Source organism: Diadema antillarum, unplaced genomic scaffold, assembly GCF_040938485.1.
Source record: "Diadema antillarum isolate AM-2024a unplaced genomic scaffold, OU_Dant_1.0 seq00001262_RagTag, whole genome shotgun sequence".
Taxonomy (NCBI): Eukaryota; Metazoa; Echinodermata; class Echinoidea; order Diadematoida; family Diadematidae; genus Diadema; species Diadema antillarum.
In genome coordinates, this window is record NW_027272044.1 from 333887 (window position 1) to 457553 (window position 123667).

The following is a 123667-nucleotide window of genomic DNA, read 5'->3' on the forward strand; positions in this document are numbered from 1 at the left end:
GACAATGATTCTAACCTCAGACGTAAACATTAAGATTCATACAGTCCTTGAAATTTACACTTTTTTCTCAAAGGCAGTTTCTATGCACAGAAACAAAACGAAATCAGCTTAAAGTCAGCACAAAATTAAACCACATTCAATCATAGACAGCCACACAGAGTGTAGACTGGGTCATTAGATCAAACTGCCAAATTATTACTTGTTTTGTGTGTGTGTTCTTGTTTCCACTAGACATGACATATTTATGCTAAACTAGTAATCATCAATTTATTGGCCTAACAAAATATCTTTAAAAAAATATATATATGCTGTAAGCATATGCGTTGATAATAAAGGATTGTCACGATTCAAGATTTTCTGTATGGTAGACGAACACATACCTATGACATAGACATGTCTAGATAGATCACAGTCCTCTGACTTCCCCTAAATAGCAGACAAAGTAAATTGAAACTAATTTATTCAACGTTTCAACAAATGTGATTGATTTGAGCCCATTCACCTCAAATGAATGAGGATATTAAGCAGTTATGCCTCACACATAGCTCTCAAGTCTATCCCACTTTTCCGTTCTTGATAATAGAAAAATATGCATTTTTCTTCTTTGTTAAATATCTCAATATCATATGTACAGAAAGACAATAGGGACAGACATCTCCCCTACCCAGATCTACAAAAGCACAATAAAATATTTTAAAATACTTGTTTCAGCATTTTTCGTTGTATAAAAAAAAATGGAGTGCAACAAACCCTTCAAGATTTACCTCTAAACAGAAAATTAGAACAAATCATAATACATTTTGTATATTCTCTCAAAGTCTGGTGATGCAAGAATATTTTCTGAAGAGACATTGACACCATGAACTACAACATTGTGCCTTATCCTGTATTTGCTCTACAATACTGTATTTCTCCCTTCAGGCATCTGAAAGACAAACTAATGCTGGTATAAGTTTCAAACACAGAACCATTAAGAGGTCAGAACAAAATCATTTTCCTTGCTATATTGCATGCCTGTATGGGTAGTGTGCATTCTGCATTGTACAGTAGACTGCAGTTTTCTTTCGGTATATCAAAAATTTTGTTATATTCGAACAAATAAGCAAGAAAAAAACTTAAGAGTGGATGATGTTGTGGCCTGAATCTTTACTTTGTTCTAACCAGAATTTCGTCATAACCGAGTTCATTATAACGGGAGTGCACAGTACATGGCAGAGAATTGCTGCACATGTGTGAACAGGCACTTTACCGAATCACAAGACAGAGCCAATTCTGTGACATATGCTAGCAAGAGCACTGCGTATGTGGGCATGGTAATAATGCACCATATTCTACGCATGTGGACTCCAGATATTACGGTCAGGTAGGCAATGGATTTATTTTCCCTGCTGTAACAGGTTCAATTACATTGTAGTTACCATACATTTGTCTTTGTTAAAAAGTTATAGGATTCTGGTCATTATAGCAGTTATTTTGTTACAGCCAATCTCCTTCTAGGAGTACCAGATAGTATAATACACTGACTTACAGCAGGAAGAAAACATCAGGACCACAAAAATTTCCTCATAGCTTCTGATATCTTGTTAAATCAGTATTTGTTATACTTCCCCTGTACTTGGTTAATCCACAATAAATTCTTCTTTTTATTCTTTTTCTAAAAATATCCACAGTTTTGTACATTAGATATCAACTTTATACAATCTATAATACAATTTGTAAATAATCAAGCCATGACAGATATGCATGTAGAAACAATACATACAGTAAGACTGCACTCTGCTGATATACTGATCGTAATCAGTATTAAATACTTGCATACTATCGAGAACAAAATATTGTTTGTTTCACAGTGCTCAAACATGTTCATTAAATGATATTATGAGGCACTTTGCTAACAAGAGAGCCATATGACTCATCTGTATATCTCTGGCTGAGTTTTGTGCTTGCTGCTTATAACTTTGAGCTCTTTATAATCCATCTGATATGTAAACTCTCCATTCACTTCCAGCACTTGACTGGTCATGGAGTGATAAAGCAACTATCATTTCCACCATGGTTTCTCAACTGGATTACCATCAATGACACAAATACCTTAACCCTAAGTAGACCCCAGGCTATCTAGGTAGACATTGGGGGGGGGGGCTCCAAAGCCCCACTCCAGATCTTGGCCGTTGACTGCGCTATGGCAAAGAAAATCAGCACAAACATTGCCTGCGACTTAATCTACAAAACTGTGGAGTTGATTTTTCAACAAATGCCAATTATTTTGCATGATGCATGCGTGAAATCAGACTTTTCGCTATAAATCATTAAAAAAATCTCCAAAAAGACATATTTTTGGTGTACATATTCTTTCTAATATTCTCAGCAAATGTAAGTGAGGAAATTGTGCCATCGAAAAGAATGTCTGTAGTATTTTGCTGTTTTTGTATTTTGTTTTTATTGTTTTTTCCAATGAAATTTGTCGGTGACACTGTTCTGAGTACGAAAACATGTCATTAATTGATTTTTACTCAATAAAAAGCACAAATAATCATGCTCTTATGAAATTTGACTCAAATCACATACATGTATTGCATTGAAATTGCACTTGAATTCATGTTTTGAGCAATTTTTGGTACAACATACATGTACATAACTGCTTAACTTAAAAGTCATGTACCCGAGTGTTGCAAATTTGGTGTCAAAAATGCAGGAGATTCGCAAGACAAATGCCATGAAACATTGTGGTAGCTTTGTGCAATGGCAATATATTGCACAGAATGTCGGGGGGGGGGGGGGGGCTCCCAAGTAAAAGGTAAAGGTAAATCCCTAACTGCTGTAGGCAATTTTTTGTATGCACTATGTCAATGGCACAGTGAAGTGGTGTTCCTCAGAGTTAATTGGCAGTGTGAAAAGGGAAGAGACATGCACATAACAGACTGTGGCACAACACTACACAATGAAATCAATACGTATGCTTGCCCCGTCCACGTGAAAATGATGAGTGCAAAAAGTTTCCTTATACCTCTTGTCTACATGGGATATGTCTTCTTTGACAACCAAATACACAAAGAAATAAACAAGACAGAATACAAACAAAAACAATGTTTGGTCTTCAGATCATGGAATCATTTACAGTGTGACTGTAATTCAACAAACCTTCTACACACAGGAACTTACAAGCTGGCATCCACAGCCCAAATACATTACATAGCAGCCACAGTACAGGGGGTGAGAGAGGCTGATATGTGCTTTGAATAGACTCTCATTATAACAAACCATTTTTTTTTTTTTTTTGAGGGGGGGGCATTGAATGCATCATCTCCACATTTTCCTATAGAGTGGACTCTCCTTCAAACAAACTCTTTGAAAACAGGGAAATTACTCTATTGTGGTAAAATATTGCTTTTACAAAGCAAGTGAAAAAAAGAGAACAACTTTTGAACTTTTGGGCATCTGGCAGACTAACAGGATAATTTCTATCACTGTTGCATTAAGTGGGAGTGAGCTGTGTCAGAATAGCATAAATAACTTTTTTTTTTTCAACTTTGGAACTAATGCATTCACATCACTATGATAACAAGATTCTGTTACACAAGTGTCCATAACAACAAGGGTTTACTGAATACAGTACCCTCTTCTCTAGCCCCTGCTAAGTACAAGTGCATTTTGCCTGAAAGACACAAATCATAATTCAGTCACATCTAAATGGAGCTAGCAAAAACAAAACAAAACAAAGGATGTTAAAGGCAGAAATAATAAGAAGTGTTTCCTGTATATCCACTAGTGAAAGCATGAGACAGTGATATTGGCCAACTAGCAATACAGTGAACAGGGCAACCATTTGTATCACTGCCTTCGTTCACACTGAGGATCTCAATCCCAAAATACAATGGCTACTGAGACTTGCCTCTGAGCATGAAAGTGTTACACAGTTCACATAGATAGTGTTACACAGTTCACATAGATGTCTCATTTGACCCTGAATATGTCTTAAATGATGCAATATTGCTGATCCTTAGTTCTCTGGTTTACCAACACTTTCAGGGTAATACCAAGCGCAATTTTCCTGGTGTTTGCACTAGCATAGATCTATCTTTCATTATATCCTGGCAATGCCAGGCACAAAATCCTCTATATCTAGGAGAAGATAGACATAATTATTGGTGTGCAGTACCTTTTCCAAGGATGTATGATCGGGCAGAAATCTACCCAAGGTTCTTCTGTTTCAGGACAAAGAGCCTTTAGTATTCAGCAGAGCACTCTGCTCTAACCATCATCATACAAAACAAACAAACAAACAAAAATATCCTCCCAATATAACCTGTCAAAGCATGAGAGAGTTGAATGCACTGAAAAATATTTCAATTTGCATATCAAATCTATGCCACCACTATCACATGAGTCCAGAAAGACAGTGCTTCATTGTATCAAAAGATAAGCTGACATGAATCTCGTGTGCAAAAGGTGAAAAACGATGTCCTGATGACAGCTGGCTGGATGGCAACATGACCCATGGTTAACTACGTCATGTCGGCGTAGAATACAGTTCTTGATGTGCAGTGGCAGCAGGGTTACAGTAGTTTGGCTCCAGCATCAACTATGTGTCGGTTTCCATACCAACCAAATTTGTAGCATCGGTGTACTGACAACATCCCCTCTGTGGGCTAACAATCATGCCTTCTCCATGTATGTACTGGGAGCCCAACCTTCTTGTGATCCGATCCGGACAAGCCACCAGCCACTGCCGTCCCTCTTGATCACCTCGACCTTCTCACCAGCCTCGAAGCTGAGTCCATCATTCTCATCATTGACATAGCTGGAGGTGGTCACGTACACCGCATCCCGGTTGCAATAGGGCTGCGATGCTGGCTTCGGCGGTTTTGGCCCTGAGGGGCGTGATGGGCTTTCACTCACGGAAGACTTGTCAAATTGTTTCTTCAGCGCAGACACAACATCCGTCGGTGAGCTGGCGTTGCTAGCAGCAGAGGATCGAGAAGCAGATGGGCTGTTGCTACGATTAATGGGCGGTGGACTGGGTTTATTGGAGCTTGTCAATGGTTTAAAGGCCCCACCCCCTCCAAATTTTGGCCTTGAAGGAAGGGCTGGAGGGCCACTCTGCTCTCCTGTTTCCTCATCAAGGCTTGCTAGACCAGATGGGCCGGTTGACCTACCCCCTCGGCCTGCAGGCACCTCACGTTTCTCGATATATGTTGAGGGCGCCCATCCCTCTTGGCCATTGATGGTCACATACCACCATCCACCAGCTGTTTCTTCACGCACCTTTAACAATGATAGAAGGGAATATTATTAATTCATTGTCATTTTGACTCTCCTCTTTAGAAATGCTTTCAGCACAAAAATAACTTCACATTCTCAAAGGAATTGACTACAAATCCTTAATAAACAGTTTTGAAATCCAGTTTAGAGTCACCCAGCAAAGCATTTACATCACAAAGATTTGAAGAAACACATCTTCATGCAACAAACACATTCAAAAGATTTAAGCTTTAGAATAATTGACAGCAGCACAGTTTCAGAAACAGAAGAAAATAATTTTCTATCAAATTCCAATTCAAAAACACAAATCTAAAATAATTGGACTACTGTGCTGTCAACTGGAATGCCAATGCTTCTCACGCAGCCACTATATGTGACCCTCTACAACAAAAGGATCCGAAAGTCAGGGGAGGTCAATTTTCTAAAACTGGCATGACATTATTCCCTTACTCTTCCGCTTTAATTTCATATACATTGTATAACATGACTCATAAAAGTACTTGGTTGTGGAGATATCAACGATCTTATGAGATTATGTTGAGTGGTCTAAGAAATCAGCATTTCAGGAAAACTGCCTTCAAAGTTTTCCTTCCGATGCAATCGTGATCAAGGGGAGGTACATGTAAGACAGTTTTCACCTCTTGACATAGAAGGTATGTCCTTGCAACCTCCGTGATGTTCATTCAAGCTTAGCATTAGTGGTCTACGCTCGACCAATCAGTAACCAGGATGCCACAAACTGACCAAATAAGATCACTCCCTCGTTGATAGGGGTGGAGTCTATCTGCAGAGCTAAATCCAAATCTTCAGGCATGTTTCTGGATGTTCCGTTGAAGGTCAGAAAATCATGGCCCAGAAAAATGCTCATTTCTTGCCTTTCCTTTGGTCATTTAGCTTCAAAATTTCGGCAGATGATAAACAAAACATTAGACTACAAAATCATGGCAAAAGTAGAATTTTGATTGTTTTGACCAATTTTGATGATCTGACTTCACACTCAATATCCTTGGCTCAGCCTTCAGCGAATTTCCGACCCTTTTGTTGTGGCGGGTCACATATGTGCCACTTATGGGGTTATGTGTACAGTGCGAGTCCTCATCTTGGCAATTTACATTTGAAGCATTTACAAATGCTCACATTAATTACCATGAACACACCCACACACTTAAACACTTCCTGACCCACATGTGAGCAGAGGGAAGAAATTTAGGCATGGCAACACCTACCTCAGCCTTTTCTCCCTCTTTGAAAGAGAGACTTCCTTCACCTGCAGCGCCCTCAAAGTCTGCAATGGTGTAGTACTCCACCACTTTCTTCTGCTTCATCTTTGTGTTCCTCGTAGCACCACGCCTTGCTGATGATTTCTGGAATAATCATTCACAAAAATAGATATGTTCTGAGTCATAACTGATGAGTACAGATACCTGGCCACACTTCCAGCTGTTAGAGCTGCTTATGCAACCTCCCTCTGACCAGGGGGTCCCCATTTCATTTAAGTGATTTGTCATTCCTGCAGGTTGCAGTAATTGCAGTTGCTATAGCAACAGCCAGAAAGCAACCAATCAACGTGAGGATCTACATCATTGCTGTCACGTGGTAACTGCAATCATCACAATTTGCAGCTAGTGCATTCATCTTTAAAGAAATGGATCCCCAAACTCTAGATTCCATTTCTCTATATTACAAGGAGTAATAAGCCTCATGCACTCCATTCTGCTTCAACAAATGAAACATGCTTATGGCAAAAACAGAGAATATGAACCTTTTGGGTTGGAGTCTGATTTTTCAAAGAGTTGCATTCATGATCATGCACAAGTACGTTCGAGTGTTCTGATGCATATGAAGAATGAAAAGGAAAACAAAATAATAGCATGAGAACTATATCTCCCTTTAAAACAGAGAGATGAAATAAAGTTTTTCATGCAAAATATAAACAAAGAATATTGCATTGACTCAGATCACATAAGTCATTTGACCAGGCACCTCAGCTGACATGCATATGGGATTACAAAGTAAGGTGACTTTGAAACTTTCCATCCTCTCTCACTAGCCCTTGCCATGCCTTCTGGTTTTACTCTAATATTTCAATAAACACATGAATGAGAGAACAGTGTGTGGTAGGCTGCCGCTAGTCCTCATCTCTAACTAATATGTAACAATCCTTGCCAGCACTCCCTACTAAACCTACTTGAATTAGTTATCTTCAACCATTAGAGCAGTTTGTGTTCCCATGGTAGCAACATACAGTACGCTACCACTTTTAATAGTCTCCTACAAACTATCACTCATCTTGACATAGGTACATGTACATTACGCAGGTACACACCAATAGACCGGGGGCCCAGAGCATTTATTCAGCTGAAAAGGGTCACAGTTTTTAATGGTCTCATCATATAAGGATGTGGCCAAGGGTCAATAAAATGAATTGCTGGCAAGTCACATCCTGTACCGTAAGCCTAGGGGCGACAAACAGGGACCCCGAAAAATGGATTTATTCAGCCGAAGGGGGTCACGGACAAAAGTTGGTGGATATTGTTCCTTTGGGTGTACTTATCATGAAAACAGCAATGCCAGCTATTTTATCCTGTACGGGGCCCCAGACAGTAGCCCCAAAGGGCCCCACAAATATGGTGTTATTCAGCTGAAAAGGGTCACGGCTAATTTCTTTTGCAATGGAAGTAGTTCCCATCAGAGATATCCAAAACACCAATGCCAGCTATTTTATCCTGTACGGGGCCCCAGACAGTAGCCCCAAAGGGCCCCACCCCCCATAGGCCCTACGTACAAACACACACAAACATTGATTTTATTCAGTTGAAAAGAGTCATGGCTAATTTCTTTTGCAATGGAAGGAGTACCAATCAGAGATATCCAAAACACCAAAGCCAGCTATTTTATCCTGCATGGGGCCCCAGACAGTAGCCCCAAAGTGCCCCGCCCCCTATAAGCCCTACGTACAAACACACACACACACACATTGACTTTATTCAGCTGATAAGAGTAACGGCTAATTTCATTTGCAATGGAAGTAGTACCCATCAGAGATATACAAAACACCAAAGCCAGCTATTTTATCCTGTACGGCGCCCCAGACAGTAGCCCCAAAGTGCCCCCCCCCCCCCCCCTACACACATACACAATAGTTTATTCAGCTGAAACGGGTCACAGTTTTTAATGGTCTCATCATATAAGGATGTGGCCAAGGGTCAATAAAATGAATTGCTGGCAAGTCACATCCTGTACCGTAAGCCTAGGGGCGACAAACAGGGACCCCGAAAAATGGATTTACTCAGCCGAAGGGGGTCACTGACAAAAGTTGGTGGATATTGTTCCTTTGGGTGTACTTATCATGAAAAAAGCAATGCCAGCTATTTTATCCTGTACGGGGCCCCAGACAGTAGCCCCAAAGGGCCCCACAAATATGGTGTTATTCAGCTGAAAAGGGTCACGGCTAATTTCTTTTGCAATGGAAGTAGTTCCCATCAGAGATATCCAAAACACCAATGCCAGTTATTTTATCCTGCATGGGGCCCCAGACAGTAGCCCCAAAGTGCCCCGCCCCCTATAAGCCCTACGTACAAACACACACACACACACATTGACTTTATTCAGCTGATAAGAGTAACGGCTAATTTCATTTGCAATGGAAGTAGTACCCATCAGAGATATCCAAAACACCAAAGCCAGCTATTTTATCCTGCATGGGGCCCCAGACAGTAGCCCCAAAGTGCCCCGCCCCCTATAAGCCCTACGTACAAACACACACACACACACATTGACTTTATTCAGCTGATAAGAGTAACGGCTAATTTCATTTGCAATGGAAGTAGTACCCATCAGAGATATACAAAACACCAAAGCCAGTTATTTTATCCTGCACGGGGCCCAAGACAGTAGCCCCAAATTGCCCCCTTACCCCCTCCCCCCTCCCCCCCCCCCCCCACACACACACATTGATTTTATTCAGCTGAAAAGGGTCGCGGCTACTTTCTTTTGCAATCGGAAGTAGTACTCATCAGAGATATCCAAAGCACTAAAGCCAGTTATTTTATCCTGTACGGGGCCCCAGACAGTAGCCCCAAAGTGCCCCCTACACACACACACACACACACACACACACACACACATATATATATATATATATATATATATTGGTTTCATTCAGCCGAAAAGGGTCACGGCTAATTTCTTTTGCAATGGAAGTAGTACCCATCGGATATCCAAAATACCAAAGTCAGACTTTATCCTGCACGGGGCCCAAAACAGTAGCTTCAATGTGTTTTGCTTTATTCTCTTTATCGTTTGCATCTCTTCTTCTTCTTAAATATGCGCTCCTTCGTCTTCATTTTCGCGACAACGACAACGTCCTCCTCATCATCATCAGTTTTGCTGTTCTGGCAAACATTTTCCAGCGTATCGGCTACGTTCGATTTTAGAGCGGCGAGAGCGGAAGACATGCGTAATTGAGTCTGGGAAAGCGTAGGAACAGCGTAGCTAAAGCGGCCAACAGCGTTATCTAAGCAGGAATGAAGCGTCGTAGGAACAGGCCTTGATTTTATACGAGAGTAGTGAACTTAGTGAGAGCGTCGTTAAAGCGGGAAGGTTGTGCTTTGATCAAGAAAGCGGCGCAGCAGCGGGACCATGTCGTCGGTGTCTAGTTTAGACTACTTCCCGTTCTTGTGACACTGTTACTACGGTCAGAAAAACCTAGAATTGTTATGCTCATCCCGCGGTATTTACACTGTCACTGCTCTCTCCCCGTTTGGGCTACGATTCAGACTAGGTCAATCTTGATGGGGAGATGGGGAAGAAATTTTGAACCAGTTCAAAATTTCTTCCCGATCTGTAAAATTGCCAGATCCAACCCCATCACCCAAACGCTGCTGCTACGATGCTCCCGGTCCCCGTACACTTTTGCCGCTCTCTCCCGATCTGACAGATTGAATAGATCGGGGTGCAGATCTTGATAGTGGAATTACATGTGGGGACACTTTAGGAACACTCCGTGGGGCCCCATACAGCTATATAACTGGTTTCGGTGTTTTTGATACCTCGTTGAGTACTACTTCCATTGCAAAAGAAATTATAGCAGTGATTCTTTTCACTTACTTAAGAATAAAATAATACGGGAGCACTTTCCAGCTACTGGCTTGGGGCCCCTTAACTGGATGGGTTTGTGTTTTACGTATCTGAGCTGTTAATTCCACTGCCAAGGAAAATAGGCATACATGACTCTTTTCACCTAAAAACACTTAATTCATATGGGATGGGAATACCTTGGGGCTATACCTGTCAAAGGTCCTGCATCCGGGCCAATTTCGCACCTCTTTTAATCGAATTCTTTACTGTTGAATTAAATTTAGCAAAAATTTCGCCTAGATGACATGGTAGTTCAATGTCATAATCTCTTCATTCAAATTCATTTTGAAACATTCACATTACCTCTAACCTTATTCTAAATAACACTTTTTCAACTGAAATCCATGATTATAAGACAAGCACCATTCCACTATCCGTTCATTCATAAATTCATAATGATATAGTCACGTGATCACATGCTGCACTCGTTCATTCAAATTGATTTCTGGTCATCTAATTTAACGTGTCTGCAGTCCAGATATGTTCATGCTTGACCTCTTTCCTTATTTCTTTTCATCGTAGTTATTGTTTTGTAAGCATCATAGCTTTTCATGTTTTCGTATTCGTTTAAGAGACTTTGACACCAGTTTTTTTTTTACGTGCTTTTTAAATCCGAAGAAGTAAGAAGCCACAAATTATCTGGCCGTTACGAGCGCTTTATTACGAGCGGTCGGCCAGTTCCAGGAAGTCAAGGTTATGATCCTCAATTTTTTTTTAAATAATTCTTTCTATGTCTTCTAGAGATATACGTCTGTGTCTATTGTGCTGTCATGCTTATAAAAAATGAAGTTAATCTGCATTACTGGTACACGTATAGGCCTATAATGACATGTATATGACAGAGAAGGAGCGTTACCAGTCTGGTTACAGAACAACCAAATCCAGTTATACTAGATAAGAAATATGATACTTTTACTGCTTTATAACAGTAATTTATAGATGAAACGAAAACACACATAGAAAGACACATTAAAATGATCTGAAACAAAGAAATAGCATGATTTAAATTGAATTAACACGTTTGGAATTTGACTGTCTTTCGCGAAATTTAATGACTGAAATACCCTTTTCGGCAAGTCAAGGCGAATTTGAATGAACGTATAGGGTACCGGCCAGCCAATTTGAATACCCATTGTACGAATTCGAACCTTCTATCAAATGAACCGACAAAAGTGCGAAATGGGCTGGGAAAACCTAACTGGCTTTGATGTTTTGGGTATCTGGGCTACGGTCACAACTCAGAGCGGCGACCGACCGATTTGTAGCCTGCTCGGTCGCCGCTGAGATTTTGGCACTGCCCAGCAGTTTTTGGAGCTGTTGAGCAGGCTGACAGCCCCAGCGAAAATCGAGCAGTGCCCGAGCGATGATCTGTCGATGTCCTGTCGGTGACTCGTCAGTTGCCGGCCGATTTTAGGTCAAACTTGGCGAAATGCGAGGATCCTCTCAGCGCAGAGTCCGATCAGTCACCGAGCGATTACCCGTCGGCAACTGAGCGGTCTCCCACCGGCCACCGGTCGATTTTTAAAAAATCGACCAGCGGCCGACCGATGATCGGCAGGGCATCAGAGGTTTCCTGTCGGCGTACGGGCGGTGGCCCATCGTTCCCTGCCAGGATGTTCTCACGAGCAATATTTGGGACTGTATGTCCCTTTTGTATAAACAATAACGCTCTTTCTCTGCATCAGAGAGGTCAACGAGGTCTAAGATGTCGTTGATTCCACCTCAACTACTTCGACAACGAGATCCACAAGTCCAGCAGTTTGTGACAGTCGGTCTCATTAGGGATTTAGCCAGCTCCCCCAACAGATGTCCTCTCTTGGCCTTATTTTTGTAATCATTGTTCCCCATGTTAAAGAACAATGTATGCTCCTCAAAAAAAAAAAACAACTGTGCGATTTGTTCTTCCTGCTCCTCTGTGAACCGTTTGCTGGAGTTCAGTGATTGTTGGATGGAGGGCAGGTCGTCATTTGTCCCACAGTTGCTATCCTTTCCTTCCTTGTCCTCCATGTCTCCAGCCGACGTGACCGAGTCCTCTTCTGATGAGTGGACAATTAGAGCCACAGTTTCCTGCTTCTTCCTCCGGGGATAAACCCTGGTGACGGTTGCCTCTTTCTCTCTCCATACCTGTTCCAGACGGCCCCGATTCCTCCTCCCCTTCTTATCGCTTTGAAGTGCTTTTCCTTTGCGCTTTTGGCATTTTCTTGTGAATGAAAATTGTTGGGAAAACCAGGCTGAGTTGATGACTTTGTTCAGAAATCTTAAGGGCTTTTTACACTTGTAAAATTTTGCTTAGCCCCGGACCAACGGTGGGGCTAAGGGGGGGGGGGGGGGCCTTAGCCCCACCATTGGTACGGGACTATCCTTAGCCCACTTTCTGTTTACACTCGTTTTTGCCAAAGTGGGCTAGCCCCACCGATAGTACGGTACTATCTGGCCCTGCAAAATAGCAGGGGTTAGCACCGCAATTGCGGTGCCAAGCAAGTGAGTGTAAACAGAACGAAAAAATAATCCTGGGCTAAGCGACGGAGACGAAGTCCGACCCTCACTGACCAATAAGAAACGAGGTAATCAAGTGCTGCCGGTGCGTGCGTGTACGTGTACAGTACACAACGTAATTATGAATATTCATGTGGTTTGGAAAGTCCGGGGCTAAGAAATACGAGTGTAAAAAGGTCAGTTTTCTCCTTAGCCCCGGACAAGAGATAGTACGGGACTAATTGGCGAGTGTAAAAAGCTGAAAAAATTGGTACGGGACTAACGATAGTCCTGGGTCAGAGAAAGTCCGGGGTTAGGAAACACAAGTGTAAAAAGCCCTTCTCTGTTTCTCTTGGTGGGTGCTGGGCAGCTCTTTATATATGCCCTGGGGAACGCCGCTGTAAATCAAGCAGTCGCCGCCCGGACGCCGGTCAGTTTTTAACTCGCCGACCGGTGACCGACCGGTGACCAACCGATCTCCCATCGGTCATCGAGCGGCCACTGCTCGGCAACTGATTCTCTTGGGGCTTAATTTTTTTTAACCTAAACCGCCCAACGGCGACCGCTCGATAAGATCGGTGACCGCTCAATTAGGTCGCCCAGGCACCGGTGGCCGCCCAGGCACCGAGCGTATTTTGAACGGCGAGTAGAAATCGAGCGGTCACCGCTGAAATTTTAGCTCCGCGCTAAAACTTCAGCGGCGACCGACCGATGCCCTAAAAATCAGCAGTGCCTGGTCGGTCACCGGTCGGCGACCGACCGATATTGGCTAAAAACTCGCCGAGCGGTCGCCGAGCAGGCTGATTTGGGGGGTTGTGACCGTGAGATGTAAACTAAGGCCTACTTCGATTGTAAAAGAAAAACAACTATGACTCTTTTCAGCTAAATGATGTTATTATTATTATTATTATTATTTTATTTGGCTTTCAATCACAAATACATTTTTCGAAATCAGAAAATTGTACATTGGAGTGGTAAGGGGGCACCAGGTTGGGTAGCCCGGGTCTGGAAAGAGCCAACTAAATGACTTAGGCCCTCAGGCCATCCTCCCCAACCCACCTGGTGCACTCAAAACAGTCAGTTTACAATATAAAAAATACAAATTTCATTAACAGGCATACATAAAAAACAAAAACAAAACAACTGTTTCTTTGTAAGTGTCAATTTGAGATATGTGAACCTACCAATCTTTCTTATTCCATTCAGATATCAGAGGTCATTTTCTAAATAAAATACTACTAAGAAAAAAAATTATACATTGCATATATGTATGTCAGCTCTTAAATGACTACCGACATCAAAACCTATACTGCGTGTGAAAATGCATACAGTTAATGAACAATGTATGAATTTGAAATTTCCATGTAAACTATATTCCCTTACAACATTTCATTTTAACTTCATTATATTTGGACAGATATCAAAACAGAACTGCGAGAGAGAGAGAGAGAGAGAGAGAGAAAGAGCGAAAGATAGAGAGAAAAATAATAAATTCATAGATAACTAAAACTATCTCTCAACGTGAGTAACACCCCTACCCAACACCCATGGAGACAGCTCAACCAGTAATGATCATCTGCATGTTTTCTATTGGAGAAAAAAAAGAATACCATGGCAATGTATTGCTCAACATTGAACAAAATGTACACTCTGCTCACTAATAAAGCATGTAGTCACATGTGCCATGTATTATCTCAATTCAAGTGCTCATAACCCGAGTAAGGTATTGAAATAAACAATGATTTTCATTAAGGAATGTTGTTACCATGGCAACACAATGTTTGATATGAAGATAAAAGATATGGGGGAAAATGAAATTTGCACAACTACACAATATATTTCATAGCTGTCACATGTGCCAAAATTTAAATGAAATTGCTCAAATGCTGAGGGAGTTAAATAAATTCACAATAACATTATGATTTTCATTCAAAATATGCTGTTAACATGGCTACACATTTTGTAACAATGACGAAAGATCAATTTTGTACAGGCAAATAGTATAGTCACGATGTGGTAACATGAGCCATATTTGATACCTTACAAACAAACAAAAAATACATACTTTAGATATACAAATATTACAGTCTAATCAAAGGAAGAGACATGTGATTTCAGTCTTTGTTGCCAGTTTGTAAAGTTCACAAGCACAAAATCTGTGCGCAAGTCCGTGGGCAGCTGATCCCATAAAATGGGAAAAAGGTGCATGGCTGTCTTTGAAAGTCTTTGTGTGCGAGCTTTCAGATGCTGGAAACGTACATCATATGGGCGTCGAGTAACAACTTTAATGGTAGACACGATGTCGTCACACAATATGAAACGATACAAGGCTTTGGCGATGAAGCTCAGTAGGAGGTATGTGCGGCGGGACTCCAATGTGGACCAGTTCAAGGTACGTAGACGCTCAGGGTAAGGCATTTGTTGTCTACGCTGCTTCAGAATCATTCGGGTTGCACGGCGCTGGACGCCCTCAAGTCGGTCACACAAGTTCCGATTGTAGGGCATCCATGCAGGTAAGCCATACTCCAAGATTGGCAGAACGAGCGATTTGTACAGGGTAAAACTGGCTGATGATGTAAGGCCGGAAGACATGGAATTAATCAGGCCCAACAATCTATTGGCGCGAGAAATTATGTAATTAACATGGCTTTCCCACGACAACCTATGATTGATCACCACACCAAGATATTTAACTTCAGAAGCAACATCGATTGGGACTCCCTGTATGAAATACGAAGGTAAGGCAACATTCGTTTTCCTTGCTCCAGCGATTCGCATGACTTTTGTTTTCTTGACATTGATTTCCATACGGTTGCGGGTACACCAGCATGACACGTCATTCAGGTCAAGTTGCAGATCCTCGACATCCCTGGCAGATTGAATTGGTCGATATAACACCGTATCATCGGCGAAGAGGGCAACTTTTGATGAAGCAATGGCAGGAAGATCGTTAATGAACATGTTGAAAAACAGGGGCCCAATAACACTTCCTTGGGGGATCCCGGACGGTACAGGAGACCAGTCAGAGTGGACACCTCTATACAAAACTCGCAGCTCACGTCCGCAGAGGAAATCTTTTGCCCAGTGCCAGAGCTTTCCGGTGATATTGTACTGAGTGGAGAGCTTATGTAAGAGAATATCGTGAGGCATTTTGTCAAAAGCACGGGAAAAATCGAGGAACAGAACATCTACAGGTGAGGCATGTGGGCCCTCCAAAGAGTGAAGCCAGTCGTTCGTCAAGTGCAGTAATTGGGTAACACACGATTTCCCCCTCCTGAATCCGTGTTGGACAGTTGTAATCGGACAGTTTAAAGCGAGATGGTCCTCTATAGCTCTGGCCACCAAGGACTCCATGATCTTAATACTAGCTATTGAGGTAAGAGCAACCGGTCGATAGTTGGACGGGTCAGATTTGTTGCCTGTCTTAAACACTGGTATGATATTTGATCGCTTCCAGGATGTTGGAACAGAACCAGTCGAAAGAGAAATGGAGAAGATCCGCTGCAAAATATGAGCTGATACTGGAGCTGTTTCCTTGAGTAGGACTGGCGAGAGCCTATCAGGCCCTGGAACTTTTTTGGCTTTGAGAGTGAGCAGTTTCCGGTAGACATCCGCTACAGATATGTCAAGTGATTCCATGGAACTTATGGGAAACTGGCACTTTGGAGGTTCAGCGGGTACCTCTTGGCCTCCAGTAAAGTATCTTTGAAAAGTGGCAAGATACCCATTTGCAATATCAGCTGGGTTCCTGATCACATGGTCGTCAACTACAAGAACCGGAGGAGGAGAGTGTCTTTTCCTTTCCCTGACAAATGCAAAGAACCGTTTACGGTTGTCAGGGAGAGAGAACATATTGTTGACGTAGTGCCAATACGACGCTCTGGTGTGGTATTTCACCTGGTTGCGAATTGCACGAAACGCAGACCAGTCACTCGAGAGCTCAGTCCTCCTAGCTCTTCTGAACAGCTTGCGTTTCCTGTTGATCATATGTTTGATCTCTCTAGTAATCCAAGGTCTGAATCTGGTAGAGCGTTTCTTGGTTCTGGGAATTGCATCCCTAACAGCGGCGTCAAAGATGTCTAAAAATCCTTCCCAGGATGCATTGGTGTCATCAGGGTCCAGATATAGACTCCATGGGACGAGCTGCAGTAGGCGATTTAGATGAGAAAAGTCCCCTTTGTTGAAAAGCATGAACTCACGATACAATATGTGGGGGAGGGGCACTTTATGGCTACTGTACTGGGCCCGATACAGGATGAAATGACTGGTTTTCGTAATATGGTCATCTCGGTTGTGCACTATACAGAAGTATGCTTCCTTTGCAAATTTCTTGGGTGTTTTGCTACTGTAGTAACCTATAGGACTCCGTATACAGGATAAGATGACTTGCTTTGGTGTTTGTGATATCTCTGTTCAGTAGGCCCTGATATTTACGTTACAAAAGAATTTGTAAGACCATTTTCAGCTGATTCACAGTACTTGAATAATGGATGGGACACTCAATCTGGGGCTCTGTACAAGATAAAATAACTGGTCTTGGTGCGTTGAATATCTCTGAAAGGTATACTTCTTCCAGTGCAAAAGAAATTACCCGTGTTTGGGGCTATACTGTCTGGGGCCCCGTGCAGGATAAAATAACTAGCTTTGGTATTTTGGATATCTCTGATGGATACTACTTCCATTGCAAAAGAAATTAGCCGTGACCCTTTTCAGCTGAATGAAACTAATGTGTGTGCGTGTGTGTGTGTGTGTGTGTGTGTGTGTAGGGGTGCACTTTGGGGCTACTGTCTGGGGCCCCGTACAGGATAAAATAACTGGCTTTAGTGTTTTGGATCTCTCTGATGAGTATGCCTACTACTTCTGATTGCAAAAGAAAGTAGCCATGACCCTTTTCAGCTGAATAAAATCTATGTGTGTGTGGGGTGGGGGAGCAATTTGGGGCTACTGTCTGGGGCCCCGTGCAGGATGAAATAACTGGCTTTGGTAATTTGCATATCTCTGATGGGTACAACTTCCATTGCCCAAGAAATTATAGCCGTGACCCTTTTCAGCTGAATGAAGCTAATGAGTGTGTGTGTGTGTGTGTGGGGGGGGGGGGGTACTTTGGGGCTACTGTCTGGGGCCCCGTACAGGATAATAGCTGGCTTTGGTGTTTTGGATATCTCTGATGAGTACCACTTAAATTGCAAAAGAAATTAGCAGTTGACCCTTTTTTCAGCTGAATAAAATCAATGTGTGTGTGTGGGGAGGGGGGGGGGGGGGCATTTTGGGCTACTGTCTTGGGCCCCGTTCCGGAATGAAATAACTGACTTTGGTATTTTGGATATCTCTGATGGGTTCTACTTCCATTGCAAAAGAAATTAGCCGTGACCCTTTTTAGCTGAATGAAACTAATGTGTTTGTGTGTGTGTGTGTGTGTGTGTGTGTGGGGGGGGGGGGGGGGGGGGGGGGGCGTACTGGATAAGATAGCTAGCTTTGGTGTTTTTGACATCTCTGATGGGTACTCCTATTGGAAAAGAAATTAGCCGTGATTCTTCACAGCTGCACGAATAAAATCAATGTTTGTGTGTGTTTGTACGTATAAAATTATGGCCTATAGGGGTGGGGCACTTTGGGGCTACTGTCTGGGGCCCCGTAAAGGATAAAATAGCTGGCATTGGTGTTTTGGATATCTCTGACGGGAACTACTTCCATTGCAAAAGAAATTAGCCGTGACTCTTTTCAACTGAATAAAATCAATGTTTGTGTGTGTTTGTACGTAGGGCCTATGGGGGGTGGGGCCCTTTGGGGCTACTGTCTGGGGCCCCGTACAGGATAAAATAGCTGGCATTGGTGTTTTAGATATCTCTGATGGGAACTACTTCCATTGCAAAACAAATTAGCCGTGACCCTTTTCAGCTGAATAACACCATATTTGTGGGGCCCTTTGGGGCTACTGTCTGGGGCCCCGTACAGGATAAAATAGCTGGCATTGCTGTTTTCATGATAAGTACACCCAAAGGAACAATATCCACCAACTTTTGTCCGTGACCCCCTTCGGCTGAATAAATCCATTTTTCGGGGTCCCTTTTTGTGGTCCCTAGGCTTACGGTACAGGATGTGACTTGCCAGCAATTCATTTTATTGACCCTTGGCCACATCCTTATACAATGAGACCATCAAAAAGTGTGACCCTTTTCAGCTGAATAAATGCTCTGGGCCCCCGGTCTACAATACAAGTGTTTGATGAATATAGTGGCATATGGGAATATGTCAGTGATCCCTTCACCCTTCTATCAGAGACACACAAGTCCTAAATCATTCTTCTTTATCCAGTTTGTACACATGGACATTGCCTACACCTTCATGTTTCCTTAATATATATATATATATATATATATATATATATGTATATATATATATATAATATGTAGTGCGATAATGCTGATACTCGTACCGTACGCCTCTGTCATCTTAGGAAGAATTATAGTCGAGACAATGTAATGACGACAAAAGATGTCGCATGAAGCCAGCTGTTACGAAGCTTTCGACCTTGGTCTTCTTCAGCTTTATTATCTGTTTATGAAATGAAATAAACAGATAATAAAGCTGAAGAAGACCAAGGTCGAAAGCTTCGTAACAGCTGGCTTCAGGTGACATCTTTTGTCATTATTACATTGTCTCGACTATATATATATATATATATATATATATATATATATAATCTTTTTTAATGCAACAGTATAATCTATTCTCTTGTGATGTGACCCCTGATCTACAGGAAAGGACTACTCATTTATGAAATGCAAACAATAAATACAACAACAACAACAAAAACAATACTCAAGGCCTTTGTGGATTATACAAAAATAACAAGTAAATAGACAGGTGAACACACACACACAGAGTTAAGTTATGTTATGTTAACATATGTAGTTAAGTTATTCACCTCTTAAGTTATTAAGTTAAGTTATTCACCCATGTAGTTAAGTTATTCACCTACATGTATTTATTTTTCCCTGTGTGGTGCCCACATAGTACAAGCACAGTCTTTTGAGTGGGTACCTCCACCTTTTTTTTTTCGCAGAATGTATAGATATGTTTGTATGAAAAATGCCTCACTTTGTAATGACTACTGACAAATGTTATTCTTTGCTATCTATGTATCATTCCTTCAAACGCATGTCAAATTTATACTTTTTGTACATTCTGTTGAAAGAAGTGAAAATAAAACCTTTGAACATACACACAAACAAGCAGAATGGGGGAAATGACGTAACTACTCTGGTTGCAACATCCCATTTATTCGGCATGCTCAGTCGCAAACTTTCACTTCACTTCTGCCAAGATATACTGCTCTACGTAGCTAGGAAACTGTCCATCTGAAGACGAGAGTGGTACATCATTTGCTCCAGGAATCCTTGCCGTGACTGGGAAATGAGGCCTACTGCCTTGAATCGAGCGATTATCATCATTAGCTGTGAGGAAACGCTCTCTGAGTAAACGCCCACTTAAGAAAAATTACAAGGCTGTTTTCTGGTGGCACATCATGCCACTTGCCGAGTCTTAAAAAAATGTGCATTACCACGGGAACAATACAAGAAGAAAAATGTAATGACATGCAGAGAATTACATGGAATTACCATGGATTTTTGTTGTTGTTTTTTGTTGTTGGTACAAATACACAAAGTGGTATGGTATGCTGCGATGATCAGAACTAATGAATGTCAAGTGGCAAAATAAAAAGTACAGCTCTGCAGATATGTGTTCTACAGTCTATGATTCATTCCTACCATGCAAAGAATGCCCCCATCCCCTTTTTTCTCACACACTAGACCACACATACATAGACAGGCAAAAAATGGATGCTGATAAAAGAGCAGACAGTCATTATAGGTTGGGACATGAAAAAAAATGAGGCTTCTGATCTGCAGTTTGTTTCCTGTTTAGATCTTACATCATTGGTAGCAAAGCATTCATGACATAAAGCAGCAATAACGCACCTTCAAGTTACCTTTTAAGCTCTCACAGGTTCATTATCAATAACTAAGTACTTTCAGAGGCACCAGTAACCAATGATGATTGCATTGACAAGTACCATGTCATTATGTGCTTGATCATAGAAGACAAGTATGATATTTAGTTTCTGTACCATGGAACTAAATCAAGTTCTTTCTCCAGCTGTTATTAGCCTTCAGTTGCAATAACAAAAACAAGAAAAATGGGAGGACTGTCTTTGATTGTTTGAGGTATTTTATCTGTTCTTGTCAACACATATGGCGAAAGAATCTCATTGTTTATTATAGCACGATCTGCAGAACAGTCCACTAACACGCAGCTCGTAGCTGGTCGCATGAATACAAACAGTACCCAAGTACATAATACGTGTAAAATATATAGCTCGCAACGGGGCGAACGAAAGAAGCCAGCTCGCTTGCCACGGCCGGCCACGCATGTACCAATAGTGAGTGGCATTGTCATAGCGAACTGAAGCCAGAACGATATCGCCACGGACTACATTGTTTAGTGTACTGAATCCACTCTTCGGTGGAAGCATGACTAGCAAAGAGCATCGACTTTTTGGTGGAAGGCAAAGAGTGGTGGAAAGCGCGTTGCGTGCTGGGCATGTGTACAATATGGGTACTAGTGCTCATGGCCACCACACAGTACTAGACACTTCGAGTATAGTACACGGTTGGCGGCCGGCCCCATCCATGCCCCCATGACTGAAATACGACAGTGAGTATCATACGTACACACAACATACACCGCACAGGGGTATCGTACACTACAGGACGTCGGACATGAGACGCACACAGTGGCTATACCACAGAACTCTCTGTGGGCTATACACACAATGTACGCAGTTGTCGACAGCTTGCTCTGCTAGCTATAAACGGATCGCGGATCGTAACCTCTGGGATGCGGTCGCGCTAACATTGTGTACAGTACACTTCAGTAGCATACAGTATCACAGAACTCTCTCACGAGTTCTGTGAGTAGTATCCGAAAACCGACTTTCTTCTCGGGACCGCAAGGGGGCGTTGTGAATCATGCGCTCGCGAGACCAAATCCTTCAGTTTAAACGAGCCGTTATTTTCCGAGAGTCACTACTGCAGTTCTCATCTAAATTGACGTTCTAGTAATCAAACATGAGTTATAATGCTCCCTAAGCATCATACTGACTAGCAGTTATATCCAGATACTTTGAATCATGGTTTCACTCGGTGAAATGCACCTTAACAGGAACTCCATTTTATCTTTAAACTAATTTCTAACTTAATCCTTGCTGTGCTTTGTTCAAGAGGCACACTTGATGGACTGTCTTCTTCATCTGGATACCTTCTTTGTTGATTGGCATGATGTCTGGAAACTAAGATAAAACTAGAAATGTCGCTACAGCGACTGGTTATACCCCCGGCAAACAACATTTCATAAGCTTTGGTCAAAACAACATTTCATAAGCTTTGGTCAAAAAACTGAGGAAGTAGTTAAATCCGCAAGATCTTTCCTTGATCTTCTGCCATTAATATGCCGTTACCATGGCAACATACTTTCGGGTACTGTCGAAAAATGCGTCTTGCACATCTACAACCAAAGGCACACATCTGTACCAAGTTTCATGGAAATTGGGCAAAAACTGAGGAAGTAGTTTGCAACACAAAATTTTCCATCATTTTGGCTCATAATATGTGAGCTGTTACCATGGCAACATACTTTTTGTCACTGTCAAGAAATGTGTCATGCTGACCTATATCCTAAGACAAACATTCAATATGAATTCCATGAGAATTGGAAGAACACTGATGAAGCAGTTTTGCCATGAAGCATTTTGCCCTATATTTTACCAATAACATGCCGTTACCATGGCAACGCACTTTTTTGCCACTGCGGAAATATGTGTCTTGCACATTAACATATTCAGATGAACATCTGTACCTAATTTCATAAAAATTGATCAAAAACTGTGGGAGAAGTTCGCGACGCAAGATTTGTACCCATTTTTGCCCATACTATGCCGTTACCATGGCAACGTACTTTTGGGTACTGTCAAAAAATACGTCTTGCACATCTACAACCCAAGGCACACATCTGTGCCAAGTTTTATGGGAATCGGTTGAAAACTGAGGAAGTAGTTCCCGACGCAAGATTTGTACCCATTTTTGCCCATAATATGCCGTTACCATGGCAACGTACTTTTGGGTACTGTCAAAAAATACGTCTTGCACATCTACAACACAAGGTACACATCTGTGCCAAGTTTTATGGGAATCGGTTGAAAACTGAGGAAGTAGTTCGCGACGCAAGATTTGCAACGGACCGACCGCCCGACCGACCGCCCGACCGCCCGACCACCCGACCGACCGCCCGTCCGCTGATTCCTATATACCCCCTTCAAACTTCGTTTGGCGGGGGTATAAAAATACGGGGTCAAAATCGGCCGCGCATTTGGCCAAGCTCTGGAGGTAGTCTCCGAGCCGTGGCTGAGCCCGGCCTTTTCTCACTGTAAATGCAAACTGGGCCAAATGCAGTACCAAATTTAGTCTGGCTTCCAGACCATCTGCCCGTACTATTTTGCTATTCAGGATATTAACGCCCTCAACATCGAAAACTAGTATAGTTTAAGGTGGTTTTGTCCTGCAAAGGATTTTTCCTGCGGCAAAGGCCTTTGCCAAACTGCAACTTTGTCACCGTGGAGTCCAGATGGCAAAGAGTCTGGAAACCAGACTACATGTATACCAAATTGCGTTTGTTTACAAGCAGAGCGCCACTAAATATTGAAAGGTTTGAATTAAAAGTCCGGGCCGAGCCCGGCACTGTAAACGGACAGAATTGCAGGGCTCGGCCCCGCAAATTGAGGCCAGGCTCGGCCGCGGCTCGGCCACGGCTCGGCCCAGCCCCGCACTGTAAACGGGGTCTAATACTCAATGAACAGAAATTACCTAATCTATTGTATCCATATTATGTCATAATGCACGGCTCGACACTAACGGTGGCCCGGTGGCCACCAAAAATGCGCGTCGGGCCACCAAAATTTCAGAAATGAAGATTTTGGTGGCCCAATCGGGCCACCAAAAAGTAGGATAATTGCCTTTACTTTTGTAGATGGACAGCGGTAACAATCGGCTCCGTAAGATGCTAAAATAAATATCAGATGTTTGCTTTTTATTTTGGAAATGAATAACGGTAATATTCGACTCCGTATGATACTAAAATAAGTGTCGGATGTTTGATTTTGCGTTCGGAAATGAATAAGGATAACATTCAACTCCGTACGATGAAAAAATAAATGCCGGATGTTTGCTTTTTATTTTGGAAATGAATAACGGTAATATTCGGCTCCGTATGATACTAAAAGAAGTGTCGGATGTTTGGTTTTGCGTTCGGAAATGAATAAGGATAACATTCGGCTCCAGAAGATGCTGCAATAAATGTGGAATGTTAGCTTTGACGTTCGGAAATGAATACTAATAATATTCAACTCCGTACGATGAGAAAATAAATGCCGGATGTTTGCTTTTATGTTGGAAAGTAAATAACAACAACATTCAGCTCCAGAAAATGCTAAAGTAAGTGTCAAATGATCCCTTTGACGTTCGGAAATGAATAAACATGATATTCAACTCCATATAGATAGTGAAATAAATACCGGATATTCACGTTCAGGTTTGAAGTAAATAGCAATAACAGATCAGCTGCGGAAGATGCTAAAATAAATGTCGAATGATCCCTTGCCCTTTCACATTCGGAAATGAATAACAATGATATTCAAACCTGAATGATGATTAAATAAATGTCGGATGTTTGCTTTTACTTTCAAAAGTAAATAGCAATAACATTCGGCTAAGGAAGATGCTAACATAAATGTCAGATGATTGCTTTTACGTTCGGAAGTGAATAGCAGTAATATTCTGCTCCTACGATGCTAAAATGAATGTCGGATATTTGCTATTACATTTCAAAATGAATAACGGTAACTTTCAGCTGCGTTTGATGGTAAAATATTTAATGTCTGATGTCTGCCTTGACGTTCAAAAATGAAAAACAGTAAAATTCGGCTCCGTACAATGCTAAATTGTCAGATAATTCATTTCACTTTCGGAAGTGGACAGCAGTAGCATTCCGCTCCGTACGACAATAAAACAAATGTTGAAGGTTTGCTTTTTTGATTTTAAAATGAATAACGGTAATATTCTGCTCCGTACGATGCTAAAATGAATAACAGATTATTGCTTTTACATTTGGAAATGATTAACGGTATCAATCGGTTCAGTTAGATGCTAAAATGAATTGGGGATGTTTGCTTTCATGTTCAGAAATGAATAAGGATAACATTCAGCTCCGTAAGATGCTAAAATGAATGTCAGTTCTTTGCTTTTACATTTGAAAAAAAAAATAATCAATAGTAACATTCGGCTCCGTACAGTGTTAAAATACTAGTAAATGTTGGATAATTGCTTTTACAATCAGAAATGAATAACGGTAACTTCCAGCTCTTTATAATGCCAAAACAGATGTCGGATGTTCACAAATGTCTGCAAATGCTCCCACTCTATCGTTTCAAACGTAAGTTTTGACCACCTAAATAGGCATCAACTTTTATAATAATCTATAAACTTATTCGCTAAATCTTAGAACTCAGAATAACGGTAAGATGATTGAATTTTCTCTTAATTTATTTTAGACATGGGTACATGTATCACTTCAGTAATACTTAATATTTCATTTTCTATGTTCAGTAGGACCGATTTAGTATTTCTTATGTTTTTCTTGATTTTTTTTTTGGGCCACCAGATTTTACTTTTGGGCCACCAAAAAATAAAAATTGATGATTTTGGTGGCCCGATCGGGCCACCAAAAATAAAAGTTAGTGTCGAGCCCTGCATAATGGCCCAAATCTAGTCTGGATAAACTACTAAATACCGATGACAAATAGCTTGAAAGCTACTGTAAAAGAGGATATTTCTAACTAATTTTTTCGCGCTCGGCCAGAAAAGAAGAGTTTCACATGTTTCTAATTCTGCAGTATCAAGACATCAACTACAGGAACGTATACCAAGCAAAAACATTCGCGTGCTTTTATTTTTGTGCCAGTTTCTGATGGCGCGAAATGCGCGAAAATTTCTACTTTTACAGATGTGCATGGCTACTAAGAGGTTAAGGAAATAAACTGACCCCCAAAGTAACATGCTACTTGAAAGGCATTTGTGTAACAAGTTATTTCGTTACTAAGTTGTGTTACTATGCAACTCCACATGCACGTTTGTGTTTTTTAAAATCCCATGATACATTGTCCTAAAATGCATGGAAAATCACATGACAGTAAATGCATCACAACATAATATGCTTTAATAACACTGGGAGTAAAGCAGATTATGCCACTGCATGCAGCTTTTTATTTTCAGTTACAAATCATGCTTGTAACATGCTCACATCTTCCTCTTCTGTAGCACTCTAACATATTTGCAGCATAAAGAAAATTACAAGAGATGAAATGAATGTAATTTGTGAGATGAGTTTTTACACACAGTCAGCTTGCTAACTTGTTTGTGTGGCATTGTCAAAGCTTTGGAAATGGGTTGCATTATTCATACACACTGAACTGCAAACTTTGGGGTAATTGAAGTCTTTCAGCTCTGGAAGACAGGCACACAAAACACATGGCTCTTTCTGTGTGTTCTGGAACTATTTAAACTAAAGGCAAAACAGTCAAAGTTTTTAGAAGGGCTCAAAATTCACCTCCAAACATTTGGAATTTGTTTGCAATATGTTACAAAGGTCTACCATTAAACTTGAATGTATGGCTAATGCTATTTGCCAGAATGATGAGTTGTTTGGGAGTATGAGATCAAAAGGGTAAAATAATTTTGATCATAGTACACAACTTTTATTCCAGAACAGCCCACCCTGTTCAGTAGTGGGTACACATAATGTTACATGATGCTACAAAGGTTGTAGACTGTGCAATACCAATCATATTTCCCAACACGCTGCATGCAATTCACTCTTGCTAGGAACACTGATGGATAGGGTCTACTGCTATGGCCCAAATTGTTGATTATAGATAATTGATTGCAAAACATTATGCAGCAACCACAACTGGATATTCTCTCAGATCGCAATGATGTTTAACTGGTGTACCTTTTTGGCTCATATTTTGCTATTTTTGCAGTGTATTTTTGTTTTCACCCAACTGAAATCATGTTATCATGTGCAGCATTATTTCTCACATTTCTTATGTACATGTACCCATTTTAGCACAAAATATGACAGTTTCTGCAGATGCACAAAAACTTTGTTTTACTTTTTGTATTGTAACTATCTAGCCGAAGCACGTGAATGCCTTTGATGAAGCTATCATGGGACTTATGGCTTTTAGTTCCCTTTAACCCTAAAAAGACTGGGGGGGGGGCCTAAAAGGCCCCCCCCCCTCGACATTTCGCGCGATTACTCAGCAACACGCAATGCTCTCGCCGCAATGCTCTGTGACTTTTTTCTTTTGAGTTTCCTGCACATTTTGACACCAAATTTGTGACGCCCGGGGGTACGGTTCTGAAGTTACATAACTTTTTGTACATGCACGTGAGACCGAAAATGGCTCAAAAATGTGATTTTGTGTACAAAGTCAATGCAAATTGAGTTTTATCACATGGTTCATATAAATATGCTTATTTTTATTCTCAATGGCTAAAATCAATTTGTTTTAGTAGTATTATGCTTCAAAAAGGGTCTGCCACAAATTTTGCTGAAAAAAACAACAAAAACAAAAGGTCGAAAAAACAAAGAAATAGATAAGAAATTCATAAAACAATAAAATAAATAAGAAATTGATTTTGATACCGAATTTTTTTTCAAGTACATTTGCTAAGAATGCTACAAAGAATATCTAGACCAAAAATGAGCACTTTTGGAGCTTTATTCACTGATTTAGATAAAAAAGTCTGATTTCTCGCATAAATTAGCATAATTAATCAAAATAAAATAAAAGAAGACTATTTTGGAAAATCTAAATATATGATCTTGTAGATTACATCGCACACTACCATTGTGCAAATTTCCGCGGCGATCGCGCGATCCACGGCCGAGATCTTAAGGGGGGGCCCTTTAGGCCCCCCCCAGTCTTTCGAGCTACTGAAATAGCCCAGTCTTTTTAGGGTTAAAGGCCAAGACAATGAGGGTAGAGTGCCTTCGCCAGCAGACAAACCCACTGATACATGTACCAGTGCCTTGAACCAGGGACCTTGTAACTGAGACTCTGACATGTAATCCACTTGACAATAACTTTCTCATGCATACACTCTCATGCCATTCAAATTTTCATTGATAAGTGCCACTGATGGAGCAACCATACAGAATGATTTGTGCATTCCTTCAAGGCAGTGCCTTTAAGATTAAAATTTATGAGTGGGAATAAAGACAAATACGTATTCCATTTTGGAGGTTGCACCTAACTAGTGTTTGCCCACCACACTATCGTTTGCATCAGGGAATGAAACAAATTTGCAAAAAGTGGTGCAAGTTACAAGCACTGCATGAATGAAACACCTTTTATAACACCTGCTTGATCCTTTAAAGGCCAAATCCTGTAATGTATGATCTCAAAAGTATGGTATGATCTCATCACCAATCATATCCTAAATCAGCAAGTAAAGGCTAACTCCCAAGTATGATGCCACTGCACACCATACAATATAGGAAAAATGTGTGTTGGAACATAATTAGCATCCTGAAAGTGATGGTGATGGTCTCTAATAAATATATTTGTACCCAAAAATCATACAGATAAAATAAAACAAAGTGTCTGCATTAGCCACAACTGTCTAAAATTCAATGATGAAATGCAGTCTGTGGGAGTACTCCTTTACCACCTGTCAAAAATAAAAACAACCACAGTGTTTCTATCATACAACCTCTCTCCTCATCCAATTGCATCTCAAACAGAGTCTCCATCAGAACCAGAAAAACAAAACAAAACAAAACTGCCTTTGACTCCTTAGTCTGGTGCATGCAGTCTTAAAGTGGATTCAGCTTTAAAAATAGCAGCATCACAGATTACAGTATTAAAGATAAATATGTATGTTATCAAGCTGCCCTTATCTTGGTACTTGCTACATCAGTTGTTATCTCCAGTCATAGATTACCAGATAATTGTATTTGCAGAGAGGAGGTTATAATTACTATATCTATGGGACTATCAGACACTAATAAGCTACTTTCTCTTTCTGTCTCTCTGGAAATGTTAACCCGTTGAGGACGAGTCCTGAGTATACTCGGGCAGGTGTCTATGGGAAATGTGTGTTGTAGCAAAATCAGTCTGTCCTAAACAGGTGTAATGTTATATAGATATGTGAGTGTGGTATGTTTGTATGTGTACATTTATCTCATATGAGTATATAGAGTAATCATATAGGATCAACAGATCTCACACTTATGCTACTACACTATCTGATGTGATAACTCATTACAACTATCATTACCCAAAGGTGAAATATTTCAGTGCAGAAGCTTTTGGCAAATTCAACACAATGCAATACCAGCATAAAAATAGATTCAAAATGGAACATTAGTCCACCACATTTTGTCCACACAACTTCATGCTATTACCATGAATACAGCTGTAAGTCAACATTCCGCAAAATGTGCAAATACATAAAATTCCATGTATTCGACAAAGTTTTTTTTTTAATAGTTGGAAAAAAGAAGAAGTTCTAACAAACACTTGGCAGTCACAAACTTTGAACACATGACAAGGATCCCACACTGAAGAGCAATATATATGTATATATATATATATATATATATATATATATATATATATATATATATATATAAATTGAGGTATGGGTTTTCTTCAATTTGTCTACCCTCTGTACAAATGAAATTTGTAAGATCTGCTGATCTACATTTTAACAAACCTGTCGGAAAAAGAACCAGCAGGAATCGAACCTGCCATCTACTGCTTTCTGTGCAGCAACACTACCACCAGGCTATCCCTGGTTGCCCGCAGTGACACAATGAACTTGGAACAAATACCCAAGCTCCCAAATTCTGACATTGCTATGTAAGTAGCTCAAGGCGGACAAGGCATATCAAATGAAAGCACAAGATTATTAAGTAGAAGGGTGAAGACATGAGGTATGAGTTGTCTTCAGTTTGTCTGCCTTCTAAAAGAAACTCATTGATTTAACAACTCATTAATATAAGACCTACAAAACAGTCATACATATTCCTTTTTTTTTCCTGCTACGTTTCCGTGGACAGTTATTTCATGGACATGAGAAACAAAAAACATATCTAAGCTAAACATTGTAATAACATCAATACTGACCATGTTCTAAAATAGCTCAAACATAATACATCACACTGTATGCCCTACTTTTCATACACAGAGTTTTTCATCGCCCCTCTGCCATCTTTATACAGTTGTATCTACCCATCTAATGAAAATGTGTCAGTGTGCATGTGCATTTCTGTTCCTGTGTACATTTAATATATAGATATTTTAATCAATTCATCTACTTATTCACTATGTAATTTATTCATGACAGAGGAGTCTATCGGCATGCTTTGCATACTAGCATCAGCTCATGGAGAGAAAACCCTCCTTTTTTCTCACTGGATTCTTTCCTTCTTGGAGAAGATGTTCACTGCATAAATGTTGATAACGACAACAACTGGACAGTGAGCATTTACATTGTAGTGTTCATATCAAGGACACCCATGCTGGCAAGAAAGCAAGATTCAATGATGCTTAACACACAAGACATGCTGGCATTTGACTGCTTCACCACTTTCGTCATGCATCCTCATGCGCTCACAATGTAGGGAAATCAAGGAGAAAGGATAACATTCTCTCATGCGCTGCACATTGTTGTATCTCAATTTCCAGCAGGCCTCAATCCTCTCCTGTCAACCAAATTGCTCCTTCTGCTAATCTGCAAGCATAGAGTCTTGACAGTACAAAGTTTCCGTCACCTGATAAAAATTACCGAGTTTCATCTCGACCAATTTTTACCATATATCCAAGCTCGAGTCTGCTTGTCATCAGATCACAATGGGTCAGATGATTAAAGTTCCATGGCTACTGCATCAGAATATGACTTTGGTAGGAATTTACTGGTAGCCATTTTCTCATGAAATTTGCAACTGACTGTGAACAACAATCACTGTAATTACCATGGTAATGGAAGGGCTGCACACTAGCAATTTTTTTTTTTTTCTACTGGTCCAACCTGTCTGTCAGACCAGTACATTGTACGTACCCACTTTTTCCATTTTCTACTGGTCGATTCCTGAAAAAGTTACTGGACCGACTGTGATTTTTAATGGTTCTGGACCGTTGGACCAGTGCCAGTGTGCAGCGTTGGTAATGGTTTATATGCCAATGTCTAGTAGCTTGTACTCTCCCTCACTGCCACTGCATACATGCAGACAATTGTCAATCTCTATTGTGGCATTCACTTTAAAAAAATGAAGCCTGAGACTTTAATATTAGCTTGGACCTTAACAATGGGTGTCAAAAAATCTCAAAAACAAGACAGAAAGCCAACAAAATTTGTTTGAGCATGCAAACAAGCAGGAGTCTCAAGCCACAATCTACAAGCTGTACATACTCTCTCTACACCCTCGCCATCTCCACCACTCTTAGTTCGGCTCAATCTCCTGATGATCGATCGTAGGCTGAGCCCTTCCTTTGGCTCCTCATCCTGGCCAAAAAGTGAATCCAAAGTGAAGACAAGCCGTGATCTGATCAGTCTCTCAGGAACTGATGCTGCATGCATCAAATGTACTCTGGTCTCTCCAAGTCACCACAGCTTGTTTTTCTTTTACATTCATCTTTCTGAGATGCTTTGAATAAATCCTTCTGTTTTTCACCATTACATGTTTATTATGTTTTACTGGTAGCTAACTTTCCTCAAGCTCAAAACATGGGTACCTCTCAGAGAACTTGTTGTGCTACACAGGATCTTGCTGTTATATAAATATTTCTGTCAATGATTTTTAGCATCTCATCCTATTCTTCAACACCTTCTATTTCTCAAATAACAAACATTTTAACTCTTGAATCTCTTCAGCACTTTGTTGTTTAATAGCTCAATCCTCACAGCTTCACTCTCAGTGCAACACCATTTCGAGAATCAAATGAAATAACTTTAATAATGGTCTTATCAAAACTATGCTGCAGGCATGATCTATAAACCAGATCTTTTATAGCAAATAGTGTTTATAATATTTAAACCCTGATTGGTAGTTGACTGTTGTTGTCCGATTTGGTCTCTAAGTCGGTTAATAAATGCGCATTAAATTCTTCTGCCAAGTTTCAATAACTTACGCCCACATTTCGTTTAATCTTATATATCAACTTGAGTCAGGAAATTCTTAAATCTCTATCTCTCCAGTCTGATAGTCACTTCCATTCGATCATCCTATTCCTGGCTGAATTTCAAGATGTGACAGATTTGCATTCATGACATGGTTATTGAATGTCCACACAAGGCCAGACATACTAGATATATTATGTATGCTGGATTAGTGATGATGAATAAAACATGCATAAGTCCTGAAAATCCCTCATAATTATGCGCCTGAATACTACAGAAATAGATGTACAGTTGAACCTCTATTATCCGGCCTCCCTTTATCCGGATCTCTCTATTATACGGACGCAATCTCGCCGTGATTTTTTTTTTTTTTTAATAATTACGAGAGGAAAGGGAGATTCCCAACTCCTTGAGAACTCCTACACAAACACACATGAATTACATATACTAGATACATTTCTTAATAATTATTTAGGTAAATCATCCCAAGAATTTATAAAAGAAAATGATTTTATTCTTGCAAACACGAACCTCTATTTTGGGGTCTGTTACTGAGTGTAACAATGAAACGGTTGCAGTATACACAATACTACATGTGGTACTACAATGGGCTACATCAGTACATGTGTATGCATATGTACATGTATAAAGCATTGAGTCTCCCGTATCCGGCCAAATCCCTTATCCGGATGAGCCCCGGTCCCGACTTGTCCGGATACGAGAGGTTCAACTGTATATATTTTCCCCATGTAATGATGGAGACATGGGCAGTGAGAAATATAAAGAACACTGTGCTATAAATACATTTATGTCATGTTGTCTTTTTATCTGAATATTCATCAGTTGACTTCCATTTATCAAAAAAGCCAAATGCAAAAATATATCACCTCCTATGGCATAAAGAATGTAATGCATCCTCTTTCCAAGGCTGAAACTCAGTAACTTGGTTTCATGAAAAAGGATAGTAATCATTGCTCATTTCACTGCTGTCATCCTCAACGGTGAACTCAAGAGAAGTCTTTCAAGTCCTGATGTACAAGACAAAAGGCATTTTTACACCAGCCAGGTGAAAATCCAAGTTCGATATTTTTTCATGACTGCAAATGAGTTTGCTATTTGGAATTTCATTAACTATTCACATTAGCCTGAAGAGAATTACCCAAAATTTTTCAAGCTAATTCGATAGTTGAGCATATGCAAACAGCATTTGGTAGAATGCACGCACCATCAAATACTTACCTGCGATTTGTGTGCCTCGTTCGATTGGGCCACATAGGCCCATAGAGGCATAATGGGCTGCATCGCACTTCACTAATTTCTTGAGGCAAATTCACATTAATATCTATTAACATGGTAGTTTACATTTAAATCATCCTGCTATTTCAAAAATTTTCAGAGTTTGGGTCAAGAAACTTTCTATCAATTAGAGAGCTATTTTGAAACATTGGGCTGATGTGAAAATGCTTAATATGCTCTCTAAGCATATGATGGCATGCAGTAAACAATTACTAGATAACTAGAGGGGATTTAAACATGCCATTGTAAATGATGCATGTTATTTTTGTAGACATGTAATATCGAATTCAATTTGTGAGGAAAGGGATCTTAAGCCATCTGCTTCACGTAAAGCTGTAGAGATCAGCTCAAGGATATAGTGAAAGTCACTGGAGCGGCTTGTTAACAGATGTGCGTACTTGCCAAACTAATTCCAAGAAAGCATGGTTATGAGGAAATGACAAAGAGGGGCAGAAGAAACTTGCCAGGATCTAATGCCTCAATACTAGAACATATGAATTTTCAATGTATATCAACCTCTTGTGGAGATTAATCTCAATACAAATTTGTCTGATCTTGCATAATGTTGTTGCTTTTCCATTTTTATCTTTGACTGTGTGAATGTGTTTCACAAAGTGATTGTAAAATTAATGTCCCTAGTTGGCTGAAAGAGGGCAGCACACATGTTTTAAAAAGTCTACAATATAAGTAGCCTGGTTTAACATTTTTCATCATTTATCCCACTGAATCATATAATCAGGTGTGGAGTGACTACCTGACTGAAAACAGAAAGGTACAATGTAATAGGTAATCTAAAAGTCAATATGATTTCACTGCCAATTAATCAAGTAATATGGTGTTTTTTTTACTTGTCAAGGTCTTCTCTTCATGATTATGACATCCATCACGAAACACACTTCCTTGGCTTTTCACACACATCCACCAATAAACTTTACTTTGTTTGAACATGCCTGAAGGTAATTGATTACCACTCAGTCTGAAGATGCAGGGGAACATACTGTGCTAGCAAACTAATTTTAGCCAAAGCTGTGAAAATTAGTTACAGTCTGATTGCCAGGAACAAAAATGAAAAGAACTATGCCCTGTGAGTCAAGATCACATACCAGCAGCAACTAAGACAAGAGTCCTTTCAACCTTCATTGAACAGTCAAGCAAACTACAACAGACAGATGATAATGTTGGAACCCTCAATTTCTTGTAGATATTGAGTGTGCAATTATTCTTTGTTAGCGATGATGAATGACCAAGACATGTTGGATTAAATAAAGACAATATTTATTAATGCTTATCAAGTGCCTTACCACTAGCAGTGGGGAAAAAAGTTCTCGTCTGCATATCTGCGTAACATACTTATTCTATTGCAATTTTTCTTTTGGACGGGAAATAAACACAAGGGGCCAATGCTTTTCTCAAGTACAGTATATGTTATTTCTTTTTTCGTCCATAAAGTCATATGTAATCAGCCAAAATGAGAAAAAGATAAATAACAAGAAGAGAGAGAAAAAGGAGATGGCAAAGAGCAGGGAGAAGAAGGAGGAGGAGGAGGAGTTGAAGGGGTAAAAGGGGAAGCAGAAGAAGGAGAAGGATGAGGAGAGGAAAAAGGAGGAGGAGGAGAAGCAAAAGGGATGAGGAGGAGATGTAGGAGAAGCAGGAGAAGGAGAGGAAAAAGGAGAAGGAGGAGATGGAGAAGAAGGACGAGGAAGATAATGAGAAGCAGCAGAAGCAGAAGTGAACTAGAAATGTCTCTAAGGCGACTGGTATGCCTCCGCCATAACGCATGATTCTCCTAATATGTGGACAATGTGTGATTACATTTTCACAAAATTGGCAAAATAACAAAATGACAAGTCTGTCACAAATGTGTTGAATGTTCACATTCCTTGACCTAGGTTTAGTTGGATGAATAGGAGAGCATGTATTTGGGGATTTAAGGACTTTAACTTGACTTTGTCCCATTCATAAGTTTATGCATTGAGTAATTTTCAAGCTATGGAGAAAAAGTGCAATTTCTGTATTGAAAAGTTCATTGTTACCATTTTCATCTGGCCTTTGACCCTAAAATTCATAGGATAATCACTGTCAGGCAGAACATGCATGTAGCAAGTTTCAAGATAAATTGAGCCGTGCACTTCCAAGATATGGAGGAAAAAGTTAGTTCAGCACTTTCCCTTGATCTTTGACCTTTTGACCTTTGAGGCAAACAAAAAAAAAAAGGAAAAAAAAAAGAAAGTTTCCAGAGAATCTCTATTAGGTTATACATGCATGTATACACCAAGTGTAAAAAAAAAAATAATAATTCTGCTGGCATTGCATAAATATGAGGGAAATAGTAAAATTTTGAAGTGTTGCCCTTGACCTTTGACCCCATGAACCCTAAATTTTCTAGATAATCACTGCCAGTCAGTACATGTGTATATACTATGTTCCATGAAGATACCTTGAACAATTTCCAAGGTATGGAGAAAAAAGTGAAATTTTTATATTCTTATTTGACCTTTTGACCTTTGACCTTCAACCTCATGACCCCAAACTTTCACCAGAGAATCTTAATTGGGTAATACATGTATACCTTACGTTTCAAGAAAACATCTTCCGGCATTGCATAGATATGGTGGAAATAGTGAAATTTTATGTATTTGACCTTGACCTTTTGACCTTTGACCTTGAGCATGTGCACCCAAAAGTTGATAGGCACAACTTCACCCCCTAATACACATACATGCCAAGTTTCATTAGGATAACTCAAAAGTTTTTTAGTTACGTGGTCCACAAAATTCATTATGGATGGACGGAAGGAAGGACGGACGGACAACCCGAAAACATCCGGCACCACTTCGTGGAGGAGGCATAAAAAGCAGGAGGAGGAGAAGGAGAAGAAGAAGCAAAGAAGGAAAAGGAGATGTGGAGGAGGAGGAGAAGGAGATGGAGGAGATGTGGGAAGAAGAGAAGGAAGGGGAGGATGAGGAGAAGCAGAAGAGAAGCAGAAGCAGGAGAAGGAAAAGGAGAAAGAGGGAAAGAAGCAACACATGCACAAGAAGAAGCCACTGCACACATAAAATGCAGACTATGAAAGAGCACAGAAAGACAGGTGCTGCAACAACTGCATTAAAAGTAAACATGTAGACAACTTTTGGGGGGATGTGATCACTGACAAACACAATTTCTTTAAAATCAACAGTTTATAACTGTTCAAGGAGAAATGTGGGAAATGTAAGCAATGTTGCATCTGATGGCCCATGTCATCCACAAAAAATATGGAAATGCCCATTTGATAGTGAGCCACATGTGCATTCAATTAATCAACATAAAATACACCTCAAGTATCACACCACATAAATCCACGAACACAATGAAATGAAATAGTATTTGTGGCACCAAAGAGTTACTGTGAAAGAGCACTGCAATACACTTTAACTCGTCCAGTAGTACAGATTACAAATAAAATAAAAATAACTATAAAAAAAAATTATGAGTGCAAATCTTACACTGCATGTTGTTGTCTTTATTTCTGTTCTTTGGATTTGATTATTGAATCAGCAGTGCATTCAATACATAAAGATTAGCAGCTAAACACTTTATCAGCTATCTTTGATTTGAAAATTAATACCAGTAGCCGTATATTGAATATCATGAAAGTACTCGCTGTATACAAGGAAATCAGTGTCCACACAAGTTTAAATTGAACACTCTGGAATTTATGTCTAAAATACATTTAAGTCAGATGCTCCAACAGCATTGCATCATAATATATAACTTTAATATACAGGAGACAAGAACAGCTTCTCTGTCTGTTCTCATCAATACACAGAAAACTGTTTTGAAGTTTAATTGTTCTGCATACACTGGTAGCATTCAAGGTTTAAACTGAAGGTGTATTCACTTTTGTTACTGTTGTTAGTTTAATTTTTTTTGCTGGGGGTATGTAGAGCAGCACTGTAATCAATATGCATCAAGCTGGAAATTCTCTTCCTTTTAGTATGCTGCAGTTGCACCTATACTTGCATAAAATTCTCTCATCAAATGAGGGATCTTTATCTATTTAGTTTTTCACACACATGCATACATGTATACACACTGATGAAGGAAAGAATAGTATAAGTAAAAATTGGTTGGGTAAGTAATTTTTCTGCCACACAGCCAGTGATAAGCTCATGTTTAAAATTGGTGTGAGGTGTGTGTGATGACAAAGGAGAAACACAAACACGCACAAAAAAAGCTGAAATTGATAGAAAGCAGATGCACAACACACAATATACCTGAGAACCTTGTATGTTAGATTGATCCGTACACCGTGTGTTAGGCTTATGGATAGAAAGCATTAAAAGATATTAATCAGGTTAATGGAGATCACTAATATGGTCGCTGATGTGAAATCACTAACAGAGAGTAAAAGATTGGGAATTACAGAGAAAACACTGTAGATCACTTTGAAATCAGGTTGCTCAAGAATATCACTTGCCAAGAAAATTACACAGTAACTCCTTATTTGCATGAATAGGTTATGATTTTGAGACTAAGCACTGTCAGTTTGCTGATGTTTCAAAATCTCTGTACATCCTGATGATCCTGCTGAAAGTTGATAACGCCTTCATGAAAATAGAGTTCCAGTATTCTCACTAAGTTTGTTAAGTGTATCATTCATATAAATATATATATTCCAACAGAACAAACTTATTGGATACGCAATGTTTACAAACAAATAAGAAGTAAAATAGTTGATATAAACATTTATGTGAAATTCTTGACTTACCCTCACTGTACTTCTCCTTGGTGGGGTAGGCTTTGATTCTGCGGGCATGTCATCTACAACCAAGGAATGGGGTGGGAAAAGAAAATGTGTTGTATGGATTCTTGGCTGATGATGTCAAGCATTTTCACTCAAATCACAACCAATCTTGGCTGACGTAGGGCTTATATTACCGGTAACTTTTCTAGGAATCCAGTCGTATGGACATCTTTTCATTGGAAATCTAAATTTCATCCTCAAGCTTGCTCTTCAGACATCTATGGCATGGTCTACAACATTACAAAGATCAGACTGATATAATTATAAAGATGTGTCGCTTGACCAATCCTACAGGTTTAACCCTTACTGTTTCCACTCGCTGATTAGTGTTTGCAAGAGTGTTTTCCTTGCCCATTGGTGCAGATGTCTGGAAACTAAACCTCAAGGTATAGAGACTACCTCATCCACTTTATTCCCTCTAATTCCTAATGCATAATCAGGGCCTTCCTATTGGACCAAGGAACACTGTTATATCTGAGTGAGTTAGCTACTTTACAATTAATAACAAGTAAAGTTTAGAGGAATTAAACGAATGTTGACAAAAAGTTTGGTAACTCATGGTCAAGTGGCTGGGAATCTAAAGGGTCACGTGGTATTCAGTGATACTGTAAAGGCAGATATTTTCACGAGTATCTTTTCATGCTCTGTGGGGTGAAATGAATTTCAAATGTTTTTAATTCTGCGGAATGAAAGAGAGGACGTATTATTACACTCTCTGAGATGACATGGTTGGTAGAGGGCGCTAACTCACAATTGAGGTAGATATTGTCGGAGTCCTCCTCTTCCTGGGGTGTTGGCACTGGAGGCCTGAAGCCCACTCCGGGTCCAGACCCCGATGCTGGCCCGGGCCTGTTCCTTTGCCTGTCGTTGGAGCTGTCGCCCTTAAGTAACATCACATTACCGATGCTCTGTGTGGGAGGCTTGGCCATGACACCAGTGGGGCCCTTGTAGATCTGGAGATAGGTGGCAGGTGCCCATCCCTGTTTGCCCTGGTAGCTATGGTTGGAAAAACAACAGCATATTAGTAATAATAAAGGCCAATCTTAAGTACTTCTACTCCTACTAATACTAAGTAATAAGTACCAATACCACTACTACTACTATCACGGTAACAACTGCTTCTACTACTACTGCAATTACTTATACTACAATTACTACTATTACAACTAATGCTACTACTACTACTACTACTACTACTACTACTACTACTACTACTACTACTATTACTACTACTACTACTACTACTACTACTACCACTACCACTACTACTACTATCTCTATTACAACTGACAGCTATTACTACTACCACTGCTACTACTACTACTACTACTACTACTACTACTACTACTACTATACGCGACTATTACTACTTACCACTGCGTTATACTCATACTAACAATAAGTCTACTAATACTATTACTGATGGCCGATAATATAATTAGTAATCATATAAACAAGAGCGATGATGACTGTATCACCATTTCAGTGCATGCAATCTTCTTGTCAACAGCTGTGCTGCGATCACTGACTCAGCATTGTGAAATCGATTTGTGTTATCTGTGTCACATGCTGGCTTTTTCCAAGGCCTTTACACTCTTGACAGTTGTGAGCAAAGAGCAAGATAACTGGAGCTAGAGCTGTACATGTGAGCATGAGGGCGTTTCAGATTGGTGATTGTGATACCAATTCATGTCTAGGATAAAGCCTCACCAGTGCATTACTCCTACTGAATAATTCACTTACTAAAAAATTCAGTCAGTCACTTTGACCAATGAAAATGCTCAATTTGTTCAACGGTCACGCATGAGCATCTTTGCAGGGTGCTCTGCTGATTGGTTGTGATTTTTGCTATCAAACAACCACAAGCATAAGTGAAGGAATTCAGAAGAGATCTCAAAAGGCTCTATCACTGATGACTTGACTAGTCTCATACAACGACACTCTGATGCCCCTGTTGCAATCGCTACAGGAGGGCCTTTGACAAAGACTATGTCAGGCAGGACATTATGGGTAAATGATCTTGACCAAAGATGTACATGTAGGCTCAGCAAAGGATTCAGACTCATAACATCTGGGGCCCGTATCATAAAACTTGTCATCAGTGACAATTTGTCATACATGTAGATGTGACAAGCTACTGAAATCCTGGCATTTGATTGGCTGAGAGCAAATTTGTCATAGAAATGTGGCAGTTGTCACTGATGACAAGTTTTATGAAATGGGCCCCTGGGCCCCATTTCATAAAAGATGTTAGGATGACAACTCTTAGTGGAATGACAACTTCCAATTCAATCGTCATTCCAGCAAGAGTTGCTATAGTATCAACTTTGTATGAAATGGGGCCCTGGTCTTGCTGAGATTCCAGAGGCATAGCTAACAACAGAACACAGTTCTCACATAATCAGGACAGTATAATTTTGACATCAAATATAACATTACTTTATATATAATGGTCCCTGCTATGTGGTGAGGGTGAGGTGGCACATTATCACATCAAGTCACATGTGTGCCAAATTTCTCTTAAATCCCTTCAAAACTGGATAAATTGTATCTGCTTTTCCCCAGTTTGTGGGCCATGATGTGCTGTCACCATAGCTACACACTTTCTGCTACTGTTGAAAACTGTGTCTGGAACAATGTTACATCAAACTCAATATGTGTGCCAAAGTTCTTTTGAATTGCCTGAAAACTGGAGAAGTAGTTTGATCCCCAACAGTTGCTACAGATTGACTGCTCATTGTCCCGGCCGCATCACCACACATTGATTTCGTCATGCCCTCTATACAAAGGTGTACTCACAAAAATCAGTGGTTTAATTTGTGTTTCACTTCAGGCTAATTGAAATGTTTCATTCACAATTTTCCATTTCCTGAGGAACATTTCTGCCCATCATCTTCATGATAAAAAGTTCACAATTTCACAATTACAGAGAAAGAGAAAAAGAGAAAATGGACAAAGTGAATGTAAGATGTCTTCATTTACATGTAGCCTCACAGAGAGAGTATAGAAAGTTGATACAGAAACACAGACACATATAATACCTTATTTTCCACCAGCCATCTAAGCTCTTTTGAAGGATGTTGACCACAACACCTGTTTGGAAGGAGATCTCATCATCCGCCTGGGCCTTGTAGGCATTGTTGGTGATGTATGTTTCATCTGAGATCAAAAAAAAAAGAAGGTAAAATTGAGTAGCTCGAGCAAAACCTATGCATTGAATTCGCTTCAGATTAATTTGTCTTCACAAAAACCCTCACAGTGGCTTTTAGACAGTATGAATAGAATGACACAGCAAACATCACAGGAAATTGAGCGTCTTGCTCTGAAGTCATAATTTGAAGGGCAAAAAAAAATAAACAGAAACTAAATGCTCAATAAACTTACAAAGCAAGTGCATTGGGCATGGGCAAACAAATGCCTGCTTCACACAGAATTTCAAAGTAAATTGAGGTCTGTAAAGGAAGCTGCTGATAATATCTTAATTCATCCATTTCATCAAATATATCCATATCTCACTACCCACCACCATCACCATTACCTCCACCATCACCGTCATCACCACTGTCATCTCCACCAGTACCCCCACCATCACCACCCCAATTAACTCCACCATCACCTCCACTATCACTTCCACCACCACCTCCACCATCAACTCCACCATCACTTCAATCAGCACTACCACCATTACCTCCACAATCATCTCCACCATTACCACCATCGTCAACTCCACCATTGTCTCCATGACTGCCTCCACCATCATCATCACCACTTCCACTACCATCAACTCCCCCACTGTCTCTACCACCACCTCCATCAGCACTATTGCCATTATCTCCACCATCACTTCTACCATTACCATCATTATTACCACCATCATCACCTCTATATCAACTCCACCATCAAATCCACCACCATTACCTCTACCATCACCTGCATCACTTCCTACACCACCACTACCACTGCAACCACCACCGATGGTAGGGGAAGACTCACTGTTTCCCGGCAGCAGGGTCTCCTCTTCCTCCTCCTCCTGCCCGTCTGGCTTCTGAAGGAATGTTCCTGGTGCCCAACCATGCTGATCATTTATCGTCACAAACCACCAACCTAGAAAAGAAGCAGAGTGTGGTATATGTTCTGGTTAATATCTGAATGAAAACAAAATGGTACTGCCTAAAAGTAAAAGTACTTTGTACTGTGTATGCAACTATAATGTCAACTGTCATAAAAATTTCCATAGCAATGGTAACTAGAATTATCACTGAAGGTGATCAATACCCCCGCCCCTAGTGTTGCTTTATAGTATGTGATGTCGTGAGGGCAATGGCGTTAATACCAAGTTTGTGCAATTGTCAATTTGGAAACAGAATAATTTTAGTTTACTGTACAATTATAGAGTTGACACTGAGTTCCACAAGGTTTGGGTAAAAAGTGTGGTTAGCATGGCAATGCCTTGTCTGATACAAACACAAGGGACATTTGGCATAACTACACTTAAAGACCATCATACACACCGACTTTGACCTTCATAGCTTGAATGGTTTATTTTGATACAAAAATGAGTGGATACCATGGCAACACATTTTCCTTAAACTAACACATTGGTGTCTTGCAAAACTACACTTCTAGATCATGATACATACTAAATTCGACTTTAATTGCTTGAATGATGGAAAAGTTATTCGATCTGCAAGGTTTTGGTAAAATTGTGGTTACCATGGCAACGATTTATGTGGCAAACACACAAATTATGTGTTCCACATCTATACCTCAAGGCCATAATGCCTACCAAATTTGGTTTCAATTGCTGGAAAATTGTGGAAGAAGTTCACTCCACAGGATCAAAAAAAAAAATGCGGTTACCATCGCAATGGCAATGCATGGTCCGATACAAATAGAAAGGACATTTTGCAAAACTACACTTAAAGAGCATCATACACACCAAATTTCACCTTCATAGCTTGAATGGTTTATTTTAATACAAAAATGAGTGGTCACCATGGCAACACATTTTCCTTAAACTAACACATTGGTGTCTTGCAAAACTACACTTCTAGATCATGATACATACTAAATTTGACTATAATTGCTTGAATGATGGAAAAGTTAATGATCTGCAAGGTTTGAGTAAAATTGTGGTTACCATGGCAACGGTTTATGTGACAAACACAAAAATTATGTGTTCCACATCTATACCTCAGGGCCATAATGCCTACCAAATTTGGTTTCAATTGCTGGAAAACTGTGGAAGAAGTTCACTCCACAGGATTTTTAAAAAAAATGCGGTTACCACGGCAATGCATTGTCCGATACAAATAGAAAGGACATTTTGCAAAACTACACTTAAAGAGCATCATACACACCAAATTTCACCTTCATAGATTAAATGGTTCAATTTGATAAAAAAATGAGTGGTTACTTTGGCAACACATTTTTCTTATATCAACATATAGGTGTCTCGCATAACTACAAGTATACCTCCCGATCATCATACATACTAAATTTGACCTTAATTGCTTGAATGATGTGGAAGTTATTCAATCCACAAGGTTTTGGTAAAATTATGGTTACCATGGCAATGCTTCGTCCGACAAACACAAAAATTATGTGTTCCACATCTATGCCTCAAGGCCATAATGCCTACCAAATTTGATTTCAATTGCTTCAAAACTGTGGAAGTTGTTCACTCCACAAGATTTCGAAGAAAACATGCGGCTACCATGGCAATGCTTTGTCAAATACAAACACAAAGAGTGCCTTGCATAACTACACCTATAGATCATCATAGATAACAATTTTGAAATTGATTGCTTAAATACTATGGAAGCTATTCAATCCACAAGGTTTTGGTAAAAGTATGGTTACCATGACAACGCATTGTCCGACAAACACAACAAACATGTCTTGCACATCTATACCTCAATATCATAATTTACCCAAGTTTCATTTAAATTGCTTCAAAACTGTAGGAGTTCGCGATGCAAGATTTTGCAACAGACCGACCGACCGACCGACCGCCCGCCCGCCCGACCAACATCACGGTGATTTCTATATACCCCCTTCACACTACATGTGGCGGTGGTATAACAAGTTAGAAGTAGCAGTTAGTGGGAGAAGTTGTAGTAATAGAAGTAATACAGTTAAACCTGTCTTAGTGATCACCTGTCTATAGCAGCCACCTGCCTTATACAATCACTAAAAACAATTCCCTCCAAGAGAAAATGCATGTTTAAGAACTTGTCTAAAGTGGTCACCTGTTTATAACAGCTACTTGTTTCTTCTCCCTTGGGTGGCCACTACAGACAGGTTTGACTGAAATAGCAGCAGCAGTACAAGCAGCACCAGCCGTACGAATATTGCAATTAGTTGTGGCAGGGGTGATAGTAGGATAGTCACAGTTACTGCTGTTGTTATAAAAGCACTAGAAGCAGTAATCATTTTTCTCACAGTAGCAGTAAAAGCAGTTTAAAAGGGGGTTTGACACAGTGTTTCTTTACAGCAGAAGTCACAAGCATCATGGAAGAAATTGACAGTGATGAAGACAGGTTCATTATAAGTTATCATTCCTATGGGTAGGTCTTAAGGCATCATTTTTACACCACACTATCTTACACAATCTTGAGAGGACAGGGATTAATACATTTTTTGGGGTATGTGTTCCATTTTTGAAATGTTGGGAGACAAGCAGAAATGAGAGACTGACAAACAAACAGACAGACAGACAGACAGACAGACAGACAGACAGACAGAGGTAGGTAATTACAGTGTAGTTAGTTAGTCAGTTCATGAAGAGAAGAATTAGAAACTTGTACAGATTACACAGACGCAAATACAATTATGAATCATTGAGGCAGAGGTTGACACATACAAAAGAAAACAACCAGTACTTCCTAAAATTCAAGCGAGGTGCAGTTACCCATCATGCACCTATTTGGGCTACGTTATCCTCCGGGCGCTTTGTGCACTGGTTGGCATACGATTCCCCCTTCTCTCTGTCTACCACAAAAGACCATACAAAAGAAGGGTGGTGTCTCGCTATGATGCCAAGCAAACAAAGGAGCTCTATCCATGAGGAAGAAGGAAGCAAATAGCTCACCGCTGCACTGTTTGCCTAGCAGTAATGAGCAATCAATTGTAAATGTACATGCCATGACTTCAATACCCAACATTAATGTCAAGCTTAAAAGGGCCGGCATGCACTTTAAATATGGCAATGGGATATGTTGTGATTACATTAAGTATGCATGAATATATGAATAGCCTTGGTACTGAAGAGGGAAATTACAGTTTTGAATGACATAGGGTAGATCACATCAAACTATTCCTGTTTTCATTAAATAGGGGGACTTTCCCAACAAACATGTTTTGTTAACTAACAACTTGATTGTCAACTTTTGTGTGTAAATGTTACATGTGGTGAATGTACACACACTGTAACATACATTATTCTGAGAGTGCAGTTTTAGGAGTCCAGTGTAAAGTTTACATTAAATCTTGTGATGATAAATCGGACAAAACGAAGCATATTCAGCTAATTTCCCACACTTATACCAAAATAAATTGTGATTACGTGAGAGCCCAAGACAATGCTCTTACACATGATGCGACTTATGGCCTTTGACCCTTGAGAAATAAAAAAGGAGTAACCAATATTTCCAAAGGCTAAAGTCTACAAGAAACTGGGATGGTACTCCTCACCATTGTCATTCTTCTCAAAGACTTCCACCAGGTCACCGGCCGTCAGGTCCACCTCATTCTTCTGCTGCTTCTTGTAGTTTGCTACCACCACATACTGCTCTGCCTGGATCGGCTCTGAGATGCTGTCAATCTCTGCCACAAGACAAACAAACAAACAAAACAAATATCAAACTGCAATGCAAGTGGCCAAATTCTCAATTCACCACCATGATATAGGCAGCTGAGGACCAGAAAGATGCAGAGCACCAAAATATGTTCGTACATGTAGATTTTTGGTCTAGATGCAAAGTGCTCACCTAAATTCCAAAATGATTTAAAGCAAGGTTGCAACACGAGGGTTCAAAGTAATGACAAAACCAACCAATTCATTAAAAGATATACATGTCATGATAAAAGTATACAATGCAAAATGAACCGAAGAATGATACTCGATTGGATTCTTTACAATATCATCAAATGAGACACAAATCCATGCATGTAAACATTTCTAGGTCACTGTCATGTGCAATATTGTATCACAGTGACTACATTTTATTCTACTTTTTAAACATACTTATAAAGTTACTTCAACTAGTCATTCTACTTTCATGCTATATGTATACAATATATCATGATTGGCAAAAAGAACACAAAAATAATTCCTTAGACAACAAAGATAGAGGAAAAGAAAAAAATATTAAAAGGAAATGCTTAGTATGTAAATGCAATACAAAATATAATATTTATATTAATAAAACAAAAACATACCTTTTCCTCTCCTTGACTCTCCACTGATGGTAAAACGGGAGAATAAAGTAAACAAAATTATTGGACAATGTTCAGTATGAAGAGTTTTCTTCTCCTTCTTATAATACAATGTGCCTAGCTGATAATGCTTGCTGACTATTACTAGCCACCTGGGGTGAACCATGGGGGGTCAGCATCATTCGCCCATTTTCTGGTGTTCAATAGGCATGTGGGTGGACCATTATATCAGGTTGGGCTAAATGGGAATCGAACCCGAGTCAGTTAACTCTTTATGTGCCATGGTGTAAACCCCCTGTGTTACACATTATTCCTAAATAGCAACGTAAGTCATGCTTTGGGAAGACGTTCTGTGTTTTTTTGTTGTTGTTTTTTTCAAATCTATGGAACTTTCATAGATTTTTGTTACCTGGGCACATAATGAGCAAAGATGTAGAAAAAAGGCCAAGCATTGCTTTGATGTAAATTCTTTTGACAAATCTGTGATTGGTTTTCTTTCAAATGACCAGTAGCTACATCATTGTAAAGGCATGACTTTTGCACACAAAGCAGTGACAGACACTTTGAATTTACTTGCAAATCCAGTTGGACACACTGCTTGATGGTCATTCACCACATAAAATGCAAGCTACACGTGACAGGAATGGAATCGCGAGAAACGCTTTTATTTTACTGTGGTATTATATTTGGCGATTTATCGATCGGTTTGGGCAGGTTTGTGCATTTGAGCAGAATATGCGAAGTTGGCACGCCATCCACTGAGTCGGACATGCCAACGTGGCACATAATAGTCCATGGGCCAAGACCCGAAAAATGGGTTGTTGGTACCATCTGAGGTGGCACAACCTTTTTGGTGTCAGTTTGTTTGTCGGGCATAGATATGCTTATCAAGCTATGATAGCATTTCCAAATGAGTAGCTTAGTCATAATAAATGATTTTTTAACCAATTTGGTCTCGTTTTTATATCTTTATACTTCTGAATCGAAACTAACCGCTATAGAAAGAAGAGCACTGTCTTCCGTATGTCCACAGGTGTCCTGTTGTAAACGCTGTGCGCTTAGTCTTTATTCAAGGCAGCGAAGGTAATATCCAAAGGGTTATGATGTCCACAGCTGTCACCCGGTGCGCTTAGTCTTTATCTAGACCAATGTACCGTTATCATATCTAAAGTTCCTCATAAAAGGGATTATCTATACTGTTTTCATACTACCCTATCAACAAATACATCAGTTTTAAACAAAAATCACTCTGTTCATTTACAATATTATTCATTATAATGTATCGTAGTGTACCGGTACATTGTTTTTGCATTATCTTATATTGTTGGATGGATATAAAGCGACATTGATGTGGTATTAGCGTTTTCACCGTAGCGTTTTAGCCGGAAAATGATAAATAATTGAAAAATACGGTAAAATTCACGAGGAATTGCTTTTTTGCTATTGTTGTTTTTAGATAAAAGGATATACACTGTATCATACGCTTTGGATATTGCCTTCGCCGTCTAGAATAAAGACTAAGCGCTGTGGACGTCATAACCTTTGGATATTCCCTTCGCTGCCTTGAATAAAGACTAAGCGCACCGCGTTTACAACAGAACACCTGTGAACATACCATAGAGCTGCATTTTGCAGCTCTATGGAACATACAGAAGACAGTGCTCTTCTTTGTATAGCGATTAGTTTCGATTCAGAAGTATAGGGATATAACAACGAGACCAAATTGGTTAAAAATTCATTTATTATGACTAAGCTACTCATTTGGAAATGCTATCATAGCTTGACAAGCATATCTATGCCCGACAAACAAAATGACACCAAAAAGGTTTTGCCACCTCAGATGGTACCAATATCTGGCCTGGCCCATGGACTATAAAGAGTTAATTGTGAGGCAGACATGCTACCGACTGAGCCACATCGCCACCTTAGTATGAAGAGTGAAGAGGCAGGTTGCTCTCAAGGAATGGCTATCTTTACATATATTTTCCATTTATTGTCCATGGATATCTTTGATAAGATTATGCTATAGTCCTTGGTGAACATAATTTCTCTTCATTATCTCACCCTTTTCATACTTTACAAGTATACCTGCTTTGAATGATGGAACCATGGTATGTACTGAGGCCACAAGGAGGTTGTGTGCACAAATGTGACCACGCATCTCAAAACAAACAAAAAGTCGCACTCCCTAATTGTGAGTGAGGACTTGAAAACGATGAAATGGGTCAACCTAGTCAATCTTCAGTTTTTTTAAAGAGCAATTCTTCTTCATAATTCTAAAGTTTGGGATCACAAAACACAGATGGGTTAATTGTGCATTTGCAGTTTTTCAAGAATACCTTTTTTAAAAATAGAATACTGTGATTAGGTATATCTTAGATGTCCCTTTTCACTTCTTAAAACCCCTTTACACACTCCTCCCTTTCAAATGTAAGAAATTTTGAAAGGATGACACTACTGCATTTAAAGGTGGTATCAGCCATTAATAGAATGTGCTCAATGAGTGTAGCACATTTTACTACAATATGATAATCCCTTCATTGTGGGTGCTACACAGTTTAACATGCTATTAAAGCATGGTAAGCACTTGAATAGACCCTAAACTGCAAAGCGTGATAAACATTTCTCAAATTCTTTTCTTTCCAAATTTCTGGTTGACATAAGATGAGACATTTTTCGTCTTCAAGTAAAAGCCATGTTATGACTGTAAACTATGTGTTCAAGACAAATCTACCACATAAGTCATGGTTGATTGGGTGGTGGTGGTGGTGGGGGGTAAGAAGTTAAGAAGAGAGAGAGAGTGCAATGTGAAAGGAGAGAATGATGGGAAAAACTCACTCTGCAGACGGTGGACTCACATCCTCGGGAGATGGAGTGAAGAACTGAATGACAGTGCTACAGTCAGAAATCTTGCTTGGAAGTTTGACCAAGGCCTGAGAAGTAATGATATAACAGAGAATCTTGGCACTTTGTCATTGAATTCTTTGACCAAAGAAGACGAAGAAAAAAAAAAGACACCATCATCACTTATGTATTGTAAACCCTACCACACCCATCCCCACAAGCAAAACAAAACAAAACCAAACAAAATAAAAGCAATGAAGACATTGGTGACATGCAGATTCACATTGTATTACAAACTCTAAAAGATACTGTTTACCACTGGGAGCAGTGATTTAAAAAATGCTTGAGTTACTAAGTCCCGGTCACACAGCACTCCACGTCTAAATCACGTACAAAAAGTTATGAAAATCTGGTGGACGTGGTCGTAAGTGGTAATTTTTTGGTCAATTTTGGTTTGGCCATGCTTTGTACGGGGTATGGCCGTGGTGGCTGTTCCACTGCTGAAGCACTGCCTAAGCAAGGCTAACCATGTCTAGCCACGTGTATGTATGCGGAAAAATCCATGTGTCAGTGGTAAGCCGCTAAACAAACGCTATTTCCCATGATACCAACGCATAACATGCGTCAGATGACCATGCTCTGCCCGTGACAGACCGCTATAAAACTTTCGCGTCTTACCGCATCTCCCCAAGTTTTAATCACTGCCGGAACATGGATTATCACATGTGTTTCACGTGTGTTGCACGTGGTTGTCCGCGGAATAAAATTTTGAGCAGTTCAAAACTTTTTACCGCGTCCGATGACATTCCGATTTTTCCCCACGTCCTGCCACGTCTATAATTTGACCGTAGCTCGTCTTAAACTCGACATCAACGCGAACAACATCGTCTGCTTCACGGGAGACCACTTTTTGACGTGTTTTGGCCGTGATTAAGCTGTAAAGCGCTATGTGACCGGGCTTTTACATATGATGCATAGGTCAGTTGTATTACAAAACATCCTACCATATCCAAAGTTTTACAATAAAGCCTAAAATACAAGTCCTAGAGATCACTATTTTTCTCAAGAAACCACTGTAGAATGTTTATTCTACCAATTTCTAGAAACAATTTCATTATAACTATTGTGCACATTTTGAATATAATTTACTTAACATCATTTTACAATGGTAATTTCTATCCCTAACTCACATTTTAAAACTAATATTTTGAAGCACTGAAACTGAGTTTTTGCTTCATCTGCATATGGTATATAAATGTCTTTAAAGAGATTCTGAACATACCAATAAGTCTGAAGGACAAAACACATTTTTTGTTGTGGCACAAGGAACATAAAGAGTACACAGAAGACATCACCTTTGCAAATGGAGTTCTAAACATTGAGACATACATGCATTGTTTGCATAGTTTAGAGAAAGTGGGTGACATTGTGACATAACAGACTGATCTACAACGTATCAATCTCACAAACAGTGAAAAAAAAACAACCCTAAACACAACATTGTGCAGACAAAACAGGGCAGCAGGAAAATTCCTATTCTCAAGGTTGTTGGGATGAATTCTCTATGAAGAACTGCAATGTACTTGAAATAAAATTTTTTTAAACCATACTTCATAATGAAAGTAAAGATTAAGGGTAGTTTGACTAAAATTTTTCTCCCAAATTGCAGGCATGGGATTGTTTGACTCAGCAAATATTCATTGTCTGCCATGAGAAAGAGTCTTTCATTTCAATACGTAATCATAATCATAATCATCATCATAATAATAATAAAAAATAAGAATATTGTTACATTCATCATTACTAAGTACTATCATCATTACCATCATCATTACTATTTATCACAGAAGATAAATGGATTTTTTGTTCAATTGTCAAAGCATATATATTGCCTTAAAAAAAGAAGAAAAAGGAAATGATAAGTCAATGGTACCATCTCAACCATTCAAATTGACACAAGTACAATCAGCCTGCATATCTTTCCATTTTTTTCAATATATTCCCTAGTTGCAACATAAAACAACCCCCACCCCCCCCCAAAAAAAAAAAAAAATCCCCCAAAATGCATTACTGTGTAATCATGAATCAATTCAGTAAACAAAGGCACATACACAAAGCCAATGATCTGCAATGGGAATTCCCCTATCTGTGCAAGTCAAGGAAGAGAAAGTACATAAAATCCAAAATATGACATGTTTGCATGTTTGCATTACATTCATGTTCTAAATTCATTCTAGATATATAATGCCCAAGGATGGATTTCATATTGCACCCATTTTGCATTCATCAGTGTGTCCCTTCATAGTTTATCCTTTGCGTCAAGTTATTGCCCCTCTCTCACCAGGAAGTCTACTTTACACATGTCATCTAGCGAGCTATGAGATTCCGAACTTTGGGCAGAGTTCATTTAGATACACAAGGCGAGCAATTACATAACAAGTCCTTCTCTGTTACCTTGATAGAGGAAAGAATACACTGTGGTTTACTAGCAGTTTTTGCTCAACTTCTGACACCGGTACACAGTGATGTAGACTTTTTGACTGTCTGTGTAGTTTTCCTGTTTTTATATCCAGTAATCATTTTATGACCCATTTTATTCTATTTGCATCATTCTATTGGGAAGAAATAGAAATAAAATGCTACACAAGGATCCTTGCCTACAAAAGTTCAGAATTACAAAAGAACACATGTTAAACACCTTAGCACAATAGTGTGTCTGTATCTTGCATATTAGAATGATGATGATGTCACAGTCAAATCTGCCATGAAAGAACCATATATATGCCAACATCAGTCCACCACCTTCAGATCAATAAATTTATTTTGTCTCTTGTCACAGACAAGATTGTCCAAGTAGTTTACTTCTCATGCAAAATGTTTTAGTTGCTGAGTTGTATCAAGACAAGTCCTGGATCTTCCTTCATGCATAAACATTATACTAACATAATAAACAGTCCTTCCTCTGCTATAAAACAACAACAACCAGAATTACCTTGTTTATTTGGTTAGGGCAGAAAAGAAGGAAATCATCTGGTCACTGTGTTGTAATTCTTTCTTAAAGCAATTGCCTAGTGGATCAGGTAATTTTTTTGAATTCAAATCACTAACTCTTTAGGAAAGAAACAATTACACAAACAAACATTAAAATAAGAGGCTCATTTGAGGTTCTTTACTTCAGTATTCATACAATTCTGTTCTCTTGCGTACTGCATTGTTGACAGACTGCACTACTTCCATAAAACATGGCAATGACAATGATGATGTCAGAAGATGGCTGGCTTCAACATATCAAATATCAGATAAAAGTTTATATCTCTTGTTTGTTTTTTGGGGGTTTTTTTTTGTTTCTTGCAATCATTTGCAATGTCAAATATACTTCCAAAATAATCTGTATCAGCCTATCTGAATCAATATGTCCTTTTTTTTTTCCAGTTGGTCACTTTAAACCAAGTACCCCAAAAGCTTTCTTGCCTCCTGACATGGTATAAGTATCAAATTCAGTCTTTTTCACACCAGATTTAGGGCTCCAGATAGACTTGGCCAAGTACCCACAGGGCTACCATATGTAATGGGCATTTTCAGTGCTTTTCTTGAGAGCTACACTACTGTGAAGTTGTCTGAACTTACCTGACAATATTCGTCCAAAGGTTTTAATCTTTTCAATGCTACTTCACGAACATGGCTTCTCCCAAACAGAATTTTTCCTGAGGATGACCAGCATGACAAATACAAAAAAGGGAAAAGAAAGGAATTGTATTGTCAAACATATAATACACACAAAATAACCAACAACATCTGTGAACTATACATTACTACACATTTAGTGGTGATGAAAATTCATATCTAATGCAGGGCTCGACACTAACGGTGGCCCCGTGGCCCCGTGGCCCGGTGGCCCGCGGCCACCAAAAATGAAAGTCGGGCCACCAAATTTTAAAAAAGGGCAAATTTGGTGGCCCGCCTCGGGCCACCAAAATTTTTTGAAAAGTATGTCAATAAATTTGTAACTTTTTGCGCCGGAAATTAGCTGTTAAATTTGTTTAAAGGATGGATGAAAAAGACTGAATGAGTGCCCGAGAGTGAGTGTTGCAAGTTTGTTGAAGTTTATTTATGAGTAGATATGTCCAACTTCTAATTCTTACTATCATAAAACTTGAATATTTGACTCATTAAAAAAAAAGGACTTTTAATGTTTTTTATGGTTTCTTTTTTCAGGACACCAAATTTTTCTCTCGGGCCACCAAAAATTTGAAATTGAGGATTTTGGTGGCCCCATCGGGCCACCAAACAAAAAAGTTAGTGTCGAGCCATGTCTAATGTATTAAGTACTTTCCTCTTGATTAACGCAATTATTGTTGATGATATCATTGCTTATATGATCATGTAATGATCACATTTCAATATTTAAATAAATCAACTCATGAGTACATGATGCTGTGATAAAAATTCAAATTATATCACCACCAAAAAAAGAAAAGAAAAAAAAGCCTGACCTGATACGATCATGGTGCACTGATTTTTCTCTTTATATTTGTTATGCAAGCTTAGACTTGCAAAATGCTTCAAACTTGAGTCCAACATACATGTATACTACGTGGAAATCAAGAAACTCTTCTTTGATGTACAACTTAGCTGTTAGATATATACACATATTCTATTACAATTGTATATATATCTGTTCAAGTGTTTGCAAATTGGTTCCTTTTTGTTATGTTCACGTCCCAAGCATTGACGAAGACCTGTAAAAGGGTCGAAAGCTTCACAGCAATATGAGCCAATAAGCGAACAACTGCAATGTCCGCTAGCAGCCCTTTTCCATCATCACGACTATACTTACAATGCAACACACATCACGTATACATATGTGGCCAAACCACCTTCACATTATATATTCATATTTTGATATAAAAACTGACCATTTGTTCAGTTGGCATGACTAAGACAGAATCAGAAGAGATTACACATACAATTATGATTTGAAGGTAGCGCTAATTAGTTTTGGCACATGAGCTGCAAAAAAAGGGGGGGAAAAAAATCAGTTTACCATTACAAGGAACCATAATATCCAGTACTAGTATTTACAAATTTGGCCCCATTACCAGCCAACTGCACCAGAAAAGGTCATAAACAGCATGTGAGTAGCCTGGAAACAGCAACAATGTCTGGAACTAGTCTGTTAGTCAAAGACCTTTAGGAACCTTTGCAAACATCATACTATTTATTTTTCCTTGCCCTACAAGACAAAGATTGAAGAGATGATTGGTGTGTCATGAATGTTCACTCAACCTTACAGAAGGATTGATTTATCACTTCATGACAAAAATCAAATCACATGCTACAAGAAGAATAAGAAAGTCTCATATGCTGCAACTAAAAATATTACTAAGCCACACTGTGGTCAGTGCCACGTGGAGTATGACAGTGAGAGCAGCCAGGCAGCGTGACCATGATGATTTCAAATCGAAGCTTCTTGCCGTCTCACGCTCAGCAGAACTGCATATTACTTGTCGAAATTCGAAGGAACTTCTCCTCTGAACTGTGCAATTGCTCAGAATACTAAATTACAAATTAGAACATTTGGCGATAAAGAGTCATTTGTTTTGTGCTCATAGAAGACAAAATATGATGATTTTTTTGTCGAACACAAAACATTCACCATAACCATACCAAAAGCACTTGGCCCATTTAAATATGAAGAACTTGTAAGTGCCAACACCAGCACAAATTTCCCACATTGGCACATGCATAGCTGGTGTGTAGTGATTACCGTCGATTACCGTCGTGTTAGAATTACTGATCACAGGGGAATTAACACAAAGCCATAAAAAGTCTAAATTAGCTCACAAGTCTTTTTTTATAACTTTTTCTTTATTTTTCAGACCAGCAAAAAGACAAAAAAAAAGAAAAAATGAAAAACCGAGTGTCTGACAGGGTCACATTGGGCTAGCAGAAAAAATGAGTTAGTGTCAATCCATGTGTGTACCAGGAAAATACTGAATTGGTTTAGGACAAGTTTATAGGTAGATTTCACCCGATTCTAGATATGTATGGTCCACGGAGAATGAAGCAAGTTAAGCAAAGTAATGACATCCCCTGGTTAAACAAAGAGGTTAAAAGGATATGATGAAGCACAGAGATTCTTTGAAAAAGAAAGCTAAATGCTTACAATATTCCCAGTGGTTCTGACAGTTATTGCAAATAAAGAAATCAAGTTAACAGTAACCTTCATCAGCTAAAAATTGAGTACAGTGTGTGTATATTCAAAGCAGCATTGAAAGCAATTCACAATCCATGCGCCATCAAAGTCCATACCGTGAAAGGCCTGTATTTCCCAATTCTGGGTCAACCAGAGAGGTTATGTACTAAAGGCAGTAAGGCATACTGCTACTAATACATCAACACCCGCTGTTTCCTAGGTGGCACACGTAGTAAGTGAGTTAAGAATGAAAGCTGACCGATTAAAGAAATATTTAACAAACCCACATGTGATAACTCAAGAACCACAATTCTGGATTTGTCTAGCCAAGCTTGGATGTAGCTATCCATGGCATGCTTGGGTGTTGTAGACTCATTTCCACAAAAGAAATGCACTACCGTATTCAATGTGTATTTATCTGTGGCATTTGAACCAAAACGAGGGCGCATGGATTACGAAATGCAAGAATTCTGGTGACAGTGAAAAGATGTGGAAAACCTTACGGTCTGTGATTCCAAACAAACGTCGTGATCCAAATGTATATTCTGTTCAAGTTAAAAATAATGTAATTAAAGATGAAAGGGAGTTTGCTGATTTATTCAATCAATGTTTTACCACAACAAATTTGGTAAATCAAAGAGTCAACATAAATTTTGAGGATAAATCTGAAAGATATCTTGGCAAGCCTGAAAAATCAAAATTCAAATGTAATCAGGTTGCAGAAAGTGAGCCAATGATTTTTTTTTTCATTATGTCTCAATAAACAAGTCTACTGGTTCAGATAATATACCACCAAAGGCCATCAAACTTGTAGCCAGACTCATTGTGTAATGTCAAACGTATGTCATGAATTTATTATTAAAACATGGAATTGTTCCAACTGAATGGAAGACTACAAAAGTCACCCCTATAGTAATACCCAAGTGTAACAGTGTATTTGAATTGTGCAGTTATCATCTGACATGTATCTCAGTACAAACCAATTACAAACTATTAAGAAATAAATTCTCTTTTATATATTCTGTTGGAATATTCCATAACCTACCACATTACATTTGATCAAATGAAAAATTTGTACTTTTTAACAGAACATGTAATTTGTTTTAGATTGTGTTTTGAAGTAGATATCTTTTGGTTGTTATACCCATTGAATAATTATGATTGATTATTTGAATACACATATATTATAATTTCACGATTTTCTAGGATGCTTTGCACGCTTCGGTATAGGATATGCAGTCGTGCATACATGTAATATGTTTAGTATTTTGTATTGAATTGTGTTGTTTTGTTGTTTATAGTCTTTTATGTAATTTCCATTTGCTATGGTACCTCTGCACCATTTTTTTTTTAATGTGTACAAACCCCTTTGAAAATCAGTCTTTTACTGAAAACGCTATTCATCCTGGAAATAAAAATAGATTAAAAAAGAAGATAATACCACTGAGTGTAATGACAAAATTTGTGCACATTTTGGGAGGACTTTCAGTTAATTATCCACAGCATGGCCTGTAGCCTCTACAGTATTTCTGAAAAAAAAAAATATGATCAGTACCTATGAAATATTGATTATTTCCTACTACTAAAATGATTCATCACTTTCTTTAATGTATCAACATCAAATTGAGGATATCCTGGTGCGTATCTGTTCGTGGAATCTTTTGCAGCTAAACCACATCAGCAAAAAGACAAGTCATGACACACAGGGACACAGTGACAAGAGCAAATGGTTTTTGACACGGCGGTTAGTACTTAAATTTCCAATCCAGGGACATTTTTGAGTGAGAGTCAAGGCCTGCAACTTACTTTGAATGCAAAGCTTGCAACAGTGGCTAATTCAACTTGGCAAATTCTTAGAAGGAATTTAACCAGCTTGAGAGCTGTCTGAAAGATTTTTCTTCCTTTACTACTCTTTCCCTTATCTTTCTTCTTTTCCTCTTCCTCTTACATTTTCCCTTCTCTTTCTTATTTTTCTTCTCCTGCTCCTTCTTCTTCTCCTATTGCATTTCCTTTCCCCTCAATTTCTCTTTTTTCTCTTTCTTTCTCTTCTTCTTCTTCTTCTCATCTAATTGCAATCTCTTTTCCTCCTTCTTCACCTCCTTCATCTTCTTTTCCCCTCAAGTAAAGTACAGTTACAGTTGCAGGTACATATTAAAAATCATAATGACAAAACTGTACATTGAAAATGCAGCAAGTATGTGATACAATTCAAATCTGAATTACTATAGGGGTTGCCATTGCCAGAACATAATTGATTTTTTTTTCCGAGATGCAAGGTTTAAAGAAGGAATGATGATTGCTTTTTAAAAGAAAGTATGCAAAGAAAGCATCAGTACTTTGTATTGCTCACTGAATACAACAAGCAGCTCAGGAGTTTGGGGTTCCACATACATTGTACACATAAAATGGAAATTGTACACTAAAATAGAAATTGCACATTTTTGTTCAGCGCTGGATGTGACTAGAGGCACCAAAGGAGCTTGCCAGCTGTTTTCTTCCTGGTTATGATGACAGTTGTCAGGGCACAGAGTAGGACCATGAAATAATAACTGAACATTCAATTTCCTCTAAGTAAACTGCAGTAATACAATATTTCTCGCTTTCCTTTCTTTTCTTTTTTTATTGCATGCTTCAATCCAGAAGCTTTTGAATTTGCATGCTAACACAATCATGTTTTGTGTATTTTGGCGACCTCAAACTTGCTTTTAGTTGCCCCCAGCACCACATCTCCTAAGTCAAAGCCCTTAAAGGGACTTACAATACTGGTTGAGGTGGGGATTCATGTTTTGAACATTCCTAAGTGAGATAATGAGAAACATCCTATGAAATATGAAAAAGCATGTAATTTTAAGAAGGATTCAATGTTTATTTGATGAAAATTGGTTTTCAAATGGCTGAGATATCCAAAAAAAAAAATATAATAATAAAAGGCGACAGGCCATGCTTTTTATAAGGATTTCTTTGCTTCACCTTGTTTTTGGATATCTCAGCCATTTCAAAACCGATTTTCATCAAATAAACTTTTGATACCCCTTAGAATTGCATGCTCTTTGACATCTCATAGAGTGGTTTCTGAATATCTAGCAAAACGTTCAAAGCTAAGTCCTCACCTCGACCAGAACTTTACATACCCTTTAACATTCTACTTCAGACTACAAGTTTAAGTCATGAGATGTTTGAATCATGTTCCTCACTACCTGAAGAAGAGATTCAATTCATGTTCACTATATATAAAAAAACACTAACTGTAAAATAAGAATGGACTTACTCACGCCTGGTTTGATAGGCAGTTTCATGGCAACTAATGTCCATAGCCACATGCTTAACCTGAGAGATAATCTAGAAGCTGTATGATTGACAGACTGTGTATTCTAAGGCACCAAATATAACACAAGACTTTTCCTCTTTTCATTCTCCTTGAGTCACTAGGTACATTCAATGAGTAAGCATCCATTACGTTGGATACATTCATATGATTGGCACATCATTACCTCAGACCCCCCACAAAAAATAAATAAATACAAAAAATAAATATAATGAAACTATTTTAAAAATGCATGCTTGAAAAAGTGCCTCATAATGAAAAAGAAACCCCCAAATTGCTCGTTTCACCCTTCTCCAATTTTCAATGAGGCACAACATACACTGTAAGATTTTTTTTTTTTAAAATCTCTTGATCAAAGATTATTTCACTGGATATTTTTGCGTACCTGCTATGTGTGGAAATAATCAATCCTTGTAATGCATCACTTTTTTTTTTACAGTACAATGGTTTAGTTGCATGAATCAGTGCACATGCACTAATAACTGTCTATGGTAGACAAATGACCTTTCATGATGAATGGTAATTGCGACTTGGGAGTTTGCCTTCATTCCCCTTTTTCATGAGATGCCAAGCGAAAATTCATCAAGAATTATGGCAATTCATTTTCCTCTGGCAAACATCTTAATGAACGGAGAAAAACAGAAATATAATTCTACACTAGGTTTGAAACAAACTTGCTCTAAATCTTTTGTTCTATTTCCTTGTTTTGTTTGTCTTTTTCAGTTGTTATTTTGTTTTTTCATTTTACACATGATGTAATTAGCTTGACTTTGACAGTAAGATTTATTGTAAAAGTGGCAACTTTTGTGAAACTATTTTCATTTTCATGAAACTAGCACAAAATAGGAGCATGCTGATTTTTGCCACACACAAAAAAAAATACAAAAAAAAAAGAAATACCTAGCCAAACATAATATTAGTGTGTAGAATATTTTGATTCTGTGGAAATAAAAACATTCAAAATGTTTATTTACCAGGCAAAGTATGAGAAACTACTAGCATGAAAATTTTCACTTTAGAGTATCAGATCAACCCATTGAGTCCTGGGGGAATATTGCTGCTGAAATCATTACCTCATCATCAGCAGAACACTTCTGGATTTCTCTGCATGTCTAAAGGGGATGGTATAGTTTTGGTTGAGATGCCGCTTCAGGTTTTCAACTTGTTTTTGTGAGATAACAGGAAACTTCTTATGGAATATGAAAGAGCATGTAATTCTAAGACGGATTCAAAGGTTATTTGATGAAAATTGGTTTTGAAATAGCTGAGATAAAGGGATCCTAGTAAAAGGTAGGATCCAACTTACATTAGGATCACTTTATTTTGCTTTGATTACTATCTTGCAAAAAGTTACAAACTCAATCCTCATTTTAACCAATACTATATCATCCCTTTTAATTGGAGAAAGATTACATGGAACTGGGTAAATTCATTCAATCTGCACAAATATCAGAAACATTGCAGAACTTTTCCGACTTGTGAGAGAAATAGGAACTTTATTTGTCTAAGGTGTCTCGCCAAAATATGAGAATCAGCAAGTATTAATAGAAGGGACTTACAGCACAAAAATCTTCCAACCAAAATAAATAGTTGGTATTTGTTGAACAAAAGAGGCCTCCAATGTGAAGAGATTTTGTTTACTCTTCCTAACGAGACACCAGCAATGAATAGCGACTAGAAATGTATGCCTCCGCCATAATGCATGATTCTCCTAATAGGTCTATAGTACATGTGGACAATGTGTGATTACATTTTCACAAAATTGGCAAAATATTAAAATGACATGTTTGTCACAAATGTATTGAATGTTTACCTTCCTTGACCTACGTTTAATTGGATGAATAGGAGAGCATGTATTTGGGGATTTAAGAACTTTAACTTGACTTTGACCATTTCATAAGTTTGTGCACTGAGTAATTTTCAAGGTATGGAGAAAAAGCGCAATTTCTGTATTGAACAGTAAATTGTTATCATTTTCATCTGGCCTTTGATTTATAAGAGAAGCACTGTCAGGCAGAACATACATAAATTCAGCATGTACTAAGTTTCAAGATAACTTGAGCCACTTCCGAGATATGGAGAAAAAAGTAAGTTCAGCACGTTCACTTGATCTTTGACCTTTGACCTTCTTGGCAAAAAAAAAATCCCAGAGAATCTCTATTGGGTTAGACATGCATACATCAAGTTTTAAAAAAAAAAAATATCCTGCTGGCATTGCACAAATATAAGGAAAATAGTAAGATTTTGAAGTATTGCCCTTGACCTTTGACCCCTGACCTTTGACCCCATGAACCCTAAATTCCCTAGATAACCACTGCCAGTCAGTAGATGCATATACACTATGTTCCATGAAGATACCTTGAACAATTTCCAAGATACAGAGAAAAAAGTGAAATTTTAACATTTTACTTGACCTTTTGACCTTTGACCTTTTGACCTCATGACCCCAAACTTTCACCAGAGAATCTTAATTGGGTAGTACATGTATACACTAAGTTTCAAGAAAATATCTTCAGGCATTGCATAGATATGGGGGAAATAGTAAAATTTTAAGCATTTGACCTTGACCTTTTGACCTTTGACCTTGAGCATGTGCACCCAAAAGTTGATAGGCACAACTTCACCCCCTAATACACATACATGCCAAGTTTCATTAGGATACCTCAAAAGGTTTTGGTAGTTACCCTGTCCACAAAATTCATTACGGACGGACGGAAGGACGGACGGACGGAAGGACGGACGGACGGACGGACGGACGGACGGACGGACGGACAACCCGAAAACATAATGCCTCCGGCACCACTTCGTGGCGGAGGCATAAAAATACAATACAGATACTGCACTAAACCACAATGATGATGGGCCTGGGATTCACATGAGTTCATGGAGACAAAGGCATTCATACATGGAGGGGTAATCTATTCAAGCATTTAATGGTACACACGATAACATCTTGTTGGTGGATGTGTTTTACATTATACATGTAATTCTGATATGTGCTCACACAGTTCAATATTTACAAATATAAAGTTCCTAATCCTTTAGTACCAGTCTTATGAGACATGAAGCAATAAGAATCATTGACTTCCACAATAAAACTGCTTGGAGCAACACAAACAAACAAACAAACAAAACAAGTAAAACTAGAATGCTGGGAGATTGGTTAAATAATGAACGTAGTCAGGCATACCATACATTGCGCCATGATCAACAGGAATGGAACAAGATTGTGTGCTGATTACTAGGAAGTCAGAGACTCCAACCCCAAGCACCTTCTGATCTGGAGATTCTCCCGCCTGAAACCCCTAGCAAACAGGAGACTCCAACTTGATGCGCTACGCGCGAAGTTCCTTGTTGCCGGTGTCCAGCTTTAGGGTTCTGGATGTTATCTCGTGCTATCTAAGGCTTATTTTTCAACATACGATGACACTAAGTAAGGAATCATTTCAAGCGGGAGAAATTAAATTTCAAGTGGGAGAGTTGGAGTCTCTGGGAAGTATTCATGTAAACGTGATACCCACTTCACACTAGCCTCTTGGGTGATCACCTGGGAGATTCAACTGGGAATCAAACAGGGAACACCTGTAAGACATTTCTATCATAGAGTTAGCCAATGAGCTCCTGCTTGAATTTCTCTTGCCTGCTCTTCGGCAGTGCAAGTACATGTTATGTTGTACATGCACAAAATGGCCACCAAGATGTTGTTTGCATGCTGACCTTTGCTTTTCACCAAGAGGTACCCACGATACCTTTGACGCTATAGCATCACCCCAGAAATTTGCGGAGGAAACCCTCAAATTCACACGGGATGGTTCAAGGTGAGATTTCTGAAAAGTCATCCAGCATTTTAGCCCTATCCGAAAGTTTATCCATGATGCTCTCATGCTACAGCATCATCCCAAAGTTCCCGGGAAATCTCGGGTGAAATTTAATAAGCATGAAAGGGATATTAGCTAGGCAAATGGAGTCAACTTGACAGGCTGTCGAGAAAACCCACACCTTACCCACATCGACTTTCATAGATACAGTGAAATCCACAAACAGAGGAGGTACATTTTTATGACAACGCGACAAGGGAGCTGTGATTTTTCTTTTTATGTTTCCCCCCAAACGATGATTTTGGTTATTCTCATATATGCTATTGTACATGGGAGAGGTTGACTTACCAACGGCGTAGCCAGGATTTCATCTTAGGGGGGGCGGTTAGTCTGCGAGGGAGCGAAGCGACCGAGCCCGAGCGAGCGGAGCGAGCGAGGGGGGGAGGGTGTGGGAGGGGGGTGTCCCCCCTCCCATGGTAAGAACTTTTTGCATTTGGATGTTGTAAATGGTGCAATTTGATGCATGTTTTTGCGCGTTTTATCGATGTGAAACAGTCCCACTTGTTTAAGGTAGCAGTATATTTTAGTGTAGATTGTTATTGAACAATTTGCTTATAAAATGGTATGATTTAAATACACTTCTTGTATTAATTCTGTTCACTGAATATCATGAACGCGACTGAACCCGAGCGGAGCAAGCGAGCGAGGGGGGAGGGGAGGGTGTGGGAGGGGGTGTCCCCCTCCAACGGTAAGAACTTTTTGCATTTTGATTTTGCAAATGGTGCAGTTTGATGCATGTTTTTGCGCGTTTTATCGACGTGAAACAGTACCACTTGTTTAAGGTAGCAGTATATTTTAGTGTAGATTAATATTGAACAATTTGCCTATAAAATGGTATAATTTAAATACACTTCTTGTATTAATTCTCTTCACTGAATATCATGAACGCGACTGAACCCGAGCGGAGCAAGCGAGCGAGGGGGGAGGGGAGGGTGTGGGAGGGGGTGTCCCCCTCCCACGGTAAGAACTTTTTGCATTTTGATTTTGCAAATGGTGCAATTTGATGCATGTTTTTTTGCGCGTTTTATCGACATGAAACAGTCCCACTTGTTTAAGGTAGCAGTATATTTTAGTGTAGATTGTTATTGAACAATTTGCCTATAAAATGGTATAATTTAAATACACTTCTTGTATTAATTCTGTTCACTAAATATCATGAACGCGACTGAACCCGAGCGGAGCAAGCGAGCGAGGGGGGAGGGGAGGGTGTGGGAGGGGGTGTCCCCCTGCCACGGTAGGAACTTTTTGCATTTTGATTTTGCAAATGGTGCAGTTTGATGCATGTTTTTGCGCGTTTTATTGACGTGAAACAGTCCCACTTGTTTAAGGTAGCAGTATATTTTAGTTTAGATTAATATTGAACAATTTGCCTATAAAATGGTATAATTTAGATACACTTCTTGTATTAATTCTCTTCACTGAATATCATGAACGCGACTGAACCCGAGCGGAGCAAGCGAGCGAGGGGGGGGGGGAGGGTGTGGGAGGGGGTGTCCCCCCTCCCACGGTAGAACATTTTGCATTTTGGTTTTGCAAATGGTGCAATTTGATGCATGTTTTTGCGCGTTTTATCGACGTGAAACAGTCCCACAGTATATTTTAGTATAGATTATTATTGAACAATTTGCCTATAAAATGGTATAATTGAAATACACTTCTTGTATTAATTCTGTTCACTGAATATCATGAACGCGACTGAACCCGAGCGGAGCAAGCGAGCGAGGGGGGAGGGGAGGGTGTGGGAGGGGGTGTCCCCCTCCCACGGTAAGAACTTTTTGCATTTTGATTTTGCAAATAGTGCAATTTGATGCATGTTTTTGCGCGTTTTATCGACGTGAAACAGTCCCACTTGTTTAAGGTAGCAGTATATTTTAGTGTAGATTGTTATTGAACAATTTGCCTATAAAATGGTATAATTTAAATACACTTCTTGTATTAATTCTGTTAACTGAATATCATGAACGCGACTGAACCCGAGCGAGCGGAGCGAGCGAGGGGGGGGGGAGGTGTGGCACGGTAAGAACTTTTTGCATTTTGATTTTGCAAATAGTGCAATTTGATGCATGTTTTTGCGCGTTTTATCGACGTGAAACAGTCCCTCTTGTTGAAGGTAGCAGTATATATATATTAGTGTAGATTATTATTGAACAATTTGCCTATAAAATGGTATCATTTTAATACACTAGTCTTCTTGTATTAATTCTTACACTGAATATCATGAACACTGTCTGTTCAGCAATAAAACAGAAAAAGCATGCACACGAGGGTGTAGATAGGGGCACATCCCCTCCCTGCGTTTTCAGACCTGAAATTCAGTGATCTGGTGCACATTTTTGGTGCAATACTTTTTCATCGAAGTGTTAAAAGTGTGAATTTAGCTCTTATTCCGAATGTGCACCATCTGTGCGTATGTACAAAGTCTAGTGAGGTAGAGCTTAGGGGAAGGGGGATTCCCCCTCCCGCTCGCGGAGCTTTTGCGTTTTTAGAATTGAAATAAAGCGATCTGGGTATAGCCACAGTCTACTTCTTTGCATGGCGGGGGGGGGGGGGGGGGGGGGAGGGAGCAGGGAGAAGGCGTGGGCGAGTGTTATCTCCACCCTTCCCTTCCGATGGAGCTTTTATCTTTTTAAGGTTGAAATTGAGATATCTCGTATACGCATATTTGATGGAATCAACATTTGGAAAATCACACCCCCCCCCCCAAAAAAAAAAACAAAAACAAAAAAAAAAACTGATGGGGGGGGGGGGGGACTGAGGGAGGAAAGGGTCGATTAAAAGGGGAAATTCCCCATATGAGGGAACCTTCAGTTTTCGGAAGATACATAAGTCTCGTGGACTCAGAATTATTCAGAATTTTTGTAAATCTAAAAAGTGTACTTAGCTAGGGAAAGAGGCACAGAGGGGGAGAAATTTTGCATATTTTGAATTGAAATTCAACGATCTGGTGCACACTTTGAGTGATGAAAGGTTGCAAAGGAGACCCTCTTCATGTGCATGCATACAGTATACACGCATTTTTTTTTTCGCCTCCCAAATCCCCGGTCCAAATCTTAGGGGGGGGCGACCGCCCCCATCGCCCCCCCCCCCCCCCCCCCTGGCTACGCCAGTGCTACAACTTACAGGTCTCTCATGCAGTTTCATACAAATTCTACTTGCGTACAATCTTCACAAATTATCTTCTCCTTGTTTTTACATGAATTCAAGAACATTAAAATATATCCTTAACCTCAAATAGTGGCAAATATTTGAAAAAGATGGCTTTGAATTGGGAATAGTGCTCTATAGATCTGTTGAGTAACTATTTAACACAAAGAATAACTTCACAATATCTTGATGTACACAAAGTACTGGCTAATGAGCAAGGTGCTGAGTAATGACACTGCTCAGCATATAATGAAATTATGCTGTAGTGACTACATAACTGTTTTGTGGAAACATATTTATGTACTCCACATTTATTAACTCAAAATCTTTCTTTAAAGGTCCTGTTTACCTTTGGGAACAGTGATTTAAAAAAGTGTTCAAGATATCACATTTGACACATGATGTGTAGGTCTGTTGTATCACAAAACATCCTACCAAATAAAATCTTTGCAATAAAGCCTAAAATGTAAGGAGATATCAGTATTTTTCTCATTAAATCATAACTGTAGATGGTAATAGTCTGGCAACTTTTTTATTAGAATTATTCTCCACATTTTGTCTATTTATAACAATGCTTAACATTGATTATGGAAATACGGTTTCAAATTTTTACAGTGTGGTTGTTTCTATCCCAAACTCAAATTTGGGAACTATTTCAAAGCACTAATGCTGGATTTTTGCTTCATCTGCAAATGGTAAGTTATGCCTTTAATACTTTTTTCCCCAGTGTGAAACTTTCATCCCTCTGCACAAGTTCACTTTATCTATTGAAGTTAATTATATTACAGGTTGACCAAAAGAAAGAAAGAAAGAAAGACACAAATCTTGGAACAATTTAAGTCTTGTGTCATATATTTCAAAATCTTGTATTTTGAATAAATATTACCTGGAAGGAATGGAATACACCTGGCAGAGGGGTTGTTTGTTCCAGCTTCATCAGGGAACTGACCCAGAATCTTGACCTGGATAAAAAGAAGAAGAAGAAAAGGATTCATAATGCAGAAAACACAGAAATGGGTGCAACTGTCCCAATCACTTTTCTCACTGCTGGCAGCACCTTATGTACCTCAGCAGTCCAACTGACTTTTCTTTCTTCTTTTCCAAAGATAGAATAAAGAAGAAAACTATATTCAAATTTAAGAGAATATCTCACGCATGGACCTACGGGGGGATTGTATATCTATCTTATGATTATGAAAGTACTGTCTATTTACAAGCTCTCTTGTTTCAATCAAAGATATCAAAAAGAGTAACTACGGAGAAAATATGAGTTTTGCACAAACAGCATTGCTCTTGATTACTAGCAGGAAAAGGCATCATCAGCTCACTCTCACTGGACTCACAAACTAGGTTCTATTCTATGCTATCATACACTGTATGTGACTCTGCATCACAAACCCACCAAAAAGTCACCAGACATGTGAATTTTTAGTTAATGGCAGATTCTGAAAGAGCAGACTCTAAGCTTTAGTGATGCATTAAAACATTACAAATGGATTTTCTAACATACATTGTATCTAAATTACAAAAAAAGAGTACATACTCTGGATAAGTGTTTAAACTGACGAAAGGGCCTTTTAAATATTGGGTCTATGCAAGTGATTCATCCTCATCAAGCCACGCTCTGTGCACTGAATGGGACAAAATACAGGATGCAAAATGCCATAGTAACCACAATGGAAAGATTATCAGATTAGGCTAAAATTATGTGCACTGTAAGTACATTCACTTCATGACTACTATTAACTTTCAAAGCAGTATCAGCATCCTTTCAAGAGTTATTAGAGTTGAAAGTGAAGAGCATGTAGAGGGTGTTTAAGAAGTGTTTTAGAAGTGTTTAAGAAGGGACCAGTAAAACATGCATATCAAAACCATACTACTCCACAATTGTAGAAAAAACTGCAAAATTCACAATTTCCCAGTCAATTTGTGATTCCACACTTATGTACAAGAACCAGATTTCAGAAAACATAAAAACTAACAATTATTGACCATGTTGACCAATTCACCTATTCTGAGCCCTCACGTATTATGAGTATTATTGAGCCTTGCAACTTTGTGTTGGTTTTGTTATGCATGGCCACATATTGCCCTTTATCAATTGACTGTAAAGTTGTCTTTACAATTCTCTTGGCAGTTATATACCAACTTGTCATGGCCTTGAAAACTAGCAGACCTGTTACAAAATCAAGTGATCACTTTGTGCATATAGGGCAATATTGGGAACTGATAGCAAACCCTGAATACTGATTCTAGCATGAAAATGGCAAAGGGGGTGTCACACCATTGAATATTAGCACATACAGTACCAGGTAGCAACAGTTTGTGCTACTGACCCAGGCAGAATGAATTGTCCAGTGCCTCTCATAGAATGGGGATATCATTCACCTTTCTTCAGGATGCACCCAGGCAGTTTGTACTAACTTGTTTGGGGTAAAATTTTCCTAAACTGTTGAACAAATATACAAGTAAAAAACAACACTAAAAGATTAAAAGATTTTTTCCCCAGTACTTGAAGGTCACTTTTTTAAATGTAAGGGCGAAGGGAATTCAGTTGATATATTTTTGTTCAAGGAAAAAAAAAATGGTGGTCTACTCAGGAAATAAGCCAAGCCCCCCATCCACTCAAGGATTGGAGGGACTGCATGCATGTTCCCAACAATGTTCCCGGCAATACACTGGTTCTTGTAATTGCAAATAAATAATTAGTTATTTAATTGATTGTGTAATTGTACTTGGAGGAGAATTGTCAGAATAATGAGGGTGTACAGTATTTGAATTTTCATTTGACAATCTCTTTTGTTATTAACCTGTTGAGGACAGGCTGATTTTGCTACTACTTGCATTTTTCATAAACGCGCTTGCCCGAATATACTCATAACTCGTCCTCAACGGGTTAAAAAAAAAAGAAGGTTAAAATCATAGAAAAATAGATTAAATATCTGGTATCAAATTCCTTACCATTAACAAACATAGATGTGTGACAGTGATATGAGATTTTCATTTTTGTTTGGTTTCTTGTGAGTTCTGAGATCCCAATTTCAGCACACACACAATCTCTCCTAAGGTACTGTAACGACAGTTTACTTACTTGAATACAGACAAAAACGTGTTTTGTTTTGTTTTTTATTCTCTCTCTTGTCATTTTTGCAGTAAAGACGACATTTTGCAAATCTGAGTGAAACCTCTGTAAAAACTGAAAATCTGCAAGGTTGAGTATGGGACCTGGGTGCAATGTACCAACGTAAGTGTTCTAAACACCACACACTCACACTGCCTGTTACCAGGTGTTGATAAGTTGGCAGCACGCTGAACCGGAAGCATGATCTTTGGAATCATCAATCTTCTGAGCTAAAATGGATCCTGCTTTTGACCAATGACAGGATATCTGGTGGATCAAATTACTTCTTTGAAGACAATGTGACATCTGTGTCTATAGAGACTTCATGTCTTCCTGCAAAAACTGGATTATCATTTACTGTGCTATACCATAGGCCTACCTGTGACAACTCTTCCAAATGTAGAAATTTGTATCTATGCAATGGGTATTTCTTCTTCCCCCCTCCCAAATGTTTACATTTCTCTTTTCTGCACTCTCCTTTACATTGATGCGACATCATCATATTGAGTGTAATGTGTTTACTTTCATGTACTGTTCCATGGGTAAAGCACTGCAGTTGATACACAGTTATCTTGAGTGTGTTGAGAAGAGTACCTCAACAGTGCTGAACATGCAGTTGAGAGATTGAGTTTAGGAGTTTCATTTCCTCACAAGAACTTTATTTTTTAACAAATCCAAGTTAGACTAACGGCGTTGTCTCAAATGTTCGCTGATATGCAGCAAGACATAGTTTGTGGGATTATGATACATTACAACAAGGTGGCACTGTGCTGTCAGTTAGGCCCTATACCGAGCACAGTTAGCTCCAGTAGCAAACAACTAAATATGCAATTCAGTATGAGCAGTACAGTTGAATGAATTGGACTATGCATTCTTGTAAAATATATGAAGGGACAATGTCACATGTGCCAAGTTTGGCCACACTTGGCCAATAAATGACCAAGGTTTGGGAATGGGGGAAAATTAGCCACCTGGCTAGATGCCGAATTTGTAAAATAGCCGGGCAGTACAGGGTTAAAGGCATTAAATTCTCTTGTTGTATAATAAATCCCTGCAGAATGCACTTTTCTCTTTACTTACCTGAAGGTCAAAGAATGTGCTGTACCTCCTGTAGATCACATTAACAGATCCATCAGACCATGTGACATGAATAATGTAAACCTGGAAAGACAATCAGGTTGGGAAAGTTAACTAGAATAGCTGAAAGCATCAAATCTGAATCGCATTTTCACATAGTACTGTAAAACCAAAAATTTTGGGATGCATGAAATTTTTTGTGAATTTCTCGAGGAGCCAAGATTCACTATAAATCAAAATGCACGCAAAAGCTCTTGGCAACATTATGCATAGAATGCCAGTGGCAATTCATGAAAACTTACTGCTGCGAAAAAGGCAGTCAGCTCCAATTCATGAAAATTTCATGCCACTGGTATTTCTGGTTCTGCAGTATACTGTATCTTGTTTGATGTATTCTTTTATGAAATGTCACACCTACTGTACATGCCAGCTCTAAAACACTTTGTCAGAAAACAAACAGTGAATATCCTTGTGTAACTGTAACGTTTGTAACCACAATGCTTATTTTTGCCTCTACCAGTAGTTTGGAGGTTTGGGGGGAAAAATTGGGGTTTTCTTTGTTCATTATTCATGTTTGAGTGAGTGTGTGGGTGTGTGTGTGTGTGTGTGCATGCGGCTGGATTTTTCCCTGTTTTGCATCATCATGTTGTGCTGATGGTCCTAGCTCTCCTGAGCAATGAATGTAGCCATTAAACATAATTTCAGTCCAAGTATCTAGCACGTGCCTAGGCAAACTTTTCTCCTACACTTGTTATATTGTACTTGTTTCCTTTTACCTTCTTTCATTATATGATCATACAGTCAAACCTTTTTATACAGTCAGACCACCTGCCCATCAGGCAAACATATTCTTCACATTACACATGCACAAAATCTAGTTAAAATGAACTCATCTACAACCACCCTTGGGTCATATTTTGTGTGTGTGTGTGTGGGGGGGGGGGGGGTTCTGAACAGGTAATACTGTACCATGTCCATGATTCATTTGTAAGAGAGGGAAAAGATGTTTAGAATTGTAATAAAAAAGTGATTTATTTTCCTACAACACCTCTTTTGAGAGGAAATGAAATCATCTTAATCCTTGAAGACTGTGACACATAAAACATCGAGCAGCATTGTACTGTTACTAAAGACAGTCATCTTCAAAGTAAAGACCCTTTAGTGTCCAACAAGTACATCCTTCTGTGGAGCCAGTAGGAATTCTTGAGGTGGAAATAGTTGTAACATGAATATGTTCATCACAAGAGAGGAATATACTGCCACATGTCATTACAGCAGACACATGTCCTTGCCTGGCACTACCCTTCATCTATTGTAAGCTGTTTTCTCTTGGGTCTGTCAATAGACAATTTTGACACTACATTGTGTGATGATGAGATCCTGTTTGCATCACATATAACATCAAAGTGCGATGACCTCACAGGTTCAAATGGAGCAGCTGAGGCAGCAAAATAGCAAATTGGCAATATTTGTTGTGTGTTGTGAGAATTACTCCTGGTCATGTGGTAAGAACAAAACCCTAACAGCATGCACATGCTGATCATAATGCTGACAAATAGCAATAATGTACAAATGCCAAAAGCTGTTAGCACTGGATTTTGGGCAATATCTTGATCTGATTGCTGTTTCAGTTGTTTGGAGCTGCTTTGTGTGTGTATGTGTGTGTGTGTGTGTGTGTGTGTGTGTGTCAAAGTAAAAATTCACCCAGGTGTCCATCTTCAACTGAAGTCTGTTGTACCAGTAACAGAGGGGAAAAATGAGCTTAAATACTGTAGCAAACCTACAGAAATATACATTTATAAATAAACAAGTAATACTGTCGTTGAATTAAGATAAAAATAAAATGAAAACATAATTAAAAGATTTGTATGAATGAAGTATCTGTCGGCCACGAGGACAAAACCATACCTTCAAAGATTGATTTAGTATTCAACTTGATTACAAACAAAATAGGAAAACAAAGAAAATGGGAGGGTAGAAAAGCACCAAGTTGAAAATATTGTATCAGGAACAACTTCTACTCCCAACTTGCACTGCATCTACCCATTACCCATCTGCACAAGTTCAAGTCAGTATTTACAACTGTATGGTTACACTAAAGAGTGCACACTGTACCCGAGCTGTTTAGATTTTCTTGCTCTAGATATATTTCCACAAGAATTACATTTTCTATAATATCAATTATACTGCATATAATGTGCATCCTACACAAAGCGTTTCTTTGCACATACCATCAATGATTAATCAATTGATGTCAAACATGCACCATAAATCAAATATTAGCAAGCTTACATAATGTTTGCTTGGTTCTCTCCTTTTCTCGATGTCTGTGACACACGCATTCACCACCGTTCTCTTTCCCATGCTCCCCTCTGTGGCTGTTTGTTAGACACCTGTTTTGGAAACAAATATAAAAACACAAAACTAAAATCTACAAATCGCATACAGTGCATCACTCATGGCAACAAAACCATTGAGATATTACTGTACATGTACATGTATTTACTTTGCGTAAGTTTTGCGAGTTTTTCAATACTCAATCTTACAATACTGAATACAGAATGACAGAGTATAGTATACTAGTATGTTGGATTCTGGGCTCGACTCTAACTCTTCCCCCCCCCCCCCCCCCCCCCCCCCCCCATGGTGGCCTGTTTGGGCAACCAACATCTTGAAATTTCAAATTGTGGTGACCTGAAAAGAAAATGCAACTATTGGCCAAAATTAACGAGAAACATTTAACATTAAGTTTTGAATCCTAGTTGCTCGATCAGACCATCAAAAGATAACCTTTTAGGAAATCTGGTGGCCTAACATCAATTTTATTTTCAATCACTAACATGAATTTGAATCCAACTGGTTGTCAGGAAAAATTGATGATTGTTGACTGAGTTGGTCATGTTGTCGCTCGAAACTACTCACTCTTCGCGATCGATCATGGTGTATGTTGAATGCACAATCTGAAAGTTAGCCAGCTAATAACCAGGAGCTTAAGATCAGTATGGCATGCTGAAAGAAGTTAGTTGAGAAATATGTGTGTCTGTGTGTGTGTGTATGTGTGTGTGTGTGTGTGTGTGTGTGTGTGTGTGTGTGTGTCTGTGTGTGTGTCTGTGCCTTTGAGCTACAACATGAAAGTTGAAGTCATTATTGACACTTCCTGGCAACCCATTTGGTTCAAATTCTGAGCGAGTGGATAGGCTATCAAGTGTTTCCAGTGATTTTGGAGCAATTTTGGGAGTGCAGAATTCAAGATATCTACATGGATACATACAGTGTATTAGCACCTGTGATACAGGCAGATAGGCCTACATTGTTGTATCATCTTTAAAAAAAATCAAAACCAAAAGCAGTCATATTCCAATCAAAGCGACCCCCTGATTCCACAAAGCTTGAATGAACATCAAACTGCAAATTGTAATGAAATTATGTTGTTGTTGTTGTCGTTGTTTTTGCAGAGTTGCATGATTCAATTGAGTATATGAATATAAGAACGACCCAAGTCCATGGAAGACCATTTCGAGTAAACTAAAAAAAACTTCATATCTTTTTTGTTCGTCCAATAATATTCTATTTAACTATGATGGGATGGCAACATTGTATATACAAATTAGAACATATATTATTATGACAATTAACATTAACATTAATTGTGGAGAGGCCATTTTGTGTGATGGACTTGGGTCGTTCTTTGATTCATATGGACTTGGGTCGTTCTTTGATTCATATACATGATATTCTGCTATAGAGATGAGAGAAGGACGAGAGAGGGCGCTATAACATGAATGTAAGAATGACCCAAGTCCTTCATTCTTACATTCATATAAGATTTAAATCATTTATTTCAGGCACTTCCGGGGGTAATTAGGATTTATCATTTATACACAAGATGAGTCCATGCATAAGCTACAATTTCCCATGTCAAACTGAATTTGGCCAAACATTGGACTTGGGTCGTTCTTATATTCATATACTCAATTGTACATGGCCATTGGACTTCCTTGTTTAAGTGTGTTTATTCATTTCAGTGAATAAGACCACTGTCTGTTGTTCTAATGGATGCTTTCAAGCTAGGTATCAAAGTACTGTAAAACATGATATATTCGCGGCATGAATTTTTCGCGAATTGGAGCCAACGGCCTTTTTAGCGGCATGAAATTTTCGCGAACTGGAACTGGTATTCAATGCATATAGTGTAGAAAAGAACTTTCGCGTACATTTTAATTTCGCGAATCTTCGCGCTCGCGAAATTCGCGAAATTAAAATGCACGCGAACATTTCTCGTTTTACAGTATATTGAATTGAATTCAGTATACCACAGCAGCAAATGAAACTAATGAACAAAATGCACACACACACACACAAACACACACACATACAAAATGATTTGTTTGTTGAGTATGCACTTATTGACTTAGCCAGAACAAGAAGAAAGGTCGTTTAAAACACAAGTGAAAAGTGGCCTTGAAATCTGAGCCCCGTTTCATAAAAGATGTGAGGATAGCAACTCCTGCTGGAATGGCAAATTCCCATAGCAACAGCCAATCAGGAAGCAGCATTAATTCTTGTCACTACCAATACCATGACAATTGCCATTCCAGCAATATTGCTATCATATCAACTTTTTTATGAAATGGGTTCCTGTCGTGTAAGTTTCATGTGCACTTTATACGAAGATGCCGCAAAAACTCATCTCTGTCGAATACTAATAGTATCATCTGATCCACAACTTAACCAGCAACTGATAAGTGAGGATTTGTTTGTTCGATCTGGGACATGGGAGTCTATGCTTAGTGCACTTAGTAAAAGTAGTAATCTAGTAAAACTTTAATAGTATGAGCAATTGACTGAAAGATCGGTCTGTATCTGGTCGTCAGGATATGTTCCGCGGAGACTGCGTCTAGCTTCATGGATCCCCTCTGCTATAGAGGAGAGCAATAACGTCAAAAAAATAAAAGACTCCTCTGAACAGACGGATCTTTCTGTCTATATGAGCAACAACAATTTGCTCTTGAAAGTCAATGTAATTACTTAATACAAATTGCTTTTACAAGTAGGTTGTATCTAACTAGATCTGTGCGTGCGGCCGGCTGCGGGGAGCAACGGCGTGCATTTTGAGCCATATTCTTTTGTAATCTTGTCCCCACCTTGATTTTTTACTACTTGCCACGGCCCTCCCTGGTTCCTGGCTAAACTCTGAACTATGGTACTTTAGTCAAAACGAAAACGCACTTAACTTACCTTTCATAAATTATTCTAACGAGCCATTCACACCGTGGTCAGTTCAACGACTTCTGCTTTGGTAGTCCTTCCCTATATACTGTCCTTACTGAATCTAGGTATGTTTCATATTATTAGAGCTCTAGACGACAGATCTTATTTGGCACATCACACAAGAGTGAAACTGAGAATACCAGAGTCTGCAGTGACAGTGTCTCAGTAAGAACTTTGCGAAAAAGACAAGAGAGTATCAAGCATCGACACATACCACTGCCCAACTTTTAATATCAAATCAACTTACAAGTTTGGAGAGGATCCTCAGAGATTGCAGTGAGATACCGATAGGAAATGCACCTGCGACTTCTTCCGCTGTTGTTCTTGCCGCAGTTAGTCCTCATGTAAATGTATGTGTGTCGATACCAGTCCTCTTGATCTTCTCGAGCAAACCTCTATTTTACACGCAGCGCATACCGTATACACTGGCTGTATTAGTAACGTTCAAAACGTAACCCTATTTCCGGGTTGCGATTTTTTTTTCCGTAACCCTAACGCGTCGAAATTGCCAATAGTGTCACTTGAGCAAAGACTATCAGTGTACAAGTTGGTTTTTGTACGCATGTGCGTGGACTTCAACAGTTAGGCCATGGAGGTATACCTCCATGGTTAGGCGTTGGGTTCGTACTGTTACACAGTATACAGAGTACCATTGGCATGGTCGTCTGCTAACCACAGAATCAGATTACAATGTGAGAATGGGACGCCGTCCTTCAAGCAGAAACATAACAACGGGTTTGTGTGTATGGGTATGTGTATGCGCGTGTGTGAGTGTTTGTGTGTGTTTCCACTTCACATGTCATCGCCATCGCGTTCGGCTTTCCCTTAGGTGGTATTTCTGTAGTTTTGTTCGCCGTCTGCTGACACTTTTCCTGCTAGTGTCTCGCGAGACTTGCGTTACTAGGATCAGGGACACCTCCCTGCTAGGATCCATGCAAACTCGACGTCGTCATCAATATCTTGCAAAAAGTAAATTGGAAATCTAATTGAAGCTTGGAATAAATCATAATCAAAGTATTATATATACGTATCATAGCGACACGTAGCGGTATATAGGTTAGTGAAGCAACCTTCTTTGTCAAATTTGTAATCTGCTATTTACATGTAGATTAACGTCTATATATCTTTTCATTTTATTTGTATTCCCATATACACTATAATCTTGTATATCTTTTGTGTCATGTGTAATCTTTGAGTATTGTATTCACTGGTTTGTTATATTGTTATTTATACTCTCTGTTTGCTACTCTCATACCCTGAGAGGAGGTTGAAAGAGTCAATAGAATTCACAAAATTCACAAATATTTAGGTCGGCAGCGATTGCTATTGTTAACATTGATCATGTTTATTAAGCCCCACAAAATCAGACTTGAAGAGGGCATTTGGTCTTGGGTAACATGGATGAACTCCTGACTTAATTTGGGTTTATTCTCCAACTTCACAATGCTTCAGAAAGGCGTAGTATAGGCTCCTTTTTAGTTCAGGTTCATTATATATCAACGTTAATTTTTGATTACATTCTCATGCAATAACATCCATGATGAAGATGGGGGAGGGAAGAGAAACTGCGGGAGGGGGGGGGGGGAGCTAGTAATCATCGATTTTGATCGATGAAATCTCTCTATAAATATTTTAATTTAATCAGCTTTACAAAGGCATTTTGGATCGGCATTTAAAAATCAAAAGATGTGCTATTTCCATCAAAATCAATTCATTTTCCTAGTCCATACATGTGCAAATTGCTCTAGTATCACGATTTGAATTGCTCTATCAATAATTTTTTGATGTTCACTTTATCATTGCCAACCCTAAAGTCCTTCTCATCACTTACCATCGTCACCTCTACCATCACGACCATCATTGAAGGAAACCAAAACCAAAAAGAAATGTGGATTGAGTGAAAGCAGCAACATTAGTAGAACACATCGGGCAATCGATGCAAAAGTTATGAATTTTTTAAGTTTGGATGTTGGAACCACTGGATGCATGACATCATGTGTGGGCAACAACATAAAGAAAACCAAAGAAAACAAATATGTTTTCACTTTTCTTGAGTACTGGAAGAGCATTTGATTAACCACTTTCAGAAAGTAAAGGGGGGATGATTACTACCCTTGACATGAATTATGTCAGTATCAATTAAGTTGATGGAATGTATAATTTTATCGACTTTTTTTTTGGTGGAATTCTCTTCATATTTTCTTTACATTGTTGCCCATCATGGTCTCTAGTAGTCTCTTTATTCAGTGATTACAACACAAAAAAATATATAAACGAAAACTTTGCATCGATTGTCCGATTTTCCTCAACTTTCGCTGATGTATAATGCTAATGTTGCTGCGTTCACTCAATCCATATTGGTCTTTGGGTTTTGGTTTCCTTTAATATCAACCAATCACCACTACCATCATTGCTGTTATTAGATTACCATGCACGACCATAAAACATCACTACTATCATTTCTTTTCACAACTGGATATCATCTTATCACCACGATTATCACTCGTATTACCATCGTATACAATATCACCACAAGCAATATATCTTCCACCACTATCAATACGTTTTTCCATGTCATCAATCCATCAACAACAACTTCACGAAATCTCTTTCAAAGTTTTCAGCATCATCATTATTATCATCGGTCTAAATAAGCATTGCGACTGGCAATATATTCATACTCGATCCCTCCCTTCAATGCGCACATGGCCTAGCACCCGTAATTGAAATGATGAAGAGAAACGATAGAATATTAAAACATGATTTGTTGGATTGTCTGTTTGTTTGTTTGTAAGAAAACTAGCCGCATTCACACGTACAAAATAGCTGGTTACCGCGCGCGCTCCAAAACTCGAGAGTTCTTGTTATACTCGCAACTTTTTATAAACTTCATGATCGATATATTATAGAAACAAACACCAGGCTTTAACTGGTATCAGATTCCCAGGTGGGTTCATGACTTTAAGTGTGTATAAACCATTTGTTGTCGACTGACACCCAAAAAGGGAAGCCATGCGTGATTTGTTGTCTCGAAGTCGTGCAGTATCGTACACATAGAGCTGTGATAGAAGTTTACCAGAATATGAAGTTTATCAATATCAGCATAGCCATATTATGTTTACTATGTGTGAGAGAGAGAAAAAAAATCAAACCCACAGCTCCGATTCTCAAGTAAACACATTTGTAGAAGAGATTTGAAACGATCGCTTTATAATGTGTTATTTGGCACAAAATAATTTCACTTATTTTTTTATAATATTAATCGATAACCAAATTAAAATCAATTTGCCCGATATTCAGCCAAATTTAAGCTCTTTTCATTAAGTTGGAGCAACGAGCATTAGTTCAGAGTCACAGAGGCTACTTTCGAGTTTTTATGAAATACATCCATAGAAACTGATAGTTATAAGTTTGAACGATGATAGCACCCAAAATATCATGGTTACAGTTCGTTAATCAGAAGTTCGTTATCAGAAGGTTCTTTATTCCGAAGGTTCGTTATTCCAAAGATTCGTTATTCCGAAGGTTCGTTATTCCGAACTTTCGTTTTCAAAAGGTTCGTTATTCCCGAAGGTTCGTTATGGACCCTATTTCATTGTCGGATCAATGAACCTTCGGAATAACAAACCCTATTTTATTTTCGGATTGGCGAACCTTCGGAATAACGAACCCTTTTTCATTTTCGAATAAACGAGCCTTCAGAAAGCAATCCCTATTTTTTTCGGATAAATGAACCTTCGGAATAACTAACCTGCGGAATATCGCCACAAATGTTCGGATTAACATACCCTTTTTGATTTTCGGATTAACGAACCTTCGGAATAACGAATATCCGAAACACACAAATTCCTATACTTAGAGGTTTGTTAACCCTAAATTCAAGAAAGGTTCGTTAATCCGAACATTTGTGACGTTATTCCGAAGGTTCGTTATTCCGAAAATAAAATAGGGGTTCTATTCCAAAGGCTCGTTTATTCGAAAATGAAATAGGGTTCGTTATTTCCGAAGGTTCGTTAATCCAAAAGTCAAACAGGGTTCTGGAATGGGTCATAAGACTTTTTTTGTTCAAAAGTTATCTGGATGTCTATAACGTACAAACGTTTTTCTGTCGGTCCTTAAAGAATTAGAAAGGTTTCTTGTTATTTTAACGTTTAAAAAAACGTTTTTATAACGTCCAATTGAAACGTTTTGAATACGTCGAAAATCTTCCAGAAAAATGATGTTCTGAAAACGTTTTGACAAAACGTCCAAATAATGAACTTTTAGAAACGTCCAAATGTCAGCTAGGACCCAGATTTGTATCATGGTTGTACTTTGAGGTACTCACATGCGCTATATTAGACCTTAACCGCCCACGATCTAAAAATGACGTCAAAATCACGTCTATTTTCCTTGCTTACATAGTTTTCGTTAAAAAGCGTCTTTCAGACGTCTTCCTTTTTTTCTTTTTCCAATATACATCAAAAAGGCATGAATTAACGTGTAGATGACGTGCTCGTGACGTTATTCTGACGTAAATCTTGTCTTTAGAATTGTGATTTACACGTCATTTAGACGAATCTAATGACCACCAATGACATCTTCCATTTGAGCAAAAATACGACATATATTGACGTCAGTTTGAAAAATACGACATATTCACGTCAGTTTAAACGTTTATATGATGTCAAGTATCTGTGTTTATTTTCGTCTATGCGACTTTAAATTAGTAATCTACACGTCTTTACAACGTCTTCGTTGTTTGTTTGTTTGTTTTCATTTCCGTCTTCATATAAAAATACACACATTACAAGTTGCATATACATTGCATATACGTACAGAAGAAACGGGGAATCGCCTGTTCAGTCATATTTATCAAAATATGTCTGTTCTTCCACAGGTTCCCTTCGTGTAACCAACCAGGCGTCAGAAAGACGTCACAAATATGACGTCTTTTAGATATGGGTTCAAACAACAATACGACTTATTGGCGTCAGTTTGAGACGTCTTAATAGCGTCTGTTTTCTTTGCTTATTTACCGCAAACAAACGACATTTATTACGCCTTTCTAAAGTCTAGATAATGACGTCTCTCTATGTCTTCCATTTGAGCTAAAAATATCTTATTTTTGACAGTTGACTGACGTGAAATTGTCGTCGTTCTGACGACAGTATATATGTCGCAAACTGATATAACTCTATAAAATTATAATTCCTAGGCCTTATCATATGAATTCACAAAGACGTCACAAAACTGACGTAAATTTAAAGCCACGTCATTAATATGACGTGGTAAATAGGTTGCAAAGCAAAGTAAATTTTATTTCACTAATACGTCGCAAATATGAAGTGAATAATGCGTCTCAAAACTGACTTGAATTTTACGTCTTTACCCAGCTAACACAAAGATGTTTTCTAAACGTTCTTGAAACATTGCAAGTTCGTTATTTGAACGTTTTGCAAAACTTTTTTCAGAACGTCTTCCTGTGGAAGGTTTTCGACGTATTTAAACGTTTCAATTGGACGTTATAAAACGTTGTTTTAAACGGTAAGATAACACTAAATGACTTTCCAAAGTTTTAAGGACCGACAGAAAAACGTTTGGACGTTATAGACATCCAGATAACTTTTGAAAACCCTCTAGAACGTTTAAAAACATTTTAAGAACGTTCAAAAAAAGTCTTATGACCCGTTCCAGAACCTTGTTTGATTTTGGGAATAACGAATCTCGGAATAACAAACCCTATTTCATTTTCGAATAAACGACCTTTTGGAATAGCGAACCCTATTTTATTTTCGGACTGACGAACCTTCGGAATAACGTCACAAATGTTCGGATTAACGAACCTTTCTTGAATTTTGGGTTAATAAACCTCTAAATATATAGGGAATTTGTGTGTTTCGGATATTCGTTATTCCGAAGATTCGTTAGTCCGAAAATCAAAAAGGGTATATCATTCCGAACATTTGTGGCGATATTCCGCAGGTTAGTTATTCCGAAGGTTCGTTTATCCGAAAAAATAGGGTTCGCTTTCTGAAGGCTCGTTTATTCGAAAATGAAATAGGGTTCGTTATTCCGAAGGTTCGCTAATCCGAAAATAAAATAGGGTTCGTTATTCCGAAGGTTCATTGATCCGACAATGAACTAGGGTCCGTTACGAACCTTCGAAATAACGAGCTTTGTTTCAGTTTCGGATTAACGAACCTTCGGAAAAAAACGGAATAAAACTTCGGAATAACGAACCTTCGGAATAAAGAACCTTCGGAATAACGAATCTTTGGAATAACGAACCTTGGGAATAAAGAACCTTCTGAATAACGAACCTTCTCAATAACGAACTGTAACCTTTCTTTGGTTATCTTTGATCTTCGATCAAAATCTTTGATTTTGTTTCATGTATTTGTTTGTAGTTTCATGAAACCATTATTTGCTTTTTATGTATTTCTGAGGGTCCCATATCGTACAAGCTTGGCTTTTTAGTGGGACCCTCCATTTCCATTACCATTCGTGTAATATGCATATGTATATACCTTATAAATGCAATTATATATCGTTACTCATCATCACATGTATCTTGTTGATGTACGTTTATCGAAATTACTACAAATTTGTTTTGTTTATGCATTGAATATAATTTCTCCTGTTTATTTAATGGAAATGAAAATAAAGTTGAACTTGAACTTGAACTTGAACTTGAACCATGATATATATATATATATATATATATATATATATATATATATATTTGTGTGTGTGCTATCATCGTTCAAACTTATAGTTATCAGTTTCCTATGAATGTATTTCATAAAAACTAGAAAGTAGCCTCTGTGACTCTGAACTAATGCTCGTTGCTCCAACTTAATGAAAAGATCTTAAATTTGGCTTATATCGGGCAAATTGATTTTCATTTGGCTATCGATTAATATTGTTAAAAATAAGTAAAATTATTTTGTGCCAAATAACACATTATAAAACGATCGTTTCAAATTTCTTCTACAAATGTGTTTTACTTGAGAATCGGAGCTGTGGGTTTGATTTTTTTTTCTCTCTCTCACACATAGTAAACATAATATGGCTATGCTGATATTGATAAACTTCATATACTGGTAAACTTCTATCACAGCTCTATGTGTACGATACTGCACGACTTCGAGACAACAAATCACGCATGGCTTCCCTGTTTGGGTGTCAGTCGACAACAAATGGTTTATACACATTTAAAGTCATGAACCCACCTGGGAATCTGATACCAGTTAAAGCCTGGTGTTTGTTTCTATAATAATTATATCGATCATGAAGTTTATAAAAAGTTGCGAGTTTAACAAGAACTCTCGAGTTTTGGAGCGCGCTCGGTAACCAGCTATTTTGTACGTGTGAATAGAGCTAGTGTTCTTACAAACAAACAAACCAACAAATCAGTGTTTTAATATTCAATCGTTTCTCTTCATCATTTCAATTACGGGTGCTAGGCCATGTGGGCAATGGAGGGAGGGGATCGAGTATAAATATATTGCCAGTCGCAATGCTTATTTAGACTTATGATATGATGATGATGCTGAAAACTTTGAAAGAGATTTCGTGAAGTTGTTGTTGATGGATTGATGACATGGAAAAAAGTATTGATTGTGGTGGAAGATATTGCTTGTGGTGATATGTATACGATGGTACGAGTGATAATCGTGGTGATGATGATAAGATGATATCCAGTTGTGAAATGATAGTAATGATGTCTATGGTCGTGCATGGTAATCTAATAAAAGCAATGATGGTAGTGATGATTGGTTGATATTAAAGGAAACCAAAACCCAAAGACCAATATGGATTGAGTGAACGCAGCAACGTTAGCATTATACATCAGTGAAAGTTTGAGGAAAAATCGGACAATCGATGCAAAGTTTTTCGTTTTTATATTTTTTGTGTTGTAAGAGACCATGATGGGCGACAATGTTAAAGAAAATATGAAGAGAATTCCACCAAAAAAAAAAATCAATAAAATTATACATTCCATCAACTTGATTGATACTGACTTATGTTAAGGGTATCATTCCCCCTACTTTCTGCAAGTGGTTAATCAAATGCTCTTCCATTACTCAAGAAAAGTGAAAACATGTTTGTTTTCTTTATATTTTCTTTATGTTGTTGCCCACACATGATGTCATGCATCCAGTGGTTCCAACATTCAAACTTAAAAAAATTCATAACTTTTGCATCGATTGCCCGATTTTCCTTAAACTTTCACTGCATGTGTTCTACTAATGTTGCTGCTTTCACTCAATCCACATTTCTTTTTGGGTTTTGGTTTCCTTCAATGATGGTCGTAATGGTAGAGGTGACGATGATAAGTGATGAGAATGACTATAGGGTTGGCAATGATAAAGTGAACATCAAAAAATTATTGATAGAGCAATTCAACTCGTGATACTAGAGCAATTTGCACATGACTAATGTATGGACTAGGAAAATGAATTGATTTTGATGGAAATAGCACATCTTTTGATTTTTAAATGCCGATCCAAAATGCCTTTTTAAAGCTGATTAAATCAAAATATTTATAGAGAGATTTCATCGATCAAAATCGACGATTACTAGCTCCCCCCCCCCTCCCGCAGTTTCTCTTCCCTCCCTCATCTTCATCATGGATGTTATTGCATGAGAATGTAATCATATACGTTGATATATATGAACCTGAACTAAAAAGGGAGCCTATATACTACGCCTTTCTGAATCATTGTGAAGTTGGAGGATAGACCCAAATTAACCTAGGAGTTCATCCATGTTACCCAAGACCAAATGCCCTCTTCGAATCTGATTTTGTGGGGCTTAAACATGATCAATGTTAACAATAGCAATCGCTGCAGACCTACATATTTGTGAATTTTGTGAATTCTATTGACTCTTTCAACCTCCTCTCGGGGTATCAGTAGCAAACAAAAACCAACTTGTACAATGATAGTCTTTGCTCAAGTGACACAATGGGCAATTTCGACGCGTTAGGGTTACGGAAAAAAAAAATCGCGCGCCGGAAGCAGTTTTGGATTGGGGGGGGGGGGGGCAAACATTGGAGGGGGCTCAAGATTAGACCATGCATATGTTACACAATATGCACATACACATACACACACACACACACACACACGCACACACATCTATTATATATATATATATATATATATGTGTGTAAAGTGGCGTACGGTGGGTCGAAACATGGAACCATAAAGTAATTTTGACGGTCTGTTTGCTTGTGCGTGTACAATATTTTGGTTTTCACAAAATACACAGTGCATTTTAATGTGTTACTGAGGGCAACATTTTTGCTACAGTGTTGACTTTTGTGAATTATTGAGGAAATGAAAGCACATCGACATATATAACATAATATGGTATCAGAAGTAGCTGACTCTTTTAGGTCAATTTCTCTAGTTTGAGGGCAAGTGGTAATGCAGAATATACTCCCATCATTGAAATATAAGATATATAACGACAATGATGATCACGATGATGCCAATGAGGATGATATCTATAATGATGATCACAGTGACGACGATGACGATGACGGCGAAGATCACAAAGACGATGAAGACAACGTTGATGACGATGATTACGAAGATGATGTCAATGTCGAACACGAAGACGATGTCGATGACAATGATGATTACGAAGATGATGTCGATGCCGACCTCGAAGACGACATCGATGATGATGATTATCACGAAGGTGATGATAGTGATGACGACGACGATGTCGATGATAATCACAAATACAACGTCAATGACCATGAAGACAATTATGATGATGACGACGATGATTACGAAGATGAAAACGAGGTCAATGTGGATAGTGCTTATGATGACGACGACGTCGTTGGCGATCACGAAGGCAATGGTGGCGATGACGACGACGACAATGGCGATCACGATTACGCTGTCGATGACAATCACGATGAAAGTGTGGCACACCCTGGGTCTGCACCCCACCCCCCTGGGTGTGGCACACCCTGGGTCTGCACCCCACCCCCCTGGGTGTGGCACACCCTGGGTCTGCACCCCACCCCCCTGGGTGTGGCACACCCTGGGTCTGCACCCCACCCCCCTGGGTGTGGCACACCCTGGGTCTGCACCCCACCCCCCTGGGTGTGGCACACCCTGGGTCTGCACCCCACCCCCCTGGGTGTGGCACACCCTGGGTCTGCACCCCACCCCCCTGGGTGTGGCACACCCTGGGTCTGCACCCCACCCCCTGGGTGTGGCACACCCTGGGTCTGCACCCCACCCCCCTGGGTGTGGCACACCCTGGGTCTGCACCCCACCCCCCTGGGTGTGGCACACCCTGGGTCTGCACCCCACCCCCCTGGGTGTGGCACACCCTGGGTCTGCACCCCACCCCCCTGGGTGTGGCACACCCTGGGTCTGCACCCCACCCCCCTGGGTGTGGCACACCCTGGGTCTGCACCCCACCCCCCTGGGTGTGGCACACCCTGGGTCTGCACCCCACCCCCCTGGGTGTGGCACACCCTGGGTCTGCACCCCACCCCCCTGGGTGTGGCACACCCTGGGTCTGCACCCCACCCCCCTGGGTGTGGCACACCCTGGGTCTGCACCCCACCCCCCTGGGTGTGGCACACTCTAGGTCTGCACCCCACCCCCCTGGGTGTGGCACACTCTAGGTCTGCACCCCACCCCCCTGGGTGTGGCACACTCTAGGTCTGCACCCCACCCCCCTGGGTGTGGCACACTCTAGGTCTGCACCCCACCCCCCCTGGGTGTGGCACACTCTAGGTCTGCACCCCACCCCCCTGGGTGTGGCACACTCTAGGTCTGCACCCCACCCCCTGGGTGTGGCACACTCTAGGTCTGCACCCCACCCCCCTGGGTGTGGCACACTCTAGGTCTGCACCCCACCCCCCTGGGTGTGGCACACTCTAGGTCTGCACCCCACCCCCTGGGTGTGGCACACTCTAGGTCTGCACCCCACCCCCCTGGGTGTGGCACACTCTAGGTCTGCACCCCACCCCCCTGGGTGTGGCACACTCTAGGTCTGCACCCCACCCCCCTGGGTGTGGCACACTCTAGGTCTGCACCCCACCCCCCTGGGTGTGGCACACTCTGGGTGTGGCACACCCTGGGTCTGCACCCCACCCCCCTGGGTGTGGCACACTCTACCCTGGGTCTGCACCCCACCCCCCTGGGTGTGGCACACTCTGGGTGTGGCACACCCTGGGTCTGCACCCCACCCCCCTGGGTGTGGCACACCCTGGGTCTCTGGGTGTGGCACACCCTGGGTCTGCACCCCACCCCCCTGGGTGTGGCACACCCTGGGTCTCTGGGTGTGGCACACCCTGGGTCTGCACCCCACCCCCCTGGGTGTGGCACACCCTGGGTCTCTGGGTGTACCCTGGGTCTGCACCCCACCCCCCTGGGTGTGGCACACTCTGGGTGTGGCACACCCTGGGTCTGCACCCCACCCCCCTGGGTGTGGCACACCCTGGGTCTCTGGGTGTGGCACACCCTGGGTCTGCACCCCACCCCCCTGGGTGTGGCACACTCTGGGTGTGGCACACCCTGGGTCTGCACCCCACCCCCCTGGGTGTGGCACACCCTGGGTCTCTGGGTGTGGCACACTCTGGGTCTGCACCCCACCCCCTGGGTGTGGCACACTCTGGGTGTGGCACACTCTGGGTCTGCACCCCACCCCCTGGGTGTGGCACACTCTGGGTCTCTGGCACACTCTGGGTCTCTGGGTGTGGCACTCTGGGTCTGCACCCCACCCCCCTGGGTGTGGCACACTGGGTGTCTACTCTGGGTCTGCACCCCACCCCCTGGGTGTGGCACACTCTGGGTCTCTGGGTGTGGCACACTCTGGGTCTGCACCCCACCCCCCTGGGTGTGGCACACTCTAGGTCTGCACCCCACCCCCTGGGTGTGGCACACTCTAGGTCTGCACCCCACCCCCCTGGGTGTGGCACACTCTAGGTCTGCACCCCACCCCCCTGGGTGTGGCACACTCTAGGTCTGCACCCCACCCCCTGGGTGTGGCACACTCTGGGTCTGCACCCCACCCCCCTGGGTGTGGCACACTCTGGGTCTGCACCCCACCCCCCTGGGTGTGGCACACTCTAGGTCTGCACCCCACCCCCCTGGGTGTGGCACACTCTAGGTCTGCACCCCACCCCCCTGGGTGTGGCACACTCTAGGTCTGCACCCCACCCCCCTGGGTGTGGCACACTCTAGGTCTGCACCCCACCCCCTGGGTGTGGCACACTCTGGGTCTGCACCCCACCCCCCTGGGTGTGGCACACTCTAGGTCTGCACCCCACCCCCCTGGGTGTGGCACACTCTGGGTCTGCACCCCACCCCCCTGGGTGTGGCACACTCTGGGTCTGCACCCCACCCCCCTGGGTGTGGCACACTCTAGGTCTGCACCCCACCCCCCTGGGTGTGGCACACTCTAGGTCTGCACCCCACCCCCCTGGGTGTGGCACACTCTGGGTCTGCACCCCACCCCCCTGGGTGTGGCACACTCTGGGTCTGCACCCCACCCCCCTGGGTGTGGCACACTCTGGGTCTGCACCCCACCCCCCTGGGTGTGGCACACTCTGGGTCTGCACCCCACCCCCCTGGGTGTGGCACACTCTAGGTCTGCACCCCACCCCCCTGGGTGTGGCACACTCTAGGTCTGCACCCCACCCCCCTGGGTGTGGCACACTCTAGGTCTGCACCCCACCCCCCTGGGTGTGGCACACTCTAGGTCTGCACCCCACCCCCCTGGGTGTGGCACACTCTAGGTCTGCACCCCACCCCCTGGGTGTGGCACACTCTGGGTCTGCACCCCACCCCCCTGGGTGTGGCACACTCTGGGTCTGCACCCCACCCCCCTGGGTGTGGCACACTCTGGGTCTGCACCCCACCCCCCTGGGTGTGGCACACTCTGGGTCTGCACCCCACCCCCCTGGGTGTGGCACACTCTGGGTCTGCACCCCACCCCCCTGGGTGTGGCACACTCTGGGTCTGCACCCCACCCCCCTGGGTGTGGCACACTCTGGGTCTGCACCCCACCCCCCTGGGTGTGGCACACTCTGGGTCTGCACCCCACCCCCCTGGGTGTGGCACACTCTGGGTCTGCACCCCACCCCCTGGGTGTGGCACACTCTGGGTCTGCACCCCACCCCCCTGGGTGTGGCACACTCTGGGTCTGCACCCCACCCCCTGGGTGTGGCACACTCTGGGTCTGCACCCCACCCCCTGGGTGTGGCACACTCTGGGTCTGCACCCCACCCCCTGGGTGTGGCACACTCTGGGTCTGCACCCCACCCCCTGGGTGTGGCACACTCTGGGTCTGCACCCCACCCCCTGGGTGTGGCACACTCTGGGTCTGCACCCCACCCCCTGGGTGTGGCACACTCTACTAAGTACTGCAGTACAAAAATATATAGAAAAATATAAATTTCTAAAAAGACACAAACACTCGACCAGACAAGACCCAGTATCAAAGATGTGCCACACCTAGTGGATGGGTTTAAACAAGAGTGTATCTTGTTTAAACTCCACCCCCTCGATGTGGCACATGATACTGAGTCTTGTCGGGTCGAGTGTTTTGTGTCTTTTAAGAAATTTATATTTTTCTATATATTTTTGTATAGTCTTGTTTACTACGTGATATGGGACACGCCACGCAGACACACCACACACACACACACACACACACACTTAATTTTGCAATCATTTTGTATACTGTGATGTATACAAAGTGAAGTGGATGTCGTATTTCACGCTATGCACTTTCACAGCACACCCGAAATTACAAGCCTGAACAAATGATTTTTATTTTCCATTTCATTTTGTATGCCGAGTATATAAGATAAATATATCAAAAGTGCAGCATAGGGTACAGACCCCAGGGGGTGTGCTATCACAGTGCCGACTGGGTGGGCACCGTGATAGCACACCCCCTGGGGTCTGTACATTGTGCACTTTGACATTTTTATCTTATATACTCTGCATACAAAATGAGATTGGTAGTGTCACTTTTCAGTCTGGGCACTCTGAAAATAAAGACGAAAACAGGTTCTGAAAATAAACTTTTATTCTAATTTCGTAACATTCTTCTTTATTGCAATCAACTGTACAAGATATTTGCAATCAACTGTACAAGATATCTACAAGAAGTCCATCAACCTGTATTTATACCAAAGATTTGAAGCTTGACCAGGTCTTTTTTGAGTTATTTTCAAGTTTTAAGATGAAGCTGTCGTTAGGGTAAGTCATGTTATTCAGCTAAATGTCTCGTGACAACGTGGATACTGTTGTACATACGACATACAAAGCATGTCGCCAGCTATTTTGTTGCTTTCTTCGGAAGAGAATTAAAACCAAAAGAAAGGTATAAATTCATTATTGGAGAGCCTCCATCCAGTCTTGTGGTTTAAGATGTTAGATTTATATTGTCTGTCAGGAAATACCAAAATGGATTGTGGATCTAAATATTATCTAACCTTACTTGATGTACAAATATTTTTTTAACTGCAGTTCCATTCGAAAGTATATAATTAATAAGTGAAACTTGTTCGCAGTCATTTGCCTTCAAAGATTATTCAAATGTTATCATAAAGGAATATTCATAAAGAAATAAAGTTATCTTGAATGAAGCAAATAGGCCCTACTAGTAAGCAGCCAGTCCCCAAAAAGACAGCCAAGTTACTTAAAGATTAAGATTTTAGATGCATTACCCAGGCGTAAAAGTCGTCCCCACCGTGCTGACCAATGTGAAGTTCGGGAGTGGAGGCCCCGGCCGTCGAAGATGGCTCTATTTGGTCTACTCTAGTAATGGGTTGTTTGAGCGTGGATTAGTCTCGTTGGTTGCATGCCCCATAAAGGCGATGGGATGCTCGGCATTCTGGGTCGTAGACTTGACAGGTAACCTGTAGAAGTCTTATTAACTAGAGACATAAAACACAACATCGATAAACTTTTCCGCAATCTACATCTCACTACACTGATCAGAATCGGTATTACTTTTCACTTGGTTTTACTTTTACAAATAAAAAAAAAAGAAAACCAAACGGAAGACGAGGATATAGATGACATGGTGGCACATGGCATGTAGTAGCATAGCAAATTTCTACAATTTCTGTCCAAAATTGGAATTAAAAAACCAAAGGCAATGAGAGCTTACAACCGATACACTATCACCGCTTAAAACCATATTCTGCTAAAATGATGTCCACTTGAGGTAACTGCTAGATTCATAAATGGTTACGGAACCTGTACAAGAGATAAAAGAGATAAAGTGGCATATTGGACACTCCCTATTCGGAGTACCTTAACACAAGTGACGCTATATCTTATTGCAAGCATAGATTTAAAAGACACTACACTACCAATGGCCCATTCGTGGCGGGTACAGGTGGACTGGTGTCTGCTGCCGGTGATGGCTCCGTGGTCGGTCCAGCAGGTGTCCGGAGCTTGGATTGGTCTCACTGGCTGCACGTCCCCCATAAAGGCTGTTAGGAACACTCGGCATGGTGAGGTTGTCGACTAGCATTCACCTTTGATACGACAGTCATAGAAAATATAAGACCAGTTAATACAGTTTCCACACAAACAATGTTACATAACATAACTTTTAAACATAAAAAAGCATTGGATGCACACATTGTGTGTAGTTTTTCCTCACTAAGACAATACATCTTTATAGTCTACAGATATTTCATGAAGCAAATAAATAGATGAATAAATAAATGAATAAATAAATAGAGAGCTAAATGTGTTTTACTTATAATAGCTTTGAATGCCGGTACAAAGGAGCCAGGAGACAGCTGCCCGACTCCTGGGAGAGATGATGTCCACGAAACGGCCGTGTGGTCCTCACCGCTCCTCACCGGCATGATGTCGGATGTCTTGCTGCAGGGGAAAAATGACTCGTTCCTCAGCATGCACGACTCCTCCATGAAGCAAAGACTCTCCTTCAGCGGTGATACAGGCTGGTCTCTATCCACGCTGTCCCCTTTAATACTTTTCACCAGGGAGATGGTTCCACCTCCCTGTTTTCACTGAATCTACCCCCTATAGCCAATGACAGGAGTAAAAACTCTCTTCAACGCCCAAATAAGATAATCCCTCGTTTTCATTGGTTCTCACAAAATCAGCAGTTTCTCAATATATCCTGTCACGCGACCCAAAGTGGGTGCGGTTAACATTCCTAGTCAAGGAATTCCAATCATAGAAGTCTAATTTTATTGAAATGCATGCGAATTCCCGCCAACTGATGTTATGTGGGCAAACTATACTAGGAACAATACAAAAGGGGCAAAATGTCCACTGACTGCTCTATTGACAAAATACCGTGTCTTCATTGGTGCTACGAACAAAATCAGCTGTTCCTTAGGCTGGATTCACATAGGAGTACACTATTCGGGTATATGGTGCACGTTTTCGAGAGCACACGAATAGCTTGAATCGAACGATAGGATTTCCTAATGTTCGAAAATGCCGTACAGCTGCGTATAGCATGGTATAATGGGAATCGTGCTTGTTCTATTTTCATGCAGCGTATACAATCTCTCGTTTATGAAAATGATGAAAATTTTGGTCTGGATTTGCCCTTTAGCAAAAATAAACATGTAGACTGATATTCTGATGCAGTGTTGTGTATCATGATCAAATAATGTTATTAAACCAATTAAAAATAATCAGTTTTAGTTGATTTACCCAAAATGACCCCAGGTTGGAGTTGGACCAGTTTTTTATTCATATACTCAATTTATAGCTTTCTTGTCACAAAAATGGTACGTTCCAATGTAATCTCAGTTTAGAAACTCTTAATAAGATGGTTGTGTAGGAGGAAGAAATCCTCCCTGCATGGGATAGGAGTTGATGGTGCGGGTGATGGTGTACTGGATCGACTTGACGGCGCCATATTAGGACACGCGTGTCCAAAAAGCGTATAGCGAATAGCAAATAACGAATAGCGAATACCGTATACCGTGTACTTCTTATGTGAACCCAGCCTATAAGGCTGCGTTCACATAGAAGTATTCGGTATTCGGTATTCGCTATTCGCTATTCGCTATTCGGTATTCGGGCACCGAGTACACCATCACCCGCACCGTCAACTCACCATCCCATGCAGTGAGGATTTCTTCCTCCTACATCCCAGCAAATCTTATTAACAATTTCTAAACTGCATCAGAATGTCAGTCTACATGCTTATTTTTGCCAAAGGGCAAATCCAGATCAAAATTATCATTATTTCATAAACGAGAGACGGTATACGCTGCAAGAAAATCGAACAAGCTCGATTCCCACTTTGCTATACTATTCGCAGCTATTCGGTACTTTCGAATAGTGCCCTCTTATGTGAACCGGTGTGAGGAAATCCTATCGTTCGATTCAAGCTATTTGCGTGCCCTCGAAAACGAGCCCCGAATACCCGAATAGTATACTTCTATAACAGTGAATGCAGCCTTAGAGTAGGCCTTACCTATCACACGAACCAAACTGGATGCGGTTAAAGGTCCAGTTTACCTTTGGGAGCAGTGATTTTAAAAATGTTCAAGATATCACATTTGATGCATATGTGTAGGTTTGTTGTATCACAAAACATCCTACCATACAAAAGTTTTGCAATAAAGCCTTAGATATAAGGAGATATCAGTATTTTTCTCATTAAACCGTAACTGTAGACGGTTTAGTCTGGAAACATTTTTATTATAACTATTGTTCACATTCTGTGTATTTAACAACACTTAACATCGATTATAAGAATTCAAATTTTTACAGTGGTTGTTTCTATCCCTAACTCACATTTCAGAACTATTTTGAAGCACTAATGCTGAGGTTTTGTTTCTTGTGCAAATGGTAAATTATGCCTTTAACATTCTTAGTCAAATGATTCTTTTCAAAAGCTGAAATATATGCTAATGCATGCGAATTCTCGCTACTACGAACATTACAAAATAGGCAACCTGACCACTCGATCGATGCCTTATCGAGAAAATGCCGTGTTTTCATTGGTGCCAACAAAATCAGCAGTTTCTCAAAGTAGGCGTAGCCTGTCACACGACCCAAATTGGGTACGGTTAACATTCTTAGTCAGTTGATTCCTTTCAAAACCTGAATCGTATTCAAATGCATGCAAACTCCCACCACCTGGTGCTATGTGCGTCAAGCTACTACCAACACCACAAAAGGGGCAACGTGACCAATCCCTGCCCCATTAACAAAATACAGTGTCTTCATCGGTGCTATCGAAATCACGCAGTTTCTGAAAAACAAAAACAAAAACAAAACTGGCACAAGGATCAAAACTGGGGGATGTTAACATTAATGTGTTTGCTTTCAAAACCTGAATCGTATTCAAATACATGGAAACTCCCGCCGCCTGATGCTATGTGAAGCAGGCTCCGCCCGACCTATCTACGGACGGTACAAAGGGGCAACCTGATCACTCGCTGCCCTAATGACAAAAAAATACCATGTCTTCATCAGTGCTATCGAAATCAGCAGTTTTTCATAGTCGCCCAAGAATCCAAACTGCGTGCGGTTAACATTTCTAATCATGATCCCTTTCAAAACCTGAATCCTATTCAAATGCATGCAAACTCCCACCACCTGGTGCTATGTGAGGCAAGCTACCACGAACATTACAAAAGGGGCAACTTTATCACTCGCTGCCCTAATGAAACAAAATACTGTGTCTTCATTAGTGCTGTCGAAATCAGCACTTTCTCAAAGTCACCCAAAGATCCAAACTGGGCGAGGTTATCATTTCTAGTCAAGTGATTCCTTTCGAAATTTGAATCGTATTCAAATGCAGCAAACTCCCTCCACCTGATGCTATGTGAGGCAAGCCACTATCAACGCATAGCAAGCCACTATCAACAATACAGAAGGAACAAAATGTCCTCTGGGTGCCCTATATGGACAATTCCCCGTGTCTTCATTTACGCGCTTCACATCAGCCCGATCTTTCGAAATAGCGCGCTATTTTGCTATTTTCTGCGAAAAATATCTCGAGCTTGGATTTTTATCGGGCTGATGTGAAAACGCCTATTGGTGCCATCGAAATCAGCCGTTCTTGAAAGATGCCTATCACGACGTCCGTCTGAGAGGTGTTACAGAAAAAAAAAATATATTTAAACAATCTCTCCTTTCTTTTTTTATACCCCAGATTGCTCCGTGTCGCTTAGAAGTTACACGCGCTATCGCAGGTATTATACATGTACTGACTTGCTTTGACCATGGACATTAAATCACCCGTTAATTACATTAGGCGTTGTCACATCAGCCCGATGTTTCGAAATAGCACGCTATTTTCTGACTTGGGAAATTAACCCGATCACGAAATAGCGCGCTATTTGATAATGTGAACACAAATTAGCGCACTAAATAGGCGTTTTCACATCAGCCCGATAAAAATCCAAGCTCGAGATATTTTTCGCGATTGCGAATTAGCGCGCTATTTCATTTCTTATTCACATCAGCACGAAGAGAATAAGCGTTTTCACATCAGCCCGATGTTTCGAAATAGCGCGCTATTTTGCTGACTATTTTTTGCGAAAAATATCTCGAGCTTGGATTTTTATCGGGCTGATGTGAAAACGCCTAATTAGCCCGATTTTTTTTTCGAGCTAATTCGACAGCTGAGTATGCGAAAACAGCATCAGTAATGTGTGTGCCCTCTCGAAAATTCCTCATGATTTGTGTGCAGTTTGCCTCGATCGATCGGGCCACACACGCTAGGCATGATGGGATGCATCGCGCTAATTTCTCGAGTCGTTTTCACATTATCAAGTAGCGCGCTACTATCCTGCTATTTTAGAAATTTCCCAAGTTGGACTAGAGAAATTTTCTCGATCAGAGCGATACAATTAGCGCGCTAATTTGTCTTCACATTATCAAATAGCGCGCTATTTCGCTATCGGGATAATTCCCAAGTCAGAAAATAGCGCGCTATTTCGGAACATCGGGCTGATGTGAAAACGCCTATGGTATCTCTCTGGTCGAGAAAATTTCTCTAGTCCAACTCGGGAAATTTCTGAAATAGCGGGATAATTGGCGAACTAGCGCGCTATTTGATAATGTGAAAACGCCTCAAGAAATTAGCGCAATGCATCCCATCATGCCTAGCGTGTGTGACCCGATCGATCGAGGCAAACTGCACACAAAGCATGAGAAATATTTGAAAGTGCACACATTACTAAAGCTGTTTGCACATGCTCAGCTGTCGAATTAGCTCGAAAAATTTTCGGGCTAATTCTCTTCGGGTGGATGTGAATAAGAAATGAAATAGCGCGCTAATTCACAATCGCGGAAAAATATCTCGAGCTTGGATTTTTATCGGGCTGATGTGAAAACGCCTAAATTCTGTCAAAAGCGTACAATAACATTTTAAACATGTTTTCCCACTTGGATCCCATCATAACCGCCGACAACCTGCCTGGATAAAAACAAGGAGGCGTTTAAAGAGCGGTTTGGAACATGGAACACCAAAGCCAGAAGAAATGCTACCTTTTCAATAGTCATGCTATAGGGGCTACGCATAAATTTGCAAAAGAGCGAAGAGATATCACTTCTTTTCCAGTAACCACCTGCCTGCGCCACCAAACTGAGTGCAGATAACATTTTCTAGTTAAGTGAATGGTTTCAAAAGCTAAATTTTATTCAAATGCATGCAAACTCTGACTGCCTGTTGCTATGTGAGGCAAGCAACGGCGAGCATTACAAAGGAGGAAAACAAACAAACAAGTCTCTTCCTTCAAGACAAATTCCTCGTCGTCTTCAGTGCTAACAACCAGAGATTCAGCAGATTTCATACACTATATTACGCAATCAAAACAGCTTGTGCTTCATAGTATGAACCCTGCAAACTGTGAAAAATTGAATTCTATGATTACTCAAGCAATTATCGGCGCCTGTTACCTTTGAGACCAACTTCTGTAGACATAACCAAAGGAGCAAGATGTGTAGACCTACTCCTTGCCCTCATGACAAAATCCTTTTCTTCACCAATGCAAATTGAATCAGCAGTCCCCCCCCCCCTCCCCGCTCCTATTATATTTCATGTAATTAGTCGTAATATTAGCCTTAGCAGCCATATTGGAATTCAAAATGGCGGGCAAACTGCTTGTCAGACAGATCATATTATTCCATTTCCTAACCAAGCGTGTTATGATATTAAATGTGCAACCAATTTCAGCGACATTCGCAATTTAGAACTTAAGATAGGGATTTTCAACATTTTGGTCGAGGCGGCATACTGAAATTCAAAATGGCGGCCATTCGATATATTTGTCAGACATTTCAAAGCCATCCGTCACATGAATTTGAATTTAGCATGTCCAAAAGCCCTTGTGTACGAAATATTAATGCCACAAGTCATTTAGAAGCCAAGACAAGAATTTTTAAGCCCTAATTGTTTCTTCATTGCGGCCATGATATTGGAATTCAGGATGGCGGCCGACCCAGTGGTCATGTCTTTTGGATCCTGCTATTGTTTTTTAATGTGCATTCTAATGTCTTTCGTTAATCAAGTAGTTCCTGAATTTGGGAGCTTTGTGAATGTCAGGGGGGCTTAGAAAACAGAGGTAGGCCTACATTATGTACTGTATACAACAGTTTCGAAATCAAAACGTCACTCTGTATAGCGATCGCGTCTAAAATAACAGCTAATGCTCTCCACTACTGTACCAACAAAAAAAAAGTGTTGGAGAAAAAGTGGAGTCTCTTCGCAATTTGTGCGAATAGCATATGGGTTCTATAGCAAGACAAACCCTAACGCTAACCCTTAGCATTTCACTGGCTCTGATGTTCCGTGCTCCATGCCGCTCTTCCATAGGGTTTGGATATATGGAGACCAAAGAAGAGGTTCTTGATTTTAAGAATTTTGAACTGTATTTCGGAGGAAATTTTGAAATCTTTTATGCAACTTGGCGGTAATCGTGTATGGAATAACAAGTTTTTTTTTCTTCTTCAAATCTCCTTGTTATTAATACCTTCGGACTGAATATTAATATCTCATAAAAAAGGTAATATTTAACAATCTTGCGTATATCAAATGCATAATATTGTTTGCCGGGTTTAACACTCAATTATCAAATCTTTCGAATTTAGTACTTAGTAATTGCGTGTTTCTGCCTGTTTAGTCAGTTTTACAGTTAAATAGGTACATTTTTTTTACTACATTCCTTCGTGTGTCCTATATAAATTTATATTCTTTGCACATTGTGCCAAGGAGGTTTAAGAACCTCCTTGATTGTACGTACAATTGCTGCTGAAAATATTGGACGGGCAGCGCATTGCTGCTGGCTATAGGTATGTTGTATTTTAGGAATGATGCATTAAACAGAAGTGCTGTCTTAGACCAGGCGTCCACTAGGGCGCGGACAAGACGCGGACAAGCCCCGGAATGCAAATTTGGTATTCCGCACTCCTTCGGGAACCTGTCCGCACGTTCCTGAACGTGTCCGCTCACTGTCCTAAACATGTCCGGGCGTTTCCGCACCTTCGGGAGAGAGAAAAATTTCCGCGTCCAAATTTTGATCGAGACCAAAATTTGGACGCGGAAATGAACTTCCTGACACCTTCGGCGACTTGTCCTGACGTTGTCCTGAGGATGTCCCGCTTGTCCGGAACCCTTCCGCTCCTTCCGCACACGCTCCGGAAAGAATTCCGCGGTGTGGGGAAGCTTCCCGAATGAAAGCGGAAGACACCAGGAATGTTTTAGGACAGCGCGGAGCCGATGCGGATCTATTAATGCAAGTGTCCGGAACCGATGCGGAAATTTTGTGATCCTGACACGAAAATGTCGACACTTTTCGCGAGCGTCATGCCAATGAAACGCAAAATGAGCAAGAAGGGAGGCGAAGCCCCCATGCAAATATCCCCATCACAGGCACACCTTTCGTCTAGCGATGAAGAACAGGTAAATCTAAGGAATTTCCGGTCCCAGAAGGCAAAGAAGAAGGTAGTAGAGACTGTGCCAAAAGCAACCAGAAAGAAGTGAAATCAGCCCCCTAACTTCCTAGTAAGTTTGTTTTGATTTGATCTTTTCAGAACTTATTTTTCATCTGAGTGACTTTCCTGGTTCCTATTACTTACTATAGTACATTTTTCCTTTATGTTGTTTTCGTATTTTATTTGCAAACAAACTAGGTTGTCCCATGTGACAGCCCAGCTGAAAAATCACAAAAGTAGGTGGAAGTACACTCAGAAAAAAAAACATAAAATTTTTGGCTAAATGTTAATGTATTATATAAACATGAACAAGTTGTTATTCATACGTAAATGCTTTCTACTGATACAACATATTAGAACAAAAGACAAATTCATCACACTACAAAGCATGAATTCAATTGCAAAGATATACCTGTGGTCTCATTACAATGTAATATCTTTGAAGCCCAAAATAACAATGAAAGGTAAAGATGATGGAGGAAAATGAAGAATTTTCTGTCACTTCAAAACTCAAGTGAAATGAGAGAAAAAGCAATAAATCATGAACTCGAAAAAGTGTTAAATTTTTGTCTTTCTTTTGCTTTGTTTTTTTTTGCTGAGTGTATAAATTTAAGTACACATTAAGCATCACAAATCATTTCAGAAATATTCTTTACCTGAATGATTTTCGTAGTTGTTATTACCTAATATTTTTTCTTCTTTTTGTTTTAGTTGCAAACAAACCCGATGGTCCAATTTGACAGCCCAGCTGAACCCCCCCCCCCAAAAAAAAAAGTAAAATAAAGTAGGTTACAAATATTTCCCCATTTTTACACTTCATTGGCAATAGGCTAGTAAGCTCTAAGCATGAAAAAAAAAATTCTCGGACTTGAAAATGTTCAAAAGTGATGAAAATAAGAGAGGGTTAGAGATGCACAAGGGTAAAAATCAGAGAAAGAAAAACAAATTTAATGATTAGGATCATTTTGGCATGCTCTACAGAAGCATCAGACAAAACATGTATATACTTCACGATGGATAAAGCACATGTCTAAAAAAAGGGAATAAAGAATATATATATATATATATATATATATATATATATATGTGTGTGTGTGTGTGTGTGTATATAGTAACATAAGTAACAGTTAGTAATATAAGTAACAAAACTGCGACGGTGGTGAATACAGCATGAACTTTGTTGCAGTTTTGTTACTTATCTTTTTATCTTGCCCACACGTGGACTACCTTATCAACATGATTATATATACATATATATATATATATATATGTATATACATTTACATTTTTATGCATGTTATATATATGTGTGTGTGTGTGTGTGTGTGTGTGTGTGGTTCAAAAAGTTTGCGAATATCATCCATGTGACTGTAGGCAGAGAAAAAATTGTTCTCCCAGATGAGACAAATCAGAAATATTAAAAAAAAATGAGTCGTCAGCCGACATGCAGACAATCCTATTCTTCGACTTTTGGTGGTCACATTTATCAAATGATATTGACCAATCATATTAATATAATATCAGCCGCTACTGCGGAAGCAAAACAAGGAGCATCAATGACGGCTAGCAGTCAAATGATGAAAAGTTAAAGTCAGCGCCAAATTTATACCTTTCCATTTTCCTGGTATTGTCCGCAGTTTGTCCGCATGCCTAACTTTTGTTGTCCGGAAGGCATCCTGATTGTCCGCGTTCATTCCTGGTGTAATCCTAGATGTTTCCGCGCTGCCCGGCTACGATTAGCATATTCCGAGGTATTTCGCGCTCTTCCGGAGTGATTCCTAGGAATGTCCGCAGTCAGTCCGCGGACAGTCCGCGGACAGTCCGCGGACAGTCCTAGGAATGTCCTAGGACAAGCCGATTCACAAAGTTATTCCGCGTTTGTCGCGGACAGGATGCCGAAATAACAAATTTTGCTTCCGCAACCCTTCCGGGGCTTGTCCGCGCCCAAGTGGACGTCCGCCCTTAGGTCAAAGCAATTTATCAACACCTGCGGTAGAGTGCATAACTTCTCGGCAGCATCGGGCATGGGCAAAAGAAAAGATTCTCGTTTCTTCTCCTTCTCTGACACCCCCATGCTACTGTCAAGGACGCGTAATCCCGGCACGTAAAGTAATGCGTAATTTGCCAAAGCGGGTAACGTTTCTATATTCAAATGAAGCCTTTCGACCGTCGAATATCACGCAAATGCATGTAAAGCTCGGGGCTGTTGCTATGATGCTGTTCAGGGATTCGCAGTGACTCGCCGGAGCTGACTTTTATTTTGAACATGTCAAAGAAAAAAAAAACACCTGCTCCAGCGTATCTCTGCGAAACTAGCTACTGGAAACAAAGAACATCAAACTTGGTGATTGTTATGAACTATTCTTAAGCATTAGCAACGGATCCGAACGCATCTCCATTTTTGTTTAATTCGTTCGGGAATTCGTTGTCTCGATAGGCCTTTAGAGAAGGAGCGAAATCTCTTCGCACTTCGTGCAAATTTTTCGTGGATTCATTGCATGACAATTCTTGAATGCTTACAGACATTCCACTGTCTTTGGCAATGACAGTGCTCTAAGCCGCTCTTTTACAGAGTTTGAATATATCACGGAGACCTCCGTTCAAAAGAAATGTGGAAATCCTGTGTGGGACTTGGGGGTAATATGGCGGCGAACAAATCCCTTCAGTTTTTCTTCATAAAAAATCGATCAACTATACCTTGCGCACAAAATGGCTTCGTTTGGGAAATTTAGAACTTGAATGTGAAATATTTCTAATTGTGAAATGTAATTGGCTAAAGCAGGGCCCTACTTTTGTGTATACTTAAGTATCATGTTACAGTTAACGATCCGAAGTATGCCTACATTTTTTAACTGATTTTTGTTCACGCGTCCTGTTCTCTATAGATACACATTGCTGCCGAAAGTATTGAAAGGGGCATCGAACTGCTGCTCGTTCGGTTTACTGTGATTGAGGAACTACGCATACTTAAACAGGAACGCTGTGTTTCGTCAAAACAACTCATCAACACCTGCGATAGATCTCATCAATTCTTCCCTGCACGGAGCAACATTCGTCATTTAGAACTTAAGATAGGGATTTTCAACTTTTCGTCGAGGCGGCACACTGAAATTCAAAATGGCGGCCATTCGATATGTTTGTCAGACATTTCAAATCCATCCGTCACATGAATTTGAATTTAGCATGTCCAAAAGTCCTTGTGTACGAAATATTATTGTCATTAGTCATTTAGAAGCCATGACAAGAATTTTTAAGCCCTATGATTGTTTCTTCATGGCGGCCATGATATTGGAATTCAGGATAGGGGCCGACCCAGTGGTCATGTCTTTTGGATCCGGCATTTTTTTTCTTTTTAGCGCCCCCCCCCCCCCCAATACCTCTGACAAAAAAAAATCATACTCTCCGCCGATGCATCATCTCGACCAATCTTTACAACTACATTATCTGCGCCACTACCAGTCTTATACATACCAACAGCTTGCATGAATTCCTGAATCTATAATACCTAATACATCTAACAAGCATGCTATGTTTGGTACTTTTCCAGACATGAGGAGTAATAGTCTGAGAGCTAGCTACTGGTCAATTTACCCCATCAAGCCCCTAAGGTTTGACCCCTGAGAGTTGCTGGGGCCACCCTCCTCATTAAAAAAATGCCCGTCAGCCTGGTCCCTGAGGGCGGGTTCGGCCCCCAGGGACCCCCCGAAAAGGCCCTCCGGCGGGTGTAATTTACCCCATAGAGCCCATGGACCAAACTTGGCCTATATGAATGTCCTATGGGTGTACATAATCAAAATATAAAAACTGACAAAATATCTGGTCGGGAAAGGGGTTGCCAGACCGCTTGTTTGCAGGCATAAAACCTTGTTTTTGGTCAAGGAGTCTGCGCCAAGACTACACTGTCCCATAGGCCCTGTGCTGTAGCGTCTCCCAACAGGCTGACGGACAGTGCCAGTTAGTGCATGTAGTAGTCTTGGCGCAGACTCCTTTACGCCCAACAAGGGTTTGTGCCTGCAAACTACCCATTATACCCTGGGACCCAAGGTAGTTTGCATGCACAAATTGACCACACACACACCCACCCCCCCCCCCACGCACACACACCCACACACCCACGCACACACACACACACACACACACACACACACACATTCACACATGACTCTATGTATACTAAGAATACCGTAACACAAAACATGACCAGTGGTTTCTCCATACAGCCATGATACCTTGCACATACCTATAATTATTATGTTCATAACTTTTGAATGTTTTACATCGATACTATCAGTGAACCTTCAAGCAGGAACACTGAAGAGATTTTGAAATTTGTGTGAAATTGTATTCTGTTTTACTGGCCACACAACCTGCTTACCCTTTATTATGTATCCACCATATAAGACAAATATTTGGAAAATGCTGAAATAAACCCTTTGTTGTAAGTAGACTTCAGTTTCTCAAATCATGCATTATACTGCATGATAGACTAAAATGTGAAATTATGTTTTATATTATATGAAATAAATTCATGCCAAGTACTGGTCAGTTCAGGAATCATAAGACTGCAACTGAAACATGTGCAATGCTTATCATAGGCCTACATTATACGTAATTTATGTAAGCTTTTGTCTTCCATAGAGTGTGATGCATGGTTTGATGTGTAATTGCCATGGTTTTGAATGGCAACTAAATCATAAATATGAACTAGGACCTGCATTGTAACTGTATATGGTATGTGACACCCTGGAAGTATACACCCTGCAAGTATTATCTTTTTTTTTGGGGGGGGGAGGGGGGTAGACAAAGTATCTCAATGAGGAGTTGACAAAAATTCTAATATAAAAGAGAACACAACATGTAAATGCTCTCAACGTGCATGCTATTGTTAAAGAAAAGAAATTAAGCTAACATTTCATTTAGCTGGTAATTTTATGTTTCACGTTGTGTGTATATGTCCCGGGTTAACGGCAATCATATACTATGATGCGCTCTTTGCAGTGTGTGACACCGTAGGTTAAGTTTTGTTTGTGTGGGGCTGGGGAACTGAAGATGAAGTACAGTGTATCTCCAGAAATAAGGAGTTGACAAAACTGCTGATATAAAGAGACCACAAGACCAAGTTAATACTTTCAGCCTATATGCTATATAAAAAGAGAGATATTATGTTTCAACTTGGTGTGTACTGGTCACGGTCATTGGCAGTGTTTGCAGTATGTGACACCATTTGTGTGGGGCTGGGAACTATTATAAATAAAACATATCTCCAGAAATAAGAAGATGACCAAAAAAAAAAAAAGCGCTGAAGAGATGAAGAGAACACAAGATCAAAGTAAATGCTCTTGGCCTGTTTATTTCCATTACAGAAAGTTAGCATTCTATTGTGAAGCTTGTTATTTGAGGTTCCAAGGAAGAAATACAATATGTATAGAGAACACCGTAATTACATGTTCATTAGTATTATAGATATGCAGATATTTGCCCAAAACTATGAGGTGACATGCACTACTGAGTATGAAAATTGATTAATATCATTTCCAAAACCATTAAGCTCCTTCCTTATGTTATGCAGTTTATTCTGATTTGGAATTTATTAGAGTCAAATAAAGGAAATGTTGGCATGGATGCTGTAATCCTTGCCTACTTTATACATCAAAGGGTGGTTTTTATCAGCCAAAAACACAAAAAGTTATTAGTTTGAAGTTTTCAAAGGAATCTTATACTAGGATTTAGACTTGTTATTTGTATCTAAAAGAGGATATCAAGCAGGAGAAAAAGAAGTAATCCAAGCTACATCCCACTTGTTGACGTATAAACTTTATTAAAGTTATGTTTAATGCACCGTTGATGAAAATGTTTACTTAAATGTGTTATACAACTGGCCTTTAGCGCTGTTGTGGTTGGTCTTAAACTGAAGTTTACTCACAACAAAGGTTTTTCAGCATTTTCTGAAAAGCTATATTTGAGTCTCATAAGGTGAATACATCATACAGAAAGAGTAGGCTGTGTGGCCAATAAAACCTAATACAACTTCACACAAATTTCAAATTTCTTCAGTGTTCCTTAAAGGTGTATTGATAGTATCCATGTAAAACATTCAAAAGGTATGAACATCTTACAGGTTTGACATTTATTATGTGCAATGTATTATGGCTGCATTAATGAGAAACCTATTAATTGTAACATGTTTAGTGTTATGGTATATACAGTTGTACATAGAGTCATGTGTAAACATATGTGTGTGTATGTGTGTGTGTGCGTGTGTGTGTGTGTGTGTATGTGTGTGTGTGTGTGTATGTGTGTGTGTATGGGGGGGGGGGGTGGGTGTGTGTGTGGTCAATTTATGCATGCAAACTACCCTGGGTCCCAGGGTATAACGGGTAGTTTGCAGGCAATAACCCTTGTTGCGCGTAAAGGAGTCTGCGCCAAGACTACTACATGCGCTAACTGGCACTGTCTGTCAGCCTGTTGGGAGACGCTACAGTACAGGGCCTATGGGACAGTGTAGTCTTGGCGCAGACTCCTTGACCAAAAACAAGGTTTTATGCCTGCAAACAAGCGGTCTGGCAACCCCTTTCCCGACCAGATATTTTGTCAGTTTTTATATTTTGATTATGTACACCCATAGGACATTCATATAGGCCAAGTTTGGTCCATGGGCTCCATGGGGTAAATTACACCCGCCGGAGGGCCTTTTCGGGGGGTCCCTGGGGGCCGAACCCGCCCTCAGGGACCAGGCTGACGGGCATTTTTTTAATGAGGAGGGTGGCCCCAGCAACTCTGAGGGGTCAAACCTTTTGGGCTTGATGGGGTAAATTGACCAGCAGCCAGCTCTCAGACTATAAGCAATAAACATTTGAATCGAGCACACCATTTCTAATTATCCATTTTACTACTCGTCCATTTATTTCCATTTGCTTTTCATCCATTTATACCGTGTATAAGGTTTTGAATAAATCGTTCCATAGTATAGAAGTGACTAATTACTGTACTTGCTTCATTCAAATAGCTAACAAATCAGAGATTCCATTAGATTTTCCATTACTCAGCTCAAACTGCACGTATATGGTATAACCCCCTGTCAGATAAACCCTTGCAATGTCGAATGTCATAAAAGATTCTATACTGAGAATAGATTCTTTGATATCATGCGAAATCAATGCTCACTCATTCTCGGTTGCCAGTATGTGAGGCACTCGTATAGACCAATTCGGTTTGGGTACTGTTTTTATGCCAATTTCTAACCGGGGGCTTCAAGTATACTGATAAAAGATCATTCATGCACTGACATTGCAACGCCCTGACTCATCTCATAACCCATTGAAAGTGCTTTTGTTCTTCTTTGGAAGCCCCCAGTTATGGCTGGCTGCCATAATAGACCGGGGGCCCAGAGCATTTATTCAGCTGAAAAGGGTCACACTTTTTAATGGTCTCATCATTATAAGGATGTGGCCAAGGGTCAATAAAATGAATTGCTGGCAAGTCACATCCTGTACCGTAAGCCTAGGGACCACAAAAAGGGACCCCGAAAAATGGATTTATTCAGCCGAAGGGGGTCACGGACAAAAGTTGGTGGATATTGTTCCTTTGGGTGTACTTATCATGAAAACAGCAATGCCAGCTATTTTATCCTGTACGGGGCCCCAGACAGTAGCCCCAAAGGGCCCCACAAATATGGTGTTATTCAGCTGAAAAGGGTCACGGCTAATTTCTTTTGCAATGGAAGTAGTTCCCATCAGATATATCCAAAACACTATTTTATCCTGTACGGGGCCCCAGACAGTAGCCCCAAAGGGCCCCACCTCCCATAGGCCCTACGTACAAACACACACAAACATTGATTTTATTCAGTTGAAAAGAGTCACGGCTAATTTCTTTTGCAATGGAAGGAGTACCAATCAGAGATATCCAAAAGACCAAAACCAGCTATTTCATCCTGCACGGGGCCCCAGACAGTAGCCCCAAAGTGCCCCACCCCCTATAAGCCCTACGTACAAACACACACTCACACATTGACTTTATTCAGCTGATAAGAGTAACGGCTAATTTCATTTGCAATGGAAGTAGTACCCATCAGAGACATACAAAACACCAAAGCCAGTTATTTGTCCTGTACGGGGCCCCAGACAGTAGCCCCAAAGTGCCCCCCCCCCCAACACACATACTCACACAATAGTTTCATTCAGCTGAAAAGGGTCAAGGCTAATTTCTTTTGCAATGGAATTAGTACCCATCAGAGAAATCCAAAATACCAAAGCCAGTTATTTTATCCTGCATGGGGCCCCAGACAGTAGCCCCAAATTGCCCCCTTACCCCCTCCCCCTCCCCCCCCCCCCCCCCCCCCACACCACACACATTGATTTTATTCAGCTGAAAAGGGTCACGGCTACTTTCTTTTGCAATCGGAAGTAGTACTCATCAGAGATATCCAAAGCACTAAAGCCAGTTATTTTATCCTGTACGGGGCCCCAGACAGTAGCCCCAAAGTGCCCCCTACACACACACACACACACACTATTGGTTTCATTCAGCCGAAAAGGGGCGCGGCTAATTTCTTTTGCAATGGAAGTATACCCATCGGATATCCAAAATATCAAAGTCAGATATTTTATCCTGCACGGGGCCCCGTACAGTAGCTCAAAAGTGTTTTGCTTTATTCTCTTTATTGTTTGCATCTCTTCTTCTTCTTAAATATGCGCTCCTTCGTCTTCATTTTCGCGACAACGACAACGCGTCCTCCTCCTCATCATCAGTTTTGCTGTTCTGGCAAACATTTTCCAGCGTATCGGCTACGTTCGATTTTAGAGCGGCGAGAGCGGAAGACATGCATAATTGAGTCTGGGAAAGCGTATAGGAACAGCGTAGCTAAAGCGGCCAACAGCGTTATCGAAGCAGGAATGAAGCGTCGTAGGAACAGGCCTTAATTTTATACGAGAGTAGAGAACTTATACCCCTTTCAGGTAATCGTGGATGCGGATAATAGGAGCAATAAGTCGTAAAATTTTGATTACATGAACGGAGAGGAGTAAAAAAGTGCGCATTATTTTGATGCTGCTATTATGCGCATTATTGCAGAATGAGGAGTTGATCGAGAATACATGAACGCGTTTTACGACTTATGCGCACTAACATTCCACAGTTCGGTCAAAGGTCACTCGATTTCCCGCCGCACAACCGCTGATTGCTGAGCTTGAGCGAGAGCTGTGCATACACGTGAGTATATATCACCGGAAACATTACGTCATTATAGAGGCGTGCCCAGTAACCATGACAAGTACTCCCGTCTTTCGCACCGTTATATGAACGGGCGCTCGTAAAAGTAGTGCGCACTTCATGGGATATATGAACGCGATTTTGATTACTTCATCCGCATTATTTGGATGCGGATAATTGAACCGCGATTACATGAAAGGGGTATTATTGAGAGCGTCGTTAAAGCGGGAAGGTCGTGCTTTGATCAAGAAAGCGGCGCAGCAGCGGGATCATGTCGTCGGTGTCTAGTTTAGACTTTATTTCCCGTTCTTGTGCCGCTGTTACTACGGTCAGAAAAACCTAGAATTGTTACGCTCATCCCGCGGTATTTACACTGTCACTGCTCTCTCCCCGTTTGAGCTACGATTCAAAATAGGTCAATCTTGATAGGGAGATGAGGAAGAAATTTTGAACCAGTTCAAAATTTCTTCCCGATCTGTAAAATTGCCAGATCCAACCCCATCACCTAAACGCTGCTGCTACGATGCTCCCGGTCCCCGTACACTTTTGCCGCTCTCTGCCGATCTGACAGATTGAATAGATCGGGGTGCAGATCTTGATAGTGGAATTACATGTGGGGACACTTTAGGAACACTCCGTGGGGCCCCGTATGCAGCTATATAACTGGTTTCGGTGTTTTTGATACCTCGTTGAGTACTACTTCCTTTGCAAAAGAAATTATAGCAGTGATTCTTTTCACTTAGAATAAAATAATACGGGAGCACTTTCCAGCTACTGGCTGGAGGCCCCTTAACTGGATGGGTTTGTGTTTTACGTATCTCAGCTGTTAATTCCACTGCCAAGGAAAATAGGCATACATGACTCTTTTCACCTAAAAACACTTAATTCATATGGGGTGGGAATACCTTGGGGTTATACCTGTCAAGGGCCCTGCATCCGGGCCAATATCGCTCCTCTTTTAATCGAATTCTTTAATGTTGAATTAAATTTAGCAAAAATTTCGCCTAGATGACATGGTAGTTCAATGTCATATTAATCTCTTCATTCAAATTTATTTTGAAACATTCACATTACCTCTAACCTTATTCTAAATTACACTTTTTCAACTGAAATCCATATATAAGACAAGTACCATTCCACTATCCGTTCATTCATAAATTCATAATGATATAGTCTCGTGATTACATGCTGCGCTCGTTCAGTCAAATTGATTTCTGGCCATCTAATTTAACATGTTCTGCAGTCAATTAAACAGATATGTTCGTGCTTGGCCTCTTTCCTTATTTTTCTTTCATCGTAGTTATTGTTTTGTAAGCATCATAGCATTTCATGTTTTCGTATTCGTTTAAGAGACTTTGACACCATTTTTAACGTGCATTTTGAATCCAAAGAAGTAAGAAGCCACATTTAATCATCTGGCCATTACGAGCGCTTTATTACGAGCGGTCGGCCAGTTCCAAGAAGTCAAGGTTATGATCCTCAAATGTGTGTGTGTTTTTTTTTTAATAATTCTTTCTATGTCTTCTAGAGATATACGTCTGTATCTATTGTGCTGTCATGACTATAAAAAATGAAGTTAATCTGCATTACTGGTACATGTATAGGCCTATAATAATGACATGTACTAGTATATGAAAGAGAAGGAGCGTTACCAGTCTGGTTACAGAACAACCAAATCCAGTTATACTAGATACAGTGGCGTATCTAGGGAAAACGGCGCCCGGGGCAAGCGAGGAAATCTACGCCCCTAATTTCTGAAAAAGTGTTCAACCCCAACCCCATCCCCGGAACGGTAGGGACTTTATACTTTTTCATAATATATGCTTTTTCAAGCACTTAAAAGGGGTCTTTTGAGAGTGATTTAAATGTAATAAATTGTGATAAATTTTGGCGAGCGAGCGCAGCGAGCGAGCCGAAAATTTTTGTATTTCAGCTGACAAAACATGGAATTCTTGTCATTTTTTGCTTACTAAATCTTACAATTCTATATAATCAAGATATAGTGACGGCCTTATAGATAACGATTTGTACCAACAAACTAAAATACTCGAACTTAGTACGCGCGAGTGAGCCGAAATTTGTATATTTCCGCGTCATCATCACGTTTTGTTCTTATCTTTTTTTGTGACAAAATTTGGCGAGCGAGCCGAAAAATATTTGTATTTCAGCTTACAAAACTAATAGATAACCTAACGACTTATACCAACAAACTGAGGACTTGAAAAAATACTCTAAATTACTACGCGCGAGTGAGCCAAAATTTCTATATTTCCGCGTCATCATCACGTTTTGTTCTTATCTTTTTTTATATAAATTTTGGCGAGCGAGCGCAGCGAGCGAGCCGAAAAATTTTTGTATTTCAGCTTACAAAACATGCAATTCTTGTCATTTTTTGTTTTTTAAATCTTACAATTCTAATCAAGATATAGTGACGGCCTTATAGATACGATTTATACGAACAAACTGAGGACTTGAAAAAATACTCTAAATTAGTATGAGCGAGTGAGCCGAAATTTGTATATTTGCGCGTCATCATTACGTTTTGTTCTTATCTTGTTTGATTTTTTTTTGCGCCCCCTCCCCCCCCCCAGGTTCCAAACCATTGGCGCCCTGCTTTGATCCAATCGGCGATCGCTTCAGAACGAATAAAGTCGGTGTAACATTTTGCCTGCTAAATATAAAATGACATGTGTGAACACAATATACATTGTCATTTTGTCCGCATCATCATCATGTTTTGTTTTTATCTTGTTTGATTTGGTTTTCTGCCCCTACCTCCTCCCCCTCCCCCCCTCCCCCTCCCCCCTAGCCTTGGTGTGTTGAATATCTCTGATAGGTACTTCTTCCAGTGCAAAAGAAATTACCCGTGTTTGAGGCTATACTGTGCGGGGCCCCGTTTTATACAGGATAAAATAACTGGCTCTGGTATTTTGGATATCTCGGATGGGTACTACTTCCATTGCAAAAGAAATTAGCCGTGACCCTTTTCAGCTGAATGAAACTAATGTGTGTGTGTGTGTGTGTGTGTGTGTGTGTGTGGATATGGGGGGGGGGCACTTTGGGGCTACTGTCTGGGGCCCCGTACAGGATAAAATACCGGTAACTGGCTTTGGTGCTTTGGGTATCTCTGATAGGTATACTTCCATCGCAAAAGAAATTAGCCGTGACCCATTTTGGCTGAATGAAACCAATGTGTGTGTGTGTGTGTGTGTGTGTGTGTGTGTGTGTGTGTGTTGGGGGGTGCACTTCGGGGCTATACTGTCTGGGACAGCGTACAGGATAAAATAACTGGCTTTAGTGTTTTGGATATCTCTGATGAGTATGCCTACTACTTCCAATTGCAAAAGAAAGTAGCCATGACCCTTTTCAGCTGAAAAAAATCAATGTGTGTGTGGGGGGGGGGGGGGAAGGGAGTAATTTGGGGCTACTGACTGGGGCCCCGTGCAGGATAAAATAGCTGGCTTTGGTATTTTGGATATCTCTGATGGGTACTACTTCTATTGCAAAAGAAATTAGCCATGACTCTTTTCAGCTGAATGAAACTAATGTGTGTGTGTGTGGGGGGGGGGGGGGAGCTCCTTTGGGGCTACTGTCCGGGGCCCCGTACTGGATAACATAGCTGACTTTGCTGTTTTTGATATCTCTGATGGGTACTCCTTCCATTGCAAATGAAATTAGCCGTGACTTTTCTCAGCTGCACGAATGAAATCAATGTTTGTGTGTGTGTGTTTGTACGTATGGCCTATGGGGGGTGGGGCACTTTGGGGCTATATACTGTCTGGGGCCCCGTACAGGATAAAGTAGCTGGTATTGGTGTTTTGGATATCTCTGATGGGAACTACTTCAATTGCAAAAGAAATTAGCCGTGACTCTTTTCAACTGAATAAAATCAATGTTTGTGTGTGTTTGTACGTAGGCCTATGGGGGTGGGGCCCTTTGGGGCTACGTACTGTCTGGGGCCCCTTACAGGATAAAATAGCTGGCATTGGTGTTTTGGATATCTCTGATGGGAACTACTTCCATTGCAAAAGAAATTAGCCGTGACCCTTTTCAGCTGAATAACACCATATTTGTGGGGCCCTTTGGGGCTACTGTCTGGGGCCCCGTACAGGATAAAATAGCTGGCATTGCTGTTTTAATGATAAGTACACCCAAAGGAACAATATCCACCAACTTTTGTCCGTGACCCCCTTCGGCTAAATAAATCCATTTTTCGGGGTCCCTTGTTGTGGTCCCTAGGCTTACGGTACAGGATGTGACTTGCCAGCAATTCATTTTATTGACCCTTGGACACATCTTTATATGATGAGACTATTAAAAAGTGTGACCCTTTTCAGCTGAATAAATCTTCTGGGCCCCCGGTCTAAACCCAGCAGAACTCTTAGTCCGGGAGCCAGCGGGGGTCAGCCTAGCTGAAAAGGTTACCAATTTTTATGTAGACAGTAATTTAGTACATATGCCCCTAAGTATGGAAATGCACGTCTGGCTGGTCATCGGTGGTGGGTGTGGCCAGGAGGGCCAAAAAAAGGACCCCTCAAAATTAGGCTAGCCTAGCTGGAAAAGTAACCCCATGAAAACAACTGGAACTTGTTCGTTACACTAGCAGGATAAATGAATGACCATTGCCAGACGTTTTAAGTGGTGGGGGGTAGCCGCCAGACGCTCGTAAAGGCCCAACTCCAGCTAGGCTAGCCTAGCTGAAAAAGTAACCTCATGAAACCAACTGGAACTTGTTCGTTACACTTACAGGATAAATGAATGACCATTGCCAGACGTTTTAAGTGGTGGGGGTAGCCGCCAGACGCCCTCAAAGACCCAACTTTTTCCAGCTAGGCTAGCCTAGCTGAAAAAGTAACCTAATGAAACCCACTGGAACTTGTTCGTTACACTTACAGGATGAATGACCATTGCCAGACGTTTTAAGTGGTGGGGGGTAGCCGCCAGACGCCCTTAAAGACCCAACTTTTTCCAGCTAGGCTAGCCTATAGCTGAAAATATAGCCTAATGAAACCCACTGGAACTTGTTACACTTACAGGATAAATGCATGGCCGTTGCCAGACGTTTTAAGTGGTGGGGGGTAGCCGCCAGATGCCTTCAAAGACCCAGTTTTATCAGCTAGACTAGCCTAGGCTGGAAAAGTAACCTCCTGAAACCCACTGGAACTTGTTCTATGTTTGTATCTCACCTGATAAACACTGTCGACATAGTATTCTGGTGTTCTTTCAATAACTTTCCACACTTTTGAGCTATATGACCACCAAATTCACTCCTCAGATCATCTAATGGTTGCTGTCAAGTGTTAATATTGGTGAAGTCCGACTACGACAACAGTCAAAAAGTCAATGAACTAGGCCTATGCCATTTGAAAATCTCTGTAATCACAAAGTCGATACGTGGACGAGACATCACTTCGCTTTTGCCTTGTTAGATGGTGAATATTTGTAAGCTTCCGTTTCTAATTCATACAGCACCAGCATACATGTCTGAGAATAGCGGTAAAGAAGATTAGAGTCTTTGGCAACAAGTGCAAAATTAAATTCTGTGCCTTATTTGCTAAACAATTAATGTGGTAGGAGGACAACGACCTGTTAGGCAATATGGCGGACCAATAGCTCTATATTATCAGTGTTATAGAATAAATGACAATGATGTAGTTCTGAAGCATACTTTTCATTAAATGCTTTTGCAATGACTCAATGTATACTTTTAATCGAACTAACATATATATCCATGACTTGCTCATGAATTACGGCAGAACGATTCGGTGAGGAAAGTTTTCCGTCATGTCATTACGGAAGAAGTAAACGTGTCAATATTTTGCTATTTGTTTCATAATTATTTCTGAAGTGGTTAAATGTATTTTCCTAAAACATTTTTTTCTTTTATATAATACCTACGTTGCATCCAAATGCCTATTGAAAAAATGCGGGCCATGTATTCAAAGGTCAAAGATCATAGGTTAATGGAAGTAGGGCATACATTGTACAACATTTCACTAAGTTGTTGTTGTTGTTTTTTTTTTTTTTGGGGGGGGGGCATGATTCAAAGTGTCCTAAAACCTTGTATAATACATGTAGGCCCTATTTAGTTTTGTAGTCACGACTCTTGCTATGTATGATGCCAAACTCTTCCCGCTCATACAAATGCAGCCGTTTCAGGGAAATAATTATGATGATTGGTAATGCTGAAGTGGTTCATAACATTCCATTGATACTATGTATAGAACAGAAAGTGAATTTGACAATGGTATATGATATCCGCAATTTACTCTTTGACAGGTTCTATCATCCGATCAATACATTGTAGTGTATAAATTGAATATACAGTAGTCCCCTATTCAGTAACTACAGGTTATAAGTTAGATAAGCTGCATTCATTTTGCACGCGACCATGGCGTTATAGCCAAAGATGATTGAATTCTGTAAATCTCTGTGTGCCTGCACAGGATTGGAAAACGAAACAACTTTCTGTGTATAGAACAACGAAACAGAAACTGGTGCATGCATTATTCTCAGTCACTTTGTTATGCATAATGATGGTTTGCTCATTGCAGTTCCGGATCTCAGCTCGAGGGACTCGAATTGATCCCAAATCAGTCGGCATGCGTGTATCACCCAAAACAATATCTGAACACAATTGTAACTGCAGTCCTCCATAGTCTGTATTGGTTGCCGATAAGGGCTGGTATCAAGTTTGATTTTCATATTATTTACAGTAACTTGTATTTAAATGCCCGTATACGGTATGCGTATCTCAGTTAACTCTTTAAACCATAGTTGTAATCTACGTGCCAAGAATCTCATGTTTTCAATAAGCGTGAACTCCAAGACATGTCGTGATAAGGACTTTAAGACAATTGGCATCGTCATTATAAAACGAATTCCCATTTTACAAGACACGTTTCAGATTTTAGATAGAAATATGGATTCGTTTGAATGCGTACAAACAAATTCTTAAATCCTCTTGCATTTTGTTTTTAAGATATGGTGTATACTTTAGAAGTGTAAGAAGCATGCTCTTGTTTTAGAGGCTTTGAGTACTGGTAAGAAGCATATGTTATTCTTATATATTATGTGAATGAATAATTACGCATTCAAGAACGTTTTGAATAAAACGTATCCAGACAACTGCATATCATATTTTCACCTCTTCCTTCATGCAGATGTATACTCTTGCCGAGAAGGTTAACTGTTTGATAGATATAATGCTCACCTTATTGAAAAGGTAATTGGGTAAAATTTTTGGTTTCAGTATAATATTCAAACACAACTAAGTTAACTTTTACATCAACATTTTCACAACTCACAAATTCCACACGCACACAGTTTCATGATTCACAAGATCCAAGTTACACTAATCCTATTTACTTTGCAGAGTGCAACAACAAAATAAGTTATATACTGAGCAAATAGGCTTACATCAGTTCGCACTATTCAAGGTTTAGAGTAGTTAAGGAACTAAATCGTACCCGATTATGTGATGCTCAGTTGCACCTTGAGATGATGGGCAATATTGTCCCTATAAAGGAGCAGGCATTGACACTGACTTGCTTCTTTAAAGGAGCAATTTTGCAGCAGTCATAGAGCAAATAAGCACCACATAGGTGCAACATCATACCAATAAGGCACAAGAATGCACTCTCAAGAGAGGGTACATTCTTGCATCCTTCGGGCGAAAAGTTGCACCTAAAGGTACGAGGTTGCGCCTTTTTCAAGGGGGCAAAGTTGCTCCCGAGGGTGTAACTTTCACCCTTTCTTGCGGGTACAAAGTAGCACCCAAAGTTCCAAGATTGCACCCTCAAAACAAGGCACAATCTTTGAACTTTGGGTGTTTCCTTGCACCCTCACGAAAGGATGTAAAGTTGCACCAAGATGTAAAGGCTACACGGGGTGTAAAGGTGCGCCGAAAGGTAAAGGGTGCAAGATCGCACCCTCAAGAAAGGTGCAACTTAGCACCACTTAGTGTGGGTGGAAAGATGCACCCTCAAGAAGAGGTGCAATCTAGCACCACTTAGTGTGGGTGGAAAGATGTACCCAAGGGAACATTTTCGCACCCTCAATAAAGGGTTCAACTTTGCACCCTCTCTGCAGTATTATTTTATACACACGTGATTTCCTTGTTCCTGTGAGCTACGTTTAATATGAGCGTGACCCAGCATTAGACACGTGTCAAGCCTTTGCAGACACAGAATTTTTTCTTCATATTGTTTAAAGGTCATTTAAAACAAATCTAAATATATATTTATTTCTTTTAAGTTAAGAGGAGCAAATGTGGAGATCATGACCTGTGATAATGTTACGGGAAGTCTATATTTTTATGTGTACTCGTTTTTTTTCAACTACAAGGAATTACCTATGAGCTAATTGGATAAAGAAGCTGAGCATTGGTTTTTTTTTTCATCAGTTAATGTCAGTGCTGGTGTATTATTCTTGAAAAGTTGGCATCTAAATGTCCTCCAAACCAAGTACTTACTGTATAAAATCATATTCCTGTGAGTTACGTTTCTTATGAGCATGACAGATCTGTAGACACGTGTCATAGTGGTTACAAACACGAAGTTTCCTTTGCTTTCCTCGTTATCAAGAAGCGATTTTGAACAATTTCAGATGTTCTGGTTTTTTCAATTTCGTTACGAGAAGGCAATAATGATTTCATGTAAAACATGTTAAGGAAAGTTGATAGTTTGGTTATTTTATCAATACTCATCTTCGTCTTCTCAACAAGAAGATGATACACATGAGCTCATTTGCTAAAGAAGTTGAAGGATGTTTAATTGCTGGTAGCCACGTAGGGGCTTTTGTCATAACATTTTGCATCTTAATCCCTCGAAACCAAGTACATGCAGTATTAGTTTATAGATAACATAATATTTTTGTTGTTGCTGTGAGCTTATTCATATGAATTTTAGACATGTTTCTCATATGTTTCTGTCATATGCTTTACTGAAGAACAGCAAATGTTAACTATCAAATGTTACTGGCAAGCTCTCTCAACAATCATATGATGTTGATGCTAATGAGTCCTTGTCTTCAAGCTCGCTCTAGGCCTATGCAAGGGAACATTTAGAAAGATGAGTTACCAAAATACTGTAGATGTACTGGCTGGTATAAAATGGAATATTTGTTTCTTAACAAAGGTTTTGCACTTGAACCACAAGGTGAAAATACTCCCATGCACAGACCACAAAAATTCCACCAGGTGGCTGTCTTGTTTTTGTTCCATCTCCTTTGTGTTGTGCGGGGTGATTTCTTTTTCCTATATATTGATATCAAAGTATGATTTATTAAATTCAGAGGATAACTGACAGGACCAGCATTCATTTTCCTCACATTTGTGGGTTCATCCAACCACCACAAACCACAGGAACATACCGCACCAAATGTGTGCCGGAACATTACTAATTCTGCAGTGTTCACTGCAAAAGTTTGCAAAAAATCATCTTTCTTTGTAATTTTCCTAGAAACCAGCAGTAGCAGTCAGTCAGATCAAGGATGAAAGAGCCGGTGGGTGAAGGCAGGGGCCAACTGTTCCCATGGTTGGCGCCCTGCTCGGGGGATGTTAGGATCTATTTCCACCTCCACTGGAACACCGAAAATATCCATGACTCGCACACAAAGAGACTTCTTTGTCGTGACGAATCAGAATAAATGGAATTTCTCAGCAGAACCGGGAGTAGGTCTATATCTAGACAAGTGTGATTAATCTGCTGCATACCAACTCTGCTGGGGGGGGGGGGGGGGGGGGTGAGGGGGAGGAGGGAGGGGTTAAGATAAGAATACCGGGTTGTTCAAATTCGTCTACAATTGTATGTGATGCAGAAATTAAATAATACTATTGTTTTGCGTTTTTACTCGAATTAGGGGTGTTACAGTCAGCACCTCCCTGGTACAGTCAATGGTAGACTGGTTGAGTACTGGCAATACATGTTCCACCTGAATTTAGCTCGTTTATACTCCAGTTATGTACTTCACTGTCAGGTGCAAAACTTCCAAAAGGCAACATACTGCATGGCTAGAGATCGGTGGTAAATTACATAAATTCAGATGATATCCACAGATCTGTTATGGTGACATGATGAACATGCATTGCAATTTTTGGAATATGCACTAAACAAAAAGGGGGAAAGTTCAGGGATATTCCAATACAACAAAAACTAGCCATACTGCTAACTTTCTCATGTCAGAAAGTGAGGCAAAGTGTTGAGTATTTCTTAATAACATGTAGCTGGTGTCATGTGATTTTTTTTTGTAATTGATGTATTAAAAAATGTCAATACATCTCAACAGAATGATTTTCTCTTCTATTTTTTTTTAACTAATGAACCAAGTCAATTTTTATGAGGGTGCAATTCATGCCAAAGATGTAATACTATAGGCCTACAGGCAAACTTCTCTCAATTCCTCTTAGGGTGCCCTGAAGATCATTTTGAGCACTGAAAGAAAATTATCAGTAATTCAAACTTGCAACAACAATCAAAAAACAAAAATTCTCATGTTTATGCCTGTCTGTAGCTCAAGGGCTTGTATTGGACAAATACCATGCTATTGATTCTAACTGCTACATTCAAACAAAATCCAAAGAAAAATACCCCCCCAAAAAAGAGAAAAAATGCAAAAATGGCAGCGATTCTACCTCAATGGTGAGAAAGCCTCTAGATGGTCAACATATTTTTTTTTTTTGGAAGAAAGAGGGGTGGAAGGAGGGTTGGGGAGGATTTGAGAAAGGTGAGTAATACTCGCTGACAAGATGGATTGTATTCCTTTGTACCCGTGACTCCAACACATACATACGGAGGGCTTTGTCACCTGCTTTAATGCTGTGGTATGTATAGACTGTGGTTTGGGGATAGGGTGTCGGGGACAGGCGTGATGGTAGCCCCGAAAAGTACAAATTTAACCAATCCAGGGGGTGATAGGGAATACTGCAGGATTACAGGATGTCGCAGCTCAGTAACCCCCATCATATTGTCTCCGGCGTCAAGTGATAAAAGTCGAACTTCGAAAATGGCACACCGGTGACTAAATTATATTGGCGGCAAAAAGAAAAAAACTAGAAATGTCGCTATGGCGACTGGTATGCCTCCGCCATAATGCATTATTCTCCTAATAGGTCTAGATAGTACATGTAGACAATGTGTGATTACATTTTCACAAAATTGGCAAAATATCAAAATGAGAAGTTTGTCACAAATGTGTTGGAATGTTCACCTTCCTTGACCTAGGTTCAATTGGATGAATAGGAGAGCATGTATTTGGGATTTAAGGACTTTGCCTTGACTTTGACCCATTCATACATATGCATTGAGTAATTTTCAAGGTATGGAGAAAAAGCGCAATTTCTGTATTGAATAGTAAATTGTTACCATTTTCATCTGGCCTTTGACCCTAAAATTCATAAGATAATCACTGTCAGGCAAAACATGCATAAATATGTAGTACGTTTCAAGATAACTCGAGCCACTTCCGAGATATGGAGGAAAAACTTAGTTCAGCACTTTCACTTGATCTTTGACCTTTTGACCTTTGAGGCAAAAACAAAAGAAAAAAAAAAAAACTTTCGAGAGAATTTCCATTGGGTTATACATGCATACACCAAGTTAAACAAAAAAAATCCTGCTGGCAGTGCATAAACATGACGGAAATAGTAAATTTTTGAAGTGTTGCCCTTGACCTTTGACCCCTGACCTTTGACCCCATGAACCCTAAATTCTTTAGATAATCACTGCTAGTCAGTACATGTATGTTCTATGAAGATACCTTGAATAATTTCCAAGGTACAGAGAAAAAAGGTGAAGTTTTAATATTATTACTAAAAAGGTGAAGTTTTAATATTATTGCTTGACCTTTTGACCTTTGACCTCATGACCCAAACTTTCACCAGAGAATCTTAATTGGGTAATATATGTATACACTAAGTTTCACGTAAATATCTTCAGGCATTGCATAGATATGGTGGAAATAGTGAAATTTTATGTATTTGACCTTGACCTTTTGACCTTTGACCTTGAGCATGTGCACCCAAAAGTTGATAGGCACAACTTCACCCCCTAATACACATACATGCCAAGTTTCATTAGGATACCTCAAAAGGTTTTGATAGTTACCCTGTCCACAAAATTCATTATGGACGGACGGAAATGTGGAAGGATGGACAGAGGGACAACCCGAAAACATAATGCCTCCGGCACCACTTCGTGGCGGAGGCATAAAAAGGGGGGGGGGGGGGTCTCAAGCTTCAAGAATCTTGTTAGAAGTTGCTGGGCAACTTGCCATATGTTCCATGAAAATTACAAAAAAAAAACCAAGGCTTTTCTGCCATGTGGAAATGATGGATCTAAACGCCAAGTTTGTTTATTTGATTGTCTATTCAATATGAGTGTTTTTACCAGTTTAAATGACCTTGTGACAGTGAATAAACGGGACACAACAAATGTTACAGTGCAATGCCATGGCAAATTCAAGTCTACAAAGCTCTCAGAAGAGAGTACCAGATTTTAAAGGCAGATTAAAATCACATCATACTGGATTGTATGTTCAACATGAAAGACTTGTAAGGTATTTCTAGGATTTCACTTGTTTTCACAAAATATTGATACCTGTGGCAACCACATACGTGCGAAATAGATGAGGAAGTGGCATCATTTCTACTATTTGCTTGTATCTATTTGATATCATTCATTTTTGACATGATTTTCTGATATTTTCATGTCAGCAACAAACCAATAGGAAAGTTGTTAGGCAATGACATCATAACTATCTCATCTGATTTGCATATTTCTGTCACTGGAGCACTCATAGCCTGACCAGACTGCTGTGCAGAGTACAGCAGTCTGACAATACATGTACTAGTGTTTAAATGTTGTAAATGACCATCGCTTTTGACGGCAAGACCACAAAAAATGTCTTTTATTTTGTTTGATTTAAACAGTAATACCACCCACCTATATCGTATTTTGCTGATGGTTGAGTTGAATTTGGTGTTTTGTTGGTATCCAAACCTTATTGTTGAATTTTTCGGAGTAGATTGTGCGATGATTCACAAAATCAACGAACTACCACGAACACTCAACCCGAGGTACCGTGGTAGCATTTGACGTACACCCGTGCGTTTCGTGTGTTACGTAAAGCTTGTTGTCTTCTACATAGGTGCCTACATGTACTTCCGCGCGTGCTGCTCTCATGATTTGACGTCACTTCCGCTCCGACTAGCTCATCCACTTCCACTCCGACTAGCTACGTTGTAGTATAGGAGAGTGATTGCCATTCAATAACACATAGAAGATGAGGAGTGAAGCAATACGGACGCTTACAGACCTGATTTTAAGGACGGATTTCGGTGGGTTTTTGACGTAATTAAAAAAAATACGCAAACCGATTATTGAATGATTATCATAGATTACGGGGATTCCTTATATTTTAGTTTTCCACGATTAATAAAGATATTCATGAAGGAAACGTACACCCACCGCTGAAAAATAACAACGTCTGCGAAGGAGTAGACGTGTAGCCGCTGTCGCTTTGCGACAGCGGCTGCATGTAGTTAGAGCACTCACAAACTGCACATTTCTGACGATGGCACAAACACTGTGCGGGACACACAAATTGTACGCCTTTTGAACTGTGAAAAAGATATTTAAAAACATTCCATACAGACACCCCGGACTTTCTCTGACCCAGGACTATCGTTAGTCCCATACCAATTTTTTCAGCTTTTTACACTGGCCAATTAGTCCCGTACTATCTCTTGTCCGGGGCTAAGGAGAAAACTGACCTTTTTACACTCGTATTTCTTAGCCCCGGACTTTCCAAACCACATGAATATTCATAATTACGCTGTGTACTGTACACGTACACGTACACATCGGCAGCACTTGATTACCTCGTTTCTGATTGGTCAGTGAGGGTCGGACTTCGTCTCCGTCGCTTAGCCCAGGATTATTTTTTCGTTCTGTTCACACTCACTTGCTTGGCACCGCAATTGCGATGCTAACCCCTGCTATTTTGCAGGGCCAGATAGTACCGTACTATCGGTGGGGCTAGCCCACTTTGGCAAAAACGAGTGTAAAGAGAAAGTGGGCTAAGGATAGTCCCGTACCAACGGTGGGGCTAAGGCCCCCCTTAGCCCCACCGTTGGTCCGGGGCTAAGCAAAAATTTACAAGTGTAAAAAGCCCTTATGAGTAGTGGAATTATAATCCCACATTCTAGCCATCTATGCCCAAATAAACACTGGAAAACAACTTGGGCAACAACATCATCCAACTGCCTCTGACTGCACTCAATGACATTGTGGTTATTACGGGTCTGATTCTGCCCTTCCAGATGGATACCTCTTGAGTGACATTCGTTAAATAGAGGTGTCAGAAATCCAGTCACAGTTTGACCCCGGAGAGCCAGCGAGGTCACGACCTAGCAACAGCTCCTTTCCTCCCCTGCAGCAATCATGGGAAGATATGTACATTATGTCCTTTTACCGTTTCTAAAGGTACAGTAGGACATCATACCAAGAATGGAAACCTGGTACAGACACTAGTGGATGGTAAATGTGTAGATAATGCATATTGAAAAGTATGCTCATCCTGGATGCAGCCAAGATGTGTGAATGTTCTTCATCAGGCCAAACAAAGTGTATAAAGATACAGCTGTATAATTATAAATCCTAACACATCTGTCCGATTGAGCCATTACTAAGTAGTCAATGCATGAACTTCTGTATCTACTCATAATTTCTATTCTATACATCTAAGTCAGCCAATTTTATCACTTTTACTCTGCCAGAAAACTACAGCAATTACGAGGCAGTAAACAGACATGGTACAGGTCTACAGTAGATAGGATATATAGGTGCCTACAATGTATGTATGTACACATGTATATATGCATTATGAAAGTAAATGGTGAATTGAATGAAGTATCCATGACATAACAACTTGTCTGGTAAACACTGCCTACAGTGTATGAAAGTAGGATATAAGAATACCAGTGTATGTTGTATCATGCATGCCTTCTCTTTTTTTGCTGATGAGGATTTGAGTGAAGTCTGGTGCAAAAGACTGGGGTGCTGGTGTGATGGAGCACATACATTTGATATCGCACTGCTGCTGCACGCATGCCCTGTGCGCCTCCAGCAAGCACCCACCAAACATCCCAAGTTCATGGGCCAGACTTCATGTAAATCTGATCCAGGTGTGAGAACAAGCCAGAGGGCATCTGAGTTGGATTGTTTTCATTTCTCGCAGGCTATATATTTCCCCCCCCCCTTCTTTTTTTTTTTTTTTTTGGGGGGGGGGGGGGGGGGGGAGATGAGGGGGAGAGAGGGGGCCTGCTAAATGCATTAAGAGTAAGACAGCATTCCGTTCATCATGTTTATCATTTCCGAGATTGAAATGTGGAGTCTTGACTTCACAGATCTCCCCCCCCCCCAAAAAAAAAAAAAAAAAAAAACTAGGGAAAAGCAATCGCAGAGTCAGGTAACTATAAAGGAAAACAAATCATTTGTCTCAAACACCCCTCCTGGTCTCCCTACACGTAACTAGAAAATGTTTGGTAGTACTTTTACATACATGTGCCTCCCCCAGTATAATGTATAGGCCTACCCATGACTTTTATCATGGTTAATAAAGGCTCAAACACTGAATAATCAATGTTTATAGATTTATATCGATGGAGGGCAATTTATTAAATCAGTTGCAATAAGACCAAGTGAACTCAACACAACGGCAGCTCTAAATGTAGTATCAGCATATTGTGTACTCCAGATAAACATGAGAGTTGTCATCAGTTGTCTGCTTTCTTGAGTCCTGCATTCACACTGAGGTGAAATGCCACAATATTTCCCACTTTGAGATGTCTGTGCCTAGAGTTTTCAAATGTTTGACTCAAGAAATGCATGAAAACATTTCATTTTATTTACAGGCAGGCACTCATGAAATTTGACATGTGAACTTAGAGACTGTGAGAAATCTCCCAAGTTATTA

General features: G+C 40.1%; 1 protein-coding gene across 1 annotated transcript; it reads right to left on the minus strand.

Moving 5' to 3' along the window:
• Positions 1-4152: 4152 nt before the first annotated feature.
• LOC139745386 (SH3 and PX domain-containing protein 2A-like) lies at positions 4153-75933 on the minus strand. The gene is made up of 14 exons (XM_071655780.1): positions 75802-75933; positions 72576-72676; positions 70287-70367; positions 66972-67047; positions 53170-53246; positions 49537-49658; positions 46702-46724; positions 45955-46086; positions 41776-42363; positions 41301-41418; positions 39011-39255; positions 38224-38276; positions 6489-6626; positions 4153-5265 (listed from the first exon to the last, which is right to left on the minus strand). The coding sequence occupies exons 2-14, from the start codon at positions 72645-72647 to the stop codon at positions 4657-4659; spliced, it is 2334 nt and encodes a 777-aa protein (XP_071511881.1). The 5' UTR covers positions 72648-72676; positions 75802-75933; the 3' UTR covers positions 4153-4656.
• Between the last annotated feature and the right edge of the window lie 47734 nt (positions 75934-123667).

What these genes read in the sequence shown, in the direction of transcription:
- LOC139745386 (XM_071655780.1), bottom strand. Translation starts at nt 72,647, where the DNA reads ATGGGAAAGAGAACGGTGGTGAATGCGTGTGTCACAGACATCGAGAAA. An exon ending in GTGTATTCCATTCCTTCCAG is followed by an intron (nt 53,247 to 66,971) that starts GTAATATTTATT and finishes GGTCATCCTCAG; the next exon opens with GAAAAATTCTGTTTGGGAGA. An exon ending in AAGAGGGAGAAAAGGCTGAG is followed by an intron (nt 5,266 to 6,488) that starts GTAGGTGTTGCC and finishes TCATTGTTAAAG; the next exon opens with GTGCGTGAAGAAACAGCTGG.